Source organism: Palaemon carinicauda, chromosome 45 (genome assembly GCF_036898095.1).
Source record: "Palaemon carinicauda isolate YSFRI2023 chromosome 45, ASM3689809v2, whole genome shotgun sequence".
In the NCBI taxonomy this organism is placed as follows: Eukaryota; Metazoa; Arthropoda; class Malacostraca; order Decapoda; family Palaemonidae; genus Palaemon; species Palaemon carinicauda.
The window spans coordinates 588,707-732,885 of record NC_090769.1 but is presented as its reverse complement, the minus strand read 5'-3'; the positions used below and the strand labels follow the sequence as shown (position 1 = coordinate 732,885).

The 144,179-nt window shown below is 40.0% G+C and overlaps 1 protein-coding gene and 1 long non-coding RNA gene across 2 annotated transcripts in view; both read left to right on the top strand.

Moving 5' to 3' along the window:
- The window catches only part of LOC137634822 (uncharacterized), a 31,375-nt gene extending 1,006 nt beyond the window's left edge, over positions 1 to 30,369 (top strand). The window contains exons 2-3 of the long non-coding RNA XR_011042579.1: positions 18,589 to 18,802; positions 29,911 to 30,369. This is a non-coding gene — a long non-coding RNA (uncharacterized lncRNA). The remainder of the gene's footprint in view (positions 1 to 18,588; positions 18,803 to 29,910) is intronic.
- Positions 30,370 to 82,313: 51,944 nt separating this feature from the next.
- LOC137634899 (nucleolar MIF4G domain-containing protein 1 homolog) lies at positions 82,314 to 123,881 on the top strand. The gene is made up of 4 exons (XM_068367446.1): positions 82,314 to 82,407; positions 92,299 to 95,051; positions 104,841 to 105,032; positions 122,679 to 123,881. The coding sequence occupies exons 2-4, from the start codon at positions 92,361 to 92,363 to the stop codon at positions 123,780 to 123,782; spliced, it is 3,987 nt and encodes a 1,328-aa protein (XP_068223547.1). The 5' UTR covers positions 82,314 to 82,407; positions 92,299 to 92,360; the 3' UTR covers positions 123,783 to 123,881.
- Positions 123,882 to 144,179: the final 20,298 nt, after the last annotated feature.

Here is a 144,179-nt window from a genome sequence, read left to right as displayed (position 1 = left end):
TAAAAAATTAAGTAGAAAAAAAAAAGACCTGACATAAAAATTCATAAAAAAAAAGTTTATACATATATACACAAATCCTTTTAGGAATTGATTCTTGAATGTTTAGGACACATCTTGATGTATTTTGGATGAAGTCAGACCCATGGAGGTGAAGATCTGAAATGAGAAAAAAAGAGTAACTTTTTTTGGCCAAAAAAATTTGTCCAAATTTCATGAATTTTTTTGGGTACCCAAATGAAATAGGAAGTGGCTAATTTTTTTAGGGAATAAACATATGTTATCCTAAAATAGAAATATGTAAAAAAATCTTCATTATTTTGTAAATTACATTTATATCAGGGGCCATATCTAAAGGTAATTTTTTGAGTACTTAGAAATTTCGTAAAAAAATACATATATTTAATATATAATATGATATTTATGCAGGTAAAAATATACCAAAATATCACAAATTCTATAGGGAACAAGAATATACAGTATATAGATAGGGCAGCTTACGCTTCGGATATGTCCACAAAATGGCCGCCAACCACACTGACTCAGACTCCCTAATCTGCCACTTGAAATGTAGGAAGGGTATGTCAATTTCAAGGTGTTATTTACTAATCTAATTATTATTGGATATGCATAAAAATTGTATGGTGGGTTGCTGGATAATTGTCGATTATTTTACGACTATAAAATTGAAATTCTGACCCAAAAAGAATTTTTTGAAGGGAAATAAAATCGAAAAAAAAAAAATGTAAAACAATATAATATTTTAGCTAAAAAAATTTGATGATATTCAATCAAAAAAAAAGTAAACAAAATTTTCCGACAAATAAACATCTAGAGGAATCATTACTCTGTGATAGTTCCTTAGTACGTAGTAATTTTGAAAGACTTGGGAAAAAACGAAAAAATGGCAATCACCGGAAAATCGAACACATACCTATATATACGCCATATCTGGCTAAAAAAAAGATAGGCATGGGTAGCCAGATCATCTAGAAACACTTTCCAACACTATAAAAATATAAGTTTTGCGACACTACTTGCCAATTCCTTACGGTAACATGACTAAGCGAAAAAATGCAAAACAAATAAAAAGGGGCACTCGTGGAAAAATGGCTAACATTCTAATATACGGCATTTCAGAAAAAAAAAATTTCAGCCACGTGCTAGGCAAACCATCAAGGCACATTTTCCGACAAATAAACATATAAATGAATCATTACTCTGTGATAGTTCCTTAGTACGTAGTAATTTTGAAAGAAATGGGAAAAAACGAAAAAATGGCAATCACAGGAAAATCGAACACATACTTATATATACGCCATATCTGGCTAAAAAAAAAATAGGCATGGGTAGCCAGATTATCTAGAAACACTTTCCAACACTATAAAAATATAAGTTTTGCGACACTACTTGCCAATTCCTTACGGTAACATGACTAAGCAAAAAAATGCAAAACAAATAAAAAGGGGCACTCGCGGAAAAATGCCCAACATTCTAATATACGGCATCTCAGATAAAAAAAAAGACATGCACGTGTTAGCCCAACCATCAAGGCACACTTTCTAACACATAAACATGAAAAAAAAATCAATAATATACGGCAATTCCTTACTACGTAGTAAATTTTTACAAAAATTGAAAAAAACAGAAATTGGCAACCGCAGTTAAATACCCAATATACCAATAACTACGTCGTATCTGACAAAAACAAAATCACGCATGGGTAGCCAGATCATCTAGACACACTTTCCAACACTAAAAAAGCAAAAGTTTTACGACACTATTTCGCAATATCTTACGGAAAAATGACTTTGAAAAAAAATGAAAAAGGGGTACTCGCGGTAAAATGCCCGACATTCTAATATACGGCATCTCAGATAAAAAAAAAGACATGCACGTGTTAGTCCAACCATCAAGGCACACTTTCTAACACATAAACATGAACAAAAAATGAATAATATACGGCAATTCCTTACTACGTAGTAATTTTTACAAATATTGAAAAAATACAGAAATTGGTAACCGCAGTTAAATACCCAATATACCAATAACTACGTCGTATCTGACAAAAACAAAGTCATGCATGGGTAGCCAGATCATCTAGACACACTTTCCAACACTAAACAAGCAAAAGTTTTACGACACTATTTGGCAATATCTAACGGAAAAATGACTTGGCAAAAAAAATGAAAAAGGGGCACTCGCGGTAAAATGGTCCTCGTGGTGATGAACGACATTTTAACTAAAAAAAAAATCATGCACATGGTAGCCAAACAATCCACCAAGACTTTCCACAACTGATAACCTATACAAGTTGCACCATTCTACGACAATTTCATAATACGTAATAACTTTGATAATTATGCAAACTACCTTAGAAGGGTAAACTCGGTCGCGCTCGACCCCGACGCGTCTCAGAAATCGGGGAAGGAGTACAGCTACAGCAATGCACATCTGGACACTACTAGAGCGTGTAGGGGAGACATCTCCTGCAGGTCGATCACCCACAAATTCAGTCACGGGGGTGAGTCACGTGAGAAAAACCTGTTTTTTTTGACGCTCGGGGTCGCGAACGACCCATCGTACCTATCCAGGGTTAAGGAACAGCCTTTGGAGATGTTACAGTTAAGGGAACAGTCGGAGGGCGCAGCTGCCTTCCCAGGGGTTATTCATGGTCTTCCCATCCAAGATTCTGGGTGACCCTCCAGAGCTTCTTGTGAACTTAGTTTCAGCACCCTTTATATCTGCTCTTCCATTCGTTCATGCAGATCCAATGCATAAACATGAGCAGTTGCAGACTACCAGTCACCACCAGTCAGGTGATCCTTTGGATATGACCCAGAAGCTGACCACTGTCAGACTTCTATACTTGCTGATTACGTGGCGCACCCTCAACCTGAGTTCACTCAATGCGTTGAGGTCTTGCAGCATAAGAAGCATCAGCTTCTCCACCCAGTGTTGTGCACCTTTCTTGTTCACGAGCAAGGCCCTCCTCACCTGTGTGGTCAGCCCTCATCGGGGTTTTGGAAACAAATGCTTGATTCATCAATGTCTCTTTCCAGCTCTTTGGAGTATTTGCTCTTTGGAGCACCTAGATGGTGATTTATGCTGACCGCTTGTGGTTGCCAGCTCTCCCATCGTACCCCTAGTGCACAAAAAGTCTCATGATCTACACCCTTTCAAAATTATTCTTGCAGATGGTGATGCATGTCAGTCAACGCATCTCCCTTTGTGCCCTTAGTGCACAACGAGGTTCGTGAGTGATAACCCTTCAGGGTTATTGCCGCAGATGGCGATGTCTGCCGACCGCTTGTGGTTGGTGCCTCTTCCGGGTCCTGTGAGCTATAACCCTTCAGGGTTATTGCCGCAGATGGTGATGCCTGTGACCAACACCTTTCACGACAGGCACAAGAAAGCTCTCTGAGCTTTGTGAAGATAGGCCATTCGGGAACTCCACTTGGGGCTTCCTTCCCTTACGGGGAAGAGCCTGCCTTTTCGTCTGTGCGTCTGCACGCAGGAAAGCTTTCTGAGCCTTGCTTGCCACCATCCGAGCTTGTGCATCCTCCTAAAGGAGCATGCAAGGCTACTCGCCAACCTCCTGCGGGAGCGCTGATGAGAGTTCATGCTTCATCTCGTGCAGCTTTTGCAAGTGAACGCACAGACCCTAGTCATGTGGGAGAGTCTTTTGCAGTATTGTGCACCCAGTCACTAAGCATTAGTGAAATGCACGGGCTAACTCCTCTTGTTGACAACGGCCTGCGCACTACTCCCTCACGTCTCCATATAGAGGTTCTGACAAACGCTACTTCGGTTTATGCATGCGTGCTCACCTTTATGAGCCAGATCTTGCTACAACAAGGCTCATGAGACATAATCCTTCGAGGTTATTGCCACAGATGGAGATACCTTCAGATTTCTTGTGGCTGCCGCCTCTCACCATCAACTCACCAGTGCACAACAAGTCTCATGAGACATAACCTTGCTGGGTTATTGTCACAGATATCCACTCCTTACTGGATATAGAGCTCTTTGAAGCACCCTCATGTTAATGCCTGCGGACTGGTTACATTAACCGCCTCTCACCATCATTCTCCTGGTTTACGACCATTCTTGAGACATAATTCTTGGGATTTATTGCCTCAGACATCTTCTCCCTATGGGATAGAGAGCTCTTTGGAGCACACACATGGTCTTGGCGTCTGACCCCTTTCTATCTCTGCCTCAGGGTATAACGAGTCTCATGAAATATAACCGTTCGTGGTTATTGGCCCAAGCCTCTACTCTTAACGGGATAGAATCAGCTTGCTCTTATGTTCACAAGCGATGGCAGATAAGTGTTTGCTTACAGGTGAGCTTCAACACACTCTCTCTTTGCCAGCTGCATGAGCTTCTCGTGGGTGCATGCATGCTTGCGAACATGTTCATGATGCTACTGCTCGTGAACGATCAACTCCTTTTGAGCAATTATGTTGCACATTGACAAACACAAATGCGTTCACGATGCTTAAGCTAATGTACGATCACTTACCCTAAGGCAAGGCATTTGTGATTTGACACATTCACATGTGAGCTGGTGAGCTACTACTGCCAACGAAGGCTGTTCGTTTCACCAGTTGCATGTGCTAGCCAAGTGGGCACATGGATGTACGCTCGTGAAGAGTAGCAAGGGCAAGTTACCATCATGCAGAACCTACTGACGTTCCTTTGTATGTAAAGGACAATCTTGGGTTAAGCCAATTGATGCCTGGATCCAGACAAATTAGAATCTTGTTCCAATGCATCATTAGCTCTCTCTATCAGCCAATGTTGTATCTCCTGAGAAAAGTCAGGTTCTACAAGAACCACTGCCTTTCCATGAACCCCAGACATAGGAAGTCTGCTCTCAAGTGGGCTCCTCCTCCATCCCAGTCAAGCCCTCCCTAATATCTATGGATCATACATGTAAGTATCAAAAGTACTTAGACTTCAAAACTATACAAAGCGAGTCTGTTCCCTTGAGAGGGAACAATCGGAGCTTATTCCAGTTAATTCAATCGGGAAGCATCTACCTCTTTTCTTAGCTATACCTATCACCAGGAAGGAGGAGGGCTCATTTACAATTATTTATCGATGTTAACTGATGGAGTTCGGTTGCAACAAACCATCCAGGTTGCCCCCCAGTCTTTGGCCTGCCCGAGGGTACCTAAAACATGGGATTCCTGCCATAAGATTGAGGGGAACATATACCTTCTATAGAGGAAATTTTTCTGTGTGTTTATTGGTCAGTAACCTGACTTAGGCACACAGTCTCAATCTTGTCTATTGGAAATAGTTGCTTGCAACCGATCGTTTGCTTGACAGCTATCAGCCTGGAATGTTTTCTGTAATGCTTTTATCCTCTAGAGATCGCTGGTTACTCTAGTGTTTACCGGTCCATGGACAGACATGTACGACCAACTCCCATCCTAGCGAGGGCAGTTGGAGGGCAAGGTTTCATCCTGATTTTACAGAAGCAGTTGCTTGCAACCAATCTTATGACGACAGTGATCCTCTTGAAATGTTCCATTGTTAAGCGACCTCTTGGGCACTCGCAATCGCATGGGAGTTGCCCTTTTGCTTGATAGTCAAATGATCCTTGTTCCTCTCAATTGACCCTCTTAATGAGAGAATGCCTTGATGAAGTCATTGAGCTTTAGCACGGCATTTCATTCCCGTGCTGAAACTTGGTGACAGGCAAGAGGGCTCTCGAACTTGGGGAAATTGCTCCCCCAGTTCGAATCTAAATTTCTCTTTTTACCTTTTTCTTTTTCTCAATATTACTTCAACCTTATCCAAATTTCACAAACTTTCTTTAGTCTTGCTTTCCAAACTCTATGAGAACAATTTCCCTCATTATATGTGTGTATATATTATGTACATATATATTTATTATTTTTTTCTTTTCTTTTCTCCTATGGCTTGGATGTTTTTACATCCATTGTAGCCCCGGCGGGGATGTTCATACATCCTTTATTGCTGCCTGCTTTGATGAGTGGAACAGTTTGAAAGTGTTGATGATGCCATAGACCTACTGAATGGAACTTTTCATACAGCAGGAGTCAATTCAATTCCCAAAACAACAGGGTTATTCAAACGACGACCAGTCCCGTGGTGGTCTTCAGAACTAACTGCACTCCACAGAGCCACAAGAAGATCTCTAACACGATTGCGTAGACGCAGAACTGATGAGAATTTAACTATGTACAAGAAATGTAGAGCACAGTTCCGTCGTGCCATGAAAGAAGCAAGGCACCAGTCATGGATGTCTTTTGTTTCCTCCATTAACAGTAGAACACCACCATCTTCTGTGTGGAGGAAAGTAAAAAAGATAGCTGGCAAATTCACCCCCAACCCACCACCAGTGTTGAAGGTGAATGGCCAGTATGTAACTGAAGCAAATGAAGTTAGCAATGCCCTGGCTAATCATTTTTCAAATGTATCCAGCAAGTGTGAAGGAGCCCCTGGTCACCAGTATAGGAGCACTGAAGAAAAGAAAATTTTAAATTTTGCAACAAGAAGGGAAGAGTCGTATAATTCTCCTTTCACTGAAAGAGAATTTGATTCCACATTTTCTCATTGCAACGATACAGCCCCTGGACCCGATGGAATTCCATAAGCAATGATTAAACATGTACATTTTAATACAAAGCTATTTATTTTAAGCATTATTAATAGAATATGGCATGATCATAGTTACCCAAATGTTTGGGAACTAGCCATTATTTTAGCCTTTTTAAAACCCGGTAAAGACAAGTTTTTAGCAGCAAACTATCGTCCTATTGCATTGACATCTTGTTTATGTAAAATCATGGAGAAGATGGTCAATGCAAGGCTGATATGGTACCTTAAAAAGAAAGGTATTTTATCACCGATTCAATGTGGATTCCGAAAAATGCACTCAACGACTGATGTGTTGATACGACTTGAGTCTTCTATTTGTGAAGCCTTTGCTTCCAAACAGCACCATGTTACAGTATTTTTTGACCTTGAAAAGGCATATGATACCACATGGAGATATGGTATTCTTAAAACCATTCATGAATTGGGATTGAGAGGAGAGCTGCCACTATTTATTAAGGCATTTCTTTCACGTAGAGGTTTTCAAGTGAGAGTGGGGGAAACTCTATCAGAGAGTAAGTGCCAGGAAGAAGGAGTTCCTCAGGGTAGTGTGCTGAGTGTAACCCTTTTTGCTCTAGCAATTAATGGGATATCCTCAGCCATTCCCCAGGATGTTCTCTCAACATTATTTGTGGATGATCTCTCAATATCATTTGCTGGCACTAGAATGGCAATGGTTGAGAGAAAAATCCAACACTCTATTGATAAATTTTCAATATTAAACTTACCCGATAATCATGTAGCTGTCAACTCCGTTGCCCGACAGAATTCTATGGAGGGATACGCCAGCTATCACAATACTAGAAGGGGGTGTACTTACCAGCGCCACCTGTGGCCAGGTACTCAATCATTTGTTGTTGACACCTCCTCAATTATTCCTCTGTCGTGCTTCCGGCTAGACGTTCTGGGATACGCTCATGGTCTTCGAGTTTATTCATGGATATTTGGTGAAGTATTCTCTTAGATTAACGGCTGTCGCATACTGGAATCCTTTTTATATTAGCTAGATAGCTTTTATATAAATACTGATTAACGGTTAATGAATTTTTGCTTGTTTTTGGATCACCCTTTGACTAACTCTTTGAAACAAGATGTCTGACGTTTCGCAAGCTCCCTCCCATAGACGATGTAGGTCTTGCAATAGGCGTATTCCGAAGGCCTCGGTAGATCCTCACACCGCTTGTTCTGACTGTAGGGACAGGCCCTGTCTATTAGAAAATCGGTGTGAGGAGTGCGCCGGACTTTCGGAATTGGATTTTGTCCGTCTTTTAAAATATTCATCTAAGTTAGAGAGAGGTAGAGTTAGGAGAAGTTCTTCTCACTCTTCTATGTTTTCCTCACCTCATGATCCCCTACCTTTTCCTACCCCTGTAGTGGCTACCCCCGAACCTACTGTGTGCCCTCCGCCTGATATGTCAACTGTTTTGCGTGCTATTCAGGCTTTAGGAGATAAAGTAGAATCAGTGGTAAGTGACCATAAGTCTCTGATGGCCGAGGTTAAAGAACTGAAGGTCAAGAGTGCAGTGGGTGGAAATAGTGCCAGTGCTGTGACGAGTGCTAGTGTCTGTGCAGTGCCAAGTGCTAGTGGTGCCAGTGTGGTGCGTGAGGATTTTTCTGTGCGAGCCAGTCGTCCTCCCAGTCCGGGACCTCTTGCAAGCTCCCATGCCCAGGGGAGAAGCAATGTCGAAGGGCTTAAGGGTTCGACAGGCCTTGTTAGGCGCACAGAATTATCCTCGGTGGTTGCGGGCGTGTCTTCCTTAGACCGTCACTCCCACCTGCAGACGATTGAGCCCGTCTTCTCGTCCGCTGATCTTCATGCAGGGAAGAAACGTTGGTCTCAGATCTCGAGACCGCTTAAACGTAGAGTTCAGTCAGCGAGTGCTCAGCCAGGTTGTAGTCATTGGCTCAGCTCCGACTCGCCTCAGTCATCGGTCGACTGTACTCCGCCCAAGAGGAGTAAGGTTCTGCCTATACAGACCCCGACTGTGACTTTACCTCAGTCTGTTATCGTTTCTGCCGACCCCAAGTGGACCCTGCTTCAGTCCATGCAAGCTCAGCTTTCGGACTTGATGCGTGAGTGTCGGGCTGAGAGTGTTGCACCTCCTCCTCCGCCTACACTCCCTCCACCTGTTCTCGCTCCGCCTGTGCTCGCCCAGCCTGCACCTGCTCCGCCTGTGCTCGCCCAGCCTGCACCTGCTCCGCCTGGTCGCAGCACCATCTGCCAGGCGTACGATGTTGAGCCACTTTCGGAGTTTGCTGTTCCCAGTGTTGTTCAGCCTCAGCCTTCTTTAAGGCAACCCTTGCTTTGGGATCAGGAGAGTTATTCCACTCTTCCTCCTCCTCCCCTTGCTGCTCCACCAGTGGTGCAACTCTCGGTTGGGGTACAACAACCTCTCCCCTCCGTGAGTCTGTCTGCTCAACCATCGCTGCAGCGAGCTCAACCCTCATCTAGGCAAGCTCCTCTACACCATGGACTTGCGCCTCAGGAGCCTCAGCTTGCGAGAACTTTACCTTGTTCTGCGCAGCCTCAACCTCTTCATGCTCCACTCATCTCACAGGAACAGGAACGGACTACTCCGCCTCCGTCCTCCGCTCAGCTTGTGCAATCCTTGGGTTCAACTCTTGCTAGGAGTCAACCTCCTTCACCCATGCGCCTGCCTTCTGCTTCGTCTGTTGTTCAGCCTATGCAGTCTGAGCCTCAGGTTTTCCCTCAAGATGAGGAAACCTCTGTTATTGTTCCTACCCGTTCTGACTCTGCGGTTCAGCATTCTGGTCCTATCGCTTCGCTACCCTCTGCTGATGAAGTGTCGGATGATGAGGAGGCACACCTTGATCCCTCATCAGACGTGGAGGAGTCTAAGCTTTCTCCATTGTCTATTGATTTTCGAAAGGTCTTGGCTCTACTCAGGGAGCTTTACCCTGACCACTTCGTCTCTGCTGTTCCCCGCTCTCCTCCATCTGAGTTTTCGCTAGGCGTACAACAAGCTAAGTCGAACTATACTAAGCTTGTCCTAGCTAGATCCTCCAAGAGGGCTTTAAGGATCTTAGGGGAGTGGCTTCAGTCTAAACAACACCTGGGCAAGACTTCCTTCATGTTCCCTCCAACGAAGCTCGCTTCGAAAGGTTGCGTTTGGTATGCCACAGGGGAAGCACCAGGCTTGGTGGACTCGCCTAGGAGGACTGCGATGAGACGCTCGAAGGTTTGTTGGACCTTCTCAGACCTGGATCATCTTCTGAAAGGGTTGTTCAGAGCTTTCGAAATGTTCAACTTTCTCGACTGGTGCCTGGGAGCCCTCAGCAAGAAAACATCTCCTGCGGACAAAGACTCTGCCATGCTAATTATGTCCTGCATGGATAAGGCCATCAGGGATGGATCGGGTGAGCTAGCGTCGTTATTTGTATCAGGGGTGTTGAAGAAAAGGGAACAACTGTGTACCTTCCTCTCCGCCAGCATTACACCGTGCCAACGGTCACAACTCCTTTTTGCTCCACTCTCAAAGTTCCTCTTTCCCGAGGAGCTAGTTAAGGACTTGTCGGCTGCCCTGATACAGAAGGACACGCACGATCTTGTAGCCTCATCGGCTCGTAAGTCTAAGGTTACCACCTCTGTCCCCAAGACTTATCGCTCCCCAGTGGCTGATACCCCGGCCACTAGGTTCATACCGCCCTTTCGTGGTAGAGCCCCCAGCCGAGGAAGCTCCCGTCCAGACTCTCACAGGGGCAAGTCTAGGAAAGGACTCAGGACATCTAAGGGAAAGCACTGACTCTCAGATTCTCCAGACAACAGTAGGAGCCAGACTCAAGATCTTCTGGCGAGCCTGGGAGAAGAGAGGTGCAGACGCACAGTCTGTCAGTTGGCTGAGGTACGGTTACAGGATTCCATTCTGCCTCAAACCGCCTCTGACCACATCGCCCATCAACCTCTCTCCCAACTACAAAGAAGAGGACAAGAGGCTAGCATTGCAACAGGAGGTGTCGCTACTTGTGCAGAAGAAGGCAGTGGTTATAGTCCGGGACCATCAATCCCCGGGCTTCTACAACCGTCTCTTTCTTGTAGCCAAAAAGACAGGAGGTTGGAGACCGGTGCTGGACGTCAGCTCTCTCAACGAGTATGTCACCAAGCAGACGTTCACAATGGAGACGACCAAGTCGGTCTTAGCAGCGGTCAGACAGGAGGACTGGATGGTCTCGTTGGACTTGAAAGATGCATACTTTCACGTTCCCATTCATCCAGACTCCCAACCTTTCCTGAGATTCGTTTTCGGAAAGGTTGTCTATCAGTTCCAAGCCCTGTGTTTTGGCCTAAGCACAGCTCCTATGGTCTTTACTCATCTGATGAGGAATGTAGCGAAATTCCTGCACTTATCGAACATCAGAGCCTCCCTCTACCTAGACGACTGGCTGTTGAGAGCCTCCACGAGTCGTCGTTGTCTGGAGAACCTCTCTTGGACTTTAGATCTAATCAGAGACCTAGGTCTATTAGTCAATATAGAGAAATCTCAACTCATTCCCTCCCAATCCATTGTGTACCTGGGAATGGAGATTCAGAGTCGGGATTTTCGGGCTTTTCCATCGGCCCCCAGGATAAACCAAGCCCTAGAGTGCATCATGAGCATGCTGAAGAGGAGCAATTGCTCAGTGAGACAGTGGATGAGTCTCACAGGGACCCTCTCATCACTGGCCCTGTTTGTCGAGCTAGGGAGACTCCACCTCCGCCCTCTTCAATTCCATCTTGCAGCTCATTGGGACAAGGGCTCGACTCTAGAAGCAGTCTCTATCCCTATCAACCAAGAGATGAAGACCACTCTCCGGTGGTGGAAGCACAATCTCCTTCTCAAGGAGGGTCTATCATTGGCCATCCAGACCCCCCATCTTCATCTCTTCTCGGATGCATCGGACTCGGGCTGGGGTGCGACCTTGGACGGACGGGAATGCTCAGGAGTATGGAACAAGGAACAAGGATTACTCCACATCAACTGCAAGGAACTGTTAGCAGTTCATCTTGCCCTGTTGAACTTCAAGTCCCTCCTGCTAGGCAAAGTGGTGGAGGTGAATTCAGACAACACCACAGCCTTGGCTTACATCTCCAAGCAAGGAGGGACCCATTCGAGGAGCCTTTACGAGATCGCAAGGGACCTCCTCATTTGGTCAAGAGGTCTAAACCTCACACTGGTCACGAGGTTCATCCAGGGCGATATGAATGTTTCAGCGGATCGCCTCAGCAGAAGGAATCAGGTCATTCCCACGGAATGGACCCTCCACAAGAGTGTGTGCAACAGACTTTGGACCTTGTGGGGTCAACCTACCATAGATCTGTTTGCCACCTCCATCACCAAGAGACTTCCGCTTTATTGTTCCCCTGTTCCAGACCCTGCAGCGGTTCATGTGGATGCTTTTCTTCTGAACTGGTCCCATCTCGACCTGTACGCATTCCCTCCGTTCAAGATTATAAACAAAGTTCTGCAGAAATTCGTCTCGCACGAAGGGACACGGCTGACGCTGGTTGCTCCCCTTTGGCCTGCAAGAGAATGGTACACAGAGGTACTTCAATGGCTAGTCGACTTCCCCAGGACTCTACCTCTAAGAGTGGACCTTCTACGTCAACCACACGTAGACAGGTTGCACCCAAACCTCCACGCTCTTCGACTGACTGCCTTCAGACTGTCGAAAGATTCGCTAGAGCTAGAGGCTTTTCGAAGGAGGCAGCCAGTGCGATTGCCAGAGCTAGAAGAATTTCCACTCGTAGAGTCTACCAGTCTAAGTGGGAGGTCTTCCGAAGCTGGTGTAGAGCCAATTCAATATCCTCTACCAATACCTCTGTGATCCAAATAGCTGACTTCCTTCTTCATCTTAGGAATGAGAGATCCCTTTCAACACCTACGATTAAAGGGTATAGGAGCATGTTGGCCTCAGTCCTCCGCCACAGGGGTTTGGACCTGTCTTCCAACAAGGACCTTCAAGACATTCTCAAGTCTTTTGAGACGTCTAAAGAACGTCGTCTTTCCACTCCAGGCTGGAATCTAGACGTAGTCTTAAGGTTCCTTATGACATCTAGGTTCGAACCTCTCCAGTCAGCTTCCTTCAAGGATCTTACCCTCAAGACTGCTTTTCTCGTTTGCCTTGCAACAGCTAAGAGAGTCAGTGAGGTTCATGCCTTCAGCAAGAACATTGGTTTCACAACCGAATCAGCTACATGTTCTTTTCAGCTTGGATTCCTAGCAAAGAACGAGCTTCCTTCACGTCCTTGGCCTAGATCGTTCGAAATACCTAGCCTCTCCAACATGGTAGGTAACGAACTAGAGAGAGTTCTTTGCCCTGTCAGAGCTCTCAAATATTATCTGAAGAGGTCTAAACCTATTCGAGGACAGTCAGAAGCCTTATGGTGTGCCATCAAGAAACCCTCGAGACCCATGTCCAAGAATGGGCTTTCGTACTATATAAGGCTTCTGATCAGAGAAGCACATTCTCACTTAAAGGAGGAAGACCTTGCATTGCTGAAGGTAAGGACCCACGAAGTAAGAGCTGTAGCTACTTCGTTGGCCTTTAATAAAAACCGTTCTCTGCAGAGCATTATGGATGCAACCTATTGGAGGAGCAAGTCAGTGTTTGCATCATTTTATCTGAAAGATGTCCAGTCTCTTTACGAGAACTGCTACACCCTGGGACCATTCGTAGCAGCGAGTGCAGTAGTAGGTGAGGGCTCAGCCACTACATTCCCTTAATCCCATAACCTTTTTAACCTTTCTCTTGAATACTTTTATTGTTGTTTTTTTATGGTTGTTACGGTAGGCTAAGAAGCCTTCCGCATCCTTGGATTTGGCGGGTGGTCTATTCATTCTTGAGAAGCGCCTGGGTTAAAGGTTTGGTAGAGGTCCTTTAGTAGGGTTGCAACCCCTTGTACTTTGGCACCTTTGGGTTGATTCAGCCTCCAAGAGGAACGCTGCGCTCAGTAAGGAAGACGAACTTTAAATAAAAGGCAGAGTAACGGTTCTATTCGACTTCCTTACCAGGTACTTATTATTTCATTGTTATTTGAGATAACTGTTATATGAAATTTGGGATACTTAGCTATCCTTTAATCTTGTACACTGGTTTTCACCCACCTCCCTGGGTGTGAATCAGCTACATGATTATCGGGTAAGTTTAATATTGAAAAATGTTATTTTTATTAATAAAATAAATTTTTGAATATACTTACCCGATAATCATGATTTAATCGACCCTCCCTTTCCTCCCCAGAGAGAACCAGTGGACCGAGGAATAATTGAGGAGGTGTCAACAACAAATGATTGAGTACCTGGCCACAGGTGGCGCTGGTAAGTACACCCCCTTCTAGTATTGTGATAGCTGGCGTATCCCTCCATAGAATTCTGTCGGGCAACGGAGTTGACAGCTACATGATTATCGGGTAAGTATATTCAAAAATTTATTTTATTAATAAAAATAACATATTATCCAGTGGGCTGACATGAATCGATTTAAGTTCTCGACAAGTAAAACTACCATTGTCCATTTTTGTCGTATCCGGGGAGTACATCCAGACCCGGATATATACATTAAAGGTCAACGGATACCATGTGTATCGGAAACCAAATTTTTAGGTTTGATATTTGACTGTAGACTTACATGGGTTTCTCACCTAAAAGCGCTAAAAGCTAAATGTGTTGAAGCTCTGAATATCTTAAAAGTATTGTCCCATACATCTTGGGGGGCAGACCACAATACTATTTTAAAATTATACAAGGCCTTGATTTTTTCCAAAATTAGTTATGGTTGTGAGGTATATTCTTCAGCCACCCCAAGCCGGTTAAAAATATTAGACTCGATACATCATGCAGGTATTAGATTTTCTACTGGAGCTTTTAAAACCTCGCCTATCCCAAGTCTCCTTGTTGATGCTGGATAGTTACCTCAAGACCTTTACCTAATGTCTTCCTTTCTTCGGTATTGGTTTAGATTGCAAAGACTCCCTAACTCTCTAGCCTTTCAGACTGCAAGCCTTGTAAGACACGCATCATACTTTGAGTTGCACCCAAAATCTCCTCAACCTTATGGCTTTCGGGTGAAACGATTATTAAATAGTCAGGATATAATTAGAAATAAGGTACTTCCATTCAAGGTATCATCAATGCCTCCATGGAAGTTACCAGAGATATTTTTTTGTAAATATTTTATTGGAGATAAGAAGAATATGTCAGACCTAGAAGCCAGGTCTCTTTTTAATGAACATGTTAAAGAACATAGAGGATCAACTTTTATCTATACTGATGGCTCCAAATCTGATGCTGGCGTTGGATTTGGAGTACATAGTAATGGTTTTAATTGTAGAGGTGCACTTCCCCTGACCGCTTCCATATTTACTGCCGAACTGTATGGCATATTAACCACTATTGAGAAAATAGCGTTGGAGAAGGAGGGTAATTTTACAATTTTTAGTGATGCAAGGAGTGTCCTTCAAGCTATGGAAGTTTTTAATTCTAATAACCCTCTAGTTTTAAAGATTTTAGAATGGCTTTTCCTTATTGGACGGAGAGGTATAACAGTTCAATTTTGTTGGGTTCCAGCACATGTAGGTGTGTCTGGGAATGAGAAGGCAGATTCACTGGCTAAGGAGGCTGCATCCGATTTGCTGCCAAGAAGGTATCCCATTCCCTGTAATGATTTCTTACCTGACATCAAGAAATTGGTTTGCAATAAATGGCAACAGCAATGGGATAGTCAAGATGGCAATAAAATGAGGGAAGTAACAAATGACATATCTCCTTGGAGGTATAATATGATGCCCCGAAAATGGGAGATGTCTCTTTGTCGTCTCCGTATTGGTCACACTCGGTTGACACATGAGTTTCTGCTGAAGGGCCAACACCAACCGTATTGTGACAACTGTTTAGTACCTCTAACAGTAAGGCATTTGTTGACCGAATGCCCCAATTATAACAACTTGCGGAATAGATATTTGTTTGAGGCTCGAGGTGAGGGTGGCAGGTTCATCCTTGCCAAGATTCTTGGAAATGATGTGTCCTACCATGCAAGTGGCATTTTTAGATTTCTTTCAGAAGCAGGTCTTCTGTAAAATATTTAACTTTTATGACATTCAATTTTTATGATTTTAATTGAATACTCTTTAATTTTTTATTTCATTTCATTTTTTATTTTTGTATACATAAATTAAATGTTACCGGCGTCAATGACCTTAGATGTCAGGATGCCTGAAAACTTTAAATCATTCATTCATTCCTCTCAATTGAACCAACCATAGTGGTCGGAATATAAGTCTACAAGGATAGGTAAGATCAACTAGCCCTTATTTTTCTTCCCTTTGCTTGTGGTGACGAAGACACTCCTTCATTTGATGGATCTGACACAAGACAGCGGAAGCCACATGATCGAGCAACTTTTCTTAACAAATAAATTTTGTTTATTAGTACCTCCTCCATTCTCCCAGACAAAGGGAAGGAATTCACTGCCCACATGTAAGCAAACCCATTTCTCATAAATGAACACACATTCAGACAACATATCTTCCAAGCAGATACAGGTTCTTTCTTGTCTGCCTACCATTCCCTGGTAGTGACCAAGCTTAACACCTGCCTCATCTTCATGTCCTTTTTAGAGGACCAAAGGACTTGGAAAAATCCCCAGAAAGTAAGCTAGACAGTTGTAGGGACTTCCTCCCTTCAATTAAAGGACAAAGGTTTATTAAATTCTTGTAAGAACAAATCATAAATTTTTAGGGTAATTTTTATTTTTATCTAACTACCTGTTTACAAACAAGTTCTTTAAGCTACATTTCCTACCTCAAAAACCCCGCAAGGCCTAAATTTAGGGTCAAAGTGGGAGCTCAGTGGTCTATTGGGTGGGCGGGCCTTACACGCCACCCTCAACTGCCACCGCCTCATTAAGTTTTATTCAGCCGTATCCAGCTTTGCTGAAAGCATAAACCTATAAAGAACCCAAGTTTTTATAGTTAAGAAAAATACAAATTACTTTTGAACTATGGGATACAGTTTTAATGCTGCAATTTCCCATAAAGAAAAATACAAATTACTTTTGAATTATGGTATACAGTTTTAATGGCGCAATTTCCCATAAAGTTACTGTACTCTTAAATCCAAATTTTTCACTCGTATAACATTATGAATTTATTGTGGGTTTAACAGGTTTGCTATTCAATGATATTTAAAGTTTTAGTCTAACTTAACAGCTGTGTTTGTACTAGTTGGTGCACTAAACAATATGGTCCTCATTCCATCATCTAATCTATATTAGTCTTTGATGTACCGAGTAACAAAATTACCAAAGAATTTATAGGAAAATTAGTGTATATAATCCTCATAAACCATTTGTTATGGTCATCTAAATGTAGGTCATCCCATGCTTTTTTTTAAGGAATGTGGTTCAATTTGAGTGACGGAACTTATTTAACAAAGGGGTCACCCAATAATTTTATAGGAAATGTGGTTCGATTTGAGCGACAGAACCTATCTCTAAAATTGATGAGTACATAGGTTTTGCATTACATTTTAATTTGTTTATAAATGTTCAAATTGGTATCCTATGAGTAGTTCATCCGATCTACATTCTGCCTGTGTCTCAACGGTGATAACGTTGGTCCGTCAGTCAAGAAAAGGGACTGATCTGGTCTCGTTAGGTTACTTATGTATGGTCTCTGAACTCTATCTTTAAATTTTGTCAAAGACTATTGAAATTGCTATCGTATTTTTCTAAACATTTTGATATTTTGCAAAGAATTAAGAGAACCTTGAAAATTTAGGGTTGATAACTGAAAACTTGAATTCTTGGTGACTCTATGTCCGCAACAACAGATTGAGTGTTGGAGATAATACATTTTGGCCGTATTGAGTGTAGTTTTATTACTGAAAAGATAGGTTCATTAACATATGAATTCAGCATTTTCAAGTGGTTGCTGCTATATAATAATAGTTAAACAGCCCAGTGTTATGCAGGCAGGGAAACATGGGTTTATGTATATGAGATATTTTCCTTAGAATTTGTGTTGATATTTGGTGATACTTTCTGTACTATTCGTGTTTAGATATTCTTTATGCCTCTAAGAGCTGTTAAAAGAACAATATTTAGAATTACTCATTCATCACACTAATTAGAAAACAAACCATTGATAGTTGGTATTTGAAAAGCTGTACATTATTAGAGTTCAAATTAAAATTACAAATTGTTTCAAAGTTCTGTACTTCAAAGAAGCTGGTCTCTGTATACCAAACTCCTGAATGATGTAAAACCAAAACTGCCTGTATTTACCCTTTGATTAATATACTTGTTTCTATATAGATAATAGATTTACAATCTTTGCCAACTTCATGCCTGGTACCTTGCAGAAAGCAGTGTCACGATACAGGGATATATAATTATATCTAATTAACTATTTATCTGTATAATTGTGAGAATTTAATCTATTCACTTCTTAATACTTCAAATGCAAAATTATCAATGCAATAACGATACTGGAAACCTTACTAGGAATAGTACTCATAAAACTATTGTTGAAAGAATAAGGATCTTATCAAAGCACCAATCTTCATATTATACATGACTGCTACTTTAGTTTTGGATAATTTTGTTATTGTTTTTTCATGGACTTTAGTTGTTGTTATTATTATTGTTATTATTATTATTATTATTATTATTATTATTATTGTTATTATTATTATTATTAGACAAGCTACAACCCTAGTTGGAAAAGCAGGATGCTATAAGTATTAGCACTGTTCTTCCTTCAGATGTTTTTGTCAATAACTGCATGGTCAAGTTCAAGGTTCAAAATTATCTTGATCTCTAAAGATAAAATTAAATATACCATTTATTCTGATGAATGATACTAAAAAGAATCTTATTTATCACATTGATTATCAAGAGCCAGGCTATGATTCGAAAGTGAAGACCATATGGAGTAAAGATATTTTTCTTTTCTTTCAGAAGCGTTTGTTTACCTGCATATTTGAAATCCAGAAGCCGAAGTCAGTAAACAAAAAACTCTCTAGTCGGCAACCTGATTCCCCTAATAATATGGGAAGGAGACGGAAGCTAAAGGAACGCTTGGCGACCCAATTCCCCTAATAGTATGGGAAGGAGATGGAAACTAAAGGAACACTTAGCAACCTGATTCCCCTAATAATATGGGAAAGTCATGGTAACTAAAGGAACGCTGATGGCACAAGATGAAATTATTCATATATAAATTAAAGCTGATAACAAGGATGGGGACTATAACATTTCACTGACATGAGTTTAAAGATAAGTTAAAATTTTCATTATTTTCATTATTTTTCAGAATTTTACACCTTAGTTAGGTTACAGAGTAGGTAGTGAATATCTATGGAAGGTGGTTTATAGAGATGAGCATATACTATCTGAAAAAAAAGTACAGTATCGCATAACTTCTCTTGAAGTGAGATTGTTCTCAAATTATTTTTTCGTGAGATTATCATAGATTTTTTCATTACTATACTTCATTAATTTGTTTCTGTATACTACCACGTCATGCTAAAAATACAAATATTTCTCAAAACGTCTATTCTCAAAAGGTCTTTTGTGTGATGCAGTAGCTAATGTAAGATTAGATAGTATACTTTCATGGATTATAGATTTTAGACACTGCCTTAGGATCATAGAAAGCCATATATCCTAAACCTGTAGTATGATACTTGTAGAATAATTATTCATTGTAATAATATTCCAGCAAAGAAGTAAAATTAATAACATATAGGCCTATAGATCCTTTTTAAGTCTAGTATTTCACTTCCCATACCCAGATAACTTAAAATCATTCATTCATTTACTTCCCATACTCCCAAAAGTTATTCATAAACTTATTTCACCCGAGACCCCTTACTAGATGTTTGAGGCGAGTCCAGCTGCTTGATTATTATAACAGGATATATTTGATTAATATCACAATCTTCCTTCCAGCACTGAAGTATAACTTTTTCAATATTAATCTTACCCGATAATCATGTAGCTGTCAACTCTGTTGCCGACAGAAATCTACGGTCGGGATACGCCAGCGATCGCTATACAGGTGGGGGTGAACACCACAGCGCCATCTGTGGTCAGGTACTGCAGTACTTCTTGTCAACACCACCTCAATTTTTCCTCTGTCGTGCCTCCGGCTAGACCTACATGGATACGCTGTTGATTCTGGAGTTATTGCTCACGATTTGGTGATGTATTTGCTCTAGAGTTTAGCCTTCGCTATTCAGGAAGCTTTATCATTAGCTTAGCAAGTTTTTGGAATTAATTTGATTTAATTTTTGATTCAATTTTGGTGACGAAGAGAGTATGAACTCTCTTTCACTTTTAATGGCCGACCCTTCCCTTAGACGGAAGTGTTGGTGTCGAAGAGAGTATAGACTCTCTTTCTTAATTTTGCTTAACAAAAGTTATAGATTTATTTTATATCTCTCCGCCTTTTATAGGCCTCTTCGATTAACTTCCTTTTATTATAAACTTATTAAAATTAATTTTTATATTTGTTTATATTCGACCTTTCCTAATAGTAGGCGGTCTTTTCTTGGAACCGAAGTTAATTAACATTGAGCCCGTCATTTCGTTTTTACCTGTTAACATATTATGCTATTTTAATGTTTTTGAAAGAATTTCTTTGATAGTCTCGTACTGTTTTCAAAGTTGAACTAACGTTTTGTTTTGTCTCTGCTGTTGTTGACGTTCAGAACGTTCAACTTGCGCTCTATCGTTACGATAGAGAGAGAGTATTCACGGTGTCACGTTGCAGTAAGAGTAGAACGATTCTATCGTTTTGTTCATTCTTTCTTAGCTTAAATGGTTTTAATTCTAATAAAGGAACTTTTTATTTGGGAAATCTTTCAGTTTTTTTCCTTTAACAATAATATGTTTTAACGATATATATAATTGGGCTCATCTCTCAGGTTCTAAGTCAAGAGAGAGAGAGAGAGATAGAGACGGAGGGAGAGAGAGGAGGATAAACGTTTCGTTCAAGCGGGTAACGTTGTTATCGTTTTTGCTCTTCTCCCTAGTCTCTTTAGGGGAAGAAGGTAAACGTTTCTAGAGTTTTATTCTTGTTCTCAGGCTTTATGCGGTGAGAGATTTTAAACGTAGTTTATTTGATCTAGTGTTTAGTCTCTTTTCCAGCCACTGAATTATTTATCTTTCATTATGTTTTTCTGTTACATTGTAATACTGTTTTCGCAATTACTAACTTTTAATGAAGGATAGAATTGCGTGTTTCAGGTACAAACCACTTAAAGTTTCGAGTTCAGTGAAATAAGTGCAAACAGAAAATCAAAAGTGATAAAGTGATAAGCGCAAAGTGTTACAGTGTTGCGTTCGAGGGTTCGTCTGTTCGTGCCAGTTGTTCGCCTAGTCTGGGACCTCTTACAAGCTCCCAAGCAGGGGAGAAGTAACGTCGAAGGACTTATGGGTTCATCAGGCCTTGATCGACGAACAGACGTTTCCCTCCGTGGTTTCGGGTGTAACCAACTCACGTAGCCGACGTGATCACCCCACCCACACAAAGACGAGAGAGCCCTTTTTTTCCTCGTCTGCGGAAGAGGTTTCTCGCAGAAACCATGGACCAAATCTTGCAGCTTTTAAGTGCAAGTCGGTCCCTTCCGCGCAAGTCCAACTCCTAGGTGGTGCCATTAGCACTGGGTCAGTTCGGACTTGCTGCAGTACGACAACTGCACACCTCCCAGAGAGGCAAGGTGGTATCGCAACAGGCAGTAACTCTTGAGGCAAGAGCCTCAACTCTTGAGGCAAGAACCTCAACACTTGAGGCAAGAGCCTCAACTCTTGAGGCAAGAACCTCAACTCTTGAGGCAAGAGCCTCAACTCTTGAGGCAAGAACCCCAACTCTTGAGGCAAGAGCCTCAACTCTTGAGGCAAGAACCTCAACTCTTGAGGCAAGAACCTCAACTCTTGAGGCAAGAACCTCAACTCTTGAGGCAAGAGCCTCAACTCTTGAGGCAAGAGCCTCAACTCTTGAGGCAAGAGCCTCAACTCTTGAGGCAAGAACCTCAACTCTTGAGGCAAGAGCCTCAACTCTTGAGGCAAGAACCTCAACTCTTGAGGCAAGAACCTCAACTCTTGAGGCAAGAGCCTCAACTCTTGAGGCAAGAGCCTCTCTCTGCGCAGCCACCTCCTCAACCCTTGAGGCAGACGCAACTCTTGAGGCAGGAACCTCATGCTATGAGGCAGCCGCCTCAACGCATGCAGCAACCGCATTCTTCACAGCATGAGCCTCTCTCTGCGCAGCTACCTCCTCAACCCTTGAGGCAGACGCAACTCTTGAGGCAGGAACCTCACAGGAGCCTCATGCTATGCGGCATCCTCCTCAAACCATGAGGCAGGAGCCTCATGCTATGCGGCATCTTCCTCAACCCATGAGGCAGGAGCCTCATGCTATGCGGCAACCTCCTCTACCCATGAGGCAGCCTCATGCTATGCGGCATCCTCCTCAACCCATGAGGCAGGAGCCTCATGCTATGCGGCATCCTCCTCAACCCATGAGGCAGGAGTCTCATGCTATGAGGAGCCTCATGCTATGCGGCATCCTCCTCAAACCATGAGGCAGGAGCCTCATGCTATGCGGCAACTGCCTCAACCCATGAGGCAGGAGCCTCATACTATGCGGCATCCTCCTCAACGCATGCGGCATGAGCCTCATCCCTTGCAGCATGAGCCTCATCCCATGCAGCATGAGCCTCATACCATGCAGCATGAGCCTCATCCCATGCAGCATGAGCCTCATCCCATGCAGCATAAGCCGCACGCCATGCAACATGCTCTGCTTACCTTACAGCATGCTCTACATACAGCATGCTCTGCATACAGCATGCTCTGCATACCTTACCGCATGCTCCTCAGTCACACATCTTTGGTTGTTGCCAACTCACTAGACTGTCAAGCAGTTTCATAACGTTGCCTTCTAGTCTGCTGCTTTTGCACCAGTGAAACCCTCACTGAGAGAACTTAGCTTTTCTCGGATATGGTTCCTGTAGATGAGAAAGTGCTATTCTCCCTCCTTCTGATATTCCCTTGAGGACTCTGTCATTTGGAGAGGAGCCTTTAGCTGCTTAGCCTCCTATGGACTTTTATTTAAGCATAACATGCTTCCAGGGAGGGTAATGGTTCCACTTCAGTCGCTAACCCCGTCTGTTACCACACCTGCTCCCATAGACCTTGAGCTTTGTTGCAAGACATGCAGTCCAAGCTTAGTCCTTGTTAGAGGATTTTTTGTTTACGGAGTCAGTGTGTCACTGGGAACACGTTCAACAACCAGCAGAAGTGACTTGTTGTGACGCAGTGCGGCAACCTCAGCAACCCGATAAGGAGTTGTCTGTACGACCCAGACATTCTCGACAGCTTCGGGTTGTCGCTGTACTTCCTCGCTTCCCCATGGTTGACAGTTCACAGACTGTGCAGCAGTACCATGATCTTGTGTCCGGCTCCGTCAGACGACTAGCTTTTAAGAGCTCCCACAAGTCGTCGCTGTCTGGAGATTCTCAGATGGACTATGGATCTGACCAAGGAACTGGGCCTCCTGGTCAATTTTGAGGAGTCCCAGCTCGTCCCATCCCAGACCATTGTCTACCTGGGTATGGATCTTCAGAGTCGAGCTTTTCGGGCTTTTCCGTCGGCCCCAAGGATCTACTAAGCCCTAGATTGCATCCAGAGCATGCTGAGAAGGAACCGATGCTCAGTCAGGTAGTGGATGAGTCTAACAGGGACACTTTCATCGCTGGCCCTGTTCATCGAGTTAGGGAGACGCCACCTCCGCCCCCTTCAGTATCATCTAGCGGCTCACTGGATAAAGGACATGACGCTAGAGACGATCTCAGTTCCTGTTTCCGAAGAGAGGAGGTCTACTCTCACGTGGTGAAAGAACAGCTTTCTTCTCAAGGAAGTCTACCTTTGGCTGTTCAGAAACCCGACCGCCGTCTCTTCTCTGACGCATCAGACACGGGCTGGGGTGCGACTTTGGACGGACAGGAATGCTCGGGAACATGGAATCAGGAGCTAAGGACACTTCACATCTATTGCAAGGAGCTGTTGGCGGTTCATCTGGCCTTGATAAACTTCAAGTCCCTCCAGCTTAACAAGGTGGTGGAGGTGGACTCTGACAACACCACAGCCTTGGCTTACATCTCCAAGCAGGGAGGGACTCATTCGTGGAAGTTGTTCTAGATCGCAAGGGACCTCCTCATCTGGTTAAAAGATCGAAAGCTCACGCTGGTAACGAGGTTCATTCAGGGCGATATGAATGTCATGGCAGATCGCCTTAGCCGGAAGGGTCAGGTCATCCCCACAGAGTGGACCCTTCACAAGAATGTTTGCAGCAGACTTTGGGCCCTGTGGGGTCAGCCAACCATAGATCTGTTCGCTACCTCGATAACCTAGAGGCTCCCGTTGTATTGTTCTCCGATTCCAGACCCAGCAGCAGTTCACGTGGATGCTTTTCTGCTGGATTGGTCCCATCTCGACCTGTATGCATTCCCGCCGTTCAAGATTGTCAACAGGGTACTTCAGAAGTTCGCCTCTCGCAAAGGGACACGGCTGACGTTGGTTGGCTCCGCTCTGGCCCGCGAGAGAATGGCTCATAGAGGTACTGCAATGGCTGGTCGACATTCCCAGGACTCTTCCTCTAGGAGTGGACCTTCTACGTCTACCTCACGTAAAGAAGGTACATCCAAACCTCCACGCTCTTCGTCTGACTGCCTTCAGACTTTCGAAAGACTCTCAAGAGCTAGGGGCTTTTCGAAGGAGGCAGCCAGAGCGATTGCCAGAGCAAGGAGGACATCCACTCTCAGAGTCTATCAGTCTAAAGGGGAAGTCTTCCGAAGCTGGTACAAGGCCAATGCAGTTTCCTCATCCAGTACCACTGTAACCCAGATTGCTGACTTCCTGTTACATCTAAGGAACGTAAGATCCCTTTCAGCTCCTACGATTAAGGGTTACAGAAGTATGTTGGCAGCGGTTTTCCGCCACAGAGGCTTGGATCTTTCCACCAACAAAGATCTACAGGACCTCCTTAGGTCTTTTGAGACCTCAAAGGAACGTCGGTTGTCCACTCCAGGCTGGAATCTAGACGTGGTCCTAAGGTTCCTTATGTCATCAAGATTTGAACCTCTCCAATCAGCCTCTTTTAAGGACCTCACATTAAAAACTCTTTTCCTCGTGTGCTTGACAACAGCTAAAAGAGTAAGTGAGATCCACGCCTTCAGCAGGAACATAGTTTTCACATCTGAAACGGCTACATGTTCCTTGCAGCTCGGTTTTTTGCTAAAACGAGCTTCCTTCACGTCCTTGGCCTAAGTCGTTCGAGATCCCAAGCCTGTCCAACTTGGTGGGGGACGAACTGGAGAGAGTACTTTGCCCAGTTAGAGCTCTTAGGTACTATCTAAAAAGGTCATAACCTTTACGAGGACAATCAGAAGCCTTATGGTGTGCTATCAAGAAGCCTTCTCTTCCAAGGTCTAAGAACTCAGTTTCTTACCTATTCAGGCTCCTGATTAGGGAAGCACATTCTCATCTGAAGGAAGAAGACCTTGCTTTGCTGAAGGTAAGGACACATGAAGTGAGAGCTGTGGCTACTTCAGTGGCCCTCAAACAGAACCGTTCTCTGCAGAGTGTTATGGATGCAACCTATTGGAGAAGCAAGTCAGTGTTCGCATCATTCTATCTCAAAGATGTCCAGTCTCTTTACGAGAACTGCTACACCCTGGGACCATTCGTAGCAACGAATGCAGTAGTAGGCGGGGGCTCAGCCACTACATTCCCATAATCCCATAACCTTTTTAACCTTTCTCTTGAATACTTTTTATGGGTTGTACTGTCGGCTAAGAAGCCTTCCACATCCTTGTTGATTTGGCGGGTGGTCAATTCTTTCTTGAGAAGCGCCGAGGTTAAAGGTTGTGATGAGGTCCTTTAGTATGGGTTGCAGCCCTTTATACTTCAGCACCTAAGAGTCGTTCAGCATCCTAAGAGGACCGCTACGCTCAGTAAGGAAGACGTACTTAATAAAGGCAGAGTAATGGTTCAAGTCGTCTTCCTTACCAGGTACTTATTTATTTTATGTTATTTTTGAATAACTAATAAAATAAAATACGGGATACTTAGCTTCTTTGTTAACATGTATGCTGGTCTCCACCCACCACCCTGGGTGTGAATCAGCTACATGATTATCGGGTAAGATTAATATTGAAAAATGTTATTTTCATTAGTAAAATAAATTTTTGAATATACTTACCCGATAATCATGATTTAATTGACCCACCCTTCCTCCCCATAGAGAACCAGTGGACCGAGGAAAAAATTGAGGTGGTGTTGACAAGAAGTACTGGAGTACCTGACCACAGATGGCGCTGTGGTGTTCACCCCCACCTGTATAGCGATCGCTGGCGTATCCCGACCGTAGATTTCTGTCGGCAACAGAGTTGACAGCTACATGATTATCGGGTAAGTATATTCAAAAATTTATTTTACTAATGAAAATAACATATTTCTAGCAATAAACTTAAACTTTTAGGTTCAATTAAGATAGCATAAACCAATTAATTCACCAAATTATCTTTATGCAATTTTCTTATATAAACGTTATAATTTTACCCAACACCGAATGCTAGCAAGTTGTAGTATATACTGTAGTCTCTAGTTAAGGTTTTAAATGTAAATATTTATTTTATCTTTAGTACATGAATTATGAGGGAAGTTTACCGTGTTCCATACCTCCATTATACATGGATTTTATTTTTGCAGAAAGAAAATAATTTAAATCTTCAGGAAAGAATTAACTTCTACTTCATGTTGTATTCATATAAATGGTATCTTATTAAAGACTTTGGAGGCACCATGCAAAGTGTTACAAATATGGTAGTAGGATAACTTAAGTGAGGAATTTGCACTACTACTTTTTCTGATAAAAAGGTATAACTAATTCTCAATCATCACAAGAAGTTTCTTTTAGCAAAGTCATTTTCTCACAGTCAGGTACTTACCCTTCCCCTTAGTGGATTAGACAGGGTAAAGTCTATTGGGGGTGCAGATATCTATGGTTATCTTCGAATAAGTCCCTGATTATTATTATTATTATTATTATTATTATTATTATTATCATTATTATTACTACTAGCCAAGCTACAACCCTAGTTGGAAAAGCAAGATGCTATAAGCCCAAGGGCTCCAACAGGGAAAAATATCTTTGGATAGTCGTTCCGGGGGTTAGAACCCTGTGATACCTGACGGTAATTCTCTGGTAATATCACTCTCAGAAATATTTTACAGTAGGAAGCTGCCATGCTGGACGACATGGCCATCTCACCCAAAAATAGATTTTTCCTACGTCAAAATCTGTTTTAATCTGGAGTCAGTCATCTTTATACTTATGTCTTGTTTTCAGGAGAGGAGAAGGATATATCAAATAGAATTAGTAGTTGAGTTAGGTTGCTACATTTTCTAAAAGTCTCAATGATAGGTGTTTATCAAAAAAGTACTTCATAAGACTGGTCTCTATAGCTTATATTGAGGGGAAGATGTTTAAAAGTTTAAGTTGCGGGTTTTAGGTGTTCACTGAGACGATTTACATCGTTCTCCTCGGGCGACCATTAGCCAGCAGGGACTATCACTAGTCCCCTCTAACCTCCCCCATGGCGCCACCCTGGGAGTACTCCCTGGTAGAAGGTCTCACGGTATTCGCGTCCCTGGCGGGGACCGAACTCGGGACCTCTGTAATAGAAATCTGCGATGCTACCAACCTTGCTATCCGGATGAAGTCTGATTACTAGAGCTTTGTGAGTAGATAGTTGCCATGTAAATTTACATGAAATTATTATGGTAAACATTAAAATGCAGAGTAAATTGAATGTTACATGTACTCTTCCCCTTCATAAACTGATATTATATTTCTATCTAAAAAGTAAAGGTCAGAAAATGATCTTCCTAGGTTTGTCTATAAACAGTAATCATGGTACCTATTTGTAAGTATGAGTTCTAGTTCAGTTTTACTGTTAAGACTGTGCTAAGCTTGTAATTCTAAAGTAAGTAAATCAAAACATCCTCAAGGAATAGAATGTTCATAAGGGGGGTCTTAGAGTAGAATCACCCTTAATGGTACAAATTCTTTATTTTTTATTAAATCTCTTTTATAGATATATTTGGGGGTTCCCTTGCTGAATATTGTGAAGATTTGTTCATAAGCATGGCTAGGATATCACTTACAGAATGACTTGATAATCTCTGAAAATTAGTCGAAAGTGGAATTTTTTATTTTTAGAGGGAGAGTGCCAATGGCATCCACCCTGCTTAAATGAGTGATTGATTCTAGCAGACTTAGGGGAGATTCTTCTTCAATACTGAGTCAATCTTCCGGGTTCTGCCTCGGTTGGGGATTGGCAAAAACAGCTAGAATTCATCCCCACAACTTTCATGAAAACTGGCATATCTAGAAAGGTAAATGACCTCAAAAGAGGCAAAGTCGTTTTGTCCAATTAGGAAAAAGACCCGGGGAAGCGGCAGGTTCCTTCCTCAAACAAGACTTCTTACTGGTGCAGTGACGTCTGCGCTTGTTGGTGTTACTGATTTTCTGGGAACGTCTGGTTCCTGGTGAATGTCGTATCTTTAGTCCCCTCTAGTGGCAACTGAAAACCTTTCGGTATTAGTATGGATTCTCTAGACTTGAGTCCTGTAGGATCAGAGCAAAAAAGAGACCTGAGTTAAGAGGTAGAGATTACCATCCTTAGCTTGAACTGCTTCCAGTCTATCCCTCTAAATACTCGGAGCCCAGAATTGGACTCCATGTTCTAGATGGGGTCTTCATAGTGATGTGTACAGCTGTAGTACAGTGTCTTTGTTTCTGTATTTGAATTGTCTTTATGTAACCTATTAGTTTTTGTGCTTTCTTTTCAGCTTTTATGCTCTGTTTGATGAACTTCAAACCCTTGCTGATAATATTACCTAGCTCAGTCGAGGCTATGATAAACTACTGTACTGCCTTGAGAGGTTAGTCTTTAGAATGAACAAGGTTTTCATTTACTCCTTGACAGAATTGTGTCCCTTCATACAACTTGTCGAGCTTATTTGTTCTCAATCGGAAGTTAAACCATCTCCTCGGGGCATAGTTTCTGTACCATGCTTTAGGAAAGGATGACTTTTTTACCACTTGTCAGTCGTCAGATCATGGCTTGACTCTTAAGTCTGTTCTTCTTTCTCGTTTGGGTCTCTATTAGGAAAGTCTGAAAGGGACATGGTCTCTTCCTCGACATAGTCCAGCCAAGTTAATGGGGGACAAATTACACTCAAGTGTGTCTCTGAGTGCGCAGCCAAGACTCAGAATCCTGGTGCGGACCGTAATTTTGGGTCTCTCCAAAGGGGGAGTCTCCTTCATGTAACCACTGACCTCCCTTGTCAATGATTCGAGAGCATTGAGGCATGATTTCAGAGAAAGCTCAGGCAGGGTCAAGAGGAGAATCTCTAAAAGATGTTCTCAACAAGGATTCCACAATTCATGGGCTGTGCTTGGCACCGTGGCTCTCCTCGTCAGGAACGAATACGCAGAGCTCCCTTTGTTAGGAACTAAGCACTGCCCTAACATTCAAATGAAACTTCTCTGTTGCGCAGGTCATTCTGGCATCACCGGAGTACCTTTGCAACCTATTACCTGCAAACCATAACTCGCAGAAACCTGGATATCTTCTCCATAGATGCTGTGGTGGCAACACAAAAAGTTGCAGTGAGTCGTTACCCAGCGTTAGTCTGGGATGAATGGTCTTTTCTTCCTTCATCTTCCCCTCTCTTGGGGTACAACCCCGAGCTCTTTACTCATACTTGGCCCGCCATCACCTGTCCCCCCTAGAAAGTCGTGCTAGCAGTCAAAAGTGGATCATTATACTAGGTGAGTGCGTGAGCGGGGTGACTGATCTAACCCCGCCAACTAGCAGCGCATTGTTTAGTTAGTTTCCAGCTATGCCGGAACAATATATCCATTGTAGAGAGTTCAGGTTTATATGGTTATGAAAGAGAAATTACTTTCAAATTTGCATAAAATCTAAATTATTCATTAATATCACATTTTAAAACATTTCTATTTATAAACTAAATCAATTAAACACATATGCACCAGTTATGAAAAGCGAAAAGATTTTTTTTTTTTCTAGTCTCAAACAATAGCACCTTTTATGTGATTTTATTATATGTTTCAGTTTGCCAATCAAGGCTTCTAATTTGTCCTAAATTGTAAGAGGAGTAATTCATTATATATTTTTTCAGGATATAATTGGTCATTTGCTTGAAATTGACCTGACAAACGGCAGATGTAATGGGGACGTCCATTAATCACAAGACTACGGGCTGCATTATTGCAAGAGCCCGTGCTTGGCCGTAAGGGCCAGGCAATCAACAACAAAATAATCACAAGAAAATTTCTGTTCTACTGTTCAAATGGAAATTAGAATCTGTGACTTCATAAAAAAAAATATACATACCATGGATTTAGGTGTGGGGAAAATTAGTAATTTTCAAAATTAGTCACAAGAAAACTTTTGTTCTACTGTTCAAATGGAAATTCGAATCTGTGACTTCATAAAAAAATATACATACCATGGATTTAGGTGTGGGGAAAATTAGTAATTTTCAAAATTAGTCACAAGAAAACTTTTGTTCTACTGTTCAAATGGAAATTAGAATCTGTGACTTCATAAAAGAAAATATACATACCATGGATTTAGGTGTGGGGAAAATTAGTAATTTTCAAAATTAGTCACAAGAAAACTTTTGTTCTACTGTTCAAATGGAAATTAGAATCTGTGACTTCATAAAAGAAAATATACATACCATGGATTTAGGTGTGGGGAAAATTAGTAATTTTCAAAATTAGTCACAAGAAAACTTTTGTTCTACTGTTCAAATGGAAATTAGAATCTGTGACTTCATAAAAGAAAATATACATGCCATGGATTTAGGTGTGGGGAAAATGAGTAATTTTCAAAATTAGTCACAAGAAAACTTTTGTTCTACTGTTCAAATGGAAATTAGAATCTGTGACTTCATAAAAGAAAATATACATACCATGGATTTAGGTGTGGGGAAAATGAGTAATTTTCAAAATTAGTCACAAGAAAACTTTTGTTCTACTGTTCAAATGGAAATTCGAATCTGTGACTTCATAAAAAAAATATACATGCCATGGATTTAGGTGTGGGGAAAATGAGTAATTTTCAAAATTAGTCACAAGAAAACTTTTGTTCTACTGTTCAAATGGAAATTAGAATTTGTGACTATTCATTGTTTCTATGCAGTGGTTTCTATTCATTGTTTTATACAGTGATTTCTATTGTTCATTGTTTTTATACTGTGATTTCTATTCATTTTTGTTTTATACAGTGATTTCTATTATTTATTGTTTTTAAATATAAAACTTACCCGCTGGTTATATAAGAATGGCTAACGTCCCTGACGCCTCGGTAGGAAATTCAAAATCTCGCGCGGCTATCGCAGATATGCCAGGTGTACACTAGTGCCCTCACGGTACAACAGGTAGAACTATACCCAACCTCTTCAGATTTTCCATGCCGCTATGGCGGTCGGTTCTATTGGATATTCTCTCTCGCTTTTTACTCTGTTTGGACGTTATTTGGTGATGTATTAACGTTTTTTGAGTTTAGGCTTTCGGTTTTTTGTTTTATTTGAACTGTGATCACGTAATTATAACTTAAAAGGTAACATTAAAAGGTTTTTCGACCTATTTTAAACCTCACGAAAGCATATGACGAAAGGTAAACGTCTCGTCCATTGATGACGTCACAGCCTCATGTCGTAGGCTATAAGTCCGACTTGCTTTTTACAAAGAATTATAAGTGGATACAGTACTTTCTTTTGAAATATTAAGTTATAAATTTAATTAAAGGATTATTAATCTAAGAAAATTTTATCCTTTTAATAGTCTTCTTGAGGTAATCTTCAATCTGTTTGCAAAGATTAACTAGCGTTCAGTTGTTACGCAGTTATCAGTATTGTTACAATATTACAATATTTCGTAGAGATTTTATGAATAGTACATTCTTCTTACTTCTCAAGTTTTTCAGTTGTACTATATAGGCTAAAAGGAACATTTTATTTTGAAATTAATTGATCCTGTCAGTATTTTTCCTTAGAGATTAAAGGAAGTTGAATTTCACTTAATGTTTGTACGAATCGATGTAGCGCACGATTCTATGTATCGTTGTCTCCTTAGTGGAATACTAAGATTGTTCGTATATTAAGTGTAAATGTTCCAATGAATACGAGTGATGATTCATCTCTTATTGAAATTCCTTAATTTAAAGGTTTTATTTTATTTTATGAATATTATACCTATTAAGGTAATATTTAATATTTAATTTTTCGCTGCATTTATATGGGATTCAGCGAATTTTCATTCCCATTCGAACGATGGAGAGAATTGTAAGTCTCTTAAAGAGTTCATTTCGTTTGAGAGAACGTATATTTTTTGTTTTCAAATGATTATGAAACTTTCTTTTAACAAAAAATAGAATGAAATTTTTAGTGTTAAATTACGCAGTGAATTTTATTCAGTAATGAGTGCTTCTGTTCGGACCTGTCGTTATCCTAGTCTTAGACCTCTGTCAAGCTCACAGAAGGGGAGAAGTTAAGTCGAACGACGAAAGGAATCGAGAGGGTAGCTGGGCGCTACAGTCTTTTAAGATCGAACAGAAGTACTCTTTAGCTTTTCATGTCATTCCACAGATCGCTTATCGCTATAGATAAAGCGAGGATTAGTGTTGTCAAATATTATATGCGCTTTTCAGGCGCTAAACTGAAAACAAAATTAGATTTGTTCTGCGTATTTACATTTCAAACAACAGCTCTTGTCGATGAGGCAGTCTTATTGACCGGCTGTTGGCAGTGAGGCTGGGCGTTAGTCTTCGGTTATAGACCCGTTGTCGCACAGGCGTCCTGTTGTCTCTGAGACTAACGTGATATCGCACAGGCGGTCTCCCAGTTTCACTGTTCAGCTGCGGGTCGAGGTAGATTTGTCTCTGCAGAGCTCTGTTTCACAGCAGCTATTAAAAGAGAATCCAGCTGATTGTCAGTCTCTAAGCGTGAGGACTTTCGCCAAATGGCGGAGCGAGCCGCGAAGCGGCAGGATCGGACCAGCAGGATCGGAGCAGGCGCGAGGCGCAAGTGGAGCCTGAGCAGAAGCGTGACGAGGCTCAGAAGCTAATTACTGAAGGCGCTGAGCGTCAGCGATAACTCCAGACAGGTGCCAAGCGCCAGCGTGGCAACCCACGCCAGTCTAGTCATGAATGGGCAGAACGCCAACGCGACCAGTGAGCGGTAGCACGAGAATCGGGTGAGCACGACGCGCCAGGACGCGGCGGAGCGCCATCGCCAGCTAGATTCATCCTATTATAAAATCAATCGTGACAGCAAACGCAAGGCGAGTGGCTGTCAATTGGATGTGGATATGGAACAACGCAAGCACCCCCATATCGCCACTGATGAGCCTGTACAGCTCCAATCTCTAATTTGTTAGAAGATCTGGATGAGGTTCTCTCTCACAAGGAACAATTGGAGGATATCTCGGAGGGAGAAAAGGAGAAGCCACCTCTACATTAGGTGGACTTCAAAAAACCTAAGGCTTGTCTTCTCTGAATCATTTCCAGATTATTTTTACACCAGTTGCTTCGCTATCTCCCCCTTCTGAGTTTGCCTTAAGGCAAGGAAGCTAAGACTTCCTTTTATACAAAAATGGTGCTTTCCCGCTCTTCTAAGAGAGTTTTGAAATTAATGGGAGCATGGATGGATTCAAGAAAAGCTCTGGGCAAGGTATGCTTCGCTTTCCCACCAGCCAAGTTAACTTCTAAGTCGAACGTTTGGTATGAGGCGGGGGAGGTCTTGGGTTTGGGAGTTCCGGCGTCTGCGCAGGGAGACTTATCAAACCTGGTGGACTCTTCCCGTCACCTGTCCATGAGAAACACTAGAGGGTGGTGGTCAATGTCGGAGTTTGACCATCTCTTGAAAGGATTGTTCAGAGCGTTTGAAGTATTTAATTTACTTCACTGGTCACTGGGAGCCTTAAGCAGAAGAGTAACCGAGATGAAGGACACGGACACAAGTAGTTTTATCCAACTTATGTCTTGTATGGACAGTGCAGTCAGGGATGGTTCTAACGAGCTGGCTGCTTTCTTTACTGCAGGAGTTATAAAGAAAAGAGCTACTTTATATTCCTTCCTCTCTGCAGTGGTCATTCCATGTCAGAGATCAGAGTTGCCTTTTGCACCCATGTCTTCGGCTCTTTGTCCGCAGGATTTAGTTAACGAAGTGGCTGCAAATTTGACTCAGAAGGCTACTCAGGATTTGGTTACCAAAACAACCAGTAAGGTTTTGCCTACGTCCTTCTCTTCTCGTAGAACTAAGGAAGGGACATATTCTCATTCTGCTTAGCCCTGTCGAGGTAAACCTACAGGGAGAAGTACTTTCAAACCAGAGGCAAGGAGCAAAGGAAAGAGGAGTCGAGCCTAGTCGAGGCAGGGTCTGACTGCTCGCCCCTTCAAGCAGCGGTGAGTGCCAGGCTAAACAGCTTTTGGCAGGCCTGGGAAAAGAAGGGAGCGGACCCTTGGTCCGTACGTCTTCTATTTTATCAGAGCACAGCTTTAATCGGATGACGTTCAACATTTTTCCTGTTTACTAGACTAGGAAGTTAATCGTCATGTAGGAACACGAACAGATCTTACCCTCACAGCACGTGTGTTGCGATTGTTAAATGAGAAGCAATCGAGTGTGTTTTTTCTTCCACGAGAGGAGCGGAAGTCAGAAGAATCACATATAATCCTGGCTCTTCCTCTGGAACCTGAAGCACAGTGAAGGAAGAAAGAGTTTGTCCTCTTAGAATGACGCAAATCCTAGACTTGGTCGTCAACAATCAATACGTCCAAGACATTTCAGGAGTCGTATGTTTTCTAGTAACTTAAACCGCAGTTACTGATGTTCGCCAGAAGGTTTTTCTGTTGGAAAAGGCGACGTGTCAGTGCCAATATCGTGTAAGACATAATTCTTCGAGAGAAGAGGTGCTCAGTCTGCTTCTGTTTACACTTCTTCTCCACCCCCAGTTTAAGAAAATGTTTAGTACTTTCTTCTGGGGTCTAGCGACTACTGTTAACGGTTTCTCATAGCATGGGATACGTTCAGGTCACGCACAAGGCGCGCTAGAAATGTCATAGGGACTCTCCCAGGTTGCTCACGGGGCTGCGGTTGATGATCTCTTCTAGCCTTCGCTCACACTTGAGGTGGTGCACAAGCTGCCCCGCGAGTGTAGGGTTTGTCTGAGCTAAAAGAGGTCAATTTCATGTCTTTAGCATTTACCATTCTTGGGGGGAGGGGGAAATGTTTTCTCCTGAAAGAGTAAGGACTACCATAGATCAAAGGGATGGTTTTCCGTTAGTATCAGACAGCATAGTTCTCCGATGCTCAGCAACGTCTCCTCGCAAAGATAGGCTTTTGTTGTGGGAGGCAGTAGAGCATACGCTTGTAGCGACACAGACATGCACGCGGTCACAGACGCTGACAGTCAAAGTTGATCCTTTCAACTAGTTGTTCCATCCTCGCGATCTGCGGGATACGCGTCTCCACTCATGCGGACGCATGCTACACGCGAGCATCTCTCGACAAACATGTCAACCTGAAATCCTAAGCAACCTAGGCGCATGTGCCAGCCTGGACATATACTGGATAAGGTCAGTCAGGTTTTTCCGCATCAGGATAGACTAACAGTTGTTCCTTTGTGCCTATGACCGGACTGGATGCTGTTGCCTACTTGCAGCACGCTGTAGATTTACAGCAGGCGAGACATACACAGAGTGCTGTATCCACTCGACAAGTTAAACGCATATAGCATGCTAGCACCTTACGGGGATGCATGCACATACGACATTATAGTCGCATATTAGACGTATACAGTCTAGTCTTTGGCTCACAGCAGTATGGACAGACTGTTGTTTTTTCTTCGCATCGCTCTTGCCTTACAGCCCTCTTAATGAGAGAATGCCTTGATGAAGACATTGAGCTTCAGCACGGCATTTCATTCCTGTGCTGAAACTTGGTGACGGGCAAGAGGGCTCTCGAACTTGGGGAAATTGCTCCCCCAGTTCGAATCTAAATTTCTCTTTCACCTTTTTCTTTTTTTCAATATTACTTCGACCTTATCCTAATTTCATGAACTTTCTTTCGTCTTGCTTTCCAAACTCTATGAGAAAAATTTCCCTCATTATATATGTGTATATATTATGTACATATATATATTTTTTTTTTTTTTTTCCTATGGCTTGGATGTTTCTACATCCATTGTAGCCCCGGCAGGGATGTTCATACATCCTTTATTGCTGCCTGCTTTGATGAGTGGGAGGAGGTATCACGGTTGGGAGGTGTTTGCACTCAAAGCTATATGTGAGAGTATTGGATGATTTCAGCCATCCCGAAGATGGTTTGGACCTTTTTGGCGGAACTATTCTCAAGTGTTGGGTCTTCGGAATCCAGGGGGATCCAATGCTTGGGGTAGGACTCTTGGCTTTTAGCCGGAAGCCCGTCATTACAGATATGGGGAGGATGATTCCATAATTTCTTGGTCTCAGTCCTAACAGGCGGGTTCAGCTTACACCTGTGCCTCTATATCTGTTTTGATGCTATCCTTCGGGTAGGGTATGGAGTGGACCATCTGGGAAGTATACTTTCATTGTGCCAATAGTGGAGAGTGCAAATTTCTTTTCTGACGTGTGATGGCCTAACATTCTCGAGCAGGTACATCAAACTAACCCTTTTTTCTCTCTCTCGTCTAATGGATTCTTTAAGTAACGAACCCCCATCCCCTGGATACGCTGACTCTCCCCCGGCACTGTTGACGACCTCTGCTAATTCAATTAAGGAAAATTCTGTTGACGACCTAGGAACAAAAAAGGACCCCTCTACTAATGTTTTAAAACCAATTAAGTCGGGTAACAAATGGAAACTCCGAATCCTTCATGTTACCCAAATTCCAATGAATACTGATTATGATATGATATATAAAGCATTTAGATGCTATGGAGTGATAAAAGAAATTAGAATGAAACTTGAAAATGAAAAATGGCATTCATGGATAACTTATAATAATCATGAAGAAGCATTCAACGCAATATGTAACATCAATGATATCAAAATTATAACTTGAATGTCATGGGTGCCCTATGTGATAAGATAGCAAACAGTTTGGATGTATACAGACCTGCTGACTGGTGTGAGAAAGATATCGATTTAACTATGCTCCCCCAAAGAAAGCCAAAACCACCAATGTGGCTTGTTGCTGAACCTAAAGGGAGTTATGGGAATTATTTTAAAATTAGCAAACTAATTCAGAAAAAGGTAGGAACCATTGCACCAGGTGATATATCTCGCTTTGGGAAAAATAGCTTCTTAATCCATGCAAAATCATACACGCAATTAGTTATACTGTCTAACCTTAAGACAAGCAGTGATGAGGATATGTTAGATGTCAAACCCCACCTAAACTTTAGTTACGGAAGGGGAGTAGTCTTCAATAAAGATCTGTATGAATTTACAAAAGAGGAAATACTAGCCATGTGCCCATTAACAGTGTGGAAAGTGCACAAGATTCTTGGGACGTCAATGATTATCCTTTCTTTCCAGGATGCTGATGTGCCTTTCCACATCGGTATTGAAAATGAAAGAATAAAAGTTTGACCTTTCAAAAAAAAAACCCTTACAATGTTTCAAGTGTTTCAAATTTGGACATCCTTCTAAAGTTTGTAAAAATGAAAAAATGTGTAGCATCTGTTCCAAACCTTAACATGGAGAGTGTACACTTCAGCCCAGCTGTTTGAACTGCAATTCAAACCATAAATCCGCTGACAGGAGCTGCGAGATTTATAAGTTTGAAGAAGCAGCCCTCAACAAATCCAGTGTAGAACACATAAGTGTAGGACATGCCAAAAGACTACTGAAAAAACCAAACAGCTATGCAAAGGCACTGAAATCAAGAGAAAATATAGCACAGGAGACATCGAACCCACATAGTGCTGCCAGTAACTCCAAGAAAAGAAATACATCATCTAATGATAGTAAAGTTTTGCGTGACAAGGTAAGCATATTGCCTTCCAAGGCTTTGCCACTGTGTATTAAATCTCCGGCACTGCCCACTTCTATACAAACTTCATCCCCCATTACCAGCAATAGTACTAACCTCTCTCAGGCCATGTCCTTGCCTGATTTGATGGAGGTTCTGCCCGAAACAAAGTTACCAGGTGCACCTGTGGTAGGGAAGGTGCAAAAACCTGGTAGATCCTCACCACCGATAAATAGGAAAAGTGAGACCTCCATCTCTCTCACCCCCTTCCATAAGAAATATTAGAGTTATGACATCAAATAAATATGATGTTTTGTCTGTTGATGTTTCTGATCAACCAGAAGACAATTTAAATAAATCAGAAATTCAAGTTGAGGTCCACCATCCCCCTCAACAAAGATAAAAAAGATACAAAGAAAAACACCAACGTAAAACCCAACATAAGACCATCTCTAAAGAAACCTACAGGTAATAATGTTAGATTAAAAACTGCTAATGAGAAGACCTCATCCAAGATGTCTTCCAGAAATAATCCATAGTTTTCTCCTCAATTTTGCAATGGAACTCTCAGGGTTTAGGGGCGAAATTTGAAGAACTTAAGCTCCTAATTCATGAACATTCCCCCATAATTGTATGTCCACAGGAAAGTATGCTTGATGCTAACACTCCTAGTCCTCGAGAGTATGTTAGCTATAGAACATATAATCATCAAGCAGGGAGCCATGGTGGAAGTCTCATGTACGTTCGTCGAGATGTTCCCCAAATACCTATGTCTATATGTACAACCCTGCAGGCAGTGGTTGCACAAATTGATATAGGAAGAAAATATACAATATGCTCTCTCTACTTTCCTCCAAATGATAATATTTTATATGATGATTTAGCAGAGGTCATTCATCAACTCCCTCAACCATTTCTCTTACTGGGAGATATGAATGGTAGACATCCTTTATGGGGTGATATTTTAGCAAACACAAGGGGCAATATCATCTCATATATTGTGGAGAATGAGGATGTGGGACTCTTTAATACAGGAGAGCCCACACACTTCAATGTTCAGACAGGTACCTTGTCATGCATTGACCTTTCAATTGCAAGCTCGAACTGCCTTCTTGATTTTGATTGGAGGACATTAGATGATTGGCATACTAGTGATCATGCACCAATCATTATAAACACCAACAAGGGTCCGCCTTTACAAAGATCGCCACGATGGAATCTTGACAAGGCAGACGGGTTAAATTTTGTGAGCTAAGTGAAATCGAAGGGAGTGCAGATCAGTTTGAAAGTATTGATGATGCCATAGACCTACTGAATGGAACTCTCCATACAGCAGGAATCAATTCGATTCCCAAAACCACAGGAATATTAAAAAGACGACCAGTCCCGTGGTGGTCCTCAGAATTAATAGCCTTGCACAGAGCCACCAGAAAATCTCTGACTAGATTGCGTAAATGCCGTACGGAGGAAAATTTGATAACGTACAAAAAGTGTAGAGCACAGTTCCGCCGTGCCATGAAAGAAGCTAAACGCCAATCTTGGGTGGCTTTTGTTTCCTCCATTAATAGTAGGACACCACCATCTTCTGTATGGAGGAAAGTAAAAAAGATTGCAGGCAAATTCACCCCAAACCCACCACCAGTGTTGAAAGTAAATGGTCAGTATGTGACTGAAGGAATTGAAGTTAGCAATGCCCTGGCTGACCATTTTTCAAATGTATCGTGCAAGATTGTAGCAGCTCCTGGTCACCAGTACAGGAGCATTGAAGAAAAGAAAATTTTAAATTTTGCAACAGGAAGGGAAGAGTCATATAATTCTCCTTTCACTGAAAGAGAATATGATTCGGCACTTGCCACTTGCAACGATACAGCCCCTGGACCCGATGGAATTCCATACGCAATGATTAAACATGTACATTTTAATACAAAGTTGTTTATTTTAAGCATTACTAATAGAATATGGCATGATCATAGTTATCCAAGTGTTTGGGAACTAGCCATTATTTTAGCCTTTTTAAAACCCGGGAAGGACAAGTTTTTAGCAGCAAATTACCGACCTATTGCATTGACTTCGTGTTTATGTAAAATTATGGAGAAGATGGTCAATGCAAGACTGATGTGGTACCTTGAAAAGAAGGGTATTTTATCACCAATACAATGTGGATTCAGAAAAATGCACTCGACTGATGTGCTAATACGACTTGAGTCCTCCATTTGTGAAGCGTTTGCTTCCAAACAGCACCATGTGACAGTCTTTTTTGATCTTGAAAAGGCATATGATACCACACGGAGATACGGTATACTTAAAAGTATCCATGAGTTAGGATTAAGAGGAGAGCTACCACTATTCATTCAGTCATTTCTTTCACATAGAGTTTTCCAAGTGAGAGTTGGGGAAGCTCTATCACGGAGTAAATGCCAGGAAGAAGGAGTTCCTCGGAAGTGTGCCGAGTGTAACCCTTTTGGCACTAGCAATTAATGGGATATCCTCAGTCATTCCCCGGGATGTTCTCGCAACATTATTTGTGGATGATCTCTCCATATCATTTGCTAGTACTTGAATGGCAATGGTCGAGAGAAAAATACAACTCTGTATTGATAAAATTATCCATTGGGCCAATATGAATGGATTTAAGTTCTCGACAAGTAAAACTACAATTGTCCATTTCTGTCGTATCCAGGGAGTACATCCAGACCCGGATATATACATCAAAGGTCAACGGATCCCATGTGCAAGTGAAGCTAAATTTTTTGGGTTGATATTTGATTGTAGGCTTACATGGGTTTCTCACTTAAAAGCATTAAAAGCTAAATGTCTTAAAGCTATGAATGTTTTAAAAGTATTGTCCCATACATCATGGGGGGCAGACCGCAATACAATTTTAAAATTATACAAGGCCTTGATTTTTTCCAAAATTAGTTATAGATGCGAAATATACTCCTCAGCAACCCCAAGTCGGTTAAAAATATTAGATTCTATACATCATGCTAGCATAAGATTGTCCACAGGAGCATTTAGAACCTCGCCTATCCCAAGTCTCCTTGTTGATGCTGGAGAGTTGCCTCTGGACCTTTACCGAAGGTCTTCCATTCTTTGGTATTGGTTTAGATTGCAAAGACTCCCTAATTCTTTAGCCTTCCAGACTGCAAGCCTTGTAAAGCACCCAACATACTTTGAGATGCACCCAAAATCTCCTCAACCCTATGGCTTTCGGGTGAAACAATTATTAAACAGTCTGGATATAATTAGAAGTAAAGTACTTCCATTCAAGGTATCATCAACGCCTCCATGGAAATTACCAGATAGCTTTTTGTAAATATTTTATAAGAGATAAGAAGAATATGTCAGACCTAGAAGCCAGGTCTCTTTTTAATGAACATGTTGAAGAACATAGAGGATCAACTTTTATCTATACTGATGGCTCCAAATCTGATGCTGGCGTTGGATTTGGAGTACATAGTAATGATTTTAATTGTAGAGGTGCACTTCCTCTGACCGCTTCCATATTTACTGCCGAACTGTATGGCATATTAACCGCTATTGAGAAAATAGCGTTGGAGAAGGAGGGTAATTTTACAATTTTTAGTGATGCAAGGAGTGTCCTTCAAGCTATAGAAGTTTTTAATTCTAATAACCCTCTAGTTTTGAAGATTTTAGAATGGCTTTTTATTATTGGACGGAGAGGTATAACAGTTCGATTTTGTTGGGTTCCAGCACATGTAGGTGTCTCTGGGAATGAGAAGGTAGATTCACTGGCTAAGAATGCTGCATCCGAGTTGCTGCCAAGAAGGTATCCCATTACCTGTAATGATTTCTTACCTGACATCAAGAAATTGGTTTGCAATAAATGGCAACAGCACTGGGATAGTCACGATGGCAATAAAATGCGAGAGGTAACAAATGTCATATTTCCTTGGAGGTATAATATGATGCCCCGTAAATGGGAGACGTCTCTTTGTCGTCTCCGTATTGGTCACACTCGGTTGACACATGAGTTTCTGCTGAAGGGCCAACAGCAACCGTATTGTGACGACTGTTTAGTACCTCTAACAGTGAGGCATTTGTTGACCGAATGCCCCAATTATAACAACTTGCGGAATAGATATTTGTTTGAGGCTCGAGGTGAGGGTGGCAGGTTCATCCTTGCCAAGATTCTTGAAAATGATATGCCCTACTATGCAAGTGGCATTTTTAGATTTATTTCAGAAGCAGGTCTTCTGAAAACTATTTAACTTTTATGATTTTGATTGAATACTCTTATTTTTATTTATTTTTTATTTTTTTATTTTTGTATACATAGACTAAATGATATCGGCATCAATGACCTTAGATGTCAGGATGCCTGAAAACTTTAAATCAAGCAATCAATCAGTCAATCTTTTCTTGGAACTGTTATATATGTTTTTGTGATTGTACGTGAAGATTGGTCAACAATCTTCCGCAATCTTTGATCTAGTCAGGTGGTCATTTTGTTCCTAGAGAGTGCCCGGAACAAGGGTATTAGTTGAGGTTCTGTCATGTTATAGGTTATTGAACCGTTTGACAGCTCCTAGAGATCATCAGCCCCCTGGGTGGACCGCTGGATCTTCTAAGGATAGCAGACAAGATGAGGCAAAGCATTGCTGTCAGCTTCTTTATCAGGTGAGAACCTCTTAAGTGGTTGTGTAATGCTTAAGTGAGTTTCCAATCATGTAGCTGTCTCTGACCCACCACCAAGGGTGTCAATCAGCCATTCTTATATAACCAGCGGGTAAGTTTTATATTTAAAAATGTTATTTTCATAATAAAATAAATTTTTGAATATACTTACCCGCTGGTTATATAAGATTAAAACCCACCCTCCTCCCCTCTAGAGACCATGTGGCATGGAAAATCTGAAGAGGTTGGGTATAGTTCTACCTGTTGTACCGTGAGGGCACTAGTGTACACCTGGCATATCTGCGATAGCCGCGCGAGATTTTGAATTTCCTACCGAGGCGTCAGGGACGTTAGCCATTCTTATATAACCAGCGGGTAAGTATATTCAAAAATTTATTTTATTATGAAAATAACAGTTTTATACAGTGATTTCTATTGTTCATTGCTTTACTATGATACTATTCTCTTGGTGGGTCCTGTGGATATTAGACTAAGGCTGATAGATTGAAAGCTACTTAATAATTCCGGGTTATTTGTTTAGCTTATGGTAATGTAAGGGTTAGTTTCTATCCTTACTTTCCATTAGGCCTTCCTATTCTGTAAACATTTGTTGGTCATGAAGCTTTACCTTTAATCAGAACACATCATAATGTAGGTAGTAGGTTGGCCAAGGCACCTTCCGCCTGTTGTGATATTACCGCTAGAGTGTAACTGTTTTTTTTTTTTTTTGATTGGCCAGATAGTACTACATTGGCTCCCTCTCATCATCATCATCATCATCTCCCCCTATGCCTATTGATGCAAAGGGCCTCAAGAGGATTCATTGGCTAGATGCATCAAAGGATAGCCAGTTCCTTGTGATGCGCATTGCCTATCTAACTAAGGCAAGTGACCCTTGCACTGTAATGTAATTGTTCAGTGGCTACTCTCTTCTTGATAAGGGTAGAAGAGAGACTGTAGCTATGATAAGCATCTCTTCTAGGTGAAGGACACTCCAAAATCTAACCATCCTTCTCTAGTCTTGGGTAGTGCCACAGTCTACGTACCATGGTCTTCAATTGTCTTGGGTTAAAGTTCTCTTGCTTGAAGGTACACTGTCACTATTCTATGTTTCCTAATTCCTTTCCTCACTGGGCTATTTTGCCTGTTGCAGCCCTTGGGTTTATAGCTTCCTGCTTTTCCATCAAGGTTGCCCCTTAGCTTTTAATATCAATAACAATATGCACCTTGATGGCATGAAACCTATGAGGATTGTTATGCATTTTTCATTTCTCAGTTTAGATGCTGCTTTTTATTTTTTTTGAATTGTTTCAACAACGGGAATTTAGTTCCACTTTTTCTGCTCTGAGGTGAAGGATACTCATGATGTTAAATAATCTGTAGAATTGCACATGGTATACATTATTTGGTTAGATCATAATTCAAACCTTATGTTAATTGAGTGGTTTGTGTATACGGTGGTAAATTTTTCTAAGCTAACAATTTTATGTTGTTAGTAACTTATTATATATGAAGGTTCTATCCAGAAAGTTATCCTCTCGGAAAACCTGTAGTCGGATACTTTGACAGAAGTCTACTGAAGATCCAAAGAAAATTATGTAAATGATTGTCTTTCCACATCAAATCAAAAATATTCCTTTACATGCTAAGGTTTGTAAAGTTTTTCATGGCTTTTTTCAAGGTTTAGGATTATGCTTGACTTAGGGACATTTTAGACCCCTCTGTCATACAGTTTGGGATTAAAATATTTCAATTTTTTCCTTGACTTGTTTTTTGTGAGGCTGTAAGTTCTGATATCCTGTGTGTCTTTCCACATCAAATCGAAAATATTCCTTAAGTTTTACGATTATGCTTGACTTAAGGACATTTTAGACCCCTCTGTCATACAGTTTTAAAGGGTCCAGTTTGGGATAGAAATATTTCAGTTTTTCCTTGACTTGTTTTTTTGTGAGGCTGTAAATTCTGATATCCTGTGTGTCTTTCCACATCAAATCGAAAATATTCCTCAAGTTTTACGATTATGCTTGACTTAAGGACATTTTAGACCCCTCTGTCATACAGTTTTAAAGGGGCCAGTTTGGGATAGAAATATTTCAGTTTTTCCTTGACTTGTTTTTTTGTGAGGCTGTAAATTCTGATATCCTGTGTGTCTTTCCACATCAAATCGAAAATATTCCTTAAGTTTTACGATTATGCTTGACTTAAGGACATTTTAGACCCCTCTGTCATACAGTTTTAAAGGGGCCAGTTTGGGATAGAAATATTTCAGTTTTTCCTTGACTTGTTTTTTTGTGAGGCTGTAAATTCTGATATCCTATGTGTCTTTCCACATCAAATAAAAAATATTCCTTAAGTTTTAGGATTATGCTTGGCTTAAGGACATTTTAGACCTCTCCGTCATACAGTTTCGAAGGGGCCAGTTTGGGATCAAAATATTTCAATTTTTTCCTTGACTTGTTTTTGGTGAGGCTGTAAATTCTGATATCCTGTGTGTCTGATTTTTGGTCTGTCGAGTTACTTTGGGCATTCTTTACTCAGTAGAGTCGTTTGTGAGTAATCCTTGTTTACAGATTTTTTCAGATAATTCTGTTTTAAAGATATATTTTCGGACACTTTTTCTTTAGTATTCAGTCTCTTTTGAGGGGTGGGGAACTTTGTTTGAAAATGTCTACCAGAGTTCCTTTATTTTTATGAATTTTCTGTTGGCAAAGATATTGGGTAATGCCTTGATTTACCAAGCTTTCAGGATTATACCCCCTTAGCTCCAATTTGCTTAAAACTTCCTTCTTAGCATTTCTTGTTCTATGGAGTTATTTGAAGAACTTGTTAAGTCTTGATTTACCAAGCTTTAAGATATATACTCCTTAGTCTCTATTTGCTTGTAACTTCCTTCTTACCATTTCTTGTTCTATGGAGTTATTTGAGGAACTCATTAATCATTGTGGATAAATCCAGGATCTACATGATTTCTTTTAGGTTATTTGGAATACTGATTAGTCTATGCATTAATCTTGGAATCTTTTATCTATGGAGATATTCGAGGAATTTTATGATTCAATAATCTATCTGGGACACTTATTCGATTTACCGGTTTTGAGTCCTCCCTTGTTTGCAGAGTTTTTTTATTAATTTTTTTTTAAATTTAAAAAAAAAAATTTTTTTTTTTTTTTTTTTGGTAGCTCACACTGGTTCGGGACTACTTTGTCTATGGAGATTTTTTGGCCTTATTCCTTTGTCCATTCAGTTATTCACAATCATTGTTCTTGGAGATTTTTTGGCCTTATTCAGTTATTCACGATCCTTGTTCTTGGAAGTTATTCTGGACACTTTCGTCTTTAGTGTTATTTAGAACACTTGTCTTTGGTACTCATTGGATAATGAAGTGATCTATGGGGTTATTTTTAGAGCACTATATTACCTAAGCAATTATTAAGAGAAATCCCTTGTGTATGGAGTTATCCGCTGCACACCTTGACCTAAGGAGCTGTTTTGTGTGCTCTTTAAAGATTTGTTATTTCATGCCGTTGGTTGTTTTCTTGTTCCAATTCAAGTAATTCCTTGTTTCATTTTTTCTATCACTCTTGTTTTCAAGAGTTCCAGTTTGCTTGACAATCTTAAGGCTTCAGAGTTACATTGCATTGCTCTGTGAATTAAGATCTGATTGACAAAATCTTTGAAATTGGGTGGATTCAGGATTCATACATATTTCTAATAATTTGCTTAATGTTTTGGGGGGATATCTTTAAAAAGGAATTCTCTATCAGTGGAATTCAAGGTATGTTCACATGCAGCACCTCAAGTTTTTCTTCCTATGCTATGTACTAAACGATCATAAAGTTTCGTCCCAATACCATGAGTGAATAATTTTTAGATATAACTAAAGTTTCGTCCCAATACCATGAGTGAATAATTTTTAGATATAACTAAAGTTTCGTCCCAATACCATGAGTGAATAATTTTTAGATATAACTAAAGTTTCGTCCCAATACCATGAGTGAATAATTTTCAGATTTAACTAAACTTTTGTCCCAATACCATGGGTGAATAATACTTGAATATTAGTCAAATTTCTTCCTAATACCATGGGTGAATCATTCTTAAATATAACTAAAATTTTGTCCCAATACCATGGGTGAACATTTCTTGAATATTAGTTAAATTTTGTCTCATTACCCATCCTCCCTTTGAAATCTTGTGATGCTTTACAACAGTTGGCATCTCTCTCTCTCTCTCTCTCTCTCTCTCTCTCTCTCTCTCTCTCTCTCTCTCTCTCTCTCTCTCTCTCTCTCTCTCTCTCTCTTTGGAGAGGCTAGGCAATGAAACCTGAAAGATTATATGGTAAAGAAAGTGATGAAATATAGGTCAATTTATCTAGAAGATTATGAAACATCAGTTGGGGAAACTAAAGGTCATAGGATTATGTTACTTGTTACTGAAAAGCTAGATATGAAATCAATTATATTATCTCTTTAGGGGTGTAGTGCCAACAGTGGGCCTCCAATGGTCCATTGTAGGCATTGCTTAATGGTCTTTGCAACATTTCTTTTGATCCAAGCTGCTCTTGCATGTTACTTCTGACCCTACCTGTAATTCCATGTTCTTTCTGACCCTACTTGTAATTCCATGTTCTTTTTTACCGTACCTGTAATTCCACACTCTTTTTTACCCTACCTGTAATTCCATGTTCTTTCTGACCCTACCTGTAATTCCATGTTCTTTCTGACCGTACCTGTAATTCCATGTTCTTTTTGACCGTACCTGTAATTCCATGTTCTTTCTGACCGTACCTGTAATTCCATGTTCTTTTTGACCGTACCTGTAATTCCATGTTCTTTCTGACCGTACCTGTAATTCCATGTTCTTTTTGACCCCACCTGTAATTCCACACTTTTTGACCGTACCTGTAATTCCATGTTCTCTCTGACCCCACCTGTAATTCCATGTTCTTTCTGACCGTACCTGTAATTCCATGTTCTTTTTTACCGTACCTGTAATTCCACACACTTTTTGACCCTACCTGTAATTCCACGTTCTTTTTGACCCCACCTGTAATTCCACACTTTTTGACCGTACCTGTAATTCCATGTTCTTTCTGACCCTACATGCATTTTACACGTTCCTTCTGGCCTACCTACACTTACACACTCCTTTTGATCATACTTACACTTCCATGTTCCTTCTGACCCTGCCTGTATTAACACGTTCCTTCTGACCCTATTTGCTCTTGCATGTTCCTTCTGACCCTACCTGCATTAAGGCATTTCTTCTAACCCTACCTGCATCAATACATTTCTTCTGACCCTACCTGCCTTAACACGTTCCTTTTGACCCCACCTGCATTAACACCATCCTTCTGACCCTACCTGCATTAACACCATCCTTCTGACCCTACCTGCATTAACACCATCCTTCTGACCCTACCTGCATTAACACGTTCCTTTTGACCCTACTTGCATTAACACGTTCCTTTTGACCCTACCTGTATTAACACGTTCCTTTTGACCCCACCTGCCATTCCACGTTCCTTCCGACCTTATTGTCACTTGATATTAGAAAGGATCTCTAACAGGACAGGAGTTTTAGAAGGCAACCTTAGCAAGCAGCATCCGATTATCGAAAACCCTATTCAGTACATTGCATAGTTGGATGATAATGTTAATTTCTAGGATCAATAAGACCTTAATGTGAAATGTTTTGTTTAGGTAAAGGGAGGGAGAAGAATTTGGAATCATAAAGTTGTGTAGATATAAGTGGATTTGTGATATGTATAACATGGATGGGATATAAACTAGATGCATTTTTTAATGGCCTCTCCAATCTAAGGAAGTTCCTTTAATTTCCAGGTACTTTAAGTAATTCTCTCTCTCTCTCTCTCTCTCTCTCTCTCTCTCTCTCTCTCTCTCTCTCTCTCTCTCTCTCTCTCTCTCTCTCTCTCTCTCTCTCTCTCTCTCTCTCTCTCAAACTTTTGGAGCTGCATGAATATAGCTTGAAGAATAACATGCTAATTGTTAAAAGTAAAGGGAGAATTTTGATCACATTTTCCAATGAGGTTTAATTATGGAGAAATTCTCTTATATATTATACTGATACTCACCTCCAATTTCAGATCTCCCACTCCTCATCCTTGATCCTTCCTTATCCCAAATTTGGAAATGTTATAAAAAAACCAAAGACACTCGCCTCATATGGCTGATGAGTCTCCCACTGGCCCCCCTCCTCTTTGAGCATCAGCATTTGCCAATTTATTCCTCACCACAAAAAGGGCTAAAGAGTACATGAGGTAGATCCTGATCTTAACTAGAGTAATCACTTGTTCTTTTGGACTGTTATTTTATTCCCCATGTACAGAATTTGTTCATTCTTTTACTGGTGTATTGAGAGCTGTAGCTCAATGTGTTGGCTTGAATATATTGTACTTGTCAAAGACCGACAGTCTGTACTGGTAAATATTTTGGATTTTAGTCTGCTTATTGATCCAGCTGTCTCGTATGTGCAGGTTTTATCTTGACAGCCAAAATCATGAAAAATTATGTCCTGTGTTATGCCATTATTAACTTGCTCAAAAGTCTCAAATTTTTTGCTTGCTATGGTTTATCAGATTTTAGAATTTTTCATAAATGATCTTATTTGAATATTGTAGGAGGTTATAATGTCAAATGTACAGGTTTTGGTACTGTCATTTTCATTTGTAGTAAAATTGTATGCACTTGTGTCAATGACAAAAAACATCAAATTTGTTATGAATTGTGTAATGTAAGTAGTGAAATATCTATCTAATGTAAAAGGATTGTGATTCAATGTGCGGAATCCAGACATGTTTATGCTCTTTTTGAAGTTAATGTGTAATCAGTGGTAATTGTTATTAATTTTTTTTTTCATAAAAATCTCAATTTCAGGTATGATTTAAATCTTAAAGATTAATGATGAGTGTACTTAACGTAAGTGTTTCAAGGACTTAAGTAAGAGGGTTATTTTTAAGTCTTGCATTTCAGAACTTTTCATTATGGCGAGATACCTGGGCTTTCTGAAAAGGTGCACAGCTCGGTTCATAAACTCCATTTTGTTTCTTGGCTCGTGTCATTTGTACCCATGACATAAAGAAGGGATAAATAACACTTTAATCATTTTTAGATAAATTGTGTAAAAAGTTTTTGAATATCTTGCCGCTGACGCAAAGGCTGTTCAGGTTAGTTTGTGTGTTTGTGTTGTTTAAAGGATGGGAGAACTGATATGGTATGAAAAATAGGTTTATAAAACGTTGGCAAAAAATCTCATCAGGTTTGTGGGCTTTTAAGTGAAAAGTTTCCTGGATTTATGACAAGGTTTTTTTTTTATTTTTTTACATAGTTCAAAGTTCCATTTCCTTTACGAATCCTCATAACCTGTGTTTCCATAGATGCATAGATTTCTGTTTTTTTTTTTTTTCTTTTTTTTCTTTTTTTTTTTAATGCAATACTGATGTGCAGAAATATTCCGTCTTCAAACAGTATCCTTCCCAGAAGAAAATTCATAAAATTCTGAGAGTTATTAGCTATCTTACACCTACGCAATTCACAGTAATTGGAATATCGTCCTCAAAACTTCGTTAACACTCTAAATATAGATCATTCATAATCTGCTTTGCTCCTTTCTTAATATTTTAACTATGTTTATGATGAGATATCTTATTATTATTATTATTATTATTATTATTACTAGCCAAGCTACAACCCTAGTTGGAAAAGCAAGATGCTATAAGCCCAAGGGCTCCACAAGGGAAAAATAGCCCAGCGAGGAAAGGAAATAAGGAAATAAATAAATGATGATCATAAATTAACAATAAATCAATTTTTTTTTTTTTTTTTTTTTTTTTTTTTTTTTTTTTTTTTTTTTTTTTTTTTTTTTTTTCCGCTTGCTTGCTTGACCCCTTGGCCAGTTTTTATTCTAATTCATTAGATAATTGGTATCAATTTATTCCATTTGAAACTGGCATGAACTTTGATTAGAATTGTAATGGGTGGTTATCAAAGTAATAACAAACTTTGCTCATTATTTATTATGAGAAATATATGAATTATCATATTGAAAAAGGGTACAGTTTAAAATATAGTAATAACAAACTTTGCTCATTATTTACAAATTGTCATATTGAAAGAGGGTACAGTTTAAAATGTTACAGTACAATATAAAAATAATTACAAACTTTATTCATTATTTAAAATGAGAAATTTATAAATTGTCTTAATGAAAGAGGGCACAGTTTAAAATGTTACAGTACAATATTAAAAGTTATGTCTTTCTATATCACTTAAGGTTTAAATCTAGACAAAAAACAAAGTACCCACTACTGACCTTGTAAGTAATTATTTCTGTGCCTACACCCCTTCAAGGACACCTCTGGTTTAGTTGTTTGCCCTTAAGGGGTCGTCAGAGTTCACTCTGCCTAAAGTAGTTTTGAGTTTTAAATTGAGAATTATAAGATTAGATTAAAAATATTTGATGAAGCAGCAAAAGTAATGAAAATGAAATACTGTATGGGAAATTGGATATTGTATAACCTAGCTACCTTAGCGTTCATTTTTTTCCCACAGCACAGTGAAATAGGGTAACTCTCTCTCTCTCTCTCTCTCTCTCTCTCTCTCTCTCTCTCTCTCTCTCTCTCTCTCTCTCTCTCAATAACCAGAAGAGGTAGTGCCATCAGTGCATATCTCTCTCTCTCTCTCTCTCTCTCTCTCTCTCTCTCTCTCTCTCTCTCTCTCTCTCTCTCTCTCTCTCTCCCAATAACCAGAAGAGGTAGTGCCATCAGTGCATATCTCTCTCTCTCTCTCTCTCTCTCTCTCTCTCTCTCTCTCTCTCTCTCTCTCTCTCTCTCTCTCTCTCTCTCTCTCTCTCAAAAACGATCTTAACCCTACTGTAGTTGTACTAGCTTAATAGTTTTCAAGCACTGGGCTATATTCCTAAATTCATTCAATCCAATTTCCCTCTTAAAAATACGTTAATCGCAGGATTTCCTTAGAATATTTTTTTTAATTTCTTATTGATAATAAGATGAATAGTTTTCAAGCCACATTTACTCTGTCATTGCACATCAGTATAAATAAAATTATTAAAACCCAGTAGATTTTGATCTTTGAAAAGTATCTAATTTTATCTTGATGAAAATTTGCAAATATTAAATATTGGGACTTTGTGCCATGAAAGTGTTATGAATTCCACTGCAAGGAATGAGGGATTGTTGTGCTAGTATCGAATGATTGGTGTGAGATTCTTATGAAGAAGTTAGGTTATTACTTTGTCTATTTAACTTGAATAGATCATGTCCCAAGGTGGACATGAGAAGTCAGCTTTTGTCAGTGTTTCTTAAAGAAGTTAGATTGAAAGGATTTTAGTTAAAACTTTTTTTTTTATGTAGCTGGGTAGAATTAGGTTTATCACGCAGAATTATGGTAGATTTTGCATTGTAATTTACGTAATGTAGCTTAAAAAGAAATCTTATTTAACTGTGTGAAAAGGTGAAAAATATCCTTTTTATCCATTTAGCAAGTTCAACATCCAGTCAGTCAGTCCATTGGCAAGTTTCAAACTAGATTTGCTTAAAAAAAGTATTTTCCAAGACTAGAACCCACAGCTTTCAGTAAGCAGAACATATGAAAAAAAATTTGTCATTTTAAGATTTTGAAATAGACCAATCTTAAAAATGTAGGCATATTAGAGTAAAAAAATCACAAATTTTGAGTATGCCTAAATATAATTTTTCCTGATGACAATGAAATTTAACTTAGAAGTTGTTTTTTTTATATAAATTCATATAAAAATCTATAAAGACCAAATTATTATTTCAATTATAGAATTTTGAATATTAATTGCGGATTTGAATTATTTTTAATAGAAAATTTCAGTCTTCGTAAAGTCACCGAGAAATCACGAAGTTTTACTAAAAGCTTAATTACTGTAAATTTTCTGAGAGAACTGTGAGTTTAACTTGAAATTCTTTTAAATAATAAATTATTATCTCAATTTTGGAGTTTTGAAATATTAATTACGAGATTTGAATTATCTAAATAGTAAATTTCAGTCTTCATAAAGTCATCTAGAAATAAATTTCAGATTTTAATTTGTCATTTTGTTCAGAGAGATTTGAGTTTGATGTTTTGTTCTTTATCATATATTTTCTTAAGTAACTTTTTATAGATGTTATAATTCCTGGTCCTGTGTTTCTCTATACAAAAGCTATTTTTTTTTTACGAATTTAAACGCTTAATGATTTCATCATTATTAAATATCATTGTTATTGAACTGCTGAGTATTATAGATAAGTAAGGATTCTACACTAATTCTTTTTTAATTTTTCGAATTTAAACGCTGAATGAATTCATCATTGTTAAATATCGTTGTTATTGAACTGCTGAGTATTATAGATAAGTATTTGCTAATTTAAAGATATATTTCACTTCATTGGTACTTGTATAGAAGTTATAATTCATGGCCTTGCGTTTCTCTATTATGAAAACTAATCATTTTTTTTTTTTGTATAATTCGAATTAAAACATGCAATCAATTCATCGTTATTAAATGTCATTATGTAGGTAATTATTTAATAATCTAAAGATATATTTCCTCTCGTTTATAATTTTTCAACTACCTTATATTGAAAGGTATTTGGGAGCTCAGAGACGCTCGTGCTCCGAAGGAAACTATTTAATATCTAATTTAATATCTATTAAATGTTTATTTAATATCTAATATATAATTTAATATATTTTATCTAATTCAATATCTATTTGATATTTAATATCTAATTTAATATCTATTTTAATATATATTTAATATCTAATTTAATATCTTTAATATCTAATTTAGTATCTAATTTAATATATAATTTAATATATCTAATTTAATATCTGTTCTTGTGCGAGTTTTCAGTAGAAAATATCATACTCGACAAACATGATCTCCGTCTGTCTGTCTGTCTTTTTGTGACTCGGCTCATTCTAGTAACTTTAAAAAAAAGCATTTCAAACTTCATTTTAGGTTTGGTTAATCAAAACTCTTTTTAAAGACAAAAATCCAGAAAGTACCGAATTATTTTAATCCCTGAAAATAGCTCGATCATTACTATTTTGACCGTAACTCGTTGTGATTTATTGAGTTACACAGGACCTTTGTAAAATACGTTATAAATAATAATAAATCATCTTTGATAATTGGCTGAGGATATTTTATTCAGGGAATATATTCACGTGATGGTATAGAAAGGAATTGTGAGCAGAGGATAGTACAATAAGAGATGATAAGGGGTGTATTATAAGTGAATATAAGACGATTGTATGTTAAGGGCTTATGTGCTGGGGATAGTATACTTTAGCAAGGAGGATAGTATTTAGTGAGGATGACTTTTAATCCTATGGGTGTATAAGACATGCTAATAATTGCAGGATTATTGTATATTTTTGGAGGTATTGGTTAAGCCTAAGTTTATTAATTGTTATATAAAGTTGGAATCAAAACTTAATCTAACTCAAACTAGTTAAATATTCAATTGGTCATACGTTTCAGATAATTTTAGTAAGTTTACTATTACGTTTTTAAAATATAGCTTTATAGAGGGTTTCAGGTTAAACGCGCTTTCAAGCGATACATTTTGTAGGGTATGTATTTGAAAACTTTATTACACAGCTAAAGTGATTCAGGTGTCCACGTGTAAGATGAATGCGTACTTCGGTCCGATCTGACTGTCTGCTGGGAGGAGTAGCAAGGATGGTCAGGGCAGTAGTCTTGCACGTCTTCTTCTCTTTTACCTGACTCAATCATGTGTATGGAATGGGGTGAGACCAGGAGGCATCTTGGCATTTGTGAATCTTGTCTGCTTTTGAGAGAGCTTCAGGTGTCTGTAGTAATGGATCGTTCTGAAATTGCACAGAAGGCCTGAAAATTACCCTTTTTACTTATTAGATGTTGAATTTGTTTTCCATTTTAGAAATGTCTTGTTCAAGTGTATAATTTCATGTTTTCATTAAAGAATTAACGTAGCTATGATAGCTGGAATCTGCCTTATAGTAATGTAGGTTATGACAAATGTTTTACCATTCAACTTCATTTGAGCTCTAAACTATTTCTTAAGCCATTGAATTACAATCCTGATGTCATTGTTTGTAAAATTATTAATAAAAAGACAAAAAAAAAAAAAAAGGAAAAGGAAAGCATTCAAGGGCCTAGTAACATTGCTTACTCAGAAGAAAACTTTGCATTAAGTTACTAGTTACTAGGTGGGACAGGGGATGGCCTTGGTGGGCTTTCCTTTTCCTTCTTTTTATATTAATAATTTTATATTGGATAATGCACTGCTTACTTACACAATCATAAAATATGTAACCTCAAATGCTGAGTTTCAAACGTACCAACAGTTTTACAGAAAACGGACACTGACTGGGAAAACAAAGAAAACGGTATTGTTTGTCATTCTGGGCGCCATATTGGATGGAGGAAGACTCACTTATGAGACTTTCTTTGTCGAATCATGAGCTTAATGCATGACAAACATTAAGTTTTCTTTGAATCAAGAGCGTTTAAAGCTTTCAGAAATTGGTGTTTCATGAATCTGATGCATATGTCATTGACTTCAGTGTTTGTATTTTTATCATATAACTAAACTAACTACACTGAAACCTGTGTCCTGTTTGGCATTCAATCTTCTACAATAAAAGTCTTTTAACAAGTTTTACTTCATCCATATTGTGTTAAAGGTTCCCATATTTAGGTATACTTTTGTACCTAATACTTTAATTTATAGCCATGTTAAAGAGGCTTTTGAGCAATATTATCTAAGGGAAATAACAAGGCCAGTATTTATCATGACTTTAGTCAGGTAAAACTCTTTTTGACAAAGAGCTGGATTAAAACGTGGACTTTGGTCCAAAATGAATTACCAGACAGTTCGGCCATCTTGACTGCATATATTCAACCATAAAACATTGGTACTACTGCTCTCATACCCCAGTTGGGGGGTGAACAAATTCTCTACATGGGGGATTAATAACAGTCCAAAAGGACAAGTGACTAGTTAGGAGAAAGGACTATTTCATGAGCTTTTTGGTCCATTTTTCATGGGGAATAAGGCATTTACTGGTGCTAAAAGGGGGAGGGGGCCGTTTAGGGAGAACACTCTTGGTCGTTAAAAATTTATTTTTTTTATTTCCATTTTCTTTGTTTTTTATTTTCCATTTTCATTTCATCCCATTTTCTTTTTATGTACCAGGGGAAACTAAATAAAAAATTGTAATATATTTTTCTTATGCATTTTATTTTTGAATTCCTCATTAGTTACAATGCAATGTTTGAATATGGTAAACATATCTTAACAGCCTGATGAAGTGTAATATATTTTTTATGACATACTTAATAATGTCAGTTACATAAGAAAATTTGGTATAGACGAAAATACTTTAAAATACAAGAGCTTGAATCTTGAATGATAATTTATGGCAAAAAAAGTGACATACTTCTGCTAATACTGCATATACTGAATTAGTAAAGGTAGATGGCCCAGCATTTTCATATCAGTGATATGGACATTACTGAATACTTTAGTGATATCCTAGGTTCATTATAGACAGCTGGAAAAGGTTCATTCATGAGATTGGGTACAAGATATTTGAATAGATAATTAGGGTAAATTTCTTCATTCATAACAGATATGAGATACCTGAAGTTGGACAATCTCGGGGTTTAGCCAATGGGGTAAATTCTTTGATATCCCTATTAGTGGTGACTATGAGGATATTAACAATCAACTCCTTTGCTAAACCCCAGAATTGCTAAACTTATACGTATAATTTATGTTATGAAGGAAGAAATTGATTCAATTAGCTATTCAACTATATTGTACTCAAATCTTATGAATGAACCCTTTCAAGCTCTGACTATAATGAACCTAGGATATAACTCTGACTATAATGAACCTAGGATATAACTCTGACTATAATGAACCTAGGATATAACTAAAGTAGTCAATAATGACCCATAATACAGATGTCAAAATGCTGGACCATCTACCTTTACTTATTCAATATATGCAGTTATACTATTAGCAGAGGTATGTCACTTTTTTTGCCATAAATTACCATTCAAGACTTAAGCTCTTGTACCTTCAAGTATTTTCGTCCATACCAATTTTTCTTACGCAATTGACATTATTAAATAGCAACTATTATTTACAAGAAATATTTGAAATAATTTTAACCAATGTACAGTTATGAATTTTACAAGCATCTCTCATCTCAAGTTTTAAGGATTAATATTTGTACCTAATAAAATCGTAAATGGACAAAAAAAGTATTTTTAACATAAAAAACAACTTTTTAAGCTTTTCATATCTGCCTAATTACATAATTTTTTTTTCACATCCCATTTATATATATTTTTTTTTTTTTATTTGCGAAGCAATTCTACCTATAAACCCCCTTGTAATAGTTAAAAATCTACACTTCTAATCAAATTGATAATTCAAAAAAAATAAAATTCAAAGTAATTCTACATATAAACCCACTTTTAAGTTTACAATCTACACTTCTAATCAAATTGATAATTTCAACCACTTTCTTTTTTTGCAAACTAATTCTATCTATAAACTCACTTTTAATAGTTTAAAATCTAACTTTCTAATCAAATTGAAAATTTCAAACACCACTTTTTTAATGGTATAAAATCTACACTTTTAATCTACTTGAAAATTTCAACTATAACAATACCCTCTGTTCTGTAAATATTATTTCAAAAGTACTAACCTTTAAGATACAATTTCAAAATGATATCTGCCTAATTACCTCTTTAGATTAGTGTCTTATTTATATGAAGTTACATTTTAGATTTGCAAAGCTATTCTACCTATAAAACCCCCTTTAACATTTTACGGGATACAATCTACATTTCCATACCAACTGAAATTTTCAAAATCCATTACCCTCTAAATGTGTAAATGTAACCAAAGTACTATTTTTATATTACTTCAAAATGTTACATTGGAAGGAATCTCGCAGGTATTCACCAGATTGTTTCGTGAAACCCTCGTTTTTCTTTGAGCTTCCCTAAAAGTAATTATTCCTCCCATTGCCCTAAATAACTGATCACGACCGGATTATTTTTCTTTTCTCAGAAGCAGTGCCTACGTGCACTTCCTAAACCCTTTCAAGTTTAACCTACGTATCAAAAACTATAGTCCATTTCTTTTAGCGAGGCAGATTTGCACCGACTCGCAACGGTGCCCTTTTAGCTCGGAAAAGTTTCCTGATCGCTGATTGGTTAGAATTATCTTGTCCATCCAATCAGCGATCAGGAAACTTTTCCGAGCCAAAAGGGCACCGTTTCAAGTCGGTGCAAATCTGCCTCGCTAAAAGAAATGGACTATAGATGTATATGACCATTTTCTTTACAAATATACTGACCCCTTCATTAAGTTTAACTACTCCTTTAATTAAGCCTTTTAGGAATAATCTTGAAAGTTTACTTTAAAAACAATTATTTGAGCTTCCCTAAAAGTAATTATTCCTCCCATTGTCCTAAATAATTGGTTATATCGTAACTGATTATTTTTCTTTCCTCAGAAGCAGTGCCTACGTGCGATTCCTAAACCCTTTCAAGTTTAGCCTACGTATCAAAAACTAGATGTATATGAGCATTCTCTTTTCAAAATATTAATCCTGACTATTTCCTAGGGTATAAGTAATCCTTGATTAAGCCTTTCAGGATTAATCCTGAAAGTTTACATCAAAACCACTCTTAGAGCATCTACTATAAGCAAGATGTATTTCGTGAATATTAATTTAAACCCAACTTCACTGATGGTTTTTAAGACTACCATAACTCAAATTACTATTCCCTTCATAAAACATTTTAATATAAACCTAATTTGTAAAATGTTCCAAACTACAATTGTTATTAACTATATAGACCACATTCTGAACTAGAACACGAGGCAGCTAATGCCATCTTTTGTACAAAGATTATGAAAAGCTTAAAACCAGTGGATAAGATATTCTATCCTTTTGATAGCAATTTTGTCATTCTAATACTGTATTATTAAACAAATTAACATTCACTAGATTGAAGAAAATTAAATAGGATCATCTACTGTAAACAAGCTTTTGGAATAATTAAAATATTGATATTTTCGGAAAATTATTAATTTAATTAAAATAATTAAACCATTTGATGTGAAATTTTGAGATTAAACTTACCAACACTTTGGCAAAAAACACAAAATTCAAAACAATCTAAACTTATTTATAAACAAGTATATTTATGATGTGGATATAACCTTAATTCCAAGATGAGAGAGAGAGAGAGAGAGAGAGAGAGAGAGAGAGAGAGAGAGAGAGAGAGAGAGAGAGAGAGAGAGAGAGCCTTGTTGCCCTATTCTATGTTTAGGTTCCCCGAGGTCCCTCAGTATGAGGCACCTCGTATATCCACCAGAGATTTGCTTATGCATCTTCCAGTCTTGGATGGTCTGGGATGCATCTTGGGTGTTTATCGAGCTTATTCTTAAACACATCTACGCTCACTCCTGATACGTTTCTTAGATGAGCTGGCAGCGCATTAGAGAGAGAGAGAGAGAGAGAGAGAGAGATATTAGGCTTCTAATACTTAGCAATACTAAAACACAGGGATTCCCATCATAAACATTCAAAATTATTCTAATCATGAATGGACCAGTTACTCGCACAATAAATTTATTCAATAAATATAAAATTAATTCTTTATAGAGCATACTTGGTTCTCTCTCTCTTCAAGTGAAATATATGGAAATAATTCTAGTACTGGAGATTTATATAGTCTTCAAAAAAGAAGAATATATGTCATTATTACTAAAGCAAAGGAAATAGGACGGTTATTTTGAAATACATAAGCTAAATCAGCAATAAGCATTTTTTACTTTAACATATTCTGAAATATATAAGCCAACCTCTTCAATTAGCATTTTTTATTTATCTAGTATATTTTGAGATATATAAGACAAAAAAATCATCGATACTCATTTTTTATTTCTCTCGTATATTTTGAAATATATTAGCAAAAATCAACAATTAGCATTTATTTTACTTCTCTAGTATATTCAAAATAGCAAAACTTATACACGTGTATATTCCTGGATTATGATAAGCTATCCCCTCCCCGCTCAATGAAAAAAAAGTTACTGAACTGTGACAAACTGTGGCTAATTAGAAAACCAGATTTTTTTTTTTATATAGTAGCTAAGATCTTAAGCATATATGCTTATACTTCCCTTTCACCCCCAAAGGATGTTAATTACATATTTTTACATATTATTGATAATTTTACGAGAAACTAAAGGCATTTTCCAAAAGAATGAGACCAACCTGACCTCTCTAGGACCAAAATTAAGCTTTTTAGAACAATTTAAAAAAATTATATAGCAAAATGTGCTCGAAATTTAACCTTATGGTGGGGGTAAAAGGGTTAAGAGAACATAGGCCTTCCATAGATTCGACATTGTGTAGGAGAAAATTTCAATGTCAGTTGCTACTAATTGGATGAGAATCTCGAAAGAAAGATGAAATGGTTTACATAGAGATGAAAAAAATATTCATAGTTAAAATAAGTAGTTGGAGGTTATATCCACATGCAATTATTGTACTTAAATTCAAATTAATTGCTAAAAAGATGATTAATACGAATTTCCCTTCAGTCACACATTTAGATAACTTGTTTACAGTATTTCACACAATGCTGAAAATTATGCGACCTTGATTTTAAGAGGTCCAGAGGAAATTGACATTTGATTTAGCAATAGTTAATAAAAATTGAAAACAAGAACAGCAAATTTGTAAGGCTGAAGTCCTTCCTCATTTACATTTGTTAGTCTTACCCGATTGTTATTGTTAAATTTACCTTTTCAAAAAAACATTAATAATACATAAGGCCATTCCATTTAACATGAACTATAATAATTTTGGCTAATTATTTTAAGAGGTACTTGGAACCAGTTAACTATTCAAACGATTGTGATTAATATCAAATAAAAATTAAGAAATTGCAATCCGAGTTTTAATCAGAAAAGTCAACGCTCATAAATGTAGATCTGGACCTGATTTTCAAATTAAATTTTAGACATTTAGAATTTACTAGAAAAAATAGCTTCACTTGTATTTATTAAGGGAAAGATACAGAAAATTCAAAATGAACTAAAATAGCTTTATATGCACTGACTTTGTAATGATTAGGAGCCAATAGAATACTTGCTACTAAACTGAGTAAAAATTAATGGCTTTTATAATTAAATTCCAAAAATAAAGACTGATAAAAACTTCAAATAATCTGGTGATATTGTAAATGACTTATTTACTTTAACTCGACTTCTGTTCTTCAAGTCTCTCTTAGTGACTACTGTTGAACTAATGAGATATAAATGGAGTGACCTAAAATCTCAATAACTCTAGTAAATTGAGCATTTAGATATTTGAAGGACTATAATTATATTTATCATAACAGTTTTCACTAGTGTTTCCAACTAGGTTGTAGTTCGGCTAGTGATAATAGTAACAATAAAAGGTTTGATGATAGTGTGGCCACTTCAGTCGAGACGATTTGCTACTCCTTTTGAACTTCAAATTTTGTCTTCTGAAACCTTCTGGAACTTTTTTCTGTAGTAAATCCCAGAATATTTGCGGCAGATCTTCATTTTGACGTTTAATTTTCTAGCTTGAGCAGGAGACTATAATTTCATTTCCTTTTGATGATTCTAGTCTGAAAAATAAATAAAAGACGTTAATTTTACAGATATATCTTTCTTAATAGAAAATTTTACTGTGCACTTCAATATCATGACCACACTTTTGGTAAAACATTCTACATGATAAACTAAAAATTAAAAAATATTCTAAAATATTGGAAATAATGACAGACATGTCCACGATATTCATTATAGCAACCATTACAACCCAAAGTATATCATGTAAAGTCAAAAAGTATTAATTCCTGAATCCTAACAAGGAAATACTTCACAAATCGAATGACAGACTTCTGGTATTCCACTGATTTCTTCAAGAGATATTCGATAAACAATAAATTCCCTGAATAAAATATTCTACCTTACACCACAGAGGATACCTGCTCAAAAACACACAATACTCATAAAAACATTTATATAAAAACGATGTGTATAAATTCTGAGCAAAAACAAGACTTACTGACACAGTAACAGTTTCAGGAGTAAAATATTGCTTAGTATACAAGAGTATAGTGCTGTGCAAATGAATAATTATAGTGCTGTGCAAATGAATAATTATTATGTTCCCTCACCTAAAATAAGACATGGAACTTCCTAAATTTATCAAGGAAATATACCACTCGTAATTGAAATGGCATAGCAAACTTTCATTATATATAGCATGGATCCTCCACAAAATAACTCCAGCTATACTATCATTTCAATCAATTTATCCAAGTGAATTTTCTGGTTAACCTTCAATCAATGAACCAGCTTATTCCAACAATTTTCACCATCTTACTTATCTAGTTTAACTATAGTAAACCTTATCACACAATCTTTGACTCACTTAATACATCCAAGTGAATTTTCTGGTTAACCTTCGATCAATGAACCAGTTTATTCTACCAATCTTCACCATCTTAACTAGTTTAAATATGGATAACTTTATCACACACTCTTTGACTCACTAACCTAATCTCAACTAGTTCACTGACAAGCTTATTCGATGTTGTTTTTTACTTACTGGATATACTTTAATTAACCTATCCAAAACTATTAACTATTAACACAACAGCAATATGGGTTTTGCCAATGATTAACCAATGTTACCTTAAATCAATGAAAAATCTATCCAACCTTATTCTTTAATATAATCCTGCCTTTATCCACCATTGGCTGCCCTATCCTGCCTTTGTCCCTTGACGGACCCATCATTGTCTCATCGAATTACTAATTTTATTTAACATCAAATAACGAACTAAATATTGTTTTGACTAATATAATGTGTTTACATCAGCAAATCTTTAGAAAGCGTCAGCATGACTCACACAACTGCAACCTCCTAGATTTTAGTGGCCCTTTGTATAGATCTAAGCTATGCACATGAGGTAGACAGTGCTAATTAAGTCATGTTGGATTATTACCTCTACCATCTTCATATTAAGTAGATGGTATCCCACCACCCAATATAAGACGAGAAATGCTAGCAAGAACTGAAAAAATACACAAATCAATGACCCCTTGCATTCATTCCACAATCATCAGGAAGCAAGGCCGAGACTGAAATCTCACAAAAGCCTTTTTGGGCAGCTACTCACAGGCTAGAAAAGTGGCGGGAAAGCAACTGATGGCCATCCAATGAGGAGCTGCCTAGCCCAAACGAAGGGATGCCCAGTGAAACAACCCTCACCAGGAAGGACTGGGTAACCCTAAACATAGCAAGGGTAAAAGTGGGTAAAACTTGATATAACCACCACAAATGGAGATTAGCCATCATTTCATATGGCCTAGACTTGTGAAGAAGTAACAGGTTAACAGCCAAATGTCATAAGGATTAATAGTCCTGAGTTCCCCACAGGAAGGTGCAGGTGCTTGATCCCACAGGGACTGGTCACTTGCCTCCAGTATATCAGAAGCACCTATTATGCTATCTTTTAGGGGGCATGTATGGATAGTAAAGGAGAAGGTAGCTACCAGAAATAACCTCTTTGGCAAATTTGCTAATTCAAAATGATAAATAAATCCTCAATCTCGAGACAAAAACCCCTGTGGCACTCAACTACTCCACTGCCTAATACTGCTCACCAGTCTGGGAAAGGTCATGTCATCCCCATAAAGTTAATCCCAACCTCAATCAAGCATGTCACAATTACTGGTGACCTAAGACCAACGCCCTCCCAGTACCCTATAGATTGGCAGGCATTACAGCACCAAATATCTGCTGAAAAGCCCCTTCAAAGACCCAAAAATATAAACAAGAGAATGAAGAAAAGCACCCATGCTATGATCACTGAATGGTTAGACAGAGATCAAAATACTGCAAAAGCTTCATAACCACCACTAGCCTCGACCCCATGGAGTCATCAACTTGCCATTTAGAATGCTAGACAGAAACAGACCACAGCCCACCAGGCAAAGCCATACAGAGCCCATGTCAGTTTCTTCCCCCTTAGACCAAATCTTTATAGAAAGGATTGGGTTACTCTTAATCGAGTAAGGGCTAGAGTTGGAGGACTGCGGACAGTCTTCATAGAGGGGTCTCACCCCCTCTAGTGAGGCCCAATGTGGGCATCCCATATAGACAATGAACCACATACTTCGTGGGCGTTAAAAGCAGCCAATCTGTACAAATTTGAAGCTCTACGAATGTAAACAGGCAGCTACGCAGTGGGTACAATGTTGGTGTGATAAGATATGATGATGAATTGTTATACTAGGCTCATGCTCCAGTTAACCTTACAAAGCTACACAAAATTAAGATTCTCTAAAAAGGAAAACTTTTCAGACCTCTTCCTCCACTGATCAAAAGTGAAAGTGCACTTGACAAAAATGAACTATTAAACAAACCAAAGTAAGAGAAAGTTCCAACCGTGATGGTTTAAAATTAGGACCCTGGTAGCAACCTAAGGCAAAAGTGGCTTGGCTCAGGCAGGCAGGTAGGTGGCTCATCATCACCTACCTATTGTTACTACCACATCTGTCTTGTTAATGATTCAATTGGCGTTCCAGCTAGCGTATAAATTAACTCTTATTTATAGGACCAGAGGCATAATTATGTTAATGTAGGATCAAATGATTTCTCAAAGAGGTCGTCATAATTGTAGGATAGAGTGGGGAATGTAATTACATAGTCAACAATATTTGGGTGGTTATTATGAGTATCATATGTGCACAATGCAAAAATCATTAATTAAAAGACGACAAATCATGTGAAATTCAGCTGGGGAAATATCTTGTCATTTTCCTCAGTTATCATCATATTTGACTTATTTTCAGTGGTCCCATACCATAAAAAAACTTGTTTTCCCACTACAATATTTCCTCTTAGCAACGTTAGCTTTAGAAGTGTTCTTTCATCTAAGAAAAATGAAGGTTCTTTTGATACCTGATCTTTTGAAACAGTGTAAATTGCATTCAATTAAGATTAATATTGCAGAATACTTATTTTTGCTTGCAGTTAACCTGATTTATCCCGTTCAAGTTGAAGATATAGCATTCATTAATGTTCAAATATTTTGTGATACATAGTGTTTATATTAGATAATATAGTTTGTTAGAAGATAAGATACTAATTTTTTTCTCTTATAAGTTAACCATAAATTAATGTTTCCAGTATTTCCAACCATTAGTTTTTACTTTTCTCAACCACTTAAATGGCACAATTATCGTGGATTCTCAGTGGGAAATGATGTTTTACAGGTGGGGATACCATAAAAAGTGAATTACACAGTAAACGAACGAGACGAGCATAAATCACACCAAACTCGGCCAGAAAAATACATGTATCAAGTGCATCACAGGAAACCTGGGATTAGGGTGGGGAAAACAGTGAAAGATGATTGTACGGTATCACATCTAAACACCACCACCTACCATAGCCTCAGGTGCTATTCCTCATTAATTTAGGTCTTCATCTGCTGTAAGTATTCCATTTGATAAATAATGATGCTATATCACTTGGTAAACATTAAATAGATCTTCTTACGTACATTACACAGAGCTGCTTATATACATCACTTACTTTGAATCCCTCCTCGTGAGTAACTACTTAAGTATAGCAGCCCACAATCAGTCTCAAAAGTATAGAATGGACTTAGAAAAGTAAGTGGCTCTCACACTTTAGTCCATTGATACTCATTATGCCCAAGGCTTATTGGCCATACAGTGAAGAATGACAAAATAGTTAGCACTCACCCTTTTCTTGTAGTGTATTCCTGTATAGCTATGAATTGAACAGTAAATATATAATACTTTACCTTCTGGCCAAATACATTAACCATATATTTTCCCTACTCATTATGTTGTGATTTATTCATTTTTAACCATGATTATTAGGGGAAAACAGCTGTTCATAGGTTTCATACCCTCCCCCCTATCATAATAATGAGGGGCTCCATTGAAAGTGGCGTGAAAATATATCATAAATTCATATGATTCACAAGTCTCTCAACTGGTTTTTGTGATCTTGTGACTCGCTTTGCTAACAAATAATTATCTCACTGCTCCAATGTTCTTGCAAGCGGTACATGGATGTGCTGTGCTATCAAAATATCATAATTATCTATACGATAATTTACATTACATAACTCAAATGGCTCTGCTCCACTTTGGCTCGCTTGCACAGTACATGAACCATATATTTTCCCTACTCATTCATTTTTTTACCTTGATCATTACGGGACAACACCTGTTCATAAGGTTTTCTACCCCCCCCCATATAATAAAAAAATTATGGGGACCCTAGCATAAGTGGAGTGAAACTAAATCATAATTATCTATGACTCATTTGTCCCTCAAATAGTTTTTGCACCACCGTGAGTCACTTTGCTAAGAAATAAAAGATTATCGCAAGCATTACATGGTTATGCTGCACATGATATCCAGAGTCACTACTAAAGCATCACAAATACTGTAGTCATACAGTAATTCTTACCTCAAATTTGTGAGGTAGATGGTCAAGGGTCCTCTATCGATGAAAGGAGCACTGGGTCAGGATACAAGTTAGTAGCTTGAAGCAGGAAATGATGTGAACGATCAGACCACCTGTGGTGGTGAAATAACCACATATAAGTATGATAGTTCATAAAAAAATGAAAAAAAGTTTAAAAATACTTATCAAAATTAATTTTACCTGGTGGATAAACACATTAGATAAACATTGAACTAAATATTCCTTTTGCATTCCACCACCGAGAATGTAACTTTTGACATCTCCCTAAAACCTCTCGATGTTTTGGGATGTGCACCTGTCTGCATCCGTAAAATGTTCTCAATGATTAACACAGAATTACACATACCCTTAAGTGGCAAGATCTTTCTTTTCCATGAATCACACTGGATTAAGCACCCAACCTTAAAACGTTTCATCAAGGGCACAAGTGTGTGTCCATTTTTTGGTTGATCAACCAGTTTTTTTTTTGCTCTCCAGCTCTATGCTACCAAATACCCACACACCAGACAAAGGTCTACCTCTGTTGTATTTGGACACCCCAAACTTCAATACATCTTATTTACCGACTATGCCAGGCCCACCAATAGCCAGTAAGTTATGTACAACAGTGCCATGCTGAAAGGCTCTTTAAAAGAAAAATATTCACGATCACGAGTTATGTCACACTTGAACGTAGGCTTTAAAAAACAAATAAAGTGCCCTTAAATGTAGTTACAAAAACCTACATGCGTGATGCTTTCTCTTCTTAGAAACCTTAACTGATTGATTACTAGCCCACATTTTAAATTGAAGTCTAAAGACACACGGATGACCGCAGGTAGGGTACTGTATGGATGAAGGGGTTACTCGTCATTTGTAAAAACTCATATACAGGGTAATTTTTTCCTAAAACATACCTAAGTTACCTCCCACTCTATTAAATAACACTAAGAGCATACATACATCATGATGGAACTAAAGAAAAATAGGGGTGGGGATGGGAGAAGTAAAAGTACATTCAGGGACTTTAGCGCAAGTACAGTACTTATAAGCTCTTAATTAGTTAAAAAACAAGCTGATAAATATGTCATTAAAAAACACTCAGTTCTCCAAGCAAATGAAACTAACGCCTGTCTAATAACCCCCATTAGGTTTCCAAAGTTAAACAACTAACAGATTTGGCTATAGTGTTCACGTTTGAATCAGACGATACTCGAGTCATAGACTTCCATTAATCATACTGAGAAAAATGCCAAGGTAGCTAGCACATATCCCTTTTTTAAAGCAAATTCCAGTTTCGCTGGAAAATTGAGTATCATGTATTAACCAGGGGATAGTTTCACTATCATACGAGCATTAATAGCTATACAGTGAACCCTCGCTACTTCGCGGTTCGAACATCGCGGATTTTTTCCATAACCCATATATATACAGTAACATATATATATATGTATGCATGTATTTATGTATATACTGTATGTATGTATGTATATGTGTATACATATAAATATATATATTTATATACACATACATACATACATACATACATACATACATTATATATATATATATATATATATATATATATATATATATATATATATATATATATATATATATATATATATATAATATATATCTAAAGTAGGAAGATGTGATGTAGTTCTAAGGGAATAGTATGGGAAATATGTCTGGGTAATATGCAAAGCTCTACCTCCCGTTTGTTTCTTCGGTAATATGCAAAGCTCTACCTCCCGTTTGTTTCTTCATTATGATCAGAGATAAATGTAAACAAAACATTGGTTGCCATTTTTTAACGTGCTTTAAGCGTGTTTAGGAAACGCATGATATAAAATTGCCTTTAATATTTGTGCCTGTTTTAGTTTAGGGTACTGTAGTACATGCATTAAGTGTTCTGTACATTAAAGGGTAGTTTGTTAACAGTACTACGTACAAGGGAAGGTTTTAAAAGTCTGAATATACATGTTGAATAAATAGGTAAATATGGTGTCACTACTTCGCGGATTTTCACCAATCGCGGCCGCGTCTGGAACCTATCTACCGCGATAAACGAGGGTTCACTGTATACTGAACAGTAGTTTAAACAATCAATGACAAAAATAAATTAAATTACAGTAAATTTCGAAAGATTGAATTCCCACATGGAAGACATTTTCTCCCAACGGTAGACATGGTGGAACTGATTCAGATGGGAAAAAATGGCGTTGTAAAACAACATCGGGAAACTTACGCATAAATATTTAACAGCTCTTAATTCAATCATAAAGCAAGCTAAGGATGACATCATGCAAAAAAACAAAGCTACCAAAAACGACTGAAAAGCAATGCATGAGCAGTAACCACAACACTCTCAAAAGGGAAAAATTGGGTAACACACAAGTAATTATGACCCAGTCCCAATTACCTATATAGAGAAATATGATAAATTAGGCCGCACTCGACCATTTCCTATAGAAAATTCCAGTTTGGCTAGAAATTATATATTACCAATTAATGCCTTATATACTAGCAAGTCTATCACGTGTTGCTTTACATTCAAGTTATTATTCGCTTTCTGTTTCAAGTTCAGAACAAATTATGCTTAAACAAGTAAAAAAATATCCCACTTCTTAAAGGCAAATCTAATTTTGCCAAGTTATTTAACTATTACAGTATACAGTTGCGATGTGTTATGCTGTGAATTTTTGTTACTTGTGCCTTAGGTAAAGTTTTGATGAGCCAAACTGTATTACAAGCTATATTGCAGAACTTATAATTCTACAGTAAAGGTTTAATAACTGTTTGAGTTATGTTTTAAACAGGAATAAGTCACGCGGTAGGTTAAGCTGGGATGTAATTCCATAATTTGATTTAATCTACAGCATCGTATGTGATGTTGGGATACTGTATATTAGCAATTTAATTCTATCTACAGCACTTTAAGTCACATAAGTTGGTGGGGGGTGTCTTAGCATGGCTAGGTAAGGATCCCTCATCCTAGGTTAGGTTAAGGATAGTACACGTTCCTGTAATTCAGGTGGGGAAAGGCAGTGAATCTTGTTTAAACATATAAGGCAGCCCCATATTCACTTTATATAATAGACAGCATTTTGTAGTAATACTTTAAAACGGTTGCTTTAAATTATAGGTCAGGACCATGATTTTGGTGCTAGTCTATAACATTGTAGGCTAGATTATGAAAGGACCTGTCAGGTTGCACTCACCTAACTTGATTCCATTTTCATTTGCTTAGGTCTCGCTAGGTGGGAGAGGAGTTCAGGCTAGTTAGGTTAAGACCTGGTGCCTAAGCTAAGACATCACTAATGTTCTGTGTATTCATATACAGTGTACAGTAGATTCTTTTGCAATATTACATAACGAAAGATTAGTGCATTACAGTACATTCTATGTGCTCAACCGTACACAAAAATCCAGACTTTCCAACTGGGCCGTCCATTATCTAGGAGTTGAAAGGTATACTCAAGCCTTACTGGGTGGTTTCGGTCTACCTAAAAGATGTATTTCCTGTTCTGCTTTTTATAAAAGGATCTACTACACTAAACAAAGCACTTGTAAAATAAACCAATCTGGAACAAGTAGTTACACAACATCACCCAAACCACTAGAAATCTCAGAACTGAAAATAAATAGCATACCATCATTAATATTTGACCACCTACATAGTTAAATGGGCAACAGCAAGAAAAAACCCGCATTTTCACCTACAGGTACTTCTGATAGTTGAGCGTCATGTGATAAAAGGGTAAATACATACATTAATTTCTAGCCAAATACACAAACCAAATATTTCTCCTACACGTTCTCTTGCATTTTATCCTTTTCCGACTATGAATATTGGGGCATACTACCCGTTCATGATTTTTCCAACACCACCCACCATATAACAATAATTATGGGCTACTTGGGGGGAACCTCAGTTTTGAATGGGGAAACCCCAGAAATGAGTGATTTTCAGCAATAGTAATGATTATAAATGCATAATAAACACAAAATAACCGGTGGAAAAATATATGGTTTAAGTGGCATAAAATTAAAAGTATTGTAATTATTTATGATTCACAATATGACTCGCAAATGGTTTTTTCTAGGACTTGGGTCACTTTGCTTGCAAATAAAGATTGTCTCACTGCTCCCCTGTTCTGGAAAGAGGTACATGGATATGCTGCACACGCCATCTCCATGGATACCACGGTATTCAGATCCCTCAAATGGTTTTGGCTCGACTGTGGCTTGCTTCACTCGCAACTATACATTATCTCACTGCTCCTCGGCTCTGGCAATGGGAACATGGATGAGCTGTGCACAATCAAGTAGGCCATTATTTAAAGTGTATTTTGTTTTTACTTTCATATGAGCAACAATAGCAATTTACTGAACAGAGAGTTTTAAACAATGACAAATAGTCATGGAGGAACCGAATCCGGATGGGAAAAAATGGCACTTGTAAAACAACATCGTGGAACTTATGCATAACTATTTAGAAGATGCATAATAAATCCACAAAAAATTACACAAAATATTGGCATCCTATTACCCTGAAATATCTATTTCACTTTTGTTTACATCTAGGTCTGTCATCTGGGGGAGGTGGTCTAGGGGCTTGCTCCCAGCTAGGTTTGTGATCTGTAAGAGGGGTCTTGGGGACCTGCCCCCAGCTAGGCATTTGCCCTGGGAATTACTAGGTTAGGTTGGGTGGGTTTGTTAGGTTCTGCAGCCATTTATAAACCTCGAGAGTATTAAATGATCAAGTTTTACCTATTTTCGTCCACCCAAAGTCTCGGGATCCCACCCATGTCCGTTGGTAAGGGGGGAGGGATAATGGGAGAACGGTTTACTTGTGGTGGCAATAAAAGGTCAAATTCATTTAAACCACATTATTTACTGAAGGAAAAGTAGTTTTATCTATTGGAAAAGTAGTTCCGTGTTGTTCTATAATTTTACCAGAGATTTAGTCCTACTTCAATATGCTTAGTCACAACTTCGTTGGTAATTTTGTATATTATTACATCGAGTGACTACGCACAAGAAATATATGATTTCCTATAGCAAATAACGAGATTTAACCGATTTTGATGACCATTTCAATCGCAAACAAACAGATCAACCAATTCGGTTAGTTATAAGTTGACGAATTGGTTGATGTTATTACGGATGAAATGAATGAGAAAACCAGTTAAATCACGATATCTACTATAGGAAAACATATATTTCCTGTACGAAATCACACAATGAAATACAATACAAATTAACCATATAAATATTAACACTGTGGACATATATACTGAGTTAAAATATATAAACAACAGATGTCGGGGACGATAACATTAGCAACGTTACCAATGTTTGACAGAACTACCAACGATGACGAATGGTACACAGTGTTACCAACGGCACGATGTCATTACTAGAGGTAGAAATTAATTTTTCCATACGTAAACTAAATAATACTTCCATAAAACTATTACACAATAAATAAAGATTACCAAAAGGCCACAGAACCTAACAAACCCACCTAACCTTGCCTAGAAGTACCCCGGTCACAAAACACATATAATAAGAATGGGGGAATGACTTACCTTGATACACAGTACTACCAACGGAGACGAATGGTACACAGAACTACCAACGACACGATGGCATTACTAGAGCTAGAACTGCTAAATATCTCCTCAGATATATTCAATAATTTCTCCATATAACTGGTACGAAATATATAAAAAGTACAGAAAGGCCACAGAACTTAACAAACCCACCTAACCTTGCCTAGAAGTACCCCGGTCACAAAACACGAATAATGACTATTGAGGAATGACTTACTTTTATGAAGGAAACGTCGAAACTTGCTGGACTCGGAAGGAAGAGACTGACGGATTAACTTCTATGACTGGGATTAAGAAAATGGTCAACATAACCTGAATTATCACCAAAATCACCATGGAATTGAGCCACTGCATTTAGATACGGAATGCTGCAACCGGTACAAGTTTCTATAATATGTTCCATCTCAAAATACGTGAAAAAAACGCACTAGTAACGAAGGACGAGTAACTAGGTCAAAGGTTAAAACGGGAAAGGCAGGGGAACAATGGGTCGGAAAACAGCGCATACAGAGATAAAGGAAGGGGGGGGGGGGTAGGGAGATATTTGAATAGGCCTAGAGTGATGATTGGTAAAGGGAAAAACAACGAACAAAAGAGAAAACATGAATGAACTAAATACGGAAACTAGACGAAAGAAAAGTTTTATAAGACACAGAGGAGAGAAAAGGAACTAACCAACAAAAATAAATACAAACAATATAGGAAGATAAAATGGAATGAACGTTAAATAATAGTGAATGGGAATATAAAATGAGGAGATCATACCGAGAATTAACTGGATAAAAAAACTAGTCCAGGGTAAGTATTTATGTGAAACCGGGAAGGGATAAAGAAATAACCCAACAAATGAAACCAATATAGGAAGGTAAAATGTTATGAATGATAAATAATATTGAATGGGAATAAAAAATGAGAAAATAACACTAATAAAAAGAGTAAAAGGGGGAGTGGAAACTCCTGCGCAGGGGGCGGGGGGATATATGCGCAGATCGGAAACTGATGAAACGAACGTATGAACAAATGGGAAAGCAAATAACCAAACAAATAAACCCAATATAGGAAGGTAAAATGGAATGTATGATAAATTATATTGAATGGGAATATAAAATGAGAAAATAATACGGTAATAAAGAGTAATAATGGAGAGAAACGAAGGACGGAAAGTGGGGCGAACGAACAAACGAACAAATGGGTGCTAATGTTAGCATGAAACGCTAACATTTGATCTACATCAGGTATGGAATGTTAACATTTAATCTACATCAGGCGTTGGCAGCACTGGTTACTGTATTACTACAAGAAATAACCTTTGAAACGGGTCCTCCCAAATATATCCAGGTATACTGATTTGTCTTTTCCTACGGTTATAATAAATACCAGAAAGAAATGTATAGAGAAGAAAAGGACTGAATTACGGTTATATATCGATTCCCCAGTATGTTTTCCCCACCCAAAACCCCGAGTTCCCACTGGGGGTCCCCCATTATCGGCGGATATAGATGTATATATATTTCTGTAACTATTCATTTGCGACGGGAACGAGTGTTATTTTCGAAGGGAGCGTAATTTTTCCTATAAGAAAAAGTAGTTGGAATACTAGGATACATTGAGATGTAATAATATACAATGAAACCCAAAAGGGGTTAAATCTCGTTATTTGCTATAGGAAATCATATATTTCTTGTGCGTAGTCACTCGATGTAATAATATACAAAATTACCAAAATGTGTACTTACATTTCACAATGATGCACCGTTGTAGGTTATAATAATCCATGATACGAAGCGAAATAAATAAAAGCGGCGCGCTTACATCTTTACTTCTTCACACTCAAAGTTATACTGACAGCAGTGTTGCCAACTTGCCAGATGGGTTGGTTGGTCCGGTTAGACTAAATTTCCTTGTTTTGGTCTTCAAAAATTCCCCTTTTCAAGCTAAATTTCCCTGTTTTTGTAAGATATATATATATATATATATATATATATATATATATATATATATATATATATATATATATATATATATATATATATATATATATATATATATATATATATATATAGATAGATAGATAATTAGATAGATAGATACAAAATACAAATATTTGTGAGGAAAAAAATACAAATTTACAATAAAAAATATTGTAGGCCCATAAGATGTCTTTGAAGACAAAGTAGGCCTAATTGTTTCACAACTATATGGGGTATTCTCTAAAATATCCATCCTTGCTCTTTATCAAGTGTTATTTTTCTTCCTTCACACTAAAGAAAACTAAAGTAACACATATAATGAAGGTAAAATAGATTTCTTAAATAAACAGGAGTGCATAATGTGTTGAACGCTTATATGCCGCTAACACAATTTCCTTGAGGAGAAAATTCCAAGAAAATAGTAAAATCATCATCATGAAGATTTTCTCTTTGTTTTCAAGCCTATTGTCTGAAAGAAATTCTTTGGGTCGGATTAAAAGCTTCCTTAATCCTATACAGAAGGTATCCCTCGCCTTTCTTTACGGGAGCGTTAATCTCTAACGCCATCCTTCCCACAGCTAATCTCTCGACCTACTCCCACCGCCATCTATTCAGAATCAGAACCCTTATTAACAGAACCGATCTTTTGACTTTTAGTTTAAGATTTCACGGCTTCTCCCATTTTTTTTCCCTACAATCTATCATTTTTTTTTTCATATATGAAACCTTAGAGCAGATTTTCCTTTTTTTCCCTGTTGATTTTGAAGTCTTTTCCCTTTTTCCCTTTTGGACCCAAAATTTCCCCAAAACGGAAATTTCCTCCATCTGGCAACATTAATAACTAACGGTGACGGATCACAAGTCAGACTTACAATTCCCAATGCTGTACAGAAATCCCTAGATTGTGGTCTGGAAGTTTGTATGATTGGCCTCGATTTTAGTGCTGGCTTTGGTCGCGTTAATCTTGAGGCCTTTTTTTTTTTTTTTTTTTTCTTTTAACTCAAACAGTTTGGAATCGATGGTCGTTTCTCAGCATCATTATTAACTTTATAAGTAATGGATCGCAAAAAGTGGTTGCTGATCGGCACCATAGTGAGTATAGTGTTCCTCAGGGTAGTGTCCTTAGCCCATCACTTCTCAAACTATCTACAGTCTACACTAACATGGGGTTGGGTCTAGAAAATAAACTCGTTGCATATGATGCTACTCTATTGTATCAATTCCATCTCCTGAATGTAGATCTGGGGTTGCTGAATCGCTTAATAGGAGTCTAGCTAAAATTAGTGTATGGTGCAAATTTTGAGGCATGAATTTGAATCCTAACAGAACTCAAAATTATGATTGTAAGTAGGTCAAGGACAGTCGCTCCTCAACATCCGGATCTCAGTATTGATGTTTTTTTTTTTTCTTTTTTTAACTAAATGATCCTTTTAAAATTCTCGATGGGATTCTCGACAGCAAGTTTACATTTGAGAAACACATTAGGTCTGTGTCTTCTTCACTTGCATAGAAAAATTGGCTTATTGAGAAAATCTTATAAAATTTTCAGTGATCAATCTATTCTGAAGAAGTGTTTTAATTCTTTCATTCTACCTTGTTTCAAGTATTGTTCTCCTGCCTGGTCTTCAGCTACTGATTCTCTTTTAATTTGTTGGACAGGAACTTACGATCTATTAAATTTCTTATTCCTGATCTAGATATTAATCTCTGGCACCGTCGTTCAATTAGTTAGTTATGCTTGTTACATAAGATTTTTCATAATTCTGAACATCATTTACATTCATATCTTTCCGGACAGTACCGTCCTGTTCGTAATAATAGGTATGCAGTTAATTCTGATAGTCAGGCCTTTCCCATCATGAGGCTCAATAATACACCGAATTCTAGAAGTTTTATTCAAGCGGTGACCAAGTTGTGGAACGATCCTCCTAATCGGGTAGCTGAATCGGTAGCACTTCAAAAGTTCAAACTTGCAGTAAATATTTTTATGTTGAACAAGCTGACATGAGTCTCTTTATAGCTTATATATGAAAGATTCTTTTTATTGTTGCTTCTGTTTTTAAAATATCTAATTTCAATTGTTCATTACTTCTCATATCGTTTATTTCCTTTCCTCGCTGGGCTATTTTTTCCTGTTGGAGCCCTTGGGGCTATAGCATCCTGCTATTATTATTATTATTTCCAACTACGATTGTATCTTTGATAATAATAATATGAGGATGATAATGAATTACAATCTTTAGTAATGTATTTGATAAGAAAAAAAAATTCTTTAGACAATAAGCAACAATTCATTTATTAATCCATAACATTCTTTTACCTGACATATAAAGAAACAATTCTTGGAAATGCCTTCCTATAGTGGATAAGAGATGTCATTGCTAAACAAATTATCAAAGATGAACTTCGATATAGTGAAATTGATATCATGCTGGACACTATACTCTTTCCTATACTTTTTCTATAATCATACTGAAGATATTTTCGAATAGCTTTGAACATTTAGGAAATAATATGTCTTTGCCACTGCGAATAGCGACTTTAACTCAGTATTCTTAATTTAAAGAAAAGAAAAGAAAAATAGACTTAAGTTATCTGAAAAATGCGCACAAGACCAACAATGTTCAGATTATTAAGAAGAAATGATTCCTTAAGTTGTCACTCTACATGGAAGAGATGAAAAATAAAAAAACTATGTGTCTTGTGTTTATAAAACTTTAAGAAAGTTTAATTTACTCCTTAATGCATTTCCCATCATTGGTATTGCACTTATCGATTCCTGGTTCCTAACTGCTCACTCCGCAAAATAAGATTGCGGGCACTCGCATTATAGGTAGGTGCAAAACTTCTAAGCTTATTCATATCGTTGTAATTAAGCTTAATTTACCTGTACCTTAAATAAATTAATAATGAAATTCTCAATCTTTATTTTTATCCCATTCTATCTTGCAATCAATTGGGATAATAACTTATCATCAGTTTTGGCAACTTATTGTGGTCAGTTTAGACTTTTTAAACTCTTCTTTCATACCGTCAACAGAAACCATCACAGGCTTGCTTCATACAAAACAGCTTATAAAGGGTGCATGCTGCTATGACTTTAATGTAAGCAAATCACTCCTGGAAAGAAAAGCCAGTACAGGAAGTCATATACATAAGCATGTAGCCCATATGGTCAGTTTTATTTTCCATGTATCTACTTGTATCTAAAATTTTGAGGGCATCAATTGCTTGCTTCCTTGTATTTCACATATTATGTGGGAATAGTTTTGTCTATTTTATTTCTGCTTGTCTTTTGTTTTTCAATGCAATATATGTCTGAGTCATACTGTACTGTATTGGATGTTTTTTTTTTTCTGCCTATGTGGATATAAAAATTGCTTGTACTAAGTGCATACTATTATATGTTTTTGAATTATATCTTTGAGTTATACTGTACTGTATTGGAAGTTTTTTTTTTTTTGCCTAAGTGGCTATAAAAATTGCTTGTACTAAGTGCATACTATTAAATATATGTCTTTGAATTATATCTTTGATTTATACTGCACTGTATTGGATGTTCTTTTTTTCTGCCTAAGTGGCTGTAAAAATTGCTTGTGCTAAGTGCATACTATTATATGTCATATTTGTGGGGAAAATGCATTAAATCTTTGCATGTCTACTCATGTTGCTTTTTGCCATTTATGTAGCTTGTCTAGGCTTCTCCATGCTTCATATATTATCAGATGTCGTTTTGTTTGAATAAGGTGGATAACAAAACTTCATTAAGCTCTACAGATTTTTCCTCAGATATTTACCCAATGAGTTGCAGATTTCTACAGATTTTTTGAAAGAATTCCTCAGATTTTCCTAAATTCAGTCTGGCAACACTGTTCATACGCATTGCCCTACTTGTGTATGCAACCAGATGCCTGCTAGGATTTTGCACCATATCTACACTGATGTGTAGTTTCATTAACTGTCTTAATTTTGGGAATGAAAATGAATGTTCTGTAGTATCTTCTTCATCTTTTAAAAGGTCACACAATTCATCTGTGCATTTATTTTCCCCTGAAAGATCGTTATTTTTAATCTATCAAAAAATGGTATTAGCCTGCACCTTCCTCAACCGTTCGGCACACGGGCGCTCCGAAGAGCATGGTTTCATTTTTATTTGTCTGTAGCTTTATCATCTTTAGCTTCACAGCTGAGGCAGGACACAGAACCATCCCCAGATGCAACCCACAACGCATTGTCTGACACCAGGTCCCTAATTATACTGCTAGGTGGACAGAGGCTTTGGGTGTGAAGAAACGAGCCCGTCTGTTTCTCCTCGCCGTGGATTCGAACCACAGGTTTCCCGGGTGTGAATCGGGCGCGTTAACCACTACGCTACGAGGTACCCAAAATCCGTACTAGTAAACGTTAATTGGGTGTGTGCACTCGTTTTCTATGTTTCATCGTTTTCTCTGTGTGAGCGCTCGCTTTTAAACTGACAATTGCCTACGAATATCTTTTGAAGCTGAGGATATAGAAACAATCAGGATCCTGGGTGCAATAATGAGAAATTGGTGATTTGTATTGAAAGGAATGTAGGCTACTTGAACAAATCGACAATGAAACTTTTAAAAACATTGTTACTATGGAAATAAAACTTATGAAATCGATAAAATATTTCATTACGATTTTTTTTTACAAGGTAATTATTTACTTCCGTTTGCCGCCCGTTGAGATACTACCGCTAGAGAGTCATGGGATCCTTTGATTGGCCAGACATTACTACATTGGATCCCTCTTTCTGGTCACGGTTCACTTTCCCTTTGCCTATTCTTTACAGACTCTCCTCTGTCCTCATACACCTGACAATACTGTGATTATCAAACAATTCCTCTTTGCTCAAGGAGTTAACTACTGCACTGTAATTGTTCAGTCGCTACTTTCTCTTGGTAAGGGTAGAAGAGACTCTTTAGCTATGGTCAGCAGCTCTTCTAGGAGAAGGGCACTCCAAAATCAAACCATTGTTCTCTAGTTTTGGGTAGTGCCATAACCTCTCTACCATGGTCTTCCACTGTCTTGGGTTAGAGATCTCTTGCTAGAGGGTACTCGGGCACACTTTTCTATCTTATTTCTCTTCCTCTTGTTTTGTTAAAGTTTTTATAGTTTATTTAAGAATTATTTATTTCAACATTGTTACTGTTCGTAAGATATTTTATTTTTCCTTGTTTCCATTCCTCACTGTTTTTTTTCCCTGTTGGAGCCCCTGGGCGTATAGCATTCTGCTTTTCCAACTAGGGTTGTTGCCTAGCAAGTAATGATAATGATAAGGATATATATATATATATATATATATATATATATATATATATATATATATATATATATATATATATATATGATAAATTTTGCACATTTTTACGTGTTTTTCATATTCAATCTTTGTTCGTGGCCAAGTGGGTTAAGTCACTGTCTATATAAGCTTGCCGACCAGGGTTCGATTCCCGGCCGGAGCCAAGCTCTTGTCTTTGTGAGATTTCGCCTGGGTCTGTGATCCCGAGGTTGTTAAGAGAATCCAGACATTAATATATCAAAAATATATATGGCTTATTTGAATATATATATATATATATATACACACACACACACACACACATATATATATATATATATATATATATATATATATATATATATATATATATATATATATATATATATAATTCATGATTTACCAAATGTAATACAGTATTACAATATATGATATAGGCTACAAATGACACCTGCAAGTGACCTGAGAAAATATTGCATCTATTTTTTCTTAAAGATATACATTAATATAATGAATGCTCCACTACGATTTTCAATATTGTTTTGTATCTTTTAGTGAGCATCTTACTGTTCTTACCTTTTGGAAATTTTAATTGAAATAATATCTGTTCTTGTGTCTTTGGTTTTTATTTTACCGTTCAAAACAACTATAGTTACATCGTTTTCTTTTTTTTAATGCAAAAAATAATATAGTTTTCGTATAAAAATTCACCTGTCTTTGTACAGATTATATCTATCTTTCGCGAGTTGAACATCACAGACTAGAAATCAAACGAGAAAAAATATCATTGCCGATTTTTTTATCTTAATGTGGGGATTTTATTATCATTAAAAACATTTAATAAATATTCTAGTTAATTATAAATGCACTTATTGATCTCAACTTTCAAGGAAGCAGTTACCCAAGAAACTGGGTTTCTGTACTCAGAATACTTCACAATATTCTTTTTAAACAAAACCTTGAAATGTCCCAGCACTGAACAATATATGTGCAAGTAGGCCTACACAGTAACACATTCAGACAGCACCTGTGCTTTCCATCCTATAATACACAGTCCTCTCCTTATACCAAATCTTTACCAAAACTTTCACTATGTCACACTTACTTACATTTAAATTCCCCCTTTCCCCTTTCGATTCTCACTGGTTCTTTACTTTTAATAATTCACAAAGCCTTAGAGTAATAGACACCGGTGTTTTCCTTGTAAATGGTTTATCTTTATAGGAAAATGTTTCTAGAAGGAAATGCCATTTATGGAGTTCGAATAATTTTCCTTTCCCAGACAGATGCTCAGATTTAAGATGGCCATTTAATTTTCGTGGCTACACTCCGAGACCATGCAAATCAAATACTATTATGGAAGGAACCACGTACAGTATATTAACGTGATTACAGTATAAAGACATACCCAAGTTGTATATAATATTTACCTGAACATAATTAACCTAAGTATATCACAATTCTGTTTTCCTAGCTGTGAAAAAACTGCGTTGATCAATCCAATTTACAAAGGGAAAGGTGATGTAAACGAGCTAAATTCATATAGGCCCATTTCAAATTTATCCTACGTGTCAAAGCTTATTGAAAAAGTCATAAGTGAGCAATTATGGGCGCATATTGACGAGTTAGAGGTATTCCCGGAAAATCAATCAGCCTACAGAGCTAATCATTCTACAGAAACTACTTTGTGCTCAATAATGAATGATATGATAGGTCTTCTTGATGGGGGAAAGTGTGGAATTTTAATTATGTTAGATCTTAGTGCTGCTTTTGACACTGTTGTACACGAGTACTTACTTGACGACTTAAAGTCTATTGGGGTGACTGAAGAAGCACTGAAATTTTTGCGAAGTTACTTAGTGAACAGGAAGACTATTGTAGAAGTTTCTGGAAACCGATCCAATGAGAGAATTCTTATGAAGGGTGTACCACAGGGTAGTGTCCTGGGCCCTATCTTGTTTAACATATATACTATCGAGCTATCACACATCTTGAAAAAACAAAAAGTGGGTTTTAAACTATTTGCAGATGATACCCAGTTTTACCTCTCAATTTCAGCAACACAAGATACAAAGAAGAAAATTGATGAGATAATGACTGAAATAAAAACGTGGATGCAGAGGAAAAAGCTCAAATTAAATTATGATAAAACAGAATGTATGTTCTTTGGCACAAAGGTGGCTTTGAAGAATTACCAGTTAATTCAAAGTATAAAAATTGGTGATGCTGATGTTGGGATTGTGCCTGTTGTGAAAAATTTGGGTGTACTGATAGACTGTAATTTGTCAATGAAGGACCAAATTGTGAACACAGTGAAAGTGTGTAACTATCACCTGAGAAACATAGCATTTATTAGAAAATATTTAACAGAGGGCAGTACAAAAATTTTAGTGATGAGTCATGTAATATCAAGGCTTGATTATTGCAATTCTCTGTACTACAAATTGCCCAATACACTACTAAGAAAGCTTCAAAATGTGCAAAACCGGGCGGCTAGACTGATAAAAGGCATTAAATTTCGGGAGAGAATAACTCCTGCACTGATCGATCTACATTGGTTACCTGTTAAGGCTAGAATTGAATTTAAAATTTGCTTGTTGACTCACAAAGCACTTACAAGTGATAAGCCTAAATATCTTCGTGATTGCTTGGTCCCCTACCCTGAAGCTACCAGTGCCGCTGTAAAGAGTTAGACATGCAGATGACCCACATAGACTATTCGAAATTAGTGTGAATCATGCAATAGGAGGAAGAACGTTCAGTTATGCTGCACCGAGACTCTTTAACGACCTTCCACTCGATATCAAGAATAGCAACAATGTGGCAGCTTTCAAGAAAAACCTGAAGACTTATCTTATCAGAAAGTGTTATAATAGTGACCTGAAAAATATTAAGCCTGAATACAAATGCTAGCGAAATAACTGATAACGATACAGAGCAAAATATCAACTGGAAAGAAATTATTTTTTTTCACACACCAAGGCCCGCCTGAACAGACCTTTAGTGTTTGATGGAGGACGAGAAATAAACCCGTAAAAGTAAGTAAGTAAGTATGAATGCAGTTTACAATATACCAGTACATAAAAGTAATATAAACAGTAAATCAAATACGATCAGAGATAACTGAAGAATTGCTTCAACTACTGTACGAACGAACTTGACGAAAAAAAGTATTATCAATTGGGAATAATGAAAAAAACTCCATACACACCACAGAGTCAATATAACTAACAAAAAGAGGAATGGGAAGCTTACAAAAACTGCAAACAAAAATTGATTTTAAAGAAAGAATTATTGAAAGAACATTTGAATTGCAGGAAAGCACATAACAAAGTTCTGGTAAAGAAGGTGAGCCGTTGCAAGGGAATGAGTATATTCCTTTATTTATTATTATGTTCCTATAAACACATGTTCGCATTTCCAAAAGCGCCAAGTTACATCAATAATTTTTGTCATTAATTTGATTAATGTCTTACTGCTTGTGGTGAGTATCTGTCTGATGATGTTCTTCACTCTTTTCTAGAGTGAATATTACTTTTAATCTTGTCATTCAGTGATTCATTTTTGTCCCTATTTGATGACGTTTGTTTCTGTCGTTTCAATGAATGTAACATTAGTTACATATTAATATTGCATCAGGTGTTCAGGTCAGACTACAATTTATCGTATTACAAAATTAGGGAATTGTTAATTGCGTATGGTACGGTATGGTAACCTATAGTCAATTTTTTATAATGAGGCGCATTTGCACCAACTCGCAGCGGTGCTATTTTAGGTCGGAAAAGTTGTATACTAGCTGATTGGTTAGAATTATCCTGTCCAGCCAATCAGCGAGCAGGAAACTTTTCCCAGCTAAAAGGGCACCGCTGTGAGTCTGCAAATGCACCTCATTAAAAAAAAATAAAGTATAGTTGCGCAGTGATTTATTTATAAACATTCACGGTACAAACATATAATCACAGATGTACGCCTACGGTATATACAATAGTCGTATATCGTAACTTAACGTAATCTAACCTAAGTACAGTACCTAACCAACCTTAGTGCACTGGTGGTGTATGTATGATGATGGCCATGTCCCATAACTTGCTTATTTTCAACCTTATCGCTATGCCTTTGGCAGTATAAGGAGTGATGGCAGGGTTTCGTTCCCCCCCCCCCCCCCCCCCGTTAAGTGAGGACATGGCTTGTTGATCAGGTGTGGAAGTTTAGGTTAGGCGCCCTTCTATCCACGAGGGAGGTCCTGTCCGTCTTTATGCACAGGCCGCAAAGTCCTCATAAACGTTTCTACTTATCTGACATTAACCCTGACAAAATGATATCGTTAAAGAGGATAGTATTGACGAGGTTTTGGATATAAGGTAACAACAGCCCTCATGGAGACCAAAAACAGTGAAGGGGAAGGGAGGTCCTGTCCGTCTTTATACACAGGCCGCAAAGTCCTCATAAACGTTTCTACTTGTCTCACATAACCCTGACAAAATGTTATCGTTAAAGAGGATAGTATTGACGAGGTGTTGGATATAAGGTAACAACAGCCCTCATGGAGACCAAAAACAGTGAAGGGGAAGACTGAAAAGCTCCTCTACAAAAACCCCGTGCGCATTAGCTCTCTGATCAACGGCATCTATTGCCAACGCCCCCAACTGACAAAAACTACGGTATCAAATGATAATTTTAAATATTAAACTTAGCCGGTGAATATATAATAGCTGACGTCTCGGACGGCTCGACAGAAACACAAAAACTCGCGAGCGATCGCCATGAAGGTTGCGGGTGTGCCCACCAGCGCCAACTATCGGCCAGATACCGCATATACATGTAAACAGCTCCAGTTCTTCTCTGTCGGTCTTGTCGACAAGTTGATTCCATTACTCGCTGTTGACCTGGAGTTTTTCGTCATTCTTGGTGAAGTACTTCTCTTTGGTTTTGAGCTTTCGCAGTGCAGGTGTTTTTATCTTCAATTAAAACTCTTAAACCCTTTTTTGGATAGATTTTATTGTTGATGACTTTGGATTGTTTTTGGATTTTCTTTGACTTTTCAAAATGGCTGACCCTTCTCCGATTCCTAAATTTCGTAAATGTAATGCTAGGGATTGTAACAAACGTCTTCCAAAGGCCTCTCTCGACCCACATACCGTGTGTTCTAATTGCCGGGGTAAAACCTGCCAATTAGGAGATCGGTGTGATGAGTGCGTGGTACTTTCGGAATTCGACTGGCTAGAGTTTGATAAGTATTCTCGTAAGCTTGAGAGAGATAGGGTGAGGAGAAGTTCCTCTAGATCATTAGATTTTTCCTCCTCCCATGCCCCTGAACCTAATCCTTCCCCTGTAGTAGTTGTGCCTGAACCTTCTACTAGCACTCATGAACCATCCATGCGGGATATGTTGCTTGCCATTCAAGCATTGGGCGAGAGAGTTGAGTCTTTGGCTACGGACCGTAATCAACTCATGGCGGATGTGAAAGTGTTAAAGTGTCAGAGTGCCACATTAGAAAATCGTGGGGATAAAGTGATTAGTGCGCAAAGTGTTTTTAGTGTTGCGACCGAGGGTTCGTCTGTTCGTGCTTGTCGTTCGCCTAGTCCGAGACCTCTTGCAAGCTCCCATGCACCAGGGAGAAGTAATGTCGTAGGACTTATGGGGACGAGAGGCTATAACCAACGAACAGACGTTCCCTCTATGGTTTCGGGCGTGTCTCGTCAAGACCGCCCCTACCATAAGACGAGCGAGGCGGTTTTCTCCTCGTCTTCCGAAGGCTTCTCGCGAAAGAAACCGTGGAGCAAGGTTTCTAGACCCTTAAAGCGGAAGTCAGTCCCTTCAGGACAGGTCCAGCGTCCTGGCTGTAGCCATTGGGACAGCTCTGACCCTGTGCAGTCATCGGAAGACTGCTCGCCGCCTAAACAAAAGCGTAACATGGGCTCCGAGAGTCTTAGTTTAGGCAATGTTTTGCCGTCACAGACGTTACCATCGTCTCGACCCGTACCGACTCCCGTTGATCCTAAATGGGTTGTCCTGCAGGATATGCAGAATAAGCTTGCCTCCCTTATGGAGGAGTACTGTATACCGTTGAGCAGGTTCACGATGATCCTCGCCGTTACGCTGATAGAGATCCTGGCCGTCAGCCGCCCAAATGAGCCTTTGCTCGTCCTGTTGACGTTGACGTTACAAAGTCACGTCAGTCACGTGACTTGGAGCCTCACTCGATGCAGTCCCGTGTTGACTTTCAGCCGCTTGTTGACGTTCAGCCGCTGCCGCATGCTCGTGTTGACGTTCAGCCGCTGCCGCATGCTCGTGTTGACGTTCAGGACGTTCGCCAACCAGCTAAGTTGACTTGTTTTGACGTTGAGCGTCAAGCACCGCAGTCAAGAGTTGTTTTAACTGCTCAATCTAGGCAGTCAAGGCAGTCTCGACTTGACGTCGAGCGTCCTCCCGCTCCTGTTGTTGTTGCTGGTCAGTCCTTTAAGCAGTTACATGACGTAGCGTCCTTGACTGCTACTGATGCTCCTTTGCGTGTGGACTCTGCTTGTCAAGCATTGCCACCACGGCAGGTCTCTCCCTTGCTTGAGACTCATCAGTTGTCGGACGAGGTTCCTTCAGATGAGGATGTTGCTGATCCTCCACCTACTGATAATCCTTTGGATGTTTTATCAGACGTAGAAGAGCCTAAGGCTGCGCAACCTTCTATGGATTTTAAAAAAATCATGATGATTTTCAAGGATCTTTTCCCAGATCATTTTGTTACTGCTGCTCCTCGTTCGCCTCCGTCTGAGTTTGCGCTAGGCTTAGCTGCTACCAAGCCTGCCTTTACTAAGCTAGTGCTCTCTCGCTCTTCTAAGAGGGCTTTACGTCTTCTAGGCGACTGGTTGGTTACCAGGAGGAGTTTGGGGAAGACGGCCTTTGCCTTCCCACCTTTTAAGCTAGCTTCTAGATCGAGCGTCTGGTATGACACAGGAGAAGTTCTCGGCTTGGGAGTCCCTGCCTCTGCCCAGGGTGACTTCTCAAGCCTCGTAGACTCTCCCCGTCGCCTGGCCATGAGACGCTCTAAAATTTGTTGGTCCTCCTCGGACCTTGACCATCTCCTTAAAGGGGTATACAGGGCCTTCGAAGTTTTTAACTTTTTAGATTGGTCTCTAGGAGCATTAAGTAGGAAGATCTCGTCTGCTGACCAGGATGTGTCCTTACTTATTATGTCTTGTATGGACAAAGCCATCCGCGATGGCTCCAATGAGCTCGCCTCCACCTTTACGTCTGGAGTCTTGAAGAAGAGAGAAACCCTTTGCTCTTTCCTTTCAGCAGGAGTTACTCCCTGTCAAAGATCGGAACTTCTCTTTGCTCCCTTATCGGCTGCCTTGTTTCCTCAACAGCTGATTAAGGACATTGCTGCTTCGCTTGTACAGAAGGACACACATGACCTGATGGCTTCTTCTGCTCGCAAGGGAGCTCCTTCTTCATCCTTTGTTGTGAGACCCAGAATCGAGACTCCTGCGTCTAGGTTTATCCCGCCCTTTCGTGGCAGAGCTCCCAGCAGGGGAGGCTCTCGTGCCGACGGAAAGAGAGGTAAGAGGAGAGGAGCCAAGTCCTCCCGTGGCAGAGTCTGACTGCCCACGTCCTCAGACAGCGGTAGGGGCCAGACTGAACAACTTCTGGCAGGCCTGGGAGAAGAGGGGTGCAGACCAAGAGTCTGTGTTGTTGCTCAAGGAGGGGTACAAAAATCCTTTGGTACGCAGACCTCCTCTAGTAACAGTTCCTCTAGACCTCTCTCCCAGGTATCGAGAGGAGTCAAAGAGACAAGCTCTACATCATGAAGTGTCTCTGTTGCTAGAGAAGGGAGCGGTGGTGAAAGTCTCGGACCTTCAATCGCCGGGATTTTACAACCGTCTCTTCCTAGTCCCAAAGCATACAGGAGGTTGGAGGCCAGTGCTGGACGTCAGTGCGCTCAACGTTTTTGTTACGAAAACAAAATTTACGATGGAGGCCACGAAGTCCGTCCTAGCAGCGGTCAGAGAGGGAGACTGGATGGTCTCTCTCGACCTGCAAGATGCGTACTTCCACATTCCTATACACCCGGATTCCCAACCGTTTCTGAGGTTTGTTTACAGGAATGTGGTGTACCAGTTTCGAGCACTGTGCTTCGGCCTCAGTCCTGCTCCTCTCGTGTTTACGAGGCTCATGAGGAATGTGGCAAAATTCCTTCATTTATCGGGAATTCGAGCCTCCCTGTACTTGGACGACTGGCTTCTCAGAGCATCGTCCAGTCATCGCTGTCTGCAGGACCTACACTGGACGTTGGGTCTGGCAAAGGAGTTGGGACTTTTGGTCAACTTAGAAAAGTCTCAACTGATTCCATCCCAGACGATTCTCTATTTGGGGATGGAGATTCGCAGTCTAGTTTTTCGGGCTCTTCCGTCTGCCACCCGAATAGAACAAGCCCTGCTCAAAGTCCGACTCATGCTGAAAAGATAACGTTGTTCAGTAAGAAGTTGGATGAGTCTCGTAGGGACTCTGTCATCCCTGGAGCAGTTTGTCTCGCTAGGGAGACTTCACCTTCGCCCTCTCCAGTTCCATCTAGACTCTCACTGGAACAAGAGCAAGACTTTAGAAGCTGTATCAATCCCGGTCTCCGAGCCAGTAAAAGCATGCCTGAACTGGTGGGACAGCAACATAAGTCTGAGAGAGGGTCTGTCCCTGGCAGTCAAGAACCCAAACCACGTGTTGTTCTCAGACGCGTCGGATTTGGGTTGGGGTGCGACTCTGGACTGTCGGGAATGTTCGGGTCTTTGGACGTCGGTTCAGAAGAGCATGCACATCAACGGCAAGGAGCTATTAGCAGTCCACTTGGCCTTGATGAGTTTCGAGAGCATTCTTCGAAACAAAGTGGTAGAGGTCAATTCAGACAACACCACAGCTTTGGCGTACATCTCCAAGCAAGGAGGCACTCACTCCCACACACTGTACGTGATCGTAAGGGACCTCCTCATATGGTCAAAAAATCGAGGCATCTCCCTGTTGACAAGATTCATCCAGGGGGACTTGAACGTCTTGGCAGACTGTCTCAGTCGGAGAGGTCAGGTGATCCCCACGGAATGGACCCTCCACAAGGACGTGTGCAAGAGTCTTTGGGCGACTTGGGGTCAACCCTCCATAGACCTCTTTGCCACCCCGTTGACCAAAAGGCTCCCGATCTATTGCTCGCCAGTCCCAGATCCAGAGGCGACCCACATAGACGCGTTTCTACTGGACTGGTCTCACCTGGACTTGTACGCATTCCCACCATTCAAGATAGTCAACAAGGTACTGCAGAAGTTCGCCTCTCACGAAGGGACAAGGTTGACGTTGGTTGCTCCCCTCTGGCCCGCGAGAGAGTGGTTCACAGAGGTACTTCAATGGCTGGTAGACGTTCCAAGGAGTCTTCCTCTAAGGATAGATCTCTTACGGCAGCCCCACGTAAGGGATCTTCATCAAAGCCTCCCCGCGCTTCGTCTGACTGCCTTCAGACTATCAAAAGACTCTCAAGAGCTCGAGGCTTTTCGAAGGAGGCAGCCAGAGCGATTGCGAGAGCTAGGAGAGCTTCTACCATCAAAGTATACCAGTCGAAGTGGGAAGTCTTTCGAGACTGGTGCAAGTCAGCATCTATTTCCTCTTCCAGTACCTCTGTAGCCCAAATCGCAGATTTTCTCTTACATCTGATAAATGTTCGCTCCCTCTCAGCACCCACTATTAAGGGCTACAGGAGCATGTTGGCGTCTGTCTTTAGACATAGAGGCTTAGATCTTTCCAATAATAAAGATCTCCAAGATCTCCTTAAGTCTTTCGAGACCTCTAAGGAGCGTCGTATGGCAACTCCTGGAAGGAACTTAGACGTGGTCCTAAGGTTCCTAATGTCCGACAGGTTTGAGCCATTACATTCAGCCTCCCTGAAGGATCTCACCCTCAAGACACTTTTCTTAGTGTGCTTGGCTTCGGCTAAAAGGGTCAGTGAGATCCATGCCTTCAGTAGGAACATCGGCTTTTCCACGGATAAAGCCACATGTTCACTTCAGCTTGGTTTCTTGGCCAAAAATGAACTGCCTTCTCGTCCTTGGCCTAAGTCATTTGATATACCTTGCCTGTCAGAGATCGTAGGCAACGAACTTGAAAGAGTACTGTGTCCAGTTAGAGCTCTTAAGTTCTATTTAGCTCGTACCAAATCCTTACGAGGTGGATCTGAGGCCTTGTGGTGCTCAGTTAAGAAGCCATCATTACCTATGTCAAAGAATGCTTTGTCATATTTTATTAGATTTTTAATCCGAGAGGCTCATTCTCACTTGAGTGAAAAAGACCGTTGCTTGCTTAAGGTTAAGACGCACGAAGTAAGAGCTTTAGCAACTTCCGTGGCCTTTAAGCAAAATAGATCTCTGCGAAGTATTATGGACGCGACCTTTTGGAGAAGCAAGTCGGTATTCGCGTCATTTTACTTAAAAGATGTCCAGACTCTTTATGAGGACTACTACACACTGGGTCCATTCGTTGCAGCGAGTGCAGTAGTGGGTGAGGGTTCTACCACTACATTCCCTTAATTCCAATATCCTTTTAATCTGTCTCTTGAAATGTTTTTAATCTTGTTTTGGGTTGTACGGAAGGCTAAGAAGCCTTTCGCATCCTGGTTGATTTGGCGGGTGGTCAAATGTCATTTCTTGAGAGCGCCCAGATTGAGGGTTTTGATGAGGTCCTGTTGTATGGGTTGTCGCCCTGGATACTTCAGCTCCTGGGAGTCTTTCAGCATCCTAAGAGGATGGCTGGGCTTCGTGAGGAAAGCAGACTAACAAGGCAGAGTAATCGTCAGAGTCAGCTTCCTTACCAGGTACCTATATTTATTTGGGTTTTGGTATGATATAACTGTCAAAAACTCTAAGCATATACGCCGTAAACTGTATTAATACTGGTCTCTACCCACCACCATGGGTGTGAATCAGCTATTATATATTCACCGGCTAAGTTTAATATTTAAAAATGATATTTTGATTATAAAATAAATTTTTGAATATACTTACCCGGTGACTATAAAGACCCAGCGGGATGAGAAGAACTGGAGCTGTTTACATGTATATGCGGTATCTGGCCGATAGTTGGCGCTGGTGGGCACACCCGCAACCTTCATGGCGATCGCTCGCGAGTTTTTGTGTTTCTGTCGAGCCGTCCGAGACGTCAGCTATTATATATTCACCGGGTAAGTATATTCAAAACTTTATTTTATAATCAAAATATAATTTTTTGTATTTTAAGCCCTTAACAAGTGGTGTAAGGGCTCCCCCATGTGCCAATTTTCAGTGGACAGTGGCTGCCAAAATTTTGTAGTGTCACCAAAAAGTAGAGAGGGGAACTAAACATCCCCACCACTAATATTTGGCTCTAGTTTGGGTAAATGTGCTTAATTTCTCACCACAATCCCTAACTGTATGTGGTTGGTTGGGACACATCTAAGTAGAGTTTCTTATTACTTGTCAAATTGATTTTCCTAATTGGAAAAAAGTTGTTTATCTTTAGCTTCATAATTGTCTGAAACACGATACTGTATTATGAAGCTACTTGTATGATTCACGAAATATGATGCCTTGCCAGAAGTGAAGCCTGTTGGGAAACAAACATAGGGTTGAAACTTAGTTCTATTGTAAGCTAAGGATATGGCATTCTAATTAAGTAGGTCTCAGGAAGTTCATAGTCTGGCCCCGGTAGGTAAGTAGGGAAGGATATGGCTCCTAGGTTAGGTTATGTGGGGAACCCTTGATTAGATTGTGTTTTTGTGCTTTCCCATATAATATATTGTTTTTCAGTCAATATTTAAAATTTTACACTGTCCATCCAAACCAACTGCAAAGGTTTTTAGTATTCAACAGTAGTGACAAACTTAATTTATATTAGGGCTATTTTTTATCTTTGAGTCTAAATGTATACAATAGTCGGAACTGATCTATGCCATCTGTTGCTAATGCACCTTTGTGGTTACAATTTGGATGTACAGTAGTAGAGCAAACTCTCACTGAAATTGGAGCAACTCTCTTGTCTTCCCTTTATGATCTTTGGTTAAGACAAAAAAACTCTGTGACTTTTCCAAAAAAACTCTTTGTGACTTTTGGGTACATTTATGTCTTTTTCTTCTTTTAATTTTACTACACTATTACATGCCAGTCTCTTAGATTAAATGTTTATCTGTGTCACTAGCCATTCTGAAGGATAGAAGATCTTTATCGCCTTGTTCCAGCAGTTCGTGACAAGGACTTAGAACCCAAGTCATCTTGACTTCAATCTTTCTCTCCTTCTTACAAAGGCTACTACCGGGGCAAGAATGACTTACCCTCCTGTCCTTTGGGGGGAGACACTACCACTCTCCCTTCAGTTCGGAAGGAATGAGATATCCTGAAACACAGGCTACCCTAGCCTTCTGGAAGAACTTGTTGGAGGAGCAAGTGCTATAGGCCACCCGCCAGTGACTACCCACACCTTGTTATAAATTTTGACAGCTGAGTTTCAGCCGACTCGAAAAACATACTCCTTTTAAAGAACTCTGATTTGTATTGATGGGAAAAATACAAATTATTTTAAAATTATTTGATTTTTATCATTTTTAGTGTAATTTTATAGGAATGTGAGGTTTATTGTGTCACGAATGTTGGGTTATTACAGTGCCCTTTCATTTCCAAAAAGTTTATGTGCTAGGATTAGTCGATTAAAATGAGCCTGGAGCTTGAGTGTCAAATTTTGGGGTGAGGTGTTGGCCCTCAAATGTTTAATGGTGTTGCATAAGCTTATGGTAATTAGACAAGTCGGAGATTGTCTTTCTTTGGTACTACACTATAGTTTAACCTTATATATGTGCAAGGAATAAAAGTACAGTACTGTACTTTGAAATTTCATCAGGCACCAAGTACAGTTCTATTACTTTTACCCTACCATCCATTATGTATAAAAAGCATTTGTTATTATTCCAAAGTTAACTGATACTGTACCAGTAGGCTGTTAAAGGAGCCCTAATTTCATAATTGCATTTGAAATGCTTGAATTTTCTTTCAGTACAGAGATTTTCTGCAAAATTGTATGAGAAGTTTGACAATTTGGTTATCTGAAATTCAAATATATACAGGTATTTTTAATTGAGCCATACTATAGACCTACTAAAAGTAAATTAGTCAATCCATATTTTTTTGAGGAGTAATGGTTCCCCTGTTAGTATACTGTACATACTTTATTTTTAGTGTGTTAATCTTTGCCTTTATTGGTGAATATAGCATATGTACAGTATATTAGGATCTTTTAATTCAAGAAACATGGAAAATATTTTAATAATGTTGATAGGTAAGTTACTTAGTCATATATCTCACAACTCTTTCTCCATTTACAGGGTGCACATTGTTACAAAGAAGACTCCTCTTGCTTGTGGGAAGGTATGCCGTACTGATCAAGATGAAAGCTAAAGAAACAAATAAACGTTTTGTTAACCATTTAGGCCTCAAACTTCAGAAGAGAAAAGATGAAAGAAAGCTGAAGAAAGGGAAGAAAAAAAATATTAATAATGGTGGTAATGATGGTAGTAAGCCAAATGGGTTGAAGAAACAAAACTTACTTAATGGTAAAAGTAAAAAGAAGAACAAAAGGAATGTTTTACAACAAAAACAGGAAGAAAGTAGTGGATTTCAAACAATTTCATCAAACAGTGATCGATTAGCTCGGCTGCAAGAATTTGTAGATCGAGAAGCAGGAAAAGTAGAGAAAGTTGGCAAAAAACAATCAAAATCTTTAGAAACTCCGGTGGAAAGTAATAAAGAGAAAAACTTGATTAAAAATAAACAGAAGCTGTTAAGTATCCAGAGAGATCAAGAGGATGATACAAAAGAAATTAACAAAATGGCTAGACTTCTGGGTCTTAGACCCACACAGAAAAAGAGAGTTGCGCCAATTTTTTCAGATGATTTTGGGGATATCATTGCAGACATAGAGGAAGGTTCAATGAATCGTGCCAAGGCTTATAGTGATAAGGGTAGTTTTAAGAAGTTTCTTCTTTGCGAATCCGACCCAGAAGGAAGTGAATCGTCTGATGATGATGATGATGATGACGATGTTAGGGATTCCCAGGAAATAAGTTCACATTCTTATGGAAAGAACTTGAAAGATGATGATGATGATGAAGATGATGAAGAGAGTTATTCTGACCAACACTTTGGTAATGGATTGGAAACTATCGACGAAGAAGATGCAGATGAGGCAAATGAATCTGAAGAGAGTTATGATGATAATTCTGAGGCATCTGATGACTCTAACAATGAACAATCTGAAGCAGATGAGGCAAATGAATCTGAAGAGAGTTATGATGATAATTCAAAGGCATCTGATGACTCTAACAGTGAACAATCTGAAGAAGAAATAAGCGATGAAGAGAATTCAGATGAAGAATCTACAGATGAGAGGAGAGCGAGAAACTGCTTTTTTGATCTAGAGGCTGAGGAAAGTGACGGAGAAGAAAGTTATGATGAAAAGCCTGTTCATGATGAAACAAAGGAGTATGAACTTGCATTTGAAGGTGGAAGTTCTTTCTGTAAAGCTGATTATATCAATAATGGTATTCTGAATGATATAGATAATTATTCCAGCAACAGTGGTGATGATACTGATCTTGAAGGTTTTGTTGTTAACGATGATGTTGTTGAGCACGAATCCACCAGTGAAGATATTCTAGAAGAAAGTGAATTAAAATTATCAAAAAGATTGAAGCGTAAAAAGAAATTAAAAAAGAACAGACTTAGGATTATTAGTGATAGAAATATGGATAGCTGTAGTAGTTCTGATGAGTCAGAGCATGATAAAGACTCAAAATGCAACACAGAAGCTAGTGTGGAGAGGGATGTTGCCAATGGTGAAACTGAATTGAAAGGTAGTCCACTGTCAGTAAGAAAAGGACGGTTGAGAATAAGAAGTGAAAGTGATAAAGAATTGGATTCCCTTCCCCCCAAGAAAAAGGCAAGAGTGGATCCATTGTCAGATGGGGATAGCTTTGAAGTCAAATCCGAGTTAGCTTTAGAATCAGAATCAGTAAACGAAATTGAAGCCGCTAGTGTCACAAATGATTGTGTGACCAATAATCTTACAAATGGTGTTGCCAAAGCAATTTCAAAAAAAGGGAAGAAAAAGAAAAAGAAAAAGAAGAAGGCAATTATGGATGAAAATATTGAAGGGAAAAATGTTAACTCACTTCAGCTTCTGCCAAAACATGAAGATATGGCATCTGGGGAAGGTGATAATGAAAGTGCATTAAAAGGTCCTAAGAAAAAGAAAAAGAAAAAGAAGTTACGTATGAGTGATGAAGTTAGCAACGAAGTTCAAGGCTCAGACCAGAATAATGTAAATTGTAATATAACTTCTGAAAACATTGAAACAAAATCTAATGAGGTAGAGGTGGAAGTCAGTCCAAGTGAAAAGAAAAACAAGAAGAAAAAGAAAAAGAAGTTACGTATGAGTGATGAAGTTAGCAACGAAGTTCAAGGCTCAGACCAGAATAATGTAAATTGTAATATAACTTCTGAAAACATTGAAACAAAATCTAATGAGGTAGAGGTGGAAGTCAGTCCAAGTAAAAAGAAAAACAAGAAGAAAAAGAAAAAATCTATGAAAACAGATGCATTGGAAATTGATAAAGAGGAGAAAAATGTTGAAGATGTGTCCACTGATCATTGTGATGCAAAGAATTCATTAAGTGATGTAGGTGATGAAGCAAATGGTATTAAAGAGGATATTTATGGTCGTTTAGTAGATAAAGAAGGAAACGTAATACATACTAAAAAATCAGAAGCTAACGGTAAATATATACCTCCAGCACTTCGAAAACTTATGGCTATGAATGTCAGTGAAAAGAAAAAAGAACAATTAGCCGTGTTGAAAAGAAATCTAAAAGGTCTTATAAATCGTTTAGCCGAAAGTAATTTGGCAGGAATTGTTAGTCATATAGAAGGCCTATATCAGAAACATAGTCAAAATGATATGAGTGATTGTCTAAGCCAGTTGTTGTCCGAGTCGTTAGTGCTTCCCACTTTAACCCCAGAAAGACTTATTCAGGAGCACATGTTGCTCATTGCAGTTTTATCAGCAAATGTTGGTAATCAGGTATGTATCAAATGCAATGCACACTTGTTCATTATTTTACTTGGAACTGTTTTCCCATTTATTCAATATTGAATTTTGACTAAACTCTACAGTACATTTGATGATTATGAACCTGTCATATACTGAATATATAAAACTAGGGAAATGTAATTTTAGTAAACTGTTCACATGTCATACATTCAAACGTAACTTATTTTTTGTTTACTCAAAATAACAGAATGTCTCTCTAGTCTTATTATCTTAGTGTCTTGAGAGATAAACCTTACTGAATTTTTTTGTAATGCTATAAAGGTTTAGTAAGATCCTCCTTTGGTAGTACTCCTTATGGCGTTAAAGCTGTTAGTGCATCTCACAGTGCACTGTAGGCATTAATAAAATCCCTAGCATTTTCTCCTCTGACCTTAGTTGCCCCCACTTTTTAACATTTTGCTTCACCTGTGTATCCTCGTTTAAGTTTTAATATCAGAGTGCAACTGAAGGTTTTTTTTTGGCAGTTGCACCCCAGCATGAAATCTCCTCCTGTCCCAGCAATGAGTCACAAATTCCATTGATCCATCCTATAGTAGGGTATACCCTTGCTATGATATTTCTCCAGGAGGTTTTCAGTCTTTCAAATTACAAGTCCCCATTATGATTCTGTTTTCTTTATAGAACTCTTATTAATTAAAAATATAAACCTTCCTTGTTAATTATGTTGCTTCTCTTTTGAAGTTTGGCTGTATCAATATTTACTCTGAAAACTAAAAATTTCTCATTTTCTTTCCTTTGAATGGACTCGTTCCTCTATTAAAGTAGGAGACAATCTAGCTGTAATTGGCAACCATTGATGGCTTGTTCAAGCTACAGAGTCTTTGTGTCAACAAGCTACAGAGCCTTTGTCTTTCAGTCTCTGTGTCAACTTCAGCTTGACGACTTTTCTTTTGGTTCCTGCACAAATACGAACCATCGTCCTTTACATAGGAGAATGATAACAGCAAAGCTGGAGTGCGACAGTCAGAAATTATAATGAGGTGTCAAAAATTGGCTGGTGAAGGGAAAAGCACTCCCCCCCCTTTGGCTCACTGACAAACCCCTTCGTTATCAGCTGTCAGTGAGGACGGACATTTTCTTTGGCTGGAATTTTTGGCAGTTTAACTACCTTGTCTTTTTCTCTTAACAGCGCGTTTGCGACTTCAAGTGGGATTGAGCATTCCTGCAGATAAGTGGAAGTGCTCTGGGGTGCTACTAAAGACCTGCGGTACCTTTATGAACACAAGGGAAACTGATCTTCATCAGTTACGCCTGGCCTGCAGAGAACACTCTTGCAGCCAGGCCCCCTGCAACGAGTGTAGGGAGTAGGAGAATTATGGGCAGTAGGAGAAGTTTAAGAAGGATTCTGGGCCTTTGGGGTCATCCTTGAGGTCGAAGAAAGCCCAACTCCCTTCTTCCACCCTCGGTACTCTGCCCTTTGACTCTTCTTCATTGGTTTCCTATGAGGATCAATCGAGTAAAAGTGGTGGCTCTTTAACCTTAAGGCAAGCCCTGGTGCAAGGGGCTCCTTCCTTTTTCCCATAGCAAAACAATGGGGTCTGTGCAGGGAGAGTTTTCTTCTTTTCAGTTAAATGCCTTACATTTGCTTTCACTTTCTTGTAGGCTGTTTACATTAGGTGGTGTTTTCCTGCTGACCATTTAATGTTGTCATGTTGAGGAACCCATTTTATTGGAACAGTAATTATGTGTCCTATATTTGATTCTAGTAAGAGCTGTCTTGGGATGTAGTGACCTCTCCTGAGATAACATGCCTTACAACAGTTTATGTATTTTGCACTTGCTGTTAGCTTTTCTCATTTACATAAAATTATGATTTAAGTCATGCCAATCTTCATGTAGGACAAGTTCTCTCATTTTTCATGTCAAAACTGTAGTTCCCTCTAGTCTCTTTAAGCGGTTTTCATATTCGTTGTAGCTTAGATAAATATTTGTATTTTCTTTGTACAATACAGTATAGTTTTTACATGGAATCTTTTCCAGTATTTACCAGTATAAATCTTTACATGGAAAGATTAAAGGTTCCTGCAATGATAGAATGGGTTGATATCCCCATGGAGGTAGCTCTCCATCACTACAATCTCCACTGTTACACTGCTTGGATTATGCTGTAATTCACTTATATGACAGGTTCAGGTCAATGCCTGTGTGAGAACAGTATGCAGTTGAAATATGAAAAAAATAGTTTGTTCCAACACGAATACTTACCTCGAACTACTTTCTATAGGAGTCACTGGTGATCTCCTCTCCATCGACCAGAGTTTTGCGTATGTTACCCCCCCCCCACTCCGCGCTCTAAGTAGCCTTAACGTCGGCATCAAGGAATGTGCCCCGAGGGTAGGATCAAGGTAGGTCGCTTGCTTGGCTGGGTCACCTTCCTCATTAAGTTCTCTGGTCGCGAGGCGTTCACACCCTCGCTCTCGTATCTCTGTTGATCCTTTGTGTGCGTTCTAGTGTCCCACGTGCTCCCAGCGTGGCAACTTGCGTTTTCCAGTGTGCTTTTCCCAAGTGTTCCTGTGCGTTCACCTTTCAACCGTGTGCTTACCCAGTGTTTTCATTGATTCCCTTAGTGCTTGTGTCGTGCGTTGTGTGCATTATGGAGCAAATTTGCCGTTGTCCTGGGCCTAGAGCCGGGAAATCGTGTGGAGCATTCCTCTCCAAGCCCGAAGTGGATCCTCACTCCCTTTGTTCCTCCTGTAGGGGAAAAGTTTGCTCGTCAGCAGACACGTGCCCCGAGTGTGTAGACTGGAGCGATATACAGTGGGTACGCTACGGTACCAAAAAGAGGAAATCAGCAAAACGTTCCCCCAGGAAAATTAGTGTTTCCTCGTCGATACCGTCACCCAGTGAGCGGTCCAACGGGGCCTCGGTTTCGCCATCCCCTACACAGAGTAGGGGACGAGGTAAGTCTAGTGTTGTGGATGAACAAGGCGTCCTTTCCCAGGAGCCCAGTGTTAGTGCAGTGCCAATGGCGGGCCCCTCTAGGGCTAGTGAAGGACCCAGTAGTGCGTCCGGAGAGTCGGCCCTTGTGCTCGGGGGGCACGCTTCCTCCGATGACCCCTTGTGGGGTAGTAACGCGGTCTCGGTGTCACCGCCGCCCTCGTGGGCCTGTGCTTCTGGTTCGTCGTTAGGGGGAGACAACCAGAGGAAAGTTCGACCTTCGGGTAACGATGCCTTCGGTTGGAGGCTCCCGAAGACGCCGGGTAGGTCACCCCTGAGGATGGATGTGACCCTGGATCCCTGGCTCCCGGGCATGGAACGGTTTGAGTCGTTCCCAACCCTCCCCACGGAAGTCCCCGATGACTTCCTCCAGCCCTCGACCTCTGGCATTCAACGGCCGAAGAAGTCCCCCGCAGTCCCCGCTACCGGCCGACACGCGGTGAACACAGTGTCGTCGGGCTCATTGGACGTCTATTCCTCGTCAGAGGAAGAGGTCAGGGTGAAACACCGCCGTCGGAGGGAGCGGTCCAGGAGCGAGCGTTCCCGCTCGAGGTCGCGCTCTCGGTATAGCAGAAAGCGCTCCCGCTCCCCGAGCCGTAAGTATAGGAGAAGTGTATCTCCCGGTGGCGCCTGGATCTACGTATCTTCGCGGGAATCGAAGGTGCTTCGTTCCCCAGACCGCCGGTCCAGTGAGCGGTCCCCAAGGCTGCCGTCCTCCAAGCACAGCCTTGACCCTCGCGACCTGGCTCGCAGGAAAGACCTCTCGAGAAAGCATAAGTCCTCTAGGCCTCCGGTTCACCCCGCCCAGCGGGGGGAAACGCGCTTCTTGTCAGGCAGCCTGGCCGAACCAGCCCAGCTGGTGCGGCCTTCGGGTCGGAAGGAACGGTTCCCGCTGTCGGGTCAGCCCACGGGAACCGCGCCCTCAGCACCTAGAGCCTTAGGGCGTACGAGAGTCCCCGCTGAACCAGCGGTGCCTGCATTATCCCGAGCCCCTGGTGCGGACTTACCCGCAGATGAGGTCCAGTACCTCGGCAGGACGGCGCCCCTGGCCCCAAGGGCTAGGCGTCCAGTTGGCGTGCCCGGTAAACCGGCTCCCCCGCCCCAGGCCGAGACCTCGGCTGACGGAGGGGAGGGCTCCCCGACGGAGGACAGGAGAGTGGTTAGCCTGATCAGAAGGCACCACGAAATAGCAGAACCTGCAGCTACGGATGGAGATTCCTGGAGGTCAAGCCTGCTGAGAATCATGCAAACTCCCTCCCAACCTAAGACATCCCTAGCACTCCCTCTGGTCCGAGATCTAGTTCTAGGGCAAGAGTATATTGACAAAGTAGTGGCCAGCAATGCCGAGGCTCCCAAGACCCAGAGTGCCTCGAAATTGCTCCAGGGCCTCAAAACCTAAGGGAAGGTCTATGTGCCCGCAGGACGTCGCCCAGGTCCTTGTAAAGTGGAGACAGCCATGGACATTCTGAGTCAAGGCGTCTCAGACGATAGAGCCTCTTCGGCCCCAGTCTGTTTCTCGCCAGCAGAGGCCTCCATGATGGAGGAAATGTCGCGAGACTTAGTTAACGTCTCCTCTTGGCTGGACTGGTGGGCTTCCACGTTGGTGGGTGTTCAAGCCTCCTTCGACCCTGAGGACCCTGATCAGCAAGGCCTAATGAGGGACCTCATTACCTCCGGGGGTAAAACCCTCAAGTTCCTGACCTATCAGTCTCTCGCCCTTACAGCCAACTGGGTTCTCCGTAAGCGAGACACTGTTCTAAAGAAAGTGTCTCGGAAGGTACCAGACAGGGAGGCGCGAGCCATTCGCAGCCTGCCCCTGTGGGGAGAGTCTCTTTTTCCTCTGAAAGAGCTAGAGACCATAATGGGAAAGGTCTCGAAAAAGAAGGAGGCCAACGTCACCAGACCGGCAACTTCTAGGAGACCACCCTACAAGAGGTCCGTCTCGGATAGCGCCGCGATGCCCCAAGCCTCTTCCAGCACTACGAGGAGAGAGGCCCCCTCTTCCTCCTGGTCCTCAACGCCGCAACCCTCCCGCAGGGGAGCTGCAGCGCCCTCAAGCTCCTTCAGGTCGGGTTACTCCGCTTCTAGGAGAGGCAGATCAGGCCGCCCCTCTAGAAGAAGATAGAGTGGGAGGCCCCCTATCCCCGCCCAAGCCTCGGGTTGGGGGATGCCTCAGACAACATTGGCAAGCATGGAAGGCTCAAGGGGCAGAGCCTTGGACAGTGTCCGTCCTAAAGGAGGGCTACAGACTCCCGTTCCTGACGGAACCACCCCCTCTTATTCCGGCCAACCGGACGGAATGGCTAGCTCCCAAAGATCCGTTAAAGAGGACCGCCCTTCAAGAGGAGGTATCCTCCATGTTAGAGAAGGGCGCCATGGAAGAAGTTCCTCTCCCAGGGCCAGGTTTCTACAGTCGCCTGTTCCTGGTGGAGAAAGCGACGGGGGGGTGGAGACCGGTTATAGATCTGTCAGCTCTCAAGTTCGTCAAGAAGACGGACTTCAAGATGGACACTCCAAAGTCAGTCCTGCTGTCCTTGAGGGAGAAAGATTTTATGATGACCGTCGACCTCAAGGACGCATACAGTGAACCCTCGTTTATCGCGGTAGATAGGTTCCAGACGCGGCCGCGATAGGTGAAAATCCGCGAAGTAGTGACACCATATTTACCTATTTATTCAACAAGTATATTCAGACTTTTAAAACCTTCCCTTGTACGTAGTACTGTTAACAAACTACCCTTTAATGTACAGAACACTTAATGCATGTACTACAGTACCCTAAACTAAAACAGGCACAAATATTAAAGGCGATTTTATATCATGCGTTTCCTAAACACGCTAAAAAGCACGATAAAAAATGGCAACCAATGTTTTGTTTACATTTATCTCTGATCATAATGAAGAAACAAACTGGAGGTAGAGCTTTGCTTATTACCCAGACATATTTCCCATATTTTTCCCTTAGAACTACATCACATCTTCCTACTTTAGATATATATATATATATATATATATATATATATATATATATATATATATATATATATATTATATATATATATATATATATATATATATATATATATATATATATTTATATGTATACACATATACATACCTACATATATACATACATACATACATATATACATAAATACATGCATACATATATATATATATATATATATTACTGTATATATATGGGTTATGGAAAAAATCCGCGAAGTGGTGAATCCGCGATGGTCGAACCGCGAAGTAGCGAGGGTTCACTGTACTTCCAAATTCCGATCCACCCCTCGAGTCGGAAGTTCCTCCGGGTGAAATGGGGTTCCCAGAGCCTGCAATTCAGGACTCTTTGCTTCGGTCTGTCAACAGCGCCCCAGGTGTTCACGAGAGTCTTCACGACTGTCTCAGTGTGGGCTCACGAACGAGGCATCCGCCTTATCAGATACCTGGACGACTGGTTGCTCCTTTCCGCCTCAAAGGCCTTCTTGGAGGAACAAGGGAGAAGTCTCCTCCAGTTTTGCAGGGATCTGGGGATTGTAATCAACCCGAAGTAGTCAAATCTATCCCCGTCCACCAGAATGAACTACTTGGGGATGACATTGGACACCATTCAGGGAAAAGATTTCCCTTCGGAGGACAGGATAAGGAACCTCAGGCACATCATTCAGCCGTTCCTGTCAGAACACCCCAGGAGAGCGAAAGACTGGCAGAGGCTGATAGGCCACCTGGTCTCATTGGAGAAACTAGTTCCCCAAGGGAGGATAAAGCTCAGATCCATCCAATGGAATCTCAAGAACCTCTGGTGCCAGACGGACTCACAACAAGTGCTAATTCCAGTCCTTCCAGACACGAGACCCTCCCTGGAATGGTGGCACTGCCAGTCGAACTCCCTCAAGGGGATGCCCTTCGGGACCAGCCCTCCAGAATTACTTCTGTTCACAGACGCCTCCAACCAAGGATGGGGATCCCATCTCCTCGACGGAACTGCACGAGGTACCTGGTTGGAAGGGGAAAAGCAACTCCACATCAATATCCTGGAGTTGAAAGCAGTCCAGAAGGCGTGCTAAAGGGAAACACCGTGGCGTTGATGTGCGACAACGCCACGGTAGTAGCATACATAAAGAAGCAGGGAGGCTTGAAATCGAGGGAGTTGTGCGATCTCACCATAGAGATTCTAAATCGGGCAGAAGAAAATCACGTGGTGTTGTTAGCAAGGTTCATTCCCGGGAAGAAAAACGTTCTGGCCGACGGCCTCAGCAGAATGGGCCAGATAGTAGGGACAGAATGGTCCCTTCTCCCAGAAGTAGCCAGGCTCATCATTCAGCGTTGGGGTTCCCCGGTGATGGACCTCTTTGCAACAGAACTACGCCCAACTCCCAGTCTATTGCTCCCCTGTACCAGACCCGAAAGCAGCCTTAGAAGACGCCTTTCAGCACAAGTGGGACAATCTGGATGTGTACGCTTTTCCCCCTTTCACGTTGATAAGACAGGTGCTCAACAGAGTAAGGACCGCCCGAAACCTAAAGATGACTTTGGTAGCGCCCTGGTGGCCGGAGAGAGAGTGGTTCGCAGACCTAAAAGACCTAGCGAGTCAACCGCCGTGGCCTCTACCCGCCAGGTCAGACCTTCTGCACCAGCCTCACTTTCTCAAGCTCCACGACAACCAACTCTCCCTTCGTCTTCACGCCTGGAGACTATCGAGCGGCTCCTGAAGAAGGAAGGTTATTCTCCCTCCACGGCTAAGAGAATGTCTCTATACCTGAGAAAGTCGTCAGTCGCGGTATACCAGGCAAAATGGGCCTCCTTCTCGAAGTGGTGCTCTGAGAGGCACATTAGACCTCTTAAGGCCTCTGTCCCAGACATTGCAGATTTTCTGGTGTTTCTTAGGGACAAAATAGGAATGTCAATTCCAGCCATAAAAGGGGTTCGAGCCGCCTTAGGCCAAGTCTTCCTCCTGAAGGGCATCGACCTGGGGGCCTCGAGACACATAGCGATGCTTGTCAAGAGCTTCGAGCAGTCTTGCCCCCCTCAGGCGAGGAGGGTGCCCCAGTGGGACTTAGCCAAGGTCCTGAAGATGCTGTGTCGTCCCCCCTTTGAACCCTTGAAGGATATCGTAGACAAAGATCTCGCCCTCAAGGCCGTCTTCTTGCTGGCCTTGGCGTCCGCTAAGAGGGTGGGAGAGATCCATGGGCTGTCATACGACGTCTCTCATTCAAAGGGGTGGAATGAAGTATCCTTCAAGTTCGTGCCTTCTTTTGTGGCCAAGACTCAGAACCCAGCAGTCTGGGACCCGATGTTTGAGGGTTTCTCAATTCCTGCCATCCCTAAGACAGGCAATGCAGAAGACTTAAAATTGTGCCCAGTGCGAACAATTAGGAAATACCTGGAAAGGACAGCGCATCTCCGACCAGGCATCAAGATCCTCTTCGTTTCCACAGGTATTAATAAGAAACAAGTTTCCAAAAACACCATCTCCTTCTGGTTGAGACAAGTTATCGCCAGAACCTACAAGGAGGATGGCATGGCAGTGCCAGGCACTCCCCGGCCTCATGACATCAGGGGCCTGAGCACCTCCTTAGCCTTTGAGAAAAACATGGCAGTGGGGCAGATCCTGCGAGCAGGTACTTGGTCGAACCAGTCAACCTTTACTGCCCACTACCTCAAGGACTACTCAAGAAAATCCTTGGACGGGTTCTCCAATGGAACAGTCATCTCCGCTCTCCAAGCGGTGTAACGGTAAAACCCCAGGCGCATTCAAGACTAGCGACCGGTAGGCACAAGTGCGGTTTCCTACCTCCTACCCAGTTGCTTACTTGCCTCTTCGGGGAGTACCGTCTGTTCCCAGAAAATAACACATTCTTCACGGCTACGCTTCGGGAAGGAACGTCAAAAGAAGTTTTTCAAAGGGTGAGTACTTAGACACTAACGTGAATTTTTGTGTAGTTACCCTCGCTTCCGCTCTTTAGTAGGTCCCGTTATCCATAGGCCTCTTGGCCTCCACGGCCGGGTCAGGGGGTCAGAATAGCACTACCGCCTCCTAAAGTGTAAGTCTCCTATAGAAAGTAGTTCGAGGTAAGTATTCGTGTTGGAACAAATCAAAAATTTTAAGTAATTTTTATTTTTCCTAACATACTTACCGAGAACTACTTTCGGGTAATGGCCCTCCCTTCCTTCCCCGAGTGCCTCTCTTCCCCTGCTAGCATTGTGCTAATTCAATAGAACTTAATGAGGAAGGTGACCCAGCCAAGCAAGCGACCTACCTTGATCCTACCCTCGGGGCACATTCCTTGATGCCGGGGGTAAGGCTACTTAGAGCGCGGAGTGGGGGGGGTAACATACGCAAAACTCTGGTCGATGGAGAGGAGATCACCAGTGACTCCTATAGAAAGTAGTTCTCGGTAATGTTAGGAAAAATAAAAATTACTTGAAATTTTTTATTTTCATAGGAATTCCTGTGTTATTGTTTGATGGATTGGCTTTAGTGTTATTTTAAGCCATTGAAATATTTTCTCTTATTGTGTTTACTCTTTCATTCCCCCACTGTGATTAACAGACACTATTACTCTAACTGTCAAGTAGGCTACTGAATCCAAATTCTATTAGTGTCACTTTTTATTAATAGCTACCTCCAGCAATGTAAAAGTTAGATATTTTCATAATCGGAGTGGAAAGTTATTTTGAAAACCTCGTACATATTTTTATCTTGAAAATATATCATAGTTTACTAAGCTCATTTACAGTAATTTTATTTCCAACCTATCCTTTTCAGAGTTTTTTTTTCTTTTGCTGGGAACTAAAAGTTTTGTAATTTTCACAGGTTGGCGCACACATTCTAACTGATTTTGTTGTTAAATTGCACGAGAAAATGGAAGAACAACCAGATATCAGCTCCAAGGAGTATGATAACATTTTGCTTATTGTAGCAAGTCTCTTCAACTTCCGAGTAGTTGGTGCTCGCCTTATCTACGATATTCTTCAAAGATTGGCAGATGTTTTTCGGGAGAAAGAGGTAAGAATTCCATTGTTTAGTATTTCTACTTGTAGTGATGTCGAAAATTTGTAGTTGATATTGATTGCGTACAGTATTTTTAAACATAAGATTTACCCGGTAGTTTTATATATAGCTTTCGTCTCTGACGTCACGGCAGAAAATTCAAAACTCGCGCCAATCGCCAATTGGATAGCCAGGTGTACCACCCCTGCGCCCTAGTGAGGTACCTGGGAACCATTCCAGGAACCCTCATATTCTCTGCCGTCGCTAGCGGCGACACGTGAATTCTGCTCTCGTCAATATTGATCTTATTTTGGTGAAGTACAAAACTTTGGTTGTTGACTCCCACTTGTTTTTTATCTCGCTTTGGATATTCTTTAATTTGATTTGGATTAGAAAATTTTTTACCTTTGTTTGTCTGAATTTCTCTTTAAATTTTCAAAATGGCCACCCCCCTTTAACATTTAGGTTATGTGTGAGTAGTGGGTGTAAGACCCGAATGGCAAAAGCTTCACTTGACCCCCATTCTCTCTGTGTTGCTTGCAGAGGTAAAGAGTGTGATTTAGGAGATCGCTGTGATGAGTGTGTACTACTATCAGAGCATGAATGGATTGAGTTTGATAGGTATAGACGTAAACTCAAAAGGGATAGATTGAGGCGAAGTTCTTCTCGCTCTTCTAAAGACTTTTCATATCCCCATGTCATTAATCCTGTTCCTTCCCCTGTAGTGGTAGATCCTGATCCCACTATTGCAACTGCTAATGAGCCGTCACTCAAAGATATGTTAGTGGCGATTCAAGCGCTGGGCACTAAAGTGGAATCGCTTTCTGCGGACAGAACACAGCTGGTGTCCGATGTAAGGCAGTTGAAAGGTGAAAGTGGTAAAAGTGCAGTGAAGTTAAGTGCAGTGGAGGGTGCGCCTGCTCGCGTCTGTCGTCCTAGTCCTAGACCTCTTCCAAGCTCCCCAACCCCTGGGAGAAGGAATGTCGAAAGGCTAAAGGAGACGAGAGGCTTGAATACACGAGCAGACGTCCCCTCGAACGTACCTGTGGGCGCTTCCCAGGATGTTCACCCTCTCCAATGGAAATGTGAGGTTAAGTATTTCTCGTCGTCATTGGATGACCCCTTGCCTAAAAGAGGCTGGAAGCTTGCTTCCAGACCTCTTAAGAGGACCTATGATAAGGCCTACCGACGTCCTGCTAGTTCTTGTCCTGGATGTAGTCACTGTGATACACCAGAGACGTTTGAAAGTCCTCCGATTAAACGTCCTTATAGGATCCTCCTATGCTGTCAGGACCAGGCTTAACCTCATTCCAGGCGCCAGCGCAGCCTTCAGACTGGTTTTCACCTTCCAGGCGCTCTGTTCCTCTGAGCGATGAGGAGAACATTGTGGTTTCATCACCGATTTCACAACGTTCAGATCCTAATTTTGCTATGCTGCAAGACATGCAAAACAGGCTCTCGTCGTTTATGCAGAACTACCAGCGTAGCGACAAACCTCAAACCAGCACATGTGACAGTTTTGGTCGGGATCGAGACAGCGAGCAGGCTGTTCTACAAGTTTCGAAACGTCCTGTAGGACGTGTGCTCGAACGCCCTCATAGTCGAGGATCTAAGCTTCCTGCTAGCCTCTATGAACGTCCTTTAGGAAGTGATCATGAACGTTCACCTAAGTCCGCAGTTGACAGCCCCTATATAGAACACGAACGCCCTTACAAGCGCAAGGAGATCTTTCCGTCAGATCGTATGCTCGAACGGCCTTCAAAGAAAGACGGACGTCCTTCCAAACGTGCTGCCGAACGTCCTTCCAAACGTGCTGCCGAACGTCCTGAGAAACAGGCTGCCGTTCGACCTTCGAAACAGGCTATCGAACCTCCTTCGAAACAGGCTCCCGAACATCCTACGGAACAGGCTGCCGAGCGTCCTTTGGGACAGGCTGCCGAACGTCCTGCGAAACAGGCTGTCGAACGTCCTATATTTCAGGACGCTCTTCACTCCTCAAATTATTTTAGTGAACGTCCTCCAGTTCATGTTTTCGAAAGGAAAAACATGAACAAGTCGATGAACAACAAGCGGTTCGCAGCGTCAAACGCTTGTCAGGAATTGACGGCAAGCGCGTTTCAGGATATGATCCTGAACACCCTATCCCTTACCATATTTCAGATGTTAGTCTCGATTATGATAATGAGGCTCACTCTTTCCAAGAAGACATTGATGCAGTTCAAGTTCAAGAACTCTTTGACTCCGATCAAGTTGATCGCGAGCGTTCGGCTGAGCCGCAAGCGTCACGCCTGCTTGATGTTTCTCGTAATGATCCTGTTTCTATTGCTGTTGGTACTCAGGATATTTTTGAGAAGGAAACTGCTCTCAACACTGCTGCTCCCGAAGGAACGTTGCCAGAGAAGGATATAGAAGGCCAGCTTTCTCCTATGGAGTTTGATGAAGTGTCGCATGACGAGGACTCTGTTTCTTTTCGTCATTCTGCCGACTTGAAGAAACTGATGAAAGTTTTTACAGAGGAGTTCTCAGACTTTTTTGTGCCAGTGGCTCCCCTTTCGCCACCGTCTGAGTTTACTCTTGGGAAGGCCTCTAAGAAAGCTCGCTTTACCAAGATGGTGTTATCGCGCTTATCTAAGAGAGCTCTTAAATTGATGAGTGACTGGTTACAGTCTAAGAAAGCCTTAGGAAAAGCAGCTTTCTCCTTTCCTCCGGCTAGACTGGCCTCCAGGTCTAGTATCTGATACGAGACAGGAGAAGTTCTCGGCTTGGGGATACCTGCCTCTGCCCAGGGAGATATCTCAAGCCTCGTAGACGCTCCTCGTCGGTCGGCCATGAGGAAGACCAAGATCTTCTGGTCTACTTTGGAGATGGACCACCTGCTCAAGGGCATATTTAGAGCCTTCAAAGTTTTTAACTTCTTAGACTGGACTCTCGGAGGTCTGGGTAAAAGAGTCGCTACTTTTAAAGAGGGGGATACCTCTGCCCTAGTCCATTTGATATCCTGTATGGACAAGGCTTTGCGGGATGGATCCAACGAACTAGCAGCGCTGTTTTCTGCTGGCATCCTTAAGAAAAGAGATCAATTATGCTCGTTTCTTTCGCTGGGGGTTACTCCCTTCCAGAAGTCCAAGCTGTTGAATGCGCCTCTTTCTCCATTGTTGTTCCCACAAGAACTAATCAGGAAGATATCGGCAGCCTTGGCTCAAAAAGCTACTCAGGATCTTGTCTCTAAGACAGCCAGAAAAGCTCTTCCACCCTCATTTACCAGTTGCAAGCCTAAGGAAGAAACTTTTCCCAAGTTTTTGCAGCCCTTTCGAGGGAGATCTTCCAGCAGGGATAGTTCCAGACCTGACGCTAGAAGGAATAAAAGAAGTGGCCTTAGAGCAGGGTGAAGCAGGGTCTGACTGCTTTCGCCTTCAGGCCGTAGGGGCCAGACTACTCAACTTCTGGCAAGCGTGGGAGAAGAGAGGAGCAGATCAGTGGTCTATCCAGATCTTGAAGGAGGGTTACAAGATCCCCTTTCAAGGGAGTCCTCCTTTGGTCTTAGTTCCTGTGGATCTCTCTCCCAGATACAGAGAGGAGGCAAAGAGACAAGCTCTATCGACCCAAGCGTCTCTTATGTTAAAAAAGGGGACCATAGAGAAGGTACAGGATCTTTGTTCACCAGGTTTTTACAACCGACTGTTCCTGGTACCCAAGAACTCGGGGGGATGGCGTCCAGTCCTGGACGTGAGTGCGCTGAACAAGTTCATCCTGAAGACGAAGTTCTCTATGGAGACTTCGAAATCAGTGCTAGCCGCAGTAAGGAAGGGCGACTGGGTGGTCTCTTTAGACCTCCAGGACGCCTACTTCCACATCCCCATCCATCCGACCTTCAGACCTTACCTACGGTTCGTCTTCAAGGGAGATGTCTTCCAATTCAGAGCCCTATGCTTCGGCCTTTGCACAGCAACCCAGCTCTTTACGAAGCTCATGCTATATGTAGCAAAGATCCTCCATTCAAGGAGCATAAGAACCTCTCTGTATCTCGACGACTGGCTTCTCAGAGCGCACTCATACGATCACTGCTTGAAGGATCTTCAGACAACATTGAACCTCTCAAAAGAGCTGGGTCTCCTTGTAAACAAGGAAAAGTCTCTCTTGGTTCCATCTCAAGAGATTCTCTATTTGGGAATGACAATTCGGAGTCAGACTTTTCGGGCTTTTCCGTCTCCTTTAAGGATGGAATAAGCCAGATTGAAACTCCAGTCGTTTCTAAGCAAGAATATGTGTTCAGCAAGGAAGTAGATGAGCCTAGTAGGAACCCTCTCCTCCTTGGAACAATTTGTTCCTCTAGGAAGACTGAACATTCGTCCTCTCCAGTTCCATCTCAACAGCCATTGGAACAAGGAGAAAGACCTAGAAGCGATGTCCATTCCGATTACGAACGCCATCAAAGACTGCCTTCGGTGGTGGGAAGAACCGAACAAGTTCCAGGAAGGTCTCGACCTATCACAAAAGAGCCCAGACCTTGTGTTATGCTCCGACGCCTCGGACGTAGGATGGGGAGCAACCCTAAACAAGTTGGAAGCTTCAGGACTATGGTCAGAGAACCCAAAGTCTTTGCATATAAACCACAAGGAATTGTTGGCAGTTCTATTAGCCCTCAAAAGTTTCGAGGAATCAGTCACCAACAAAGTGGTTCAGGTCAATGCGGACAACACGACAGCATTGGCGCACATTACCAAGCAGGAACTCACTCAATATCTCTGTACGAGACAGCAAAGAATCTCCTTTTATGGGCAAGAGAGAGGAACGTTATACTTCTAACAAGGTTCATCCAAGGGGAGAAAAACGTAATGGCAGACAGCCTCAGCAGAAGAGGTCAGATCCTACCGACAGAGTGGACACACAACCTTCAAGTTTGCAAGAGCCTATGGCGTCTTTGGGGTCGTCCATGCATAGATCTCTTTGCAACCTCAAAGACAAGGAGGTTAGAGGCGTATTGCTCCCCGGTGCCGGATCCAGAAGCAGTCCACAGATGCATTTCTTATGGATTGGTCCAACCTAGATCTGTACGCCTTCCCACCATACAAGATCCTGTACAAAGTAGTACAGAAATTTGTGACATCCAAAGGGACCAGGACGACCCTAGTGGCTCCCTATTGGCCGTCAAGAGAATGGTTCACAGAGGTACTGGAATGGGCGGTAGACACTCCAAGAATACTTCCATTAAGAGTAGATCTACTCAGACAACCCCACTTGGAAAGATTCCATCAAAATCTCCACGTTCTTCAGGTGACTGCCTTCAGACTATCGAAAGACTCACTAGATCTAGAGTCTTTTTGAATGAGGCCGCTCAGGCCATTGCAAGAACTTCAACTATCAAAGTCTATCAGTCCAAGTGGGAGGTTTTTAGAGAGTGGTGTAGAGTCAACTCTTTCCTCATCCAGTACCTCTGTAGCTCAAATTGCAGACTTCCTGCTCCACCTTCGAAGGAAGTGCAATTTCTCCTCCTCTACTATTAAAGGTTATAGGAGCATGTTAGCAGCTGTGTTCAGACATAGAAACCTTGACCTTTCTAACAATAAGAATCTGCAAGATCTTCTTAAGTGTTTTGAGACTACAAAACAACGAAACCAAGATTCTCCAGCCTGGAATCTGGATGTTGTTTTGAAGTATCTTATGAGCGACAGGTTTGAGCCACAAGGTTCAACTTCTATGAAAGACCTTACTATGAAGACTTTATTTTTGGTTAGTCTTGCAACAGCCAAAAGAGTGAGTGAAATACATGCGCTTAGCAAAAACATTGGATTTCGTAATGGTAAAGCTGTCTGTGCCTTACAATTAGGCTTTCTTGCCAAAAACGAACGCCCTTCTCAACCTTGGCCCAAAGCGTTTGAGATTCCAAATCTTACGGATTTGGTTGGAGAAGAGTTGGAAAGAGTCTTATGCCCAGTAAGAGCTCTGAGATGCTACTTGGATAGGACGAGAGATATACGAGGCAATTCTGAAGCTTTATGGTGCTCGGTCAAAAAGCCCTCATTACAGATGTCTAAAAATGCCTTGTCATTTTTTATCAGGCTTTTAATTAAGGAGGCACATATTCATTGTAATGAATCAGACCTTGGTCTTTTAAAGGTCAAGACTCATAAAGTCAGAGCAGTAGCAATGTCGGCAGCATTCAGACAGAACAGATCACTTCAAAGCATAATGGACACAACCTTCTGGAGAAGCAAATTTGTTCGCATCATATTATTTGAAAGGTGTTCAGACTCGTTACGAGGACTGTTACACTCTGGGTCCATTCGTAGCAGCGAGTGCCATAGTGGGCGAAGGATCCACCACTATGATCCCATAATCCCAATAACCTTTTCTTCTCTTGGTACTTTTAATTGTTTTTTATGGTTGTTTGTGGAGATTGTGTCAGTCTTCCACAATCATTGTCAGGTGGTCAAAATTGTTCCTTGAGAGCGCCCGGAACGGGTTATTGGAGGAGGTTCTGTCATAATGAGGTATATCCACCGGTTTGACAGTCCCTACGAGATCTTCAGCCCCCTGGGAGGACCGCTGGATCTCATAAGGCTAGCAGACATAATGAGGCAGAGTATCATTGAAGTCAGCTTCCTTATCAGGTACGAACCCTTAAGTTTTATTTTAATTAACTTTTAAGCAGAATTCCAGATATACTAGCTGTCTCTAACCCTCCACCAAAGGTGTTAATCAGCTATATATATAACTACCGGGTAAGTTTTATGTTTAAAAATGGTATTTTCATTATAAAATCAATTTTTGAACATACTTACCCAGTAGTTATATATAATTTAAGTCCCACCCTCCTCCCCTCTAAGAGACTAGAGGCATGGAATATATGAGGGTTCCTGGAATGGTTCCCAGGTACCTCGCTAGGGCGCAGGGGTGGTACACCTGGCTATCCAATTGGCGATTGGCGCGAGTTTTGAATTTTCTGCCGTGACGTCTGAGACGTAAGCTATATATATAACTACCGGGTAAGTATGTTCAAAAATTTATTTTATGATGAAAATACCATATTACTACGTTTTCACTATTCAAGGTTATTAATTATTTTATTTTCTTGAAAAAGCCATCTAAACTGAGTCAAGTTATTAATTTTTTGTATTGGCTAATACTGTAATTCCAAATACAAACGCTAATGTTTACAGTAGACACATCATGTTATGTTTTCACCGAGTCTAATTTCTTTGTTACGTAAAATTCTCTTTGTGTCACATAAACCTGAAACTTATTTATGACATCACACTGGTTGATTCTGGCGAGAGCAATGCTCATCTTTTATTGCTCATATTAGTTTATTTTTCATAAGTTTACCATTATAGTGTCATTTTAATGATGAATACTTCCATAATTTATTATATTTTAGAAGTGTTAAGAAATTGAAAACAACAAAACTAGAGTAACAAAATTATATTAATCTGTTTGTGATCATGTGTGTAAAATCTTCAACAAACTTCTAGTTATTTGTTTCTATTAGTCTTTTTGCTTAAGAAAATATATTAGTAGAGGGAGGATTTTTTTCAAAATCGTTATAAGTTCTTAATGTGTGTGTATTCATCTTTTGAGGTTGAAAATTGCCAGAAAGACTTGTTTTCCATATCATATGTTTCAAACTGTTCTGGTGGTTTTACTGATCTGGAAATCAAGATGAATGAAGTGCTGTGTAGTAGTACCTCAGTATATAAATATAATCCATTCCAGGAGCAAGCTAGAAACCCAAAAGGTTCGTAAGCCAAAGCATTTTTTCTCATTAGAAATATAGGGAAATCTCTCGATGTGTTCCACACATCCATAAATACTACAAATTTTTTAAGTACTGTAATTTGTATTTTACGCAGATATACAAACCTGAGTCAGTTATATGGGTATACAGTATCCTGTAAAGTAATTTTTAAATATTTAACTTAGCCGGTGAATATATAGCTCTAACTCTGTTGCTCGACAGACAAACTCTACGGAAAAAACTCGCCAGCGATCGCTACACAGGTTGCGGGTGTGCCCAACAGCGCCATCTGTCGACCAGATACCCAGCTCTTATGTAAACAAAGACTCAATTTTCTCTCTGTCGACGTGTCGACAAGACGTACTTTACTCGCTGTTGCTAAACTGGAGTTTTTCACATCTTATTGGTGAAGTACTATATTCTGGTTTTGAGCTTTCGCAATGCAGGTGTTTTATCTTCATCTTAAATCTTGAACTCGTTTTGGATAGATTTAATTATGGTGACAAAGAGAGTATGGACTTTCTTTCACTTTTAAATGGCCGACCCTTCCCTTGGACGGAAGTGTGTTTAGGCTTTTAGTAATTATCTTATCACGTTATAAATTATTTATAGATTTTCCTCTATATATTTTATATCTCTCCGCCTTTATTAGGCCTCTTCGATTAACTTTCCTTTTATTATAAACATATAAAAATAAATTTTAATGTTTTGTTTATATGCGACCTTTCCTGAGAGTAGGCGGTCCTAACTTGGAAACCGAAGTTAATCAACGTTGAGCCCATTATATCGTAATTAGCTTTTAAAGAGCTAAGGATTTAAAACATTTTAATTGTAATATTTTATGAAAGATTTTCTTTGATAGTCTTCGTACTGTTTTCAAAGAGGAACTAACGTTTAGTTTAATTTATGTTACGCAGTTGTTGACGTTCAGGACGTTCAACATGCGCTCTATCGTTACGATAGAGAGAGAGTGTATCACGGTTTCACTTTGCAGTAAGAGTAAATCGATTCTGACGTTTTGTTCATTCTTTCTAAGCTTAAATGTTTTAAATTCTATTTTAAAGGAACTTTTTATTTGAAAAACCTTTCAGTTTTTTCCTTTGGTCAAATAACATGTTTTTTTTTGACGAAATGTAATGGGGCTCTTCTCTTAGGTGCGAAATCAAGAGAGAAAGAGAGAGAGAGAGATAGATACGGAGGGAGAGAGAGGAGAGAAAAAGTTCCGTTCAGGCGGGTAACGTTGTTCTCGAGTTACTCTCGTCCCTAGTCTCTGTACGGGGAGAAAGGATAAAACGTTTTTAGTTTTTTATTCTCGTCCCCAGGCTATGTGCGGTGAGAGATTGAAAACGTAGTTTATATGAACTAGTGTTTAGTCTCTTCCCCAGCCACTGATTTTTTTTTTATCTTAAAATATGTTTTCTGGTTTTTGCTGGTATTAATGAGCTTGCATTATACGACTGATTTCGCAATTACTACCTTTTAATGAAGGGTAGAATTGCGTGTTTCAGGTAGAAATCAGTAAAAGTTTCGATTTCAGTGGAATAAGTGCAAAACAGAAAATCGAAGTGATAAAGTGATATTGCGCAAAGTGTTACAGTGTTGCGTCCGAGGGTTCGTCTGTTCGTGCCTGTCGTTCACCTAGTCCGGGACCTCTTGCAAGCTCCCAAGCCCAGGGGAGAAGTAATGTCGAACGACTTACGGGTTCGAGAGGCCTTGATCAACGAACAGACGTTTCCCTCTATGGTATCGGGTGTATCTTACCAAGATCTCCCCTATCATAAGACGAGAGAGACTTTTTTTTTTTTCTCCTCGTCATCCGAAGGCTTTTCGCATAAGAAACCTGTCACAAGGTTTCGAAGCCCTTAAGCGAAAGTCAGTCCTTTCAGGACAGGTCCAGCGTCCTGGTTACAGCCATTAGGACAGCTCTGACCCTATGCAGTCTTCGGATAACTGCTCGCCGCCTAACAAAAGCGTAACACAGACTCCGAGAGTCTTTTTTGTTGGCAAAGTGTTGCGGTCACAGACGTTACCCTCGTCTCTTACCACAACCATTTCCGTTGATCCTTAATGGGTTGTATGGCAAGACATGCAGAATATGCTTGCCTCCCTTATGGAAGACTATTCTGCCGATTAGTCCGTTGAGTCTAGCCGTTTATCTCATCGATATCCTGGCTTTCAGCCAACCTAACGTTTCTTTTTGCTTCCTGTTGACGTTGGCGTAGCTAAGTCACGTCAGTCAGGTTGTTTAGAACCACACTCGATGCGGTCTCGTGTGGATTTTCAGCCGCATTTGGACGTTAGGCCACTTGCTGATGCTCCTGTTGACGTTCAAGACGTTCGCTAACAATCGGAGTTGACTTGTTTTGACGCTGTGCGTCAACCTCCGCATTCTAGAGTTGTTTTGACTGCTCAGTCTAGGCAGTCAAAGCAGTCTCGAGTGGACGCTGTGCGTCCTCACGCACCTGTTGTGGTTGACAGTTCAGTTGTTGACAGTTCACAGACTGTCAAGCAGTTACATGACGTTGCGTCCTAGTCCGCTACTAATGCACCAGTGAGTGTGGACTCTGCTTGTAAAGCATTGCCACCACGGTAGGTCTCTCCCTTGCTTGAGACTCAGCTTTTATCGGACAAGGTTCCTGTAGATGAGGAAGTTGCTGTTCCCCCTCCTACTGATATTCCCTTGAGGACTCTGTCAGATAGAGAGGAGCCTAAAGCTGCTTAGCCCTCTATGGACTTTAATTAAATCATGATGATTTTTTTTAAGGATCTTTGTCCGGATCTTTTTGTAACTGCTGCTCCTCGTTCGCCTAAACGTCAGAGCTTACACTAGGCCTAGCTACTTCGAAGCCGTTGTTTTTAAGCTAGTGCTCTCTCGCTCTCCTAGAGAGCTTTACGTTGGCTAGGCGACTGGTTTATCACCAGGAGGAGTTTGGGGGATACAGCCTTTGCTTTCCCTTCTTTTAAACTGGCTTATAGAGCGAGAGTCTGATATGACACGAAAGAAGTTCTCGGCTTGGGAGTTCATGCCTCTGCCCAGATAGGCTTCTCAAATCTCGTAGACTCTCCCTGGCGCCTGGCCAGGAGACGCTCCAAGTTTTTTACAGGTCAACTTCACAGCTGTTTTCGAGCCTTTGAAGTTTTGCTGTACAATTATGTCATGCATAAACAAGGCTTTCAGGGATGGAAAGCGGTACCGCCTCAGTCGCTAACCCCGTCTGTTGCCGCACCTGCTCCCGTAGACCCTAAATGGGCTTTGCTGCAAGACATGCAGTCCAAGCTTGCGTCCTTGATAGAGGACTTTAATGCGGAGAAGGTTGCTACCGAACCTTCTGGCCAACAACCTTCCAACCGGTCGGTTGTGCGTCCTGTTGACGCTGAGGTAACCTTCTCGCGTCTGCCAGTTGAGGTGGTTCCTCCACCGATGCGACCCAGTGTGGGTTGCCAGCCGCACGTTGACGTTAAGCGACGCTCGGAGGTGGTTGTTGACGTTCAGGACGTTCAACAACCAGCAGAGGTGACTTGTTTTGACGCAGTGCGTCAACCTCAGCAACCCGGTAGGGTGTTGACTGCACAACCCAGACGGTCTAGACAGTCTCGGGTGGACGCTGTGCTTCCTCGCGCACCCATGGTTGTTGACAGTTCACAGACTGTGCAGCAGTTCCATGAGGTTGCGTCCGGCTCCGTCACGCATGCACCAGTGCGACCGGACTCAGCGAGCCAGACGTTGCCCACTCCGGTGCCGTTTCCTCATCAGTTTTCGGATGAGGAACCCTCTGATGAGGACGTTGCTGAACAACAAGACGATCAGCCCCCAGAATAGATCAAGCCCTGCTATCCATCCAGAAGATGCTGAAGAAGGAACGCTGCTCAGTCAGGCTGTGGATGAGTCTGGTAGGGACGCTGTCATCCGTGGAACAATTTGTGTCACTAGGAAGACTACACCTCCGTCCTCTTCAATACCATCTAGCTTTTCACTGGAAAAAGGACAAGACGCTAGGAGCGGTCTCGATCCCGATTTCCGAGAAGATAAAGTCTTTTCTGACTTGGTGGAAGGACAATATCAACCTAAGAGAGGGTCTTCCCCTGGCTGTTCAGACTCCCAACCACGTTCTCTTCTCGGACGCATCGGACGTGGGCTGGGGCGCGACACTAGACGGTCGGGAATGCTTAGGACTGTGGAACTCGAGTCAGAGGAGCATGCATATCAACTGCAAGGAGCTGTTGGCAGTACATCTGGCCTTGAAAAGCTTCAAGTCTCTCCTTCGAGGCAAAGTGGTGGAAGTAAACTCGGACAACACCACGGCCTTGGCGTACATCTCCAAACAAGGAGGTACCCACTCACTGACGTTGTACGAGATCGCAAGGGACCTGCTCATCTGGTCAAAAGGTCAAGACATCTCCCTAGTAACGAGGTTCATCCAAGGCGACTTGAACGTCATAGCAGATTGTATCAGTCGGAAAGGGCAAGTAATTCCAACCGAATGGACCCTCCACAAGGATGTGTGCAAGAGACTTTGGGCCACTTGGGGTAAACCTCGCAACCTCGCTGACCAAGAGGCTTCCAATCTATTGCTCTCCAGTCCCGGACCCAGCAGCAATACATATAGATGCTTTCCTCCTAGATTGGTCACATCTGGATCTCTACGCATTCCCACCGTTCAAGATTGTCAACAAGGTACTGCAGAAGTTCGCCTCTCACGAAGGGACAAGGTTGACGTTAGTTGCTTCCCTCTGGCCCGCGAGAGAATGGTTCACCGAGATACTTCGATGGTTAGTAGACGTTCCCAGAAGTCTTCCTCTAAGGGTAGACCTTCTACGTCAGCCACACGTAAAGAAGGTACTCCAAAGCCTCCACGCTCTTCGTCTGACTGCCTTCAGACTATCGAAAGACTCTCGAGAGCTAGAGGCTTTTCGAAGGAGGCAGCCAGTGCGATTGCTAGAGCAAGGAGAGCGTCTTCCATTAGAGTCTACCAATCGAAGTGGGAAGTCTTCCGAGACTGGTGCAAGTCAGTTTCTGTATCCTCGACCAGTACCTCTGTAGCTCAAATAGCTGATTTTCTCTTATACCTGAGAAAAGGACGATCCCTTTCAGCTCCCACTATCAAGGGCTACAGAAGCATGTTGGCATCGGTCTTCCGGCATAGAGGCTTAGATCTTTCCAAACATAAAGATCTGCAAGACCTCCTTAAGTCTTTTGAGACCACCAAGGAGCGTCGTTTGGCTACCCCTGGATGGAATTTAGACGTGGTACTAAGATTCCTCATGTCAGTCAGGTTGGAGCCGTTACAATCAGCCTCCCTGAAAGATCTCACTCTTAAGACTCTTTTCCTGGTATGCTTAGCCTCGGCTAAAAGAGTCAGTGAGATTCATGCCTTCAGCAAGAACATCTGATTTTCGTCGGAAAAAGCCACTTGTTCGCTGCAACTTGGTTTTCTAGCCAAAAATGAGCTGCCTTCTCGGCCTTGGCCTAAATCTTTCGATATTCCCAGCTTATCGGAGATCGTAGGCAATGAACTAGAAAGAGTCTTATGCCCTGTTAGAGCTCTTAAGTTCTATATAAAGCGTACTAAACCTTTACGAGGCCAATCTGAAGCTTTATGGTGTTCAGTTAAGAAACCATCCTTGCCTATGTCAAAGAATGCTTGGTCAGACTTTATCAGATTGTTAATACGAGAAGCTCATTCCCATCTGAGTGAGGAAGACCGAACTTTGCTTAAGGTGAAGACGCACGAAGTTAGAGCTGTAACAACTTCCGTGGCCTTTAAGCAAAATATATCTCTGCAAAGTATAATGGACGCAACCTATTGGAGAAGCAAGTCAGTGTTCGCGTCATTTTACTTGAAAGATGTCCAGTCTCTTTACGAGAACTGCTACACACTGGGACCATTCGTAGCAGCGAGTGCAGTAGTGGGTGAGGGCTCAACCACTACAATTCCCTAATTCCATATCCTTTTAATCTGTCTTGAAATGTTGTTTTTTATGGGTTGTCCGGAAGGCTAAGAAGCCTTTCGCATCCTGGTTGATTTGGCGGGTGGTCAAAGTCATTTCTTGAGAGCGCCTAGATTAGGGGTTTGATGAGGTCCTGTTGTATGGGTTGCAACCCTTGATACTTCAGCTCCTAGGGGTCGATCAGCATCCTAAGAGGATCGCGAGGCTCCGTAAGGAAGACGTACTTAAAAGGCAGAGTAATTGTTCAAGTCGACTTCCTTACCAGGTGCCTATTTATTTTGTTTTTGTTATTTTGATAACTTCTAAAATGAAATAAAAAACTCTTAGCTCATAAAATGTAAACATATATTACTGGTCTCTACCCACCATCCTGGGTGTGAATCAGCTACAGTATATATTCACCGGCTAAGTTAAATATTTAAAAATGATATTTTAATTATAAAATAAATTTTTGAATATACTTACCCGGTGAATATATAAATTAAATGACCCTCCCTTCCTCCCCTATAGAGACGCAGTGGGACGAGGAGAAAATTGAGTCTTTGTTTACATAAGAGCTGGGTATCTGGTCGACAGATGGCGCTGTTGGGCACACCCGCAACCTGTGTAGCGATCGCTGGCGAGTTTTTTCCGTAGAGTTTGTCTGTCGAGCAACAGAGTTGCAGCTATATATTCACCGGGTAAGTATATTCAAAAATTTATTTTATAATTAAAATATCATTTTAAAGGTTTATAATGTTATATGAAAGTTGTGTCTGGCCTACATGAGACTAGGGAGGAGGAGGGGAAGGGGCTTACTAATTGGAGCAAGAATATCCCTCCATGAGAATTTTGGGTTGAATATTAGGCGTTCTCTCTTTTGAATGGCGCTCACTATTACCAACTGGATCAACTAACATATGTTTTTAGGACACTTTCGTCGTTTTTTACTCTTCCGTTAAACTTTTACCAGGAACCTATCTAAAAACAGCTATTTTTGTCTTTTCTTTTAAAATAGTATGGAGATGTCCTATCCAAAGCCTTATATTATTATTATTATTATTATTATTATTACTACTTGCTAAGCTACAACCCTAATTGGAAAAGCAGGATGCTGTAAGGTCAGTGGCTGCAATAGAGAAAATAGCCCAGTGAGGAAAGGAAACAAGGAAAAATAAAATATTTTAAGAAAAGTAACATTAGGATAAATATAGCCCCAGTGAGGAAAGGAGAGAACTCCAACCCAAAACAGTGGAAGACCATGGTACAGAGGCTATAGCACTACCCAAGACTAGAGAACAATGGTTTGATTTTGGAGTGTCCTTCTAGAAGATCTGCTTACCATAGCTAAAGAGTCTCTTCTACCCTTAGCAAGGGGAAAGTAGCCACTGAACAATTATAGGGAAGTAACCCCTTGGGTGAAGAAGAATTGTTTAGTAATCTCAGTGTTGTCAGGTGTATGAGGACAGAGGAGAATCTAAAGAATAGGCCAGACTATTCGATGTGTGCGTAGGCAAAGGGAAAATGAATCGTAACCAGAGAGAAGTATCCAATGTAGTACTGTCTTGCCAGTCAAAAGTAGCCATAACTCTAGTGGTACTATCTCAACGGGTGGCTGGTACTGTCTTGCCAGTCAAAAGTAGCCATAACTCTAGTGGTACTATCTCAATGGGTGGCTGGTACCCTGGCCAACCTACTTCCTATAATGGGTGATGTGTTTATACAAAATTTTGCAGGGTTCCCCATGTTTTCAACATTTTCAACATTTCACTCAAGAGTGATAAGTTTATTACTCTTTCCCTCCTCTTCAGATGAAATATCCTTCACTACCTCTTGTTGTTGCTCATTATGCAACTCTAACAGCTCCTCTGTCATCAGCAGCTCATTATGCTCATCCATGAAATTTCTTATTTCATCCATGACCACCTCTAACCCCATTATATTTCCCAAGGACTGAATTTCCTCATCAACTGCTTCCTCCTGGATGGGTTTGAAACCCTCAAAATCACATTTTGCAACCCCTTCCAAAGCTTTCTCAATGATTTTGAGGCAGCAGACCATGTGGAAATGTTCTTCCATAACTCAGAGGGTGTACTTGGTCCCATTAATAACCTCAAAACATCACTGAAACATTGCCTTTGTATAGTTTTTTTTTTTTTAATTAGAGATTACAAGCTGATCCGTGGGTTGGGGAATTGGAGTGGTGTTGGGTGGCAGGAACTTTATTGTTATGAATTTGAATTCCTCCATCAGGTCATCTTCAATGGCTGGTGGATAGGCAGGGGCATTGTCCTTAAGCAACAAGGCTTGGAGTGGGAGGTTCTTCTCCACGAGGCTCTTTTTGACTTTGGGACCAAAACCCTTATTGACCCATTCAACGAACGATTTGCATATCACCCAAGCCTTGTTGTTTTACCTCCACATAACATTAAGTTGCTTCTTCTGGACATTGTACTTTTTAAAGACTTGTGAATTTTCCGAGTGATACACCAGGAAAGGTTTAATTTTACAATCATTGCAGGCATTAGCACAGAACAGCAAAGTTAGACAGTCTTTCATGGTCCTGTGACCTGAAATTGCATTCTCTCCAGCGGTTTCGTTGCATTTGAACACTTGCTTTGGCAAGTAAGACTTGTAATCCATGAATCCTAAATTCCGAAGCAAGTTTCTCTGATGCCATTACATCGACGCTCACAGCTGTACCATAGCACACAACAATAGGGATGCCTGTTCTTTTGAAGTTTTCAAGCCAGCCATGGCTTGCTTTGAATGTGGGGGTGAATGTTTCTTTTTCTTTGTCTTCTTACATACATGGCTCCTTTTTAATGTCAGCACATAAAAACCTTGCTTTTTCACAAATTATATTCTGGGTTATTTTATCTTCTGCTAACTGCTTCTCATTGATCTATATGAGAAGCAAGTTCTTGACGTTATCTAGAACATATGACAATTGTTTCTTCAATGTAAGCACTGTTTTTGCAGCATCCTTTGCTTTGATTTCTTCTTTCTTTTTTAGGATTCTGCTTATTGTCTACATTGTACAATATACATTTTGCCAGGTCCGTCAACGTTTACCTTCATCATGTTTCTCGATAATTTGTTTTTCACCCCTAAAGTAATCATCTACTTTCCTTCCTTCTTGAAAAGTAATCATCTACTTTCCTTCCTTCTTGAAAAGTAATCATCTACTTTCCTTCCTTCTTGAAAAGTAATCATCTACTTTCCTTCCTTCTTGAAAAGTAATCATCTACTTTCCTTCCTTCTTGATCATCTTGGGGCCCATTATCTACTGTAGATGCTTTACTATAGGCTACTGTTACTATTAACTTGACGGTGAACAATAGCAATCGCAATTCTATGAAGAACATACAGTCACAGCTTTATGAAAAAGCACTACCAAAGACATTCACAAGATAGTATAAGGTGGATATTTGCATGTACTAGTGTGTGTAAGGTGATGCTGGTACAGTACATGTAATGTGGGCCAAGTGAAAGACTCAAGGTATGATAAGGGGAGTATGTATGAGCAAAGGCAAAACAAAATTATGTAAATATCATGTGAACACTACGAGAGTGGCGTATGGACATTGCACAACTTTTCTGCACAGTGCGTCTTAGTTTCGATAATATTTTTCCACAAAATAATGTGAATACGTACAGAAATTTTTACTTGCAGAATAATACAGTACTCGTATATCAAATTGAAATTTCATGCGCAATTGCCGAAATTCTTATAGTATAGTATTCCAAGATACAGTACTTTACTCGTAAACAGAGGTAAACTTCTTTCTGGTAGAATTAGTTTAAATTCTTATAAAAACTGTAGATGCTCATTACCTTCCCTCGGAAATATTTTTGAATGTTAGCGTTTAGTAGAGCATGGTTGATTATTGTTATTACTGAAGTCTGACCTGGTATAGTGTCTACTTATTTATTTTAAGCATTATAGAAGCATTTAGATTATTGTCATTTGTTAATGCTTATGTTAAAATTTCCAGGTGGAGCTTATCTTACTGGTCCTACGTACAGTTGGATTTTCTCTTAGGAAAGAGGATCCCCTTGCTTTAAAAGCTTTTATTACTCAAATCCAGAGTCAAGCATCTCAACATCAAGCAAAAGGAAGTGAAAATTATTCAAGGATAAGTTTCATGTTAGAGATAATTCATTCAATTAAGAACAACAATCCCTCCAAAGTACCCAATTATGATCCAACACATGTGGAGCATTTGAAGAAGACCATGAAGGGATTGATCCATAAAGGTAAAAATATGAGTCCTTTGTATGTCACTCTAGATGATATTTTGAAGAGTAAGTCGCAAGGTCGTTGGTGGATTGTAGGCTCCGCTTGGTCTGGGGGCTTAATCGAAAATAACCTGTTTCCTGAGAAGGAAACAGTTGAAATTAAAAAGGCTGCCTGCATGGAAGATGAATTCAGTGAACGGTTCAAGAGTAAGGCAGCAAAACTGAAATTAAATAGACCTCCCCGCATCAATATAATGTATATAATTACTGAAGGATCTGAGGATTATCTTGATGCGTTTGACAAACTATTACAGTTGAAGCTTCCTACCAATCAAGAGCAAGATATGTTCCATGTCATACTACTTTGCTGTCAAAAGGGTAAATTGTACAATGAATTCTTTTCATACCTTGCTTGTAGAATGTGTAAATTCAACAAAAGATACAAGAGGCTTCTTCAGTTTGCTGTTTGGGATAAGTTTGAGGAAATTGAAAACTGCAAACCTAGAGAAGCTGAAAATTTAGCTAAGTTTTTACTCCATTTAATTGGGGAGGATGGACTATATATAACTATATTAAAGAATTTGCCCTTACTGGAGGCAGGGAGTCAAATGATTGAGTTTATGCGAATAATTCTAAAAGGGTTACTTCTCCACCCGGGTGGGGCAGATAGGGTGCAAGAGATATTCAGTAGAATTAGTGGTCAGCCTGATCTTAAATTCTTCACTCAAAGTCTTAAAATTTTTATCTCTAAATTTCTCATTCCAAAGAAGAAAAAAGATAAGCCTTCATATCAGTTGTTGCATGAGAGAAGTCTTGATGTGCTAGAGCTGTTAAGTTCAAGAGGAGGAGTTAGTATGTAACTTTTTCCCAAGTAATATGTTAATAGGGTGTACATATTTTTTACCTTTTGTTGTAAGTACTTATATCCATTGTGATATATTTGAAATTAAATGATTGTTACAAACATTGAGTTTTTTATTTTCTTATATATTCTCCCCTGTTTAATAATAAATAAAAAAACTTTACAAATATGCTGTATGATAGTTTGACTATATTTCAGTGGACTCCTTAGACTACTAACTATTTGTTCCGTAACTGGAATACAAACATCGCTATTTATTAGGGGTCATACTTTTGGCGGAGCTGAAATGACGAGCCATTAAAATTTAGTGAGGGTCAACTACCCACACCGCTAGTTAGTGGGGGTAGGGGGGGTTAGCTTGCTACCACTCCCGTTTTCACACCTGTGATTTACTCACTTTACTTTTGGCTCTGATCGAGAGTGGTTGTTTCCTCTCTCCCTCCTCGCCTATTCTGGACTGCCATTAATTTTTGTCTTTTAACTTACTTTTTCTTATACTTGTATATATATGAAAACATTCTTAATGTTGATGTATATATATGTGTATAGAAATGTGATAAGTTTCCTTTTCAGTGTTTGTGCTGTGTGTGTGATACATATACGACAACGACACTTGCGTAGATTAGCAAGGCCAGCACAGTTCCACTTCATGGGGAACGACCTCTCCCCCTTTAGTCCATCAGTCTTCCCGTCGGCATATAACTGTTAACTCAGCCGCCGCAGGGGAATCGTCATCACCTGGACCCTCTTCATTTGACTATTGTCTTCGCCATTTCCTTTTTCCTATGGGAAACGTGGATTTCTGTGCGAAGGGAATGTGGCCTCTCAAAGATTGACTACGGTCTTTCTCTTCTCGAGGTCGTTCACCTTTGCAACAACAGTGTACTATTGGGGAAGCTCCTTTCCCGTGCCCGGGTTAGGTTGCTCTTCCGATTTTTTTTCTCAATTATTTTTAGTGAAATTATAATTGTATTTTAACTTTTCAGCTTTTCTCATTGGGGAACACTTCCCTTCGGAGGATCAGTGGTTCACACTATTAGCGAATATTCTTAGCTGATTTAAATAATTGTAATTCTGTTTTTATTACAGTTACTCCGCTCCCCCCTTCTCCTGTGGATGTCGACTGGAGAAGGAAGAGTGCAATACTTAATTCTATGTTGTTCCCTCCGGGTTCCTCTTCGGAGTTCCTCCCTAGGGAATTTCTGTTAAATAATTAATTTTATCGTCGGTGCAATACTTATTCTTATGTTGTTCCCTCAGGGTTCCTCTTCGGAGATCCTCCCTAGGGAATTTCTGTTAAATAATTGATTTTATTTTTTCCCAGTCAACTATGCAGTTTTTCTTCGTTTGACTAAGTGCCAACAAAGCAGAGCTGTTCTGTTCATGCCTGGGGAATCTGCTGTCACTGCCGTCCCTCAGAGGACGTCGTCATGGGCGTCATCCCTTCTCTTAGAAATACTCCCGTGACAACATGACCAGCACTTCAGATCATCTCAGAACGCTAAAGGAGGTTCGCCTCCAAGGATTGGACAACTTCCCTTCCGAGGGAAAGCTTCCTTCCCAGGTGTGAGGTGGTTTCTCCCTTCAGAGGGAGAACTTCCCACATCTTAATAAACTCATCGTCTCCGACTGCTGTTGCTGCCTGCGCCCAGACTTCTCTCCCCCATTGCTGAGTTTCTCTTCCTTCAAGGGCGGAGCACGGTCTTGGCAAGTGTCTTCTACGAAGTGCTTACCCCTCTCGTTCGCGAGAGAGGCCACTCATAGAGACTCCTCTTCGGAGGATCGCTACCGTTAAAGGTCAGCTTGTTGATCCACCGGCCCTCAATGGCCGTCATCATGGGCGTCTTCTAGTCTCTTCTACGAAGTGTTCACCTCTCGTTTGCGAGAGGCCACTCATAGAGACACCTCTTTGTAGTATCGCGCTGCTCATCAGTTCCTGATCATCCTACCAGCAGACCTACCAGCGCAACCTTGCGCTGCAACTTAGTCCTTTGGACTTCGGTCCTGGACTCTTAACGGAGACCTTTTTACAGTCTCCATCGGTGGAAGTTTGCCTTTCCAAAGGGCTCATCTCAGTTGCTGGTCGTCCTGCCAGCTGACCTGCCAACCTACTAGCGCTACCTTCGCGCGCGTGCCAACAGTCTTCCGCGCCCGCGCCAATGAGTTAATGGGCTTGCGAGCGTCGACTTTCTTCCGGGCGCGGGCGCCGATGGTCTCCCACGCGGCCGCTGATGATTTTCCGTGCGCGCCAGCCAGTGCCGATGCTCTTGCACGCGCGCCAACAGTCTTCCGCGCGCGCACCCCGACTTTTTTCCACGCGCGGGCGGCGATGATTTTCCGCACGCGCAAACGCTGATGCTCTTGCGCACGCGTCAACAGTCTTACGCGCGCTAACAGTCTACCGCACATGCGCACCGACAGTCTTCCGCACACACGACGTCCTTCCGTGCGTGCCAACAGTATTCCCCGCGCGGGCGCCAATGGTCTCCCGCGCAAGCGCCCGATGGCGTTCTGCGCGCACACGCGCCAATGCTTATGCGCTCCAATGATCTTGCGCGCGCGCCGACGGTCTTCTACGCGCGGGCGCCAATGGCCTTGCGCGTGCCAGCAGTCTCAAAGTAGTACTCTTACGCACGCACCAATGCACCCACCCTTGTCCAACCAGTCACATGCTTCGGCGGATTCTAGGGAGAATGCACAAAACTACACAGTGCCTTACTGCGTTCCAGCGCTCTTCCGCACTTTCCTGCGCCCTCCTGCGCAGTTGCGGTCTCAGATCCAATGCGCCAGCTCTTGCCAAAGAGTCAGGGCTTGCAGATCCAGTGCACCAGCTCTTGCCTAAGAGCCACCGCTTGCCTGCTCTCCAGGTAGAAATTGAGCACCAGCATCATCCTGTGTGCCATCGCTCCAGTACTCTCCTACACACTCACGCAATAGGCAGTAAAAAGGAATAAAACTTTTTGGACAGGTCACCATTGCCCCATTCCTCCCCGCAAACACATAACATTGCCACCGGGAAAAGAGGAATAAGGCTTCACAGAAGGATTCAAGATCCCGAAGATTCCATCTTACAAGGGGAATCGAAACCGGGAATCCTTGGTCCCTGTCTCTTCTGAAGTTTCTTTTTTTCCTTGACAGACCACCGTCAGCAAACAGGAAAGCATCAACAGTCTGGTCTCTAGATCACTGTTTGCTGATGGCTAGTTCACAGTTTACTGATCGCTAGGTCGCCGATCACCAGATCGCCAATTGCTAGCTCAATGCGGATCTTTGACCTCTAGTCCCTCCAATGACTAACGATCTCCAATTGCTAGCGTTTCCAATCCCCGATTGCTAGTCAATAACCAGTCATCAGCTTGCTGATCACTAGATCACCGATGGGCAGCTCATCTTTCTTCGATCATTGAACTCTGCTCGCTGATCTCTGACCAGCCCATCTTCAGCTTGCCAATCTCTGACCAACCAGGGGGGACCATAATCAGCTTGCTGATCTCTAACTCACCATCAGCTCACAGACCACCGATTCATCGGTCATCAGCAATTCGCCAACAGTTCGTGACTCGAACTTACTAGTCAACCTCTTCGTGTAGTTTTCTAGATCAGAAGGTATACAACATACTTCTCGCTACTGGCCGTTTGCCATCACACTAAAGTGATTGGCAAACGTTCGACAACCCTCATCAACGGCTTGTCGACAGGGAACTACTTGCGAGCACTCTCTAACTGTACAGTAACCACGATACCCAACTGTTAACCATTGATTAACATTCACGAGATTGATGCTATTCTAAGGAATAGCATCAATCCCATCAGGGCGCATGGTAAGGCTAAGCGTTGCCTTCCTTCTGTTAGTTAAAGGAATTCTCTCCCAGAGAAGAATTCTTACACTGGGTATCGCGCCTGATCCTTTACGACACGAGTCAAGACTCCAGCGTCGACAATCTTCCATGCAAAAGGATCCGCAAGGAGCTGTCGCTTTGGGTCGATGTCCACACCATGTTGGAGTTCGAACAAGGGCTAAGACCTCAGGTCTTCATTTGCACACTGGACTTAAAAGACACTTACTTCCAGGTCCAAACCATCCATCTAGGAAGGTTGGAAGATTCAGTCTAGACAAACAAGAAACACCAGTTCAAGGCACTGTGCTTCGGTCTTTCCACTACACCCATCCTGGTCTCACAGGATCGGTTTCTATCTCCTCTGTCTCGGGACGACTAACTGACCTTAGCAGACTCAGTGGCAACCTTGCATTAACACCGGAACTTCTGAAGTCTTTTTACCAAGATCCAGTGATCAGGGTAAACCTGCGGAAGTCTTCCCTACTTCCCTTCCAGAAGACTGGTGTATCTGGGAATGATTCTAAACACCAATCTCCACAAAACCTTCTCGAAACGGGAACGACTCCCATTCTAAAGGGACTGGAATCAGACCTTCGATCCCCCAAACATTCCGACCCCCATTGGACCAGAAGTTTGGACAAACCTCAAGGTATGGGTGTTAGTTGAGAATCTACAGAGCGGCATAACCTTCTCATCCTCCCCCACCCCTCGGACTTGAGGTTGTGCTTAGAACACATCAAAAGAAGAGAGGAGGAACCGTAGTGCTGCACCACACGACCTCAGCCCTCTGGACAGAGTCCGAAAGTACCTTCACTTAAATCTCTTAAGAGATGAAGGCCAACTTTCCGGTTCTTCAGCAGCCTCATCAGTTCCTAACAGACCACTCAGTGATGTGACAGACAACACACCACACACCACATAGAGACTCACATCGTCAAGCAAGAAGGAACTTGCTCGTAGCCTCTTCCCATCTAACAGCATAAACACTAAGATGGGCCAAAGTCCGTTCGGTACCACTATCAGCCCGCTTCATTCCAGACTAGAAGAACGTGCTCGCCGACAATCTGTGCACAGCATCTCATATAAGCTATACCGAATGGACTTTGGATCGCCTTGTAGCCAACAAAGTCCTGACTTTACCAGGTCCTCCAACTAGGGATCCTGAATCATAGGCTGCCGTTGCTCCCCATCCCTAGACCCCAAGGCTCTGGCAACAAGTGTGGTTACAACAATGATGTTTACTTCTCGTCCCTGTTTTTTCTGGAGAAGGGCACTCAAGAAGGCTAGAACATCGGTCAACCTCCCAAGGACTCTCGTAGCTCCGCTATGGCGTTATGCAGAACGGTTTGCAAACCTTTTGCAGCTTCTGATAGTCTCCAAGTGAACCCTCTCCACATCACAGACAACCCACTTCGACACCTACCACAAGCTATAGCTTTGCTATGATTGTACGCCTGGAGACTACCCAATACCTCTTTGCGAAAAGGTTGTTTAGATAACTGAGGAATTCCTCAGCATCAGTCTACCAGGCAGTATAAAGTCTTGTGTGGTTGGTGTCATGTGAAAGTGTGTCTCTCCCCTCGATACCTCGATTCCAGCAATAGCGGAATCCTCGAGTATATACAAGAGGAAAAGACCCCCTATTCAGTTTCGACAGGTAAAGATGATCAATCAACCTGATCCTTCACCTTCAAACTGAAAGAAAGGGACACCCTCTCATCGATAGACTTTTCCCAACTCATACAGACTTACAACTTGCCTTTCCCCAGTCGGAATTGAGACCTTCCTCTCGGAACATGGTTCAAATTCTTTGAAGAAGGGCGAAAGACAATGTTCAGTTTCGTCCCTGAGTATGTTGCCAGACACAGTCTCCTGAGGTGACGGATCCTACACAAGTCTCCACTCGGTAACGGACGATCCAGATCATCCGTTACTGTACCCAGGGTAAGGTATGAGACTTTACTTAAAGAAAACGCCAACAGCCCACCCGGGTCCCTTCTCTTGTCATCAGCACTGGGAGAGACTAGAGGAGGATCACCGAAACATCATCTCGACATGACAACTTACAGTGTCAGGGGCATAACATGCCCCGGTCCTTCTTAGCAGATTACTCTGTGATGCAAGTTTTACAAGAAAGGATGTGAATGCTTCAGGTGACTTTCACAACCTTTCTCCTGCAAGACTTGACCCACAGGAACTCGATACGATCTCTATCGGTCCAGTGGTGGCTGCACAACAGCTGGTTATATACCTCAAGCTCCTTATTGGACAAGTAGCAGAAGGTTGAGGGCACTATTACCCGGTTTTAGTCTGCGTGAATGAAAAGATTTGACTGGCTCTTATTCTTTTCTTCATCCTACCCTTTTGTGGGGAAAGCAGCATCCTGGGTTCTTTGCATAAGCTGACCTCAAACCACTGCAGGTAAACCATGCTCCCTTGTGTACCTAGTATTAAGCTAATACTGTTGCGTCCCCATACCCTGGCGAGGTGGTATTGGGAAAGTCTTGCTTACATCAGGTTTTTCCTACATAGACTCTGAATAACTTTACCTAGACAGTCACACTTCTGCACGTCTCAACACTCGGCTTGCGTAGGCCGCGGACCTTGCCTAGCAAGGTTTTAGTGAGGGGAGGGACTCCCTATTTTTGAGTACTAACATACTCAGATAAGGAGCCCCCGGGCAAAGCCAAAAGCCAGATTGGCAGGGTCGTCCACCCTTCCTAATGGGTGAGTCACCGCTAATAAATAGCGTGGTTTGTATTCCAGTTATGGAACAAATGACAAATTCGTAGATAATTTGTATTTTTCCTAACTATACAAACCTTAGCTATTTATACAAATTTGCCTGCCATCCCTATCCCCCTTGAAGTCCTACCTCCAAGCAAAGTGTCTAAATCACAGGTGTGTGAACAGGAGTGGTAGCAAGCTACCCCCCCTATCCCCGCTAACTAGCGATGTGGGTAGTTAACCCTCGCTAAATTTTAATGGCTCGTCATTTCAGCTCCGCCAAAAGTATAACCCCTAATAAATAGCTTAGGTTTGTATAGTTAGGATAAATACAAATTATCTACGAATTTGTCATTTCAAAGCCTGTATCTAACAGATATGTACCTTCCCTAGCACGATCACCTCTGACTGCCATCCGAGATTTTTAATTTTTGTCTTCTTTTTCATAAACATTACCTATTAATTAGATAATAAACACATGTGAGGCTAAAAAGGAGTTTATTCAAATGTAATAATTAATCAGTATCTTTAGATTCCATCAAAGAGCATTATAATTCACTACAACTTATGTATTATTTGATAACCATACAGAAAAGGGGGCGTGGCAGGTGTAAATGTCACGGGGCCCCACGTCATGGTCGACACACGTCATTCTGCGCCTAGTTGCCAGGTCTTAATTTCCGTTCTCACCATGCTAACAAAATTGAGATGACATTTCTCGATGCTTGAATCCATTTTTCTTAATTAGGTCGGTGTCTCAAACTCTGCTGGTTTCGGTGTCACATTAATCAGAAGCCTAGTTCATTATGGGCCTTGAAATCCAGTAGTTTATTTTGCTAGTGATAGAACAAGGCTATCTAAAGTAAACCTCTTGCCACCTCATATGGCAATACTTTTTCAGTAAAGGAATTTAAGTGGTTCAAAATTCAATTTTTAAAATCCTAAACTTTTGCTGGTATTCCGTGAAGTTTATTAAAAAAAAATCTTGGGTCAATTTTTTTCTTCATTATTTTCTTAATTTTGAATTTTTTTTATTCTCTATGAAGTTTAAGCTTTTATAAACCTTCCTTACTTATTAAAACACATTTTAAGCCAAAACTTACTTTTTGGGAACACTGCCCCACAGTACTCAGCACAGCTGACCTACCCCCTCTGCAGGTAAGACCCATTTCACTGTGTATCCTAAGTACTGAAATAATACTTGTTACGTTCCCAAATACCCCTGAAAGGGAGGCTATTGGTAGTCTTAGGACTCTCTCTTATTTTTACGATCAGAGTTCTTACATTAAAAGACCAGCTGTATTGCTAGTATCACAAACACAGCTTCTGCAGGCCGCTAATAGTGCATAGCACAAAATTTTAGCGAGGGCAGGGTTCTTACTACTCTCTGGTCAAATCCCAAGGCCAGTTGGCCAGGACTTCCATCTTCCTAAGAGGTGAGTCACCTTTAATAAATAGTATACCCCCAGGCTATTTGGAAATTTCCAACCCTTAACCCCCCTGGGGTTAATTTTTTTCAAGCACATTTTGCCTGCATGTTTTTTTTAAATTGCTCCAACAGCCTTAATTTTTGGCATAGAGAGGTCAGGTTGGTCTCATTCTTTTGGAAAATGCCTGAAGTTTCTCAAAAAATTATCAAAATTATGCAAAAAAAAATTTAAATAGCAGTTTTTTGCAAGGTACTAGTACGTCCATGGGGGTAAAGGGATGAGTTTCGTGAAACGTACCAGTACGTCCTTTGGGGGTAAAAGGGTTAATAAATAGTGTAAGGTTTGTATTTGTGTTGGAACAAATGATGAATTTGTAATTAATTTTCATTTTTCCTAACATACAAACCTGGAGCCATTTATACACATTTGCCTGCCAGCCCTGTTCCCCAATAAGTCCTGCCAGAAAGCAAAGTGGTAGCTCAGCCCAGGTGTGTGAGTGAGCGGGATCCCACCCGCTAACTAGCGGTTGGGGTGGTTATCCCTCGCTGAAATTATCATGGCTTGTCTTTCAGCTCTGCCGAAAGTGTGCCCCTAATAAATAGCTCCTTGTTTGTATGTTACGAAAGATACAAATTAATTACAAATTTGTCAGTTTTTACTTTTTTATTTTTTTTTTTTTTTTGCTATTTGAGGATTGTACATATCATCGAGGTACTCTACTCATGATGGCATGCCGACTCAGTCACGTGTACACCACACTCATGTTTCTCGATAGTTTCATGCTTCACCTTTATCATCATCATGTGTTTTTTCTTCTCACTGCCAATGTTACCACTCTCTTTCTTAGGACCCATCACTTATGAACAATGCTCACAAATATACAGTTAAAATCACATAAATAATGCAAAGACAACACGGAAGATGTGTGCTAAAGTTGATGATCACGTGAAATGAATGAGGGATGCGGGCTTAGAGTGCTCGGCCAACAAGTGCTCGTATTTCAATGCAAAAATTGGCTCGTCGGCTTGCTCGTATCTCGGAATTCTTGTACTGTATGTTGGAGCGCTTGTATGTCAAGGTATTACTGTATGTAGTTTTCGGTAAAAAAAACGTTTCTCCATAGTTTTTTTACTGTCGATTTTATTTGCATATCAAAGTTTAGAGGTGTTCCATACCTTTTGCCATTGTACATTAATTGTATAGCCTACCTTTACAGTTCTTGATTACAATGCAATGGAAATTATTGAATTTTTTCTTCCACTTCATGAGGTAGTTTTTGTGCAATTTGGTTTACCTTTTCATAAGCCAAATAAAGTCTAAAAGTTTAAAAGCAAGCAAAACTGCTGCTGTTATCCAAAACAAGTGTTCGTAGCAAAACAGGTGATTTTATTAGGTTGTTTATAGTTGCATGCATTACTTATGAGACTGTTATCATTCATTCTCTTTTGCTTTCCTAAATGTGATCTGGAAGTTTGGATAAAGAAGTTAGTTTGTTATAATTTAGTCTAAAAAAATTACAGTACCTTGCAAGATACAACAATAAGACAAGGCCTGACTAACGTGGTCAATGTTCCCGCTGGAGTCATTCTCCCCACAATAACACCTGGGACTGGGGGCAGGTTTAATGCTTGAGACTCAGGTAGCAGAGGTGACAGTGCCAAGGGGCCAAACCAGAACAGTCAGTGTCCTCCGGTTGGGTTACGTCATCCAATTCACCAGCTCTCCTCCTCCCATGATTCTTCTCCCGATGAGATTACTGTCCTTCACGAAGGGATCGGCGAAGAACATAGCCCATCAGACAGAATTCCAGACCATGTTAGAGAAGGGTGCACGCCAAAAGGTCCTCAACGGGTCTCCAGGCTTTTATGGTTGACTTTATGGTAGAAAAGGCATTTGGAGGTGGGAGACCGGTCATCGTCTTCTCAACTCTGAGAGAGTTTGTTATACAAACTCTGTTCAAGATGAAGACTGCAGGCAAGGCAGTAAGACCAAAGGACTTCATGACAGCCATAACTGAGAGTCCCTTCTCTTGTAGAAGGAAGATAAGGAAATCTGCAATCTGCACTAGAGTTGCACCTAACAGAGAAATATCCCTTCTACCACACCAATCGCTGGAGATGGCTTACTTCCCTTGATAGTCAGCAGCTGAGGACTGTCACAGGTACCCAGACATCTCCTTTGCATTTTACTCAAAGGTGTTGAATAGCCTACAACTGTGGAGTTCCAGCGATTTCATGGATTGCTGGTACTTCTGAAGATACGTCTGACAGAGGAGTGTAAACTGTTGGGTACTTTTTTCAACAAAAGCGCTAACAGATCGGGATACCACTGTATGATGCCATCTAGGAGCCACCAAGGTCATCCTGAGTTCTAGCGATGGATTCATGCTGAATGGAGGAAAGGTGTACGCAATAATGAGATCCCATGGGTGTTGAAAGTCATCTTCAAACATGGCCCATGGGTTTGGAATGGGGGAGTGCAATCTCCTTGAGATGATGCATTCATCTGACAGAAAAATTCTTGGCTGCTCAAGTGCTTCAACCTTTGCTTTGGTGTGAGATTCAGCTTCTCCCAATTCATCACAATGATGGTGACAAGATGTGAGAATCCAATCTTGATCCTGTGGCAACATCCTCCATCAGCCAATCGTCAAGATACATCAACAGATGTATCCCCTGTAAATTGATTGAAGGTAAACCCCTGGGTAGCTAAATACAGTCCAAAGTGCAGTCTTGAACTAGTAAACCATACCATAAAAGAAGTGTATGTACATTCAAGAGGGCTGATGTTTGGGTACTTGAAAGTATGTATCCTTCAGGTCCATTGAAAGCATGAAGTCTCCCTCTCTGGTGGAACATAGCACATACTGTATTGTTTCCATCCTGAACTTCGTTTGCTGAACAAACTTGTTCAGGGGAGAGAGGTCCCTGACCGGTCTCCAGTCCCCAGAAGACTTCACCACAAAGAACAAACTGTAGAAGCCTGGAGACTTGTTTTCCAATGACTTTGAGCACTTTCTTCTCTTCTGTTCGTAAGGCCAAGGCTTTTGGCGATGTTGGGGGGTCGGACGAGAACTGTATCATTAAGTGAGACGGGAGACAGACAGTCCCAAAAGGATAGTAAATAACTGTCCTGAAAGCACTTGCTACCCACAATTTGGCTCCGAGCCTAATGCCAAGACAGGCATCCCACTACTTTCGGCGGCAGGAGAGAGGGAACGTCGACATCAGCATTTCCCTCTCTCAGCCTTCCTCCTCCCATTGTCCTTTCTGAATGGACCAGGATGGGTGGCTCAAAAGGGCTTGTGCATGCACAGGCTCTTTTCTGGAAGAAGTGGCTGCTAGTCCTGATCGGTATGTAGAAATAGGCACAGGGCTATTCCTTACACCTGATTCACAGGCTTGACAGTTTGGCCACAGCTCCCTTCAAAGGGCAAGGGCCCTTGTAGAGACTCTTCTGTGGATCAGGGAGTACTATGAAGCAGTCCTACACTTCACCACCGCCTGCATTTACAGGTATGAAAAGAGGCAAAAAGCAGGAGAAACTGACCTATCAATTGAACTAATAAGAGGGAAATTTCATAGTAGTGGTACTCACTTAACTTTACACAAAATGTTTGCAAGAATGCTCTATGCCTACAACTTTTCAAAACTATCATTATACTAATTTACAAAAAGGGAGACAAAAGACCTGAAAGATTACCATCCATCAAGTTTACTCTCAGTAATATATGAGATATTTGCAAAGATTATATTATGCCAAATAGAAAGACAGCTAGACTTTAATCAACCAAGAAAACAGGCAGGCTTTAGAAACGAGTATTTAACAACTGACAATATCCATGTAATTAACCAGCTAATGGAAAAATCAACAGAGTATAAAAGACTCTAAACAGATGCTTGTGGAAGGACATGTCTAAGGCCTTTGCCCAGTAGTGGACTAGCAACGGATGATGGTGATGATGAGGGTTTACGCATCGCCATAATCAGCAAGGCTGTACTAGTCAGGGACATCCATACTAGATTGATTTGCTGAGTGATCAGACAAAAAACTCCCACCATCATTAATCCACACTGGCTAGCATGGTAATGAAAACTGGCCAAACCCCAGACATGAATAAAGACATGTTCTGAGGCCTTTGTCCTACAGCGGACTAGAAACAGCTACATTTGTTGTTGCTATTACTCTGTGTGTGTATATATATATATATATATATATATATATATATATATATATATATATATATATATATATATATATATATATATATATATATATATTACTTGAAGTTTTTAACTATTTAAACTGGGAAAATATAGGCATTAACATTAATGGGAAATACCTTATCAACTTGAGATTTTCATATGACAGTTCTGTTTAGAGAATCATGGTAGAGATTGCAAAAATCGATAGAAGATCTGAATAAAGAAAGTAGAAATGTAGGATTAGCAGTAAATACGAGTAAAACCAAGATAATGTTCAATGAAAATGCAGAGACAACAAGTAAGAGTTATGGATAAGCCTCTAGAGAGTGTTAATGAATATATATACTTGGGACAGACAGCAAGTGTTTCCCCAGGACATGAGACAGAAATTAAAATAAGGATAAGCATGGGATGAAGTGCTTTTGGCAAACAAAATGAGATTATGAAAATTAAAATCCCCCTTTTTCTAAAAAGAAAAGTATTTAATCAGATGGTCTTACCAGTATTAACTTAGGGAATAGAAACTTGCAGCCTTATTAAAGTATTAGAACATAAGTTAGTTAAAACTGAAAGAGCTATGGAAAGAATAATATTAAGAATAACACTCAGAGACAGAAAATGAGCAGCATGGACACTAGAGCAAACTAAACTAGATGATATTCTTACATGTGAGAAAAAGAAATGGACATTGGCAAGACATATAATGAGAATGACAACATAGACATTAAGAATAACAGAATGGGTCCCTAGAGATTGCAAAGGAAGAAAAGAAGATGGAGCGAAGAGCTCAGAAAATTTGCCGGCACAAAAAGACCATACACTGACACGAGGGGAAGGACATGTCTGAGCCTTTCATCCTGTGGTGGACTAACAATGTCTGATGAAGTATATATATATATATATATATATATATATATATATATATATATATATATATATATATATACATAAACTGTATATATATTTATATATGTATATTATATATATATATATATATATATATATATATATATGTATATATATACTATATACTATATATATATATATATATATATATATATATATATATATATATATATATATATATTATATATATATATATACTGTATATGTATATATATATATATACATATGTATATATATATATATATATATATATTATATACTGTATATATATATATATATATATATATATATATATATATATGTGTGTGTGTGTGTGTGTGTGTGTGTGTACGTGTATTTCTTCTCAATGCAATCTAATAGATTAATATTCTTAAAAACACCAATAAAAGAAGCAAAGGAAATTGATACAATCACTATATTTCGACCAAAACTCATTGGCCCTCTTTCCGAGATGAGAGCCAAAATAATTTTATTTCCTTTGTTGTTGTTATAGGCCTTTTATAAGAAATATCAATATGTATATATATATATATATATATATATATATATATATATATATATATATATATATATATATATACTGTATATCAGTTCTTATCTTCGTTTTTTTTCGCATTAAGCTGTTTCCCATATTTGTCCCTTTAGGCGCATGTAGCTTTTATTTTTTCCAATCAAGGTTACATCTTAGCCACCACTGATATCAATAATAGATATAAAGCTTTAAAATGATGGTAGCTGAAAATAGATTTGCATTCTACGTTCAAATTGCTTTTATGTTTAGTAAGAAATTATGAGTTCAAAAACGAAATACTTTAGGCTAGAGTCGCAATAGCATTCAAAGACTAATATCCGTTTGAAGAGATTTTGATGATATTTAAGAAGTTTCACATGTAGTGTAATGACATTTTGCTTCTTTGAAATCATATAAAGTTTGATAAGATGCTTATCAATACCACCTGGCGAAGTATTCATGCATTTTTTTATAGGCTACATCATACTCTGTTTTGATTGGTGGTCATACGTATCCTATTTAGCCCACTGCACGTATTGCTGACGTCATGCAACCGTTGCTGAGTTGCATTTTAAATTCGTAAACATATTTAGAAAAAGAAAAAAAATATATCTATTGTGTAGAGATATCACACGCAATAAAACGTAACAGGAATAAAAACTTTTTATGTGAAATTAGTATAAATTCCTTTCCAGATGATTTAATCCAATATTTGTATAACTAAATTACTAGGTTTTTAATTACACATTTATCAATAAAGTATTCAGATGTTTAGTAACCGATACTGGTGACTTAACATTTTTGTTATAAAATCTCGTAAGTATTATGTGTGTTTAGTGTAACACTATCCAGATAATATGGAATATTTGTAAATGAACTAATATATATATATATATATATATATATATATATATATATATATATATATATATATATATATATATATATATATTATATATATATATATATATATATATATATATATATATATATATATATATATATATATATATATATATATATATATATATATATTTGAAAGAATTCTAGACATTTATTACTCAGTTTCGGTCGCTATTTCCCTGTGGTCCTTTTTCATCTAAAGTTGCTATTATAACATTTAGGAGACTTTATAACATATTTATGTCTTTTTTTCGCTTCCTGGATCTTTTTCTTATAGTATCCAGTTTTTCCCATCCTTATTAGGTAAGTATATTAGCACTACTGTTTTGCATTCTACCCGTGCACTTTGAATATAAGTATTTCTTCCCTATTTTTTCTCTAAAGTCTCCCCGTCGAACCTTATCAGTTATAGTCATTAACATAATTGGATACATGATGTTATGTTCAATTTTACTTACTCTATTTTTATAGTTATAGGGCAGTCAACACACGTAGAACCTAATAATCGTTGGTTGTCATAGCCATGAGGAATGTTGACGTATTTTATTTCCTTTATTATTCATCAACAAATACACAATGAGATAAATTTTATTTATTTTTAAAGCATGTTTTCTTTAGCACAGCGTGTTTCTGCGAAGGTAATCTAAAAGTTATATATGCTTGTGCACTGGAGAAATATTGCACTTCTCTTACGCAATAGGAGATACAATAATAATTCCATCATTTATAATGTATGGCCGGTCAAAGTTGTTGCATAATCAACGTTATGTTAATCAATTGTTATGATTCCCGTAACTCACTAAAGGGTGAATTATCATGACTTAGTGCGTCATTCATTCAAAGACTGACGTCCAAACATAGAGCTAATTCCATTTTTCCATGATCACCTCAATGAGTATACCGAACTTACCGAACTCTTCAAAAAAAAAAAAAATTGAAAAGAAAAAAATAAAGCCTTTGTTCTCGGAAGTATGTAAACTATTGTGATATATATTTTTTGTATGTGTATAAAGTTTATGTAATTATATTAAAAATGATTACACTATAGTTCTTTTTATCATCTTGAGATTAGAATAGCCTTTGAGAACGAAAAGTCGCACTCCCCCCCCCCCACCTAATTAGCCCTCTCTCGGAATATGTAAGAAAGCATAGGTGTTGAAGGTCATTTCAGCTCTATTATTATTATTATTATTATTATTATTATTATTATTATTATTATTATTATTATTTGCCAAGCTACAACCCTAGTTGAAAAAGCTGGATGCTATAAGCCCAGGGGCTCCAACAGGGAAAATAGTCCAGTTAGGTAAGGAAACAAGGAAATAAGAGAAGTAATTAACAATTAGAATGACATATTTTAAGAATAGTAGCAACACTAAAATAAATATTTCTTATATAAACTATAAAAAAAACTTTGCCTTGTAGAAGTCATTTAACCAAGTTTCAGATAATGTTTACGTGTCGAAACATTTCTCATTTATCAATTCTCTCATTTGAATTATTTTATTACCAATAAATTGAGTATTTACATTGCCGCAATTTATGACAACCTTAGTATCAATGGTTCGTATTTTCTGCTAATTTCAATTCCAAATAAAAAGCTTTTGCATTTTTTAAAAATTCAATATGTGGTCATCCAGTTTGTCCAACTTAGTGCAGTATATACATAATATCACTTCTGAGTTACATTCCCTTGTGACGTGATTTCCCGAACATTCCCCACACGGTCTATCAAGTCTTGAACTTGTAGCCTCTTTCAAAATGTTCATACTTTGACGATGGAAGCAGAAATCACGTGTACCTATAACGTATTTTATGTATACCAAATCGCAACATAACTTTGTCACCATTATCATGAATAGCCCTCCAAAATTCAGGATCATATTTCAACATGTAGTTGGGGGTGGGGGGGGGGGTGTTAGTCCCACCTGCAGCACTTTCCTCGAATAACAGACTTATCTTCTGTTCTACATTTTGAATCTAGTCCTGGCAACGATTCCTTTGAATCAAAGAATCAACTTCATCATCTCCATCATTGTGTTCATTGCATATCATTATTTTAGGTTTTAGTATTCCAAAATTTCTCTTGTTTCGGTATCAGCAACCATGGTTCGTATCTCGTTAACTGCTTCTTCTCTAATATATTTTTCGTCTATTGCATATCATTATTATCAGTTTTCCAATTTTTCTCTTTTCGGTATCAGCAACCATGGTTCGGATCTCATTTATTGCTTCTCTAATATTTTATTTTTCATCCATTATAAGTATTTTAGGTTTTAGTTTTCCAATTTTTCTCATTTCGGTAACAGCAACCGTGGTTCGAATCCCATTTACTGCCTCTTCTCTAATATTTTCTTTAGCAAAATTTCCATTTCCATTTGAAGCTGACCTTGTATAAGAATTAATTTATCCTCAAGTGCTTTTTTCAACGTATTTTTTTCCCTATCAGTGATTCTAGTTGGTGCTTGTGTTACTTTAATTACTATATTTTCGTCATATGTCATATTCTAATTTTTGTGGTCATTATTGTTTGATGTGTTATCTTAATTAATTCCATATTCTCCGCTTGATTATCCACTTTCTCAGTAAGAAGATTATTAATTTGGTTTTCTAGCCAGTAGCCTGGGTAGAATTTGCTGAGCCAAAGGTGAGCGTGGTAAGGTAGTATTCCATCTAATTCAGCAATTATTTTCTCACGTTCTGTTGCTAAGTTTCTTCTTCTCTAATTCCGTCTCCGTTTTTTTTACACTCATAGCAGCAATTTTAGCTTAATCTACACTCTCAGAGCAAAGCCATTTTATTTTCTCTAGATTTCCATCACTAATGTTAGCGTCTATATACAAGACACGTAGACACGTAAATTTCTTGAAGTAGAACATATCACAAATTCGCATCCTATCAAGGCCGTCTCGAAAGCCTTGATCCTATGCACTTTATGCCCCCACCCCTATTGTGGTGTTGCTTAACATCATAGCTAAAATAGTCTGTTGATTGATCATTCCTTTGAAATTGTCATTATATATTTTTGTGTTATTTTGAGATACATTAATCCTGATTTGATGATTTTGTTCGTTAAATTTCAAATTTAAATTGGATAATTTAGCTAAAAGATATATAAATATTACAACATATCAATACCCACGTATATTTATTCATAAAACCTAATTATATGACGTAGTCACACATAGATAATCTAACAAATCTATGGTAATCACCATTTACCCCAGAAGCTGCTGTAGCTATCGGGAGGACGCTGATTCCCGCTAAGAAATTGCGCCTAGCGAGGTTGTACCCATGAGTTTATGGACTGCTGTTCACAAAACGGCTGAAATTGCGTCACTAAGTTATTCAGAAGGCGGACTAGATAGATTTTTCTTGTTTATTAGAAGGGAGGAAGAAGATTTAGACTTATGGAGCAGTTTGTATTTAATAACTTGAACAATATAGCCTACACTCGTTCTAAAATTTCCGCTATATCTTATCCAACTGTTTTTAAATCTAAAACTTACCAAAAGATTAATTTTCATTTGTAAAAGGGTGTAAGCAATTCCTTCACTTTTGGTTCCCCCTTGTTCAATATTCTCTGTCTCCTTAACCGTCTGGTGATCCCGGCCTTGACAAAATCCCCTGTCAGCCTCATGACTTGCAAAGTTCCGGTGAAGCACAACCACAACGTCACATAGATCGTGGTTACAACCTACACTTAGTCATGTTTCAACCAAGGCTCATGGTTTCAACTTACTTAATTGACGTTTCGTAGCGTAAATGATAACAAAGGGAAAAATATAAGGACTGGAAATTGTGTTAGAGAACTTAATAAATTTTATATAGCGCGCACACACACACACACACACACACACACACACACACACACACACACACACACACACACATATATATATATATATATATATATATATATATATATATATATATATATATATATATATATATATATATATATATATTTATAATCATTCTTTTGTATCCTAACCAATTCGGAGAAACACTCCCTTTTTTGGCGTTAATTCCTTTTTTAAAGAACTCTTAAGGGGATTTGCAGGGAAGTTTGTACTAAGGGTCATAATGATTTAATAGATATTTCGGGACTAGAACATGCAGCAGCTATTTTATAGCAATTTCTAAGAGGACACTCCAAAATCAAACCATAGTTCTCTAGTCTTGGATATGTGACATAGCCTCTGTACCTTAGTCTTCCATTAACTGGAGTTAGAGTTATCTTGCTTGAGAGGTAGGGCCTACACTCAGGCATGCTATTTTATTTCTTTTACTCACTGGGCTATTTTTCCTGTTGGAGCCCTGGGGCTTATAGCAACCTAGTTTTCTAACTAGGATTGTAGCTTAGCTAGTAATATACATCCTACATAGGCTATGTACATACATACATAATACAATCCAACCATAAAAACTGAGGTGGAAATATTAATGAATTCAGACTTCTTTTGCCTAATCCATTCTGTGCGTTAATATGGAATTTTGGTTACTGGGACATTTTAATTACAACTTTGGCCAAGCTTTCTCTGAATAATAAAAGGCTTTGTTCAGCTTAAAGTTATTGAGAGTTGATAGTTCTTATCTTCTCATGGAGAATCCATTTGGATTTGGTTCGATTAGTTCGTTAGATACTACCGCTACCACTATCTTGGGTTAGAGTTCTCTTGCTTGAGGGGTACACTCCGGCACACTATTCTATCTATTTTTTCTTCCTCGTGTTTTGTTAATGTTTTTATAGTTTATATAGGAGATATTTATTTTAGTATTATTCTTAAAATATTTATTTTTTCCTTGTTTCCTTTCCTCACTGGGCTATTTTCCCTGTTGGAGCCCCTGGGCTTATAGCATTCTAGCCCCTGGGCTTATAGCATTCTGCTTTTCCAACTAGAGTTGTAGCTTAGCAATGAATAACAATAGTAATAATTAAGAATCTCTCTGAATTTGTAATATAGCATTTTTTTCAGGGGTGGAGGCGGGGTATATTAATCCCCGGTTATTATTATTACTTGCTAAGCTGCAACCTTAGTTGGAAAAGCAGGATGCTTACCCAGGGGCCCCAACAGGGAAAACAGCCCAGCGAGGAAAGGAAACAAGGAAAAATAAAATAGTTTAAGAACAGTAACAACATTGAAATAAATATTTCCTATATAAATTATAAAAACATTAACAAAACAAGAGAAAGAGAAAGTAGAATAGTGTGCCCGAGTGTACCCTCAAGCATGAGAACTCTAACCCAAGACTGTGAAAGACCATGGTAAAGTGGTAGCAAACTGCTTGTTATTCTGGAGAACAAGTATTTAAGGATTCCATGTTGTTCACAACGTCCTAAAATAGTTGAGAGTTACTGAAGCTTCTCTTCAGCAAGCTTTGCTTCCATAGAAAGCAATTCAGAAATTCGATAATGATTGATTGAAAAATGTAATACACACACACACACACACACACACACACACACACACATATATATATATATATATATATATATATATATATATATATATATATATATATATATATATATATATATATATATATATAGGGTGTGTGTGATTACACACATATTGCACATACACTCATGCATAATACATACTGTATAAAATCATGTAAGTAGTATATGCGCATATCTATGGAGATGATGTGATGATTATTCATTGAACTTCAATGAATCACCTTGAGGCGCTGACTCGCCTAGTCCCATGTGTATGATGTGAGTCACTTATATTACTATCATGTGATGCAGTAGGAACTAAATCAAGTCTGTGGGTGTCAAGAAAATGTACCACAAATATCTTAGATACAATGTATTAATCATTTCCCCATAAACTATAAGGTGTTTGAACGTAGTTATCAATTGGCTAG

Coding starts and splice junctions, on each gene's coding strand:
- LOC137634899 (XM_068367446.1), top strand. CDS start 92,361: ATGAAAGCTAAAGAAACAAATAAACGTTTTGTTAACCATTTAGGCCTC. Junction 95,052..104,840: donor CAGCAAATGTTGGTAATCAG/GTATGTATCAAA, acceptor TAATTTTCACAG/GTTGGCGCACACATTCTAAC. Junction 105,033..122,678: donor ATGTTTTTCGGGAGAAAGAG/GTAAGAATTCCA, acceptor TAAAATTTCCAG/GTGGAGCTTATCTTACTGGT.